At 27.8% G+C, this 144,179-nt stretch overlaps 1 protein-coding gene across 1 annotated transcript; it reads right to left on the reverse strand.

Annotated features, from left to right (window-relative positions):
* Positions 1-18,420: 18,420 nt before the first annotated feature.
* LOC107446818 (glutamate receptor ionotropic, kainate 2-like) lies at positions 18,421-115,261 on the reverse strand. Its single transcript, XM_071183227.2, has 16 exons — positions 115,118-115,261; positions 66,543-66,698; positions 63,444-63,710; positions 57,497-57,675; positions 57,159-57,212; positions 54,877-55,041; positions 53,585-53,731; positions 48,861-48,965; positions 45,613-45,726; positions 39,641-39,847; positions 34,703-35,067; positions 33,452-33,650; positions 31,153-31,378; positions 22,858-23,108; positions 22,556-22,601; positions 18,421-21,642 (listed from the first exon to the last, which is right to left on the reverse strand). The coding sequence occupies exons 1-15, from the start codon at positions 115,230-115,232 to the stop codon at positions 22,578-22,580; spliced, it is 2,574 nt and encodes an 857-aa protein (XP_071039328.2). The 5' UTR covers positions 115,233-115,261; the 3' UTR covers positions 18,421-21,642; positions 22,556-22,577.
* Between the last annotated feature and the right edge of the window lie 28,918 nt (positions 115,262-144,179).

Consider the following 144,179-nt stretch of genomic DNA (forward strand, 5'->3'; position numbering starts at 1 on the left):
TCAACGCTGGAACTCGAATTCCAGTTCTATTGGTCATGATACACTCAGATGAATTCTCTCGGTTATAATATGTACCCAGTTGCCAGGAGCTAAGTGACTTCATTAGGTGCACCTAATTGGTGCGATAAAATTATGGTTGTTCAATCATACTAGGCAAAAGCAGTTTTTCTCATAGATAACAATTCGAATATCATCTCATTTTAGGTTATTTGACTGTTTTGATTGAATATGGAAAAATAACAAAAGACGGAAAATATACGAATTGTTGCTTAACCATTTTTCCGACAAATTTCTAAGAGTGTAAACATAAGGATATAAGAAAATGACGGATATTTTTTGAATTACCTGAAGAATGCTTCATCGCTGAAGAGTCTCTCAGCAAAATGAGAAATGTATTTACCATCCCATCTTATCTTTAAGTTAAATTTAGACTTTTGTGTAAATATCTGCTGCTTTGAAAGTTAGTATTTGATTTTCCTTTTTTCTCTAATTTTTCTGTATTGGACTTATCACTTACAATTTTGTTTACCTTACTTTACTTTGAGAAGTTTTATCAGCGAAAGAAGGAACTTTCCTTTAATTATGTCTGGAGGTACTTTACCCTTTTGTACACATAGAGAAAAAAATGAAGGAAATGAAAACAGTAGTTGTAAAACTCAGCTATAAAAAAAGAACCCTTATTGATGTGGTTCATTTCAAAAAAGTTTTTTACTGATAAAAAATTGCGAAAGATTCACAATTGTATGCATAAATTTATGCTAAAAACTTAAATAAAAGCAGAATTACTTACCAAACTATATTTAAGCAAGTTTAGGCATAGCACTTTGTTTAAAAAAAAATTCACATTGCAATAATTCAAAAAATAATAAACTCTACTGTTTTTTTTAAAAGCTTTAAAATATGTTTTAAATGCATTTCAAAAGTATATAAAACATATTATATCAAAAGTTTTTGTTTTTTAAATGTTAAATTTTTTCCAAGTCAGTTGTTATATCATTTATAATTAAGATTGACAAATATTATATGTGTGTCAATCATATCATTTATAATTCAGAATAATATATATTATGTCATTTAGAATTCAGATTATAATTTATTTTACTTTCAATAAATATGATCAGATCTTTTAATTCACCAATCTTAACTTGAAAAATTTGGAATTAATCTATTTCTAGATATAATATATACTCCAGCTTTAGGCATTTGTATAAAATTTGAAAACCGTTGCTTGCTAATTAAAATGTTTCGTGAGCCGCAGTGGCTCAGAGGATAGAGTATTCGCCTCATAATGAGATGACTTAGGTTTGAAGTGCTATGCTAAATATCCTCAGTCGTAGATGGATCATGGATTATATTTACCCTTGCGTTGGGCTAACCACCGGAAGGTTTTGTAATTTTCCGCCCTCTCTAAGGCGAATGATGGTTAGTTCCACCAAAAGTCTTGGTTAGTTGGCCTAGATGATTCATTCGAAAATTTCTTTGTCATTTAGATTGGGCTCAATTTTTCAAGACTGCGGAGTTGAAAAATGATAGTCGTAAAATCAGAATTAGATCGGCTGTTCGACGGCGGTTGTAAAATAAAATAAATAATGTTTCATCATTATTTAAACGACGTTATTGTTTGGAATATTTTCTTCACCATCGAAACATTTTAAATTTGAACCTCAAGATATGGATAATTTTTTTTATAGCTGATTAAAAAAAAGTTATTTATAGCAAATTTAAAACTGTTTACTACTGATGCATAGATTCCTCCTCTTCTCTTGGCGATACAGAAAATAGTGTTTTACTACACTGTGATGATTCCACGGGAAAGTATAAGCTATAATGAGAGTTTGTCCCCTTTTAAGTGCTGAAATTAACTGAGCTATAAATTGGACATAAATTAATGGTTAAAAGAAAACAATTCATTTAAACAAGTTGTTCAAATTTTTTTTTAATTAAGCTTATTAATTACGCTGGACAAATAATAATCTGCAGCTATATTTATGTTTTTAATTATGCCAATTTTACCAACTAACATTGGCAAGATATGATTTTTCCTTCATTTTCTAATTTTTTATTTGGTTTTCACATAATTTTTGAGTTTCTGTTAGTATAAAAAGAACTAAAACCGGTGTGTCTTAAAACATTAAAATGTATAACATGTATATTAAATACTTCATGGATTATTTGCTATATATAATTTCTAAGTTGCATGGACATGCAAATAAATCAAATCGCAGTGTATATAAATTGAATGGAATTTTTAAAAATCAATAGCTTTTCATGATGCACATGGTGCATATTTTCAGAACTTCATTTCGAAAAGTTCTAGTATGCATATAAAGTAAGACAAAATCACTTCTGTAGTCAATCAGTTGAGTAAGCGAGTTTGGAATAAGAAGCAACCCAAACGGAACTGTGAATGCTATTTCAGAATGTTGGCTAGATGAAGAAGTAGAGAAGATATCCTAGTATTTTAAAACTAGTATTTTAAAAAGTTTACTATGTAAGATGGTTTTGAAATGTCATTTAAAAAGTATTACAATACGCTCATCTTTTGGAATCTTCGAACCTTTTGGATTATAACAATAAATGTTATGATAATATTAACTGTATGTTATCTCTGCATTATAATAAAATATACAGGCACTATAGATTTCAAAAGGAAATAATTTGTTGCATGAAACCAGTATAAACAAATTAAGTAAAGCAAAATAATAAAAAATAAAGTTGTTATCGAATGCAATTTTTTTTCAATGAAATGAAGTATGAACTCCTAGTAAACTGTGATTATTGATTGAAATTTACTTAAATTTCTTAATTTTTACCACTTTTTGAGATGAATTTTGTACTACAGTTAATTTTGCTTTTGTTACGAATTTTTTTTTTCTTTTAGAAACAGGAATGGTCCAAGAAACACAGTAACGAGCGTTATAAATCAAACTCATATTTTATAAAACAATGGTTTTTTTAGAAGTATTTATGTATATTGATATTATTTACGATTTAATATACCTTCCCTTCAACGTCATAACCCATTTGCTTGTTTTGATAAAGATCCTACAAAGTATTTTCCACAGCATATTCTTCTCTATATCGTACTAGAAACCGTGAACGCAAATTAGGCTTTTTTTTGTTTGAAACTTCTATTTAAAATGGTTGTGGATAATGTTACTAAAATTTAGATGTGATTAAGAAACCGAGATCTTCTCGTTCTCGGCAACTTAAAATGCCACTTTGGTTTGGGGAATTATTGGTGAATATTTCCTTCTTTTTAAAAAACACATATCATTTGGCAAAATCTTGTTCAAAATTTACAGATTTGAATAGCTACATCTTATTTAATTTTTTAATTCATTCTGTATTTTTTTCGAGTAATTGTCACTGTTCATGATCTCTCCAGAAATAATAAGTGAACCAATGTTATCGTTAGAAAAAAAGAAAAAAAGTAGAAATTTAAACGTGAAAAATTCAAAAAATTTCTTATTTAGTTTACAGTGCGAAATTTTTATGTATATTAATACCAAGAATGGTAGCGATTACGTTACACCATAGTAGTGTTCCACTAAGTCTTCTACTACGCCAAGAATTTTCTGTCCCACTACTTGGTGTAAAATACCAACCACCATTTTTTTGCGTTCAGTAGCAGTAAAATTATAAATAAATGTAAAATTAGATGCACATACAAGTTAGTAAATGTATTTATGATACAATATTAATAGGAATCATCAATTTAGAAGGATATATATATATATATATATATATATATATATATATATATATATATATATATATATATATATATATATATATATATATATATATATATATATATATATATATATATATATATATATATATATATATATATATATATATATATATATATATATATATATATATATATATATATATATATATATATATATATATATATATATATATATATTACTTTTCAAAATAAAATCAGTCATGTAAATGAAACATTAAGAGAACGGAGACTTATAGGTATGTCGGTTAAAATCACTTAATACAGTTCAAAGAGGTTTAAAAAAGATTTAATTATCCTTATTGCACAATTAAAAGCTTACATGCCTATTTTAACGACAAATAACAAATCATCGAATCAAATCCCTAACAACAAAATCTCGCCGACTAATTCTCGATTTCAAACGCAAACTTCTGGCGATAAAAAAGTAACCCGACACATCGGTGTATTTGGAAGGGAAGAATTTGGTTAAGCTAATTAGATTATAAGTGTTTAGATTTAAAATAAATCCATTAAATCGTATATAAACACGTGATTTGGTGTTAAAATGGAATAAAATGTTTCGTCATTCAGTTTTTTGTGTAAGTAGATATATTACAATACAGTTTCTAGTATAATTACACTCAATTTTGTATACCACACCATAAAAAGTAATAAACACAAGCATAGTTTAAATTTGTTTTTGCAGAATATGCTTTTATGATTTTGAAACATAAATATCTGCCCTAAAATATTATCGCAACGAATGAATTCAAATAAAGCAACAGATGTAAAAGTGAAAAAGGACTGTTGTTTAGCCATTTTACAACAGCGTAATTCATATAATGAATACTAAAACAATAACTTATTTTTGTTCAAATTCTTCTAAACGACGAACAATAAACGACTATTCCTCTATTTTATCGTAATTTTTTTTTCTTTTACTAGTCACTGTTCATGATTTCTCCAGAAATAATGATTGGATCAATGTTATCCCATGAAAAACAAAAGTGAAAAGTAAAGGACCCAAATTTGGAGGTTCCTAAAATTTTCCATTTACTCCCACTTTTGAATGCCACATATAGCACAAAAAATAATAAAACAAACAATGCACATCTTTACTTATTAAGAACATGCTTTTACGATTTTGAAACATGAATATCTACATTACGGTATTGTCTCAACAAGCTTTAAAATCTAAAAAATATTAATAAAAAAGATTAAAAATCTACAGTCGCTAAGCTCTTTTACAACAACGTAATTCATATAATGAACACAAAAACGATAATCCATTTTTCATCAGATTCTTCTAAACGAAGATCGATAAATGACTATTCTTCCATTTTACCCGGCTCAATTGTTGGACGTGTTTGGATTATATATCATCTGGAGGATAGTAGAGATAGACTTATAAATACTGATGCAGTAATAAGTCAGAGAAAAGGGATTTCGATTCTTGGTTAAGATTAAGAAAGTGATATTAGATGGTTATGCCCCAAAAAGCCATCTATTCTTTGTATAAGAACATTTCAAGAAATATAGTAATAAACTTCTTCAACTTAGCTTAAAAAACAATCTTTCATTGAAGGACACTAGAAATCTGTTAAATCCGATTTTTTTTTCAAGCCGCTTACGAAATTCAGTGTATTCCATGATAATTCCACGGTAGCATTTAAAACTTTTATTAATGCATGTATCCCGGTTTTTTAATATCAACCAATATAGTGTTATATTAATTATAAAAAGAACGCAACCAGTTTCTTAAATATACCTGATATAAAAAAATACGCTATCTATTGGTAAGTTTATTTGGTATATCTAGTTATCTTTTAGAAAGAAAAATAAACTGTTTTTGATCAGAAATTTAACCATAATTTTAAGTATGTAAGTACACAATGTACGCCACATTTTCTCTTTATAAATGCGTTAGTTTAAAGCTATTCAATTTGAGCAGGTAAAACTTGAAAAAACTTGAAAAGAACGAGTGAACGTTTTTGATGATTATAAAACAAAATATAGCATGCAAATTGATAAAGGGCAGTTTATATTATAAGTGTATAAAAGAATGTAAATCTTTACGAAATGTTTCAGATTTTCAATTAAAAAGAGATTAAAAAATTAACATTAATTCCTTAAAAAGTTTTAATATCTAAAAAAAAATACATTTAAATGATTAAGATATAGAACAATATTTTTCTTCATGACTTGTTCTTCATTATTTGTTTAATAACTCAAAAAATATTTTACAGGATAAAACATAATATTCGCGAAATTTTCATAAATTTGTCGGTTCATTCTAATTTAATAAAAGTATGAAGCCATAAAAATAATTTATCAGTAAAATGCATAATATTCATTAAAAAATAGTTTTTTTTTCAAAAAAGAAGCCTTTTTATTCGCGATCAGCTTTAAATTTCTATTAGCGCATTTACGCAGAAAAATAATTCTTTGACCAAATTATACATTAAAAAGATTGAATTCATGTTATCTAACTTACTTATTTTAGTTATTACTTTCAATTAAAATTTTTTAGATTTCGTTGAAAGATAAAAAAAAAACTATATGTATAGATATATTTTAAATATATTTTTTTAGTTTAAAGATATTTTTTTGTTGTGACTCTCAATCCATTATTTATTTAATAACACGCAAATTATTTAACAGGATATGCCTTATAGGCGCATAATTTTCAAAAATTTGTCGATTCATTAGAATTTAATAGAAGCTTGAAGCTATAAAAATAATTTATCGGTAAAACGTATAATATTTATTAAAAAGTGTAGCAATTCATTTTTTAGAAACAGAATCCTCCTTATCTTTTTCCCCCAAATTCATTAGCAGCTTTGAATTTTTTACGCTGAAAAATAATTCCTTAAGTAGCGATCTTATATTTAAAAAAATTAAAATTCGTGCTATCTGACTCATTATATGTCAGTTATCACTTTCAACAAAATCTTGTCATTTTTGCTCTGCAGATCATCATCGATCGTTTCAAAAACTCATTGGAAACATTAAGAGGCGGTAAGCTTCCACGTAATTACCCTATCCGGGTTATTGTTCTTACTCTTTGCATCGACACTTATCTCCGCATCGTTATAATGACCTATTTTCCCTTTTTTTTTACAAACATCCATTAATCTCACTTTGCAGTTAATGTTGTATTATTGTTTCACTAATTAGATAATGTGGCCAACTATTTAGCTGCAGATCTTTTAGTGTTTTATTTTTCTTTTAAACACTCACTAGTATATACATTTTATTTTTTTTATTTTTTTGTCAGGATGATTAGTGGAATCAAAGTCATTTATAACTTTTTGAAAAGCAAAAGTGTGAAATTAGCCATTATACTCATTTTATTTGGTCTAATATTTTAGTATTTTCTAAGGCAGAATGTAAAATGTTTAAGTCAAAAAATACAAAAAATATAATTTGCAAAAGTGATTTAATAAAAGTTCCAAAAAATTATTTGAATGATTTAAAAAATATTCACTACGCTTGAGTTGGCGAGGAGGGTTTGTGGCAAAGGGGATAAAATTTCACGAAAATTATAATCTTTGTAATTAATTACTTTTAAATCAAAAGTAATTCAGCTAAAGATCTTTGGTATTTTATTATTATTTTTGTTCCAACATTTACTAATGTATCCTTTTTTTGATAAGATAATTAAAAGAATCAAAGTAGCATATATTTTTTTACTAAACAAAATCTGAAGTTAGCAAACTTATACTTATTTTACTATACTTATTTTATTTAATATAATATAATTATATTATTTCGATTGTTTAGATGAGGAAATACAAAAGTATATTTTACAATCACAATTTTTCAAATGTTTAAAGCCCAATTTAACAATAGAAGCTCCGATGGCGTAATTTAGATTTTTTTTTCGTATTTCTTATTTGTTTTTTAAAGATACAAGTGTGCTTCAAAGCTAATTTTTTTTCTTTTTATAAAATTTTCACAAGTATGTATACTGTATAAAAATATGTTAATTAATAAACTAAATAATCCCAGTACTACCCTAAACTGCCAAAAGGGGTCGCTTAAACCTTCATGTAAAAAATCACTGATTTTGAAGTGAATCCCTGTTTTCGATACTGGAAAACTAATGAGGATGATTTATAAAACAGGAATTAATAACTTCGTTCAAAAAATGATTTCAATGAGATTTATTGATATCTTAGATTTGATGTTCAAAGTACCTGAGTTAAGCTCCTATTCTCCTTATTCCTGATGGAGGCTCTCTCTATTATAAGCAGATGGCAGTACAATAAGAGGCGTTTGCAACTTCCTCTTGATTATATAAATGCTGTCTATCTAAGACGTCCTAGGAGGACTGCAATGCTTCCAATTTGATTTGATTTTTTTTAATACTAGGTGAATTAAATAACAAATTCGTAATCATGTTTGAAATCCGGTAACATGCTGATTGTAACTAATTATTAGTGTGATAATTATCTGTACATAAATGATCGTTGGTAAATTGGCATGACCACGTAAATCAAGATGCAAATTTAACCAACGGCAAACAAGCTGTATAATTTTTAGAACAATTTATAGTTTTTATCTAAACTCCTGTTTGTGAAAATTTCAACACCAAGAAGGAATCGTCATAATTGAATGAAATTTAATACACAGTTGAGTGGTAGTGGTACAAATAAATGATTAAACTTTCAAAGCAAACAAACAATAACAAGAAATCAAAATCAGTATTTTGTGTAACCACCACGCTCCGCAATAAGTGCTGCTACATGGCGTGGCATGGAGTCAGGGGAACTTTGAATGTCTGTCTGAGGAAGAGAATTCCATACTATTTGTATGCGTACCCAAAGTTCGTCTGTAAAAGTAAGAGGACGAGGATTACGAGCGAGACGCCGACCAACGAAATCCCGCACATGTTCAATCGGCGACATATCCGGGGAATACGCTGAATAAGGAAGAAGTTGTACCTGTCGCGATACAAGGAAGGATTGAACAGTCCTAGCAATATGAGGGCGGGCATTATCCTGTTGAAATGCAGCACCTGGCAAGGCTTGAAGGAAGGGAACAGTTTGGGGCTGTAGAACTTCACTGATGTACCGGTTGCTGTTCAGATTACCCACAATTCGTAGCAATTGAGATCGTCCATGATATGCTATGGCACTCCAGACCATAACTCAGGGTGTTCTTCCACGCTGCAGCAGACGTCTACGAATTGATAAAGCACACAATGAAACACCTGTAGCTATTGACCACCGCGCTGCCAGTAGTCTAGAGGGAGCCGTACTGTCCGTTAGCGCAACGCCGAACAGGTGTCTATCATCGTGAGCTGACTTGACATTTCGGGGTCCACTCCCGCATTTCCGAGTTGTCCGACACTCGTCCATCCACTGCTTTCAAACACGCATCACTGTGCTGCTGTTACGCTGCACACGAGCGGCTACTGCACGATAAGATAATCCAGCTTAACGAAGGCCGATGATTCTCCCCCGTTTAAACTCCGTAAGTTGTTGAAATCTCGCTCTCTTTCGTCGAATAGGCATCAGTAATGACTAAGCTAACGTTTACCACTAGCAGATAACCACCGATAACCATACTCGTTTGGCTACAGCCGTCTATTTAATCGGATCCATCCGCCGTTCAAAGGGCGCTGCTCAGCATACGCATGCGCTACGGGTCTGAAATTCTAATCATTTGCATATCATGCTCTACTTTGCATTTCCTGAAAATTTCAGCTCACTCGCGTAAGTCCTTCATGGTGTTGCAATTTTCACAAATATGAGTTTAATATAAAATAAAATAAAAATTAGAATGGCTTCATCTATTTGGGCAAGTTGAGAAAAGGCCACCAAAATTTAAACGTAGTGCTCATATTACTGGAACCAAATGAAGTGAAGCCAGGAACAACGTGACTATTAACCAATTTTTATCGTTGTAAAACATGTTGATAAACTTTTGTCACGAAAAAAAAACATAATTGGATACCTGCAAGTGATGTCATGAGTAGGTCAGCCACTCAGGTTCAACACACATGTGTGTTGCCAGTTCCAGGTAATCCAATCAAATCAGAAGCAAAAATTAATTCTACGTGATATTGAACCCGAGCCACAAGGCAGTAACATTAACACGTTATGCCCAACCACACGGTCTAACACGACCATTTGTTGCCAGTACCCAAGTATTGAAATGGTACGCCTAAACAGGAGAAAAAAAACCAACCGTTGTCCGAGGTCATTTCTTCACCATGCAATTATATGTTTGCTCGGAAAACCGGAGACAAAATGATCGGAAAATCGGTAAGACTCAATATGTAAGAGCAAAATCAAAATAATGCGAAAATTCTGAGTAATATGCATGCCAATATTAGGCAGATGTCAGCACAAATTAGAAATCTAAGTAAGAGTTGATCTTAATCACTTACTAAAACAGTACAATAGATAACTTAGATGTTGCAAACTAGATGCTAAGAAAATATAGTATAAGACTTATAATTTGCAAGTAACCTGTATGTTTTTTTAACGTCTGTGAGATTACGTTTCAATTAGTCATGACTATTTATACTTCCGTTTTTTGAAGAACTACAATTTAGTGGGCTCATCAGAGAGGGCAAAATCTTTTCGATTCTTTTAAAATTGTGTTGGGACAATAAGTAATAAGCGAAAAGTGAAATTAACCATAAGAAGTCAAAAATTTTGACTGTTCTCAAAACCAAACAATTGGAACCATAATTTCCAAATTGCTCTCTATCTCACATTGCGAGAATCAACATTCCGAATCCATCGAAAGAAAGGTATGCTAATTCAAAGATAGTACCCATTTTTACCCTGATTCCGTAACTCAAAATATTGTCTGTGCTAACTAATTATCATGCTTGAAATCATGATTTTGAATTAGTAAAATTGTCTCCTGGTCTTGAATTAGTAAAATTGTCTTTGGTACGTGAATTTCCTGTCAAACAATCAAACGTAAATCTGAGTGTTCCATTTCGTTTATTTTGCGCACTGTACATCTGTACACTTTTTAAGATGATATCTTGCAGATATCTGGTAAATTAGGATATATTTCCAAGTATATATTTACTATGCCGAATTAAGAAAATTATTTTCGAGTCAATATGATAAATTATTTGTTTTTAAGGATTTTTTCTTACGAAAAAAAGTTTATTATCACACTAAAAAAAATTATGTTTTAAAAGTTGTAACGTTTACAACATTATAATCTCATTTATTCTTGGTCTCCTTAGTTCAGTGCGTAAGAATTCGTAGAATATGGTTCACATATCTGTATAAAAATTTAAAATACATAAATATATTCAATTACAAAATCGCAGGTTTTAAGCATAAAATATTTATAACTTCTAAGTAATTTTTTCTACAGTCTCTTATTTGATTTCATTTATATATATATATATATATATATATATATATATAGAGAGAGAGAGAGAGAGAGAGAGAGAGAGAGATAAAAAATTATTACCCTTTGTCACAGTTTTGAATTGCTCCACCGTTGCTTATTTCCCCACCGTTTTAAAATCTCTTTTATAATTAAATCTGTTATAACAGGTGATTTCATCTTTGAAAAATTGTCATGCCATTATCGATTGAAATCTACTTTGCAAATAGCGGTGCTTGTTTCGGTCTTACTCTTCATTCCTCTTCAGACAATTTTCGCCACATTTTATTCTTGCTGTAACTCGTAACTAGTTCATTCAGTCTCTTCCTTTACCTTGATATTAATGACGTGACTTGTGAAATTCTGAAACTGCCATACATTTTTTTTATCATTTACCCTAAATAGAGTCTAATTTGGGCAGATTTCTTCTTAGTTTTTGTAAAATTTGGGCCATTAAAATGAAAAATAATAGTTACAAGCTTTTCAGTTATAGTTAAATTATTTTTCTTATTTTCGCTTAAAAAAGCATTTTATTGTAGTTTTAGTAACCAACCCATAAAATTGTTTGCTTTTTTATCTTAATAGCAACTGTGCAAAGAATAAATTTCAGTTTGGAGGAAATTAAACCATGCCAATTCGAACTAGAATTTTCTATTATTTAATGGTAATCTGGTAGATTTAAAGCAAATCCTAGTAGTGAGTTAAATTAGTTAAACATTTCCTATATTAATAAATTGAAGAGTTTATCTGCATTTATCTCTCACATAATCCAGACCTGTTCGTGCTATAACTCTGATAGCAGGCTCAAGGGGTATTTTCCGATCCCGTTTATACTTTAAAAAAAAAAAAAAACATTTTAAATAGTTCGTTCGGGGGGAAACTTTTGAAAAATAAATTTTTCTGATGGTTTTAACGAAATGCATAGTTATAAATTACCCTTTTTAAGATTTGGTTTTTAAAATACTTTAAAGGTAACATTTGTGCTTTTGGTAAGTTCACAGCTCTATTAAATCAAGCCAAATACGGGTACTGTAATATTTAATACTTTTTTTTGCTACGCCAGATAAGCTCAATGATCTACGTATATGATATACGATGTGACAGTTATATTGTTGAATAAAGGCTTCGAAATATAGCCTAAGCCATGCGTTTATTTTGTTCATCGTTTTGTTTTCAAAATTTATTATTTTAAAATTAAGTAATTTTAATTATTTTAAGTAAGAGCAAAATTTATGAAGAAAAGGTAGTTATACATTTAGGGGAGCTGTAAGAAATTGCCATATTATTATTGATGCCAATGATGCTTAGTTTTAATAATAGCTATTACTAGAATTATTGCAATTATTTTAATAATTAAAGAATGAACTAATATGTGTTCAGAAAAATTATGTACAAAATATAAAATTAACGAAGGAAAGGTACGTATTCATTTAGGGATAATGAAAAAAAATTACCATACTATTACAGACGCAATTCTTAATTTATTTTTGCAGAAAATTCTGGCCCTATAGTATAACAAATAAAGACCTTTTAGAAAAAGCTAATATCCCATCTGTTGTTGAAGAAATTTTAAAACAGGATGGATATGGCTCGGCCATATACTAGGAACAGTCAGAAACAATCCTGCAAATGTCGTAAACTCATGGGCACCTCGCGGAAAGAGAAAAAGAGGGAGATGGAGACTAACATGATGAGACTAGCAAAGATGCATGAAGGAAGATCTTAGTGAAGCAGGATTAACTGGATGAGAAGAAGAGCGTTGCCTAGCCATAGACAGAAGGGTGTGGAGAAAAAGACTCGAAGTCTTATGTGCCACTTCGACACGAAGAGGATAAGTAAGTATTAGATAATAATTGATTCTGCTAGAATAGGTACTAAATAAACTTATATATGTATAATGTTATCTACTATTGTGGTAATATATTTTTACGGTCCCTCGAAAAGGATAGATGCAGTAAAAAAAAATGCTTGCTGTGATAAATTTTGACTATCATCAGTTAGCTTCGAGCAGCAGCATAAAGCTTAATGATTTAAAATATAGATTATCTTTGCTTTAATAGGTTGAACTTCTAAAATATATGTGTTGCTATGACATCCAGTCAAATAGAAGAGCTAAAAGTAACAATAAGTAAAAATGAAATTATTTAAGCATTATTAAGCACGTCTGTATACGTATTTCAACTTTGCGTATTATTTTATTGTGTTGATCAAATCCGACAAATTGATTATATATTTCTTTAAATCTTAAGGGGCATAGTTTTTCCTTTAGTGTTTAAACACCAACATATTTAATAAATCAAGGATATTACTGTTTTCTTATGGTTGACTCAGCAAAGTACAAAATTAGTATGGGTATTATCTCTTTAATCTTATTTATTTATTTATTTTTTGGATTCTAAATATAATTTCCAATTATCTTGAGTATGGAAGAACAAACCTGGTATAGAGTTACTTCTTTTTTCATATACAAATATGCCACATTAGTTTTTTTTCAGTGTGACTCCAGCAAAAACCAACAATCGATTAGAAATAAATTGAAATACAGTTTCTGCTATTATTAGAAACAAAACCATTCAAAGTGTCTAAAATGCAGTAATAAGGAAATTATAAAGCGTAACCACAAATATCCTGAACAATTATAATTCAAATGGTAGTAAAACTTGACAAAACCAACTGAATATATATCCATACCATTTTGATACTCCTGATTAAGGCTCGTCACCATTTTCATTTTGTCTTTTATTTTGAGATCCTCATTGGAAAAATGATTAAGCAGACAATATTTCAGATAAGCGACAATTTGGACAATAAATCGACATTTCTTTCAAATAGTTTTAAAATTTTAAATCGCAAGGAAGCTGTTTGCGTGCTTGAACAGTTTCACTGCCTTTGGCATCTCATACACTGTAGAAAATTTCAGATCAAATTGCGGTAAAGAGTACTGGCACCTTTATTTTTATCGAATTATGTTACGGAATACAAAAATACGATATTCCGTAATTTTTCAATATTAATTTTTGTAAAATTACGTAAGACTTACATAATAATAATCATATTTTACTGTGAAAATTGATTTAATTGTAAATTGGATTTGATGGATGATACCAAAGAGCTAATACTTTATACTGTAATTTTTTACAGTTTACACCATCCGGAATTTCTTTACAGTTTACACTGCATAGCTGCGATAACGAAAGAAATGTTCCTTAAACTTTCTCATGTTCTACTAGTTTAAGACAGCGATAGATCTCAGAAAATGTATTTTTAAAGAATAAACTGACCTTACCATCCAAAGATCTTGATGCATCTAAGATTTCATGTTTATTTAAAGACATGACTCGAGTTCGAATGCCGGCGATGACTGGTTGATATGAATTCCGCACTCAGCTCGCACTGACCACGATGTTGAAGTAAAATATTTTCAGTTTCAGACGGATTATGGGTTAGATTCCCCTTGCCACCAGGCTAATAGTGGGAGGGTTTTGTGGTTTTCCTTTCCATGTATCGCAAATGCGGTTAGTTCCATCAACAGTCCTCCACGGAGGCGAATTTCTCCCAATACTAGATCGAGGAGTAACCATGTCTTCTGGATTGGGATCAAAATTGCATGGCTACAAAGTTAAACATTGGTAGTCGTAAATTAAAATTGGTTCGGCTATTCAAGAACTTTTATAGACAAAATACATCCTTCTGAAACATCATTACTAATTAGGTAAGATCTTCTGATTCCGGCTCTCTAAAATTGTTCATTGAACTATTTTTTTCCTAAATAATTATCTCTCTAATATCTGTCTCGTTTAAATGTTGATCCACGTGTACTTTTCCTTTTCTAATATTAATAGTGTCGTAATTTTCCATTTTTTTCTCAAGTTATGAAAAGCGGTGTAATAAAAGAACAGATATTCTCGAAAGACTAAAATATTTTTTTGCCCATTGGCAAAGCGGGTCTTAGTTTGGATTCCATAGCGTCCTCACTTTTCAACTACAATAATCAAGAGTAATAGTAAATAGTGCGCTGTTTAGTGACCGCTGCTGTTTGATAATTTTTTCGAATTCTTTTTTTTTTTTACTTTTAATTTTGTTATGTATTAAGTTGGTGAGTTTATTTTCGAGATGTGGGAGACCAGCGAGATCCCATAAATACTTTTTAAGTTGTGAATAAAAGGGAATTTCATCATTTGAACGATATTTTGGTTTCTATTGCTTTAATTTAGTATTAGAAATTCTAACCTACAGTTCAAGCTGGATCGTTTTCAATACTAATTCAGGTTAATATCACAAATAAAGAGGGACCAAACTGATTGGCATGGTCCCAAAAATTAGTGTTGAAGCAAGAAAAAAGCGGTGCCAAAGTCTAAACTTATCAAGACTGAAAAAGACAAAGCCAAAGAACATAGACAGGAATACCTTAAGCATTACACACAAACGGAAAAACGAGAGGATTCCGTTCTCAAACTCAAGCATGAAGTTCGTCCCTTACCAAAGTGATTGAGAGAATTGAAACCAACCGAAGAGAACCTTTGGGTTAATCACCAGTTAGGGATAAAAGGATCCATTGTCAACGTACCCAATGACATGCACAAGACCGCAGACTGTCATCCACGCAATATACTTGTAAATTCATTCACTATTCATGTAAAATAAAACTAAACCTGCTTTTCAAATCATATTTCATGTATGAACTTGTGAATCCGCAACGGATGTATGATGCAGCTTGAACACCATTGTACCGATCCGAGAAAGTTAATATTGTTCTCAATTGGCTGTTTAATGTTTATCCAGTCATGACAAGAATTTATCTGAGCTGCATTCAAATATATCTGCGAAACTGGGTACGGAGCAGTTCAGGATTAACAGTTAAAAATGTCAAATAGGAAAACACAAACAGTTTCTTTTCCAAAAATAATTAGATAGCAACCATATTGCCAATGGGTAACCTGTGATCACGTTGCTGCTATAGCAATTTTCCTCATTTTATAGTGAATAGCATTTTTATTTATTTATCTATTTATTTATTTATTTTTATAAACGTCGTTTTAGAGCCGACCCAATTTTGGATTTACGACTACTAATGCTCAACTTCGTAGCCTTGTAATTTTATACAAAGCAAGAAGACAAGGAAACTCATGGATCAGTACCCACAGAGGTATAATTTTTTATGGGAACATGGAGGACTTTGTGACCTGACATATTTAACGTGCATCAGCCAACATTTTCTACACAGCGAGTCTTCGGCCGGCAGGGATTGAACCCACGACCTCTTCATGTTAAGCACAGATATTTTTGTTTTTCGATCAAGGTTAAGCACCTGAAAATAATCGCAGTATATTGATAAAAAATCATCAGTCGCAGGACTGACAAAAAGCAAAAACGTAAATAAACAAATATTTTTATGTATTCAAACATAGATAAACATTAAACGAAAGAATTTTTTAAAAATGTCTTGTTAAATTTAATAGAACAATAACACGTGTAATTAGTTAATTAGTAGATGGTAAGTTTATTGTATTAGCAAAGGCACATGATGAGAAAAAATTTTCTTTTTTAAATTTTAGTCCTTTATATTGGAAACAAAATGTTCCTGATTTTAAATTGCTACTGTCTTACAAAGAAAATATGAATTATTACGATTGTAATAAAAAATTTCTGAATAATATGGATCTATACTTGTTCGTTGTCTTCTGCTTGATATAAATATTATTGTTAATCGGTGTCAATAATCATTTTCTAATTCGTATGTTAACAAACGTTATTAATTAATAATAATTGTTTAATTATGTTTATTTATTTCTTTTATTTATGTTTGATATTAATAATTTAAAAAAATTAAAAAACTGGTTTTAAAAACATATATTTCCAACATATACATTTATAATCACAATAATTACATTTATTTTTACAAAAATGAGTTTTACAAAATTTAAATTTTATTAAATCCATATTTCAATTTGCTCATTTGTACAGCCAAGAAAATTCAAAACAATACCCCAAAACCAGTAATATCCACATAATTTACAAATATTTTCTTTTGTATTTTATACAGGTTTTATTGTAAACGTAAAATTTCAGGTTTACACTAAAATAATACATTATATTAAAGTCTTGTAAAATAAAATCGAGTATTTATAAGATGTGAATTTAATGAATAGAAATATAAAAGTTGCGATGTTTTTTTGGTTACATATTTTGATACGAGGAAATATTTCTGATTATATTCTGAAAACGAATTCTAATTATAAATACAAATCACTACAAAACATAAAATTTACTTTTTTTAGTAATTTTTGTAACATTTGTTTGGAACATCACAGAAGTATTCCCAAGTTTAAATCCCAAATACATTTCAATGATAATATAGTAGAAATACTTTTTATTAAAAATTTATCATTTTTGAAAGATAGTAGAAATATTTTGCGTCAAATTAGGAATTTGAAATATTAAATTCAGAACAAAATATTTAACTACATGAAAGTTGATCTTTATGGTTTGTGTTAGTTATGGAAAGTACATAGTAATTCAAGAATTTATTTTGAAATAAAAACGCATAATTAAACTTTCCGCTTGGCATTAGAAATATTTTGTTTGCAATTCAAGTGCAATTTACAAATAAATATGATAAATTTTTTGACAATTACGAAAAATTATTCTAATTTTTCAGCATTTTAATATCAGTAGGATATTGGCACGGAGAATTAAATATTCTTTCAAAAGCTTTCTCACTACAAATTATTGCACGAGGAAAAAATCTATGGTAAAATTACCTAACATAAGGTAATAGAATTTTTATATTTTCTGGTAGTTTTACTATACTTTTTTCTCAGTGTGTTTTTCAAATTTAATACAAATTTATTTTTATAATGATTTAGATGTATTTTTAAACCATCAGATCAAGTGCCAGCTTTTCAAAACAAATAGAAAAATACTTTTTATTTTTGGATATTTATCTTGCAATAAAATAATAAAATTGTCAAATCAAATATATCTTAATCTACTGAAAGTATTTAATTTTTTTGTTTGCCAACTATGGTCATAATGAATTGTTTTAGTTAATTATTAAAACCCTCTGATTTCATTACTCATATCATTTCTTTTTTATTGCGTATAGCGAAAATCGATAATTTAACTGAAATATATTTCGTGACATTACTTTATTAAAATTGCCTTGTCACAATATGTCTGCGATTATCTCTAAAAATATAGTATCTAAAAAGAAATTTAAATCATTTTCTATTTTTATTTCATATAATGAATAATAAACATGGTTCTTGAAAGTAAATGTAATTGACAGAAATTGTAATGTTAAAAAATGATGCTGATTTTAGTAAAATAAAACAACAAAACAAATATGATTTATTGCTTAATTTAATACTCATCAGTTTAACAATAATTTGTTCCTTTTTAAAAGTTTGAGGAAATCATTTAATAAGCGAGTTTGATACAGCAATAATTATGACCATTATATTTACAAATAGAGTTGTAAAGTAACAAAAATAGCGTAATATTTTTCTCTCATAACCATTGAGAACATATTTAAAATATAAAAATCAATAAATAGCAACCTGGTATTGTTTAAACGAAGCACCAAAAATTTAATTCTGCAACAAAGAAAGGCAAGTCACTAAAATTTCCTTTCTTTATATTCTCTGTAGTCTTTCTTTCATCAAAAGATCAATTTATTTTTCAACAAAAAAAGAGATAATAATACCTTTTTAGTTTCAAAATTTTAAATGATATTAACGCTTAATTTTTTTTTGCTGGACTATTTAGATTACACAGTTTACTTTAGTTAATTTGAACAACAGAATGCTGTGGCATTTAAAACCGTTATTCCTTCCAATAAAAATACCTCAACAATATAGATTTGAATTATAATATGTTTTAAAAGAACAATATATTTGAATTCTATTTTAAAAAAATATAACTCTTTTAAAATAAATCAAATTATTAATTGACTATTTTTGAAATATGTGAACTCATTCAGACATATTTTAGATCTCTCATTCCTTTAAATGCTATTCACGTGAAGAAAAAAAATTAGATGTTCAGTTAAAATCACACATCTCAATTTAGGAAGTATAATTAGTTTGCGTATGTGCTTTATATTTTACGTATTATTTTGTTGATAATGGTTTTTCATGTTAAAAAGTATTAAAGGATAAATTTTCATTGATGGTAGACTTAAAAAATGACTTAATTTATTTATTCATTTTTTAATTTCTCACCGATTTTTATTTCAAACTAGAGTTCCCAAAACTCAGATAATTAAGGTTAAATTTGATGAAAACATAAAAAACTGAAAAAGCCTTTTTGTTTTGCTTTACAAGTAAATTTTTTTTGATATTAATTGAAAATCACGTGATTTGTGCATTTAATGGTGAAATTGAAAATCTTGCAAAAATAATATCCTTAATTTCTTACAGTTAGTAATCACTGTGATCACCTTGCATCGACTTTTTTTAAATTCTAAGTAAAATAACTGCGTCTCTTTAAATCAAAATTAATATCGTAAACACTTAGAACAAATTTTTAAATCTGCATTGTAAGGAAAAATTTTAAACCATTTATATATTACTCTAACCACTTACATTATGATTCGGGAAATTTACGATGAAATAATGGGCCTTATTAAAGTTTTCAGAAAAAAACTTATGTACAGTAATCAGTATGAATAATTTCTAGTTAATTTAAGTGACTATATAACTGAAATAATTCAGGTTTAATTTGTATTGCATCTTCTTTCAATTTTATCAATAAATATGATTTTTTCCAATTTTAATAAAAATATAATTGCTATGAAATATATTTTTTCTTGCTTTTTATGAACACTGATATACTATATGATAAAACAGCTGTACCTAAAATTCTGAATTACATAAATAATTTCAGTTATGGTTATTTAACTTTACTATAAGAGCTTATTGTAATAAATTTAATATTTTTCTTGCTCCTTATAATTAATCATCACTTGCTCAAAAATATAAACTTTGGTTTCAACAAATAGAATATTGTCTATGTAATATAAATAATATCATAATTTTAATTTCACAACTTTACATCGAAGCAAAATATCTGATCTTTGAAAATGCTAATTTTATAATCATTCTATTAAAATACACATGTCTAAAGAAAAATTACCTTTAGCTGAAGGCACATGTAAAACGAATATTTAAATTGAAACACTTAAACGTTGACGCCATGTGAATCACATTTGAAGATGTCTTGTTTATACATTTAAGTTCACAGTAGACAAAAATACATTAAATATAAGTTTAAAACATATAGTTTTACAGCAACAGTTGTTTATTAAATACAGCAATTGACAAATTTTAAGATAACTTGAGCAACATAAAAAAGATTTCTTCCCAGTCATTGTATATAGCTGTGAATTATCTTACCCATCTTCCCCTTATCGAACTTTAATGCATCCAACAAACCTTCGTACCACATATAGTATCTCCTACTTACTATTTTCAGTTCATATAAAATTTAGAATTTATGTAATTAGAAATAAATATGTCACTCTTTATTTGCATAGATTTCATTCTAATGTATCGAGAATATTTTCTGTAGCTCCCAATAATATAAATTTGCAAATTTTTGCTATAATATCTTACTTAACGATTTATAAAATTTGAAAAGTTGTTAATTTTGCATAAAACTTTAAAGTCTGTTGGTCTGCTGCATTATGCATGCTCAATTATAAAATTTTGATTGATTTTTGGATTAACTGTTGACCATGAATTTTCATTTTAATACTTTTTTATTGTTTAGTTAACAATACTAATTAACTTTAACTAATTCAAAATAAGTGAGAAATTTTATATTTAACATTTATGGGTATGAAATATAGCATGGAACACAGACTTCTTTTTTTTTCGTTTAAGGAAAAAATTTTCAAACACGGTTCACTTTCTTCCAAACAATAATTTTTCAATTTCGCAATTATTTGCTGTTATTTAGAAATAAGTGAAACTGTAATTCGTCGATGAAATTTCATACGCGTGAAGACACATATAGCTGAAATTCAAGTTTCTCTTTAAGTAATATAAAAATGAGACGAATTACTGAGCATAATTTCATTTTGAAATATTTTCAGCACTTTAATATTGTTTTATAGTTCTGAAACATTTTTTTTAAATTTTCTTTAACTCTAGTCACCTTTAATGCTTTATTAAAATGCAATTGAAAAGTAAGAACTTAATTTAGGTCAAGTTGTCAAAAGCAACTTGTTGTAAATTTAAAAAAAATACATTGAAAATATTTTTTATCAAATTATTTCGAGATCCTTAGAAATAAAGTTGTAACAAGATTTGAAGGTAAGTATTCAAGTATTATTTCGTACAAACTATATCTCTAACATTTTGTGGAACACATATTTATTCAATGTGCACCGCGCAAATCCTTAACGTTGTCATAACTTAATCTTAAAAACATTAACTGTCATTTTTTCTCCTTGAGCCCAAACATCTTGTTCTTCTCTTTATCTGAACATCTCGGAACCAGGAGTTCAACTTCAGAGGATTTTGGAATCAGTCAATCTAATGAAAAATTTCAATTGTTCAAAATGCAGCAAAAATTTTCATAAAAAAGTTCTGCCTAATCAATATGAAACAGAGATTTATACGCAAAGTCTTTTATAATTATTGCTCTTTATGATTATTTTTTTAAAAAGAACTTAATGATTTTAAGAGTATAAAAATTGCCAAAAGTTTCAATCATTTCATGTTCTATTCACTTGAAGCATGTCTTAAGGAGTTTCATTATGACAAGGATTTCAAGAATGAACTCAATTTCAAAAACAATTAGAATTATTCCAATTTATAACAGTTGATTTTAACTCAATTTGGCTAAAAATTATTAATATATATTTGCTAATACTATAATTCTATCGAAATATATTATCAGAGTTAAATACATAAATATCTAATTTATTGATTTCAATCTATCTTTTAATTCCTTTTGAATTGTATTATTTTGAAATATATTTAAAGAAAACAGCATATTCTATGCTGACTACATCAGAACAAAAAACTAATTATGCACACGAAATGTTACAATGCCTTGCGAAAGATTTTTTCCTCGCCAAAAAAATTTTCATTTGTCATCACAAAAGTATGACAAAATAAAATGTCAAATTATAAGGCAATATTTTTACAGAACAATTCTTTCTGACATCATTTCTTAGACATGAAATCAATTTTCTCCGCTATCCCATCCCATGTTTTTCAATGTTTTTCAATTATAACCCATGTTTTTCAATGCAAAAATTTTATGAGGATTTGTGACAGTGACTTTCAAGCTAAAAGTATATTTAATGCTAATAGATATCGTATTATTAAAAATCGTATTATTTAAACTCATCTTTAGATAAAATTGCAATTTGTATTTTGATATAATATGCTACTTCTTATGTGATATATTTTAAAATATGAGGGCAAAAATTATGCATACCTTTTCCACTTTGTTCAATCTTTCATTTTCTTCTTCGTCTTCTCCGCTATAAAAAGAAAAAAAAATTACTCTTAATAAAAAAGGAAAAATAGCATTGATAGAAAAAAAATTACTATCAATGCTATTTTTCCTTTTTTATATGTTATTATGTTTACAAACCTTAGTGGGCACCTTATATATCATCAAACTTTATTCAATTAATAATTTAAAATATTTTGATTAAATTAATTCATTTTAATTTAATTATTATCGAAGGATAAATTTCGACAAGAAAAAATGAAGTGTCAAAAACATTGACTTACTCTACGGTGTCTTGTTTTTGTTATGAATTCAACGACCACCAAAACACAAGCACTTCCAGTTCCCGCTAAAAGAACTAAAAATATTCCTCCTACATTAACAAGACTGAGCTCGTTTGTTACTTTTCCAACTTTTTTCTCCTCTGGAGGACATGGGTCACCCGCTTTCCACCATCTCTCTTTCAAAGCGTGCAAGACACCATCCTCTTGTAGTCTTAGAATAACACTTGAGAAAGGAGTTGTATAAGGTGATCCTGCAATATTTAAAAAAAAAAGATTTTTATGGTTATTAAGGATCCGAAAGAAATTTCTAAAAGTAAATATGATGATATTTAAAGTGTCCAGAAATACTCGACACAATTTGTAAAAGTTTAAGAATTTTGTTTTGGAATTACATATCATATATTATGTTTTCCAAGTCCATCGCTTCTGGTTTTAGAGAAAAATTGTTAATTCTAATAATAAATCTATTAATTTTTAAGTAAACTTCAAAATAAATTATAGCATTTCTTAAAAAAACTTTAATTATTTAATTTTAATTTTCCTGTATAATAAACAGTTTATTTTTTATTTTTTACTAATTTTTTTGAAAGAATGGAATGGGCTCTGGCTTATGAACAGCCACCCTAGATAAATACAGGTAATACGTGTAGTTTTTAAAATTATGAAAGGATGTATGAATGAAGGATAAAGCCTGTAAACGGCTTTCTATCCATGTATGCAGGCTCTGATTTATAAACAGTCACCCTATGAAATGTGAGATGCTAATTAAATGGTTTATTCCTAATTTAAGTCTGCAATTTAAACTACAACAATGATTTATTTTGACTGTTTTTTTTATTTATTTACTTCGGAATTTAAAAAAAAAAATTATTTAAGATTTTTTATTAATTTATTTATTTTTCCATTATTAATTATATTTTCTTCCTATTAAGGATTTTGTTAAATAAATTTTCCAAAAAATTTTAATTACTAGATTTTTCTCATAGATGTCAGCACTGAAATGTTATTTGCTTCATATTTTTTCTACCAAATATATTTTTAAAAGTATTTTGTACGATTTAAGCCATAAACACTGCTTAATTCTGTTCTTCGTCTCGAAATTTTGTCAACTGTAAAATTAGAATATATATTTATAAATTTTTTTTTACTTTTGCTCCATGCCAGTAAGTTTATTTTCTGCTTTATTTTATTTCAAATTCTATTTCCATTGCATTTTTATTTTTTAGCGATATAGACACATTATAAAGAGTAATTTTTATCTTGGAATAATTATTCTTCATTCAGAAATATCGCATTTATCGTAAAGAATGTGTCCTGATGAAGACCTTTACCTTTTCGCATTAAAAGTTCTTCAAATTTTATTTTATTTTATTATTATTTTTTGTGTGTATATACATATAGAAATTATTTAATTAAAAATTTAATTTCAATTAATATGAAGTTTCGAAAAAATATTTTTTAAGTATATTCCAATTTTAATTACGCTAAAAATATTAACCAAAGTAATTAATCTACTAATATTTTCTTCCACTGACATATTTAAAAAAATTACAAATTTTGTTAATAATTCAATTTTTAACTAAATCAACTGAAATCAATAAGTTATTATTTTTTTAAATTTTTCAAAGACAATTTCTTTCAATAAATATTTATTTGAATCTTTTATTTGCCAGCTTAATATTTCTTACAACTTAAAACTTCCTACTACATTAAAACTTCTTATACTATTATATTACTATTATATTAACGTTTCTTACATATAAAGTTACAAAGCAGCTTGATGAACTTTCGAACTAGTTCCATCTATCTCCTGTTTTAAGTATCTGATTCTTTTGTATTAAAGTCCAAAGCCTCCACATGCATTTCCAGTATTCATACTTCATGATTCATACATTCATGCTCCCTACATTCATACCTCATACTTCATACATTCATACTTCATATATTCATAAAGCTTCATAAAAATAATGTATAAATTTGTCGAAATAAATATGGATACATAAATGTAATTTTTCTAAAACCACTCTTTCGCAACGAAATTTTTGTTCCATTGATAATTGTTAAAAGGTAATGTTGTTGTTGTTGTTGCTATCGTGTCCATGGATCTTCATATCATATCAAAGGTCTGGACTAATGTTAAACAACATAGATTGATTGCATCGCTTGCAATACTAACACAAGATTGGCACGTTTTGACTATTTGTAACGGAAGTATTATTTATTTGTAAGTATTAGAGCTACAATATATTAGAGTTATCATGCATTTTAAATTAGAAGGATACTTTAGTGTTATGCATATCTAAAGTAATAATACTTTAAAGTTGAATGTGCATTTAATAATAAACTCTTTATTATTACTATAGATGCACAATATCTGACTTACTCCTTAGGTTCTTGCAAAAAATAATTTAATATGTCCAGGTTTATATTTAGAAAAGTAAATCGGTGTTTTTAATAACTCATGACATTGACTTTTCCCCGGAATTGGTTATTTTTGAGTTATCAATCATTTCTTATTTATTTAAGAAATTATGCTAGGATGATTTTAGTTAGACCGGAAAAATAATTTAATATAGAAAAAAAAATGACAAGAAATATAAAATTCCTATCTTGTAATCTACCACAATTATAGCATATGAAGCATTAGAACATGAAATTCTTTGTCATTTTTTTTTCTTTCCTCAGATATGTCTCTTTTTAAAAAAACTTATTGTAGAAACAATCTTTACACCTTTCTCTAACCTGAAAAGTTTTAAATTTTCTAGTAATTAGTTAAGTTAGTAGATCTGGTTATTAGGCTACGTTGCAAAGCTGTACCATGGGCTGTCTGCATGGTCTGGGAAACATTCCGGAGATAAATGCAAAGAATTTGCCATCGCAATTTGATTCTCTGTAGATGGGATGGCTTCTCTACTTTGGTAGTCTGACGACCTGTGATTGACTTACGATAGAATAGTTTAACAAGGCTAGATATCGTGAATCCTTGGTCCCTAAGCGGGATAATCAAAGTGGTCACCCACCCACTAATTGACCGCAGGTATTGATGCTTGACTTCGATGTTCTACTTGGAAAGGTGTCTTTACAATCAGTTCACTGCGTTATTTTGGTTAATAAAATCCCCAAATATAATACAAAAATAGAATGTTTTTTTAAAAAAAGAAAATGATCTTGCAACGGAAACTTTAATTTTGACTATATTTTATTTAAATGCATACTAAAGATAATAACAGAGCTTTAAAAAAAATAAGGACTGATTTCGACATGTTTTTAAAAACATGTTTTTAATTTTGCTTGTTTTTGAAATAACTCTTTCTTACAAAACCAGTTTATCAAATTCAATTTAAAATCAACCCATTTAAATGAACAGCAATTTCTCGTTTCATCAGAGAAATATTTTAAGAATACATTTTCAAAGCATATCAAAAGTACTGTTCGAATCGGGATTTCAAAAGCCCTATCAGTTTTAAGTAAAATGTTGATCTAGCCAAAACCTCATGCATTGCTTTAGGCATAGGCCTGGCGTGTTTCCTAATTAGAAATATCCAGAGGGGAAAGGGGTGGATACGTACGTATACATGACGATGCGAAATGATACTATCCTATCACTCGTTTGCTATTGGAAATCAATGACGTAAATCTAGGTGGGGTGAGGGGTTTTACAAGGTCCCCAGAAGTTATTGATTGGGTCAGCAGAAAAGGCTATAGTTTTATTTTTAGATCTTCAGATTCGTTTTCATCTTCATGAATGCAGATAAAAGTTTCAGAAAATATTCTGATTAAGGCACGTTAAAGGAAAGATAAAGATTATTTCTGAAACTTCAGAGTAATCAATGTACTTTGAAATAGTAATGAATTGAGCAGAAGAAATTGTATCCATTTAGAAAATGAGATAGAGTTTTCTTGGAATATGATTACAATTCCTATAAATGTGTGCATTTGAATTAAATTATTTTTATAATAAATTGCTGCATACTCGTCTATATTTCTCTAACTTATACGTTCGCATATTTTTCCTTTTTAAAACTTATTTAAATAAATTAATTTAAATATTGTATTTTGGAAATAAATTTTTAATTTCAAAACTGTTAATATTGTTTATAAATGTTTGATTATTTATTTAAATTGCATAAGTTCAAAAACTACTCAATACTTTGTTTTTCAAATACTTTAAAATATTTAAGATAAAAATGCTCAAATACCGGTTTGTAGTTTTAATGGCCAATTATGTAAATTAAAATTATAGTCTTCTATGAGTTCTCAGGTTGATTTATACATATATAGCTACTTTTTAGAATTTCACCATGAAATGGATTTCATGGATAAAGAGCCTAAAGTGCCGGTACTTTATATCGTAATTATATCAGGATTTTTTGCAGTGTACGGAACTTAAAACTATAATGAATGGTGAGCATCGATTGAATTTTCTTTGTTGGTACTAACTGAAAAATATTTTAAATTTTTTGAAAATCACTATAGCTGCTACATTCAGAGCTATGATCTCTTTTTAGCACTTCTCATACTTGATATTGGTAGTTTTCTTATGTCAGTAATATTATGAAAATTTTTATTTATTGGTCCTTTTTTTGTGAGATTTAAGTTTAATGAAGTAGTATAGTTAACACAATTTCCACCCCAATCGAATTTAAAATACACAACTTTAGAAATGCGGATATTTCAGATTTGATTCCTCAGGAACTATTCTACCAATTTTGCACAAATTTTGTATTTTGCTATGTAAACATACTTATGTAAAATATTTTATACCTTATTATTCAAAATGTTTTCGACTATTAAAAATAAATATTTACTGAAATTCATTTTTACATGGATTTTTCTTTGGACAAACAAACTCTAGAGTTGTGAGCAAATTTTTTTCAATTCGCTTAAGAAGTTCTCAAGATATGGTGAAATACGCAAAAAGTAAAATTAACATTATGGGGTACAAACTTTGAATCGCTTTCCTGGTCAAACTGCGGGGACTATATTTCTCAGATTGCGGCTTCCTTTTTATTCTACCTTTTTTGCGGCTATGTGAAGGGTCAGAAGTCCAAATCCGTTGAAACAAAGTATGTTTATTCAGAGAAAATACTTTTTAATGTCAGATTTCGTAATTTAAAGTATCATTAGCACTAATTTATTAGCATAGTTGAGGTCACTACCTCGAATCACTAAGATTGAGTCCTTAGATCATGCAGATCCGATCATTAGATCAAAAGTCATTCTGGATGGGTTTTTTTCTGTTTTTTTTTTGGTCACACTGTACATTATTTTTTTCAAAGCAATAAAGTTAACGATTTTTGTAAATATAAATATAACATTACAGTTGCAGTTAATACTTTATTTTGTAATTAACTTATTATACTTAATCTATAGTATAAAATTTGTTTCATTTTCCGCACTTTATTATTCATTTCTTTATTTGTTACTGTTTAGGACGTTCGCTTGTCTTAGATGAAGCATTTTCTGAGCAGCTCGGTTTTTTCTGCAATTGTCGATTGCATTTTGAACGGAAATGAGCATGAAAAGAAATTCGAACTATACGAAGTAAGATGTATTATATATGATGAAGAAAATAATCAGTGATTTAACAATGGATAAACATAAGGCAACATCCAATGAAGACTAAATGCCTTTTTAAAAAATAATGATTGAAAAATAGCTATCCTAAAAATCATGTTTTGATCTAAACTTGAATCCTCAAACATTGTTTTGATATTTTTTTAAATGACTCCTACACGGAATAATACCATGATCTAGAGATCTCAATGAAGGATAGGACTAAGGGGATTATATTGTATTGAAGAACTAGTCACGTTTTCAAGATTCTTGGTTGCTATGGAGATAATATGTTATCTTTGTAGATGCATCAAGAGGCTATTTTGTGACTTGACACGGAAATCTCTGCCTTTAAAAGAAAACTTTGACATAAGTTTAAAATGTCAAATATGAAATATATTTTTCAGAAGAGTGATGGAAGAATATTTTTTCTTTTAGTATTCAAAAAATTAGGTATTTATATACTTCCTAATTGTAAATGAAAAGAATGGAATTCGTGATGAAGTAGGCGATAAAGATACTTTAAGTTATTAGTTATATTATATCCTTATTATCTATTATATTTGCAAGGTTCGCACTGCGCTAACTTGGTTGGCACTGTTTGGTTTTCGTAGATTTATTTTTTATCTTTTGGGAAAATATATGTTCTAGGTTTTTCATGTCCACATACTTTTAAACGAGATAAACTTCAGCACCATAATCTATAATGAAGATTTGTTAAAGTCATTAAAAATCATTTTAACATAAGCATTTAATAAAAAAGCAGAACAAGATGCAATAAAAAATGCACACGATAATTTTACAACTTCTTGGAGTTACTGGGCTTAATTAATTTTCCAGACTGTTTTTTTTTTATCATCAGCAATGATTTTCAATTTTTTCACATAATATTAATACGAGGAATTTTTATGACTAACTTATTCATAATGACTGCCTAAGTGGCAATTTTAATGTAAATAAGATTGCTGATAAGGAAAAAGAATTTGTGACATCTTAAGAAACGTATATAGGTTGGAATTGCAAACCAATTCATCCCATTAGAGGACAAGAGAACAAACGCAAACTGAGGGTTTTGCTACCTATGCCTAGAAATATTTTGACGTTTATGAAAGTATTTTTATTGAAGAAAAAAAATATTTAACTAATTGGTAACCATAGATTGCAATAATAAAATCACAATTTCTCTCCATTTTAGTTATTGTCAATCAAAACATCATTGACAATAGAAGGGGTTGCTTCAGTGATTCGGTATGAACATTAGTGTCCCCATTATTAAATTTTATTTTATTTATAACCGGCGCTGAATAGTCCACCCATTTCTGAGCTTGAGCTATAAATGATCAAAACCGTAACTATGTAATTTTGAAGGTTACCTGAAAGATAACTGAAATGCTGGATTGGAGCAAGTCAACGTGGAGGACTTTTTGATGCAGCTAACCCGTACTCGCGTTACATAGAGGGGAGAAAAACGGAAACCTCCCATGGTTATCTCGACGGCGAGGAGATTCTTTTCCTTTATTCGTCTACCACTGAGGATATTTTACATCAGCATTGCGGTACGTGCGAGCCACTAGCGGATTTCTTATCGACCAGCCACAGCTGGGATTCCAGCCTGGATCACCTGATAAGAAGGCGACTGCTCTATCTCTAAGCTACCACTGCTCCTATCATAAAATTGTTAAACCCACTTCCTCACTCATTGGGTTTTTGCTGTAAACCTCTAATAAATTCAGCTGGCTTGACTCTTTTACCGTTTAAAATCCATAGTAGAGTAAGCACTTCGCAGTCGGGGAATTCGGCAATAGTCTAAAACATTTTTAAAGCTCATAAAAGCATGCAAACACAATACAATCTAGCTGTGATGGGAGAAGTGGACAGACACTATCCAAAGACATGAGTGCGCAATAGCGTAAAAGGGAAATTGAAACAGCGATATTGGTTGAACGGAATGGTGCCTTCGTTTCAGACAATCCTCGTAATTCTTACTATAAAGTGAAATATAAAGTTTAATTAGCTTTGAAGAGACTAAACTTTTAACCATTCATCTGACTAAATTATATTTACTATATTTTTAGATTGTAACTTTCTCCCCTTTTCCAGAGGGTCAAATACCCGAAATCAACGAAAAAAAGGAATGCATTATTAAAAATTCTGATCCAAACAACAATATAAAGCACCGACACTTCGGGTGCATCATTCGTAAAATCCACTTTTACAGTACAATATTAAACCGTAATGTTTACACTAATATTTAATTAATTCGAGTGATTCAGTGATTTTACGGTAGTTATTCCTGTAAAAATTACGGTATACCAGATTTCCTGTTCCACAACATATTTCGATAAAATGGATTTAACGGTAAAAGGTACCAGTACTCTGTTTCGGGTACTTTTTACCGTAATAAGATCCAGAATATTTTACAGTATACTTACTCAGTAAACGCTCATTTTAGTATCTGATTTCGTATGTTAAATACCCTCTGCAATAATTCACTAGATGATAAAAAGTTAAAGCCTAGAATCATAAAGATCGCATCTTAATACGAGGCTATCTAATGGACAAATTTAAGTTATTAAACTCTTTTTTATTTTTTTATTTTGAGTTCTGTATAATAACATTATAAACGATAAAGATTTTAATTAACCATAACAAATCTAAGTAATATAATAAATAATCTGTTTTTTTTTTAAACTTGCTTTTCAATGAATAAACTGAATTGAGGATGCACTTTAACTTTACCTTGAGGAGTTGCAATTCCGTACCCTTTTGTGTCAAGCAATCCATCAATTTGAGTCAGCTCACAATTTCTTTGTGTTTCATACTCAATAGACGTTGACTCCATCAAAAATGCATAATCCCCGGCTAAAACTCGTTGTTTTCCTTCTTTGTTTGATTTTGTAAATACTGACGGTCTGGCAGACTCCATAAATGACCACATTTTCTTATATACAGGAATTTCAGAGTTCTAAAAATTAAAAAAAAAAATACATACGTAGATATTAATTATTTGTATATTTGCAAATAAGAATAAAAAAATGCATTAAAAATATTGCATTAACATATCTGGCAAAAAGTATTTAGAAACATGTAAAAAATGTGCACAAATATTAAATACCAATACTTTGATCAAATTTTCATTACGACAGCTTTTTCTACCTCTACGAATTATGATTTTATTTTAAGTTAAAAAATGTTTTTATCTTACCTAATATTCCCGTATATTACTCACGATATAAAAATTAAGTAAAATATTCATTTTTAATTTATTTTATTTAGAAATTTTAACCTTGCTGTTTTCTTGCATAATAAAACAATTTCTCTACACACTGTTCAATGAGAAAGTAAAAGTGGCTTATTTAGCCGAAAACTCTTCACAAACTTCAATGATCATTAAATTTGGAGCATGGAAATTTTTTAATCTTGTGCTTCAGAGTTAAGAGAAAAGTACATCTGCACATTTCTTAGATAATGTGGTACCTTTTTTAGAAAAAAAAAATTAACATGTGTTTTGGTACAATTAATTTCACTAAAATATCAAAATAATAGGTTAAAACAACAAATATAAAATTTTGGAAAGGAAATATGTAAAATGGGAAAAATATGTCACACACACATTGAAAAAGTACTTCAAGATTCAAAAATCCATTCATAACATATCATAGATTATAGTATATATTCATATTATAATAGTATACATTTATCATATTATATATTATTATTAACTGAGATGTAATCACATGTAGTCTAAGATATATAAACATTTAAAATTTTGGCAAAAAAAACCTGTTTTTTTATCTGTAATTGAAATTGATATATTTCAACTAGTGTTGATGAAATTAGTTGAATGTAGTAAAACTTGATCTGATTGCATTTGGTTGAGAGAACTAGTGTTTTGTGATATTTCTGTTATTTCTGAATTCGATTATATTCTGATAAATATTATTATTCTGATATTTCTGAAAAGAATATTTCTGTTTCACAATCTTATTTAAACACATTTGGACAGCTGAGATGTTCTTAAAGTTTTAGTAAAAGTGTCGGTCTAGAAAGTGTCTAGACTGAAATATTTTGTTTTTAATGATTTGAAATGAAATAAAAATTATTGCTGCAGTTTAACACTGTAATATCTGGTACAATAACTGAAAATATTTTATTCATGTTTAGTTTACAAGCATATCTTTAAAAAAAATTATGAATTAAAATATTTGATATTTTGTGTCATATTCATTTCTTAGGCCTATTAAATCATTAGTACTAAGCTCATAAACCTTAAAAGTTCGTAGTTGCGGTCTTGTTATCCTTTTTTATCACGGTGATTTAGTTAAATTTTCAATCTCTTCTCAAATTAATTCTTAGATTTATTGAGAATTATTATTTTTATAGGTTAACATACATTTTTTTAATTTAATACAATGAGTAATAAAATACAACATATTATAAAATTATGTACGTTAAGAAGCACAACATCTTTCATTTACTTGTTTCTGTCTTAGAAACACATAATACTAAGCTTCCTTTTTACTTACATTTTAGAAATACTACAATTTTAAATATATGTGCAATGGTTTTAAAATTTATATAAATTAAGATTAAGTTTATTTTTTATAATTCTAAATTGTTTGAAAATTTATTTGCGTCACTTTATGTAATATTGTGTTTGCAAGACAAAATAAAACTAGACCAGAACAGTGCTAACTATAGTTTCCATATAATTTGAATCACGAACACGAATCACGAGGAAAGTCACTGTCGAAATTAGAACATTCCTTCTACGACGAACCGTTCGAGCGGGATGAGCAAAATATGAAGTAGAATTTTCTATTTTGTTAATCGCTAGCCATCGGTTAAAATTTAACTATTGACGAATCAATTTGTTTACATATTAAACACCTCTTATTTCATAAAAATGTACACGCTTCCTAAAATAATTAATTTTTTTCGATGAGAATTGTGAATGATTTAGTAGCACATTTGCCGCTCATAGAATATCAAAACTTATATTTCTGCTATCTATTCATACTTTACATTATATTCTCACCTTAAAAAATGATTTTGTTGATCCAGATTGCACGCATCCATATTGAATTTTAGTTTGCTTTGAAAGATCATCCGCATTTTCTATGGGTGATTTCATTCTCTCAACGGTAAGAAATGCAGCAAGATTTGCTGTATAAGATGATATCATTATCAGTGTAAAAAACCACCAAGTAGCAGCAACTACACGTGTAGAAGTTGCCCTGAAAAAAAGGTAATATCAAATATGTTGAAGATATTTAAATTTTTTAAGAACGTGAAAAGTATAAGAGAAATTAAATTACTAGCTACTGTATTAGTATCTCTAACATTTACATTTACGTAACAATTATAGAATAGTTACATTTTATTTTGCTTATATTTTAATGTTTCTTTTCACTTAAATGCTTAGTATCAATATTTGGAAAACTTAATTCTAATATTGCATCAATCATGTACTTTTTAGTTTTAGTCATTTTTAGGGAAACAAAACACTTACCGAAAATATTTAGTTATCATTATGATGAAAATTAAGGGCATTAATTCAAAAAACAAATATTTTCCTTGGATAAATGCTATAAAATGTCTAAATAATAAGTTACCTTAAAGGAATGCGTTGCTTATTTCATTAAATGGTGAAACATTAGTTGTAAAATGTGTCAAAATAGTTCAATAATTTAATTGTATAGGACTAGGTGAAATATAAGTAACATTTTCAAATTATTTAGGAGAGAGTCTTTGGTTAAATCTGCATTAATTTCCCAGTAAAATGATTTTTTTTGTTAATTGGGCTATTATCTAATAGCTATTCCAGAAACATTTAAAATGCTTTTCTGGTAGCAATAGTAATTGAAGCAATTTTTTTTTACGTTTGGTGAAAGCGATATCATTTCAATAATTTATATACATTTTAATACTTATACATATAGGTTGCTTATATTTATCAGTACATGCACTGTAAAAATTACTGACATCCTGATTGCAGCCTCCACAAAACTCATTTTTACTCTAACCTTTTATACAGCTATTTTTACAGTAATATTCAATTGATTACAAAAATTCGTAAATTTTATAGTAAATATTACTGTTAAAATTACAGTATAACATATTTATTGTTTTGAATAAGTTTAAAGTAAAAATCAATTTTACGATAATAAGTACCGGTACTTTCTACTGCTCAGTATTTTTTTTACAGTGTAATCTGTCTTCAGTTGTTCTTTTATTATTCCGTATTAACGAGAATCAAAAGAAAATAAATATGTATGCTTGAACATACCTCGGTGTTAGCTCTGAGCTTTGCCTCATTAAAGATCCAACTGCAAACCATAGGCTATTTTGCATTGAGAAACAGTTTCTGCAAGCATGTATTGTGATACCCTGACAAGGATGAGGTTTCGCCCACTCATATGGACTAAACCTTGAAACACCATAGAGGAGCAGGCTCACGCTCATGTAGGCTGCTGCCATGTACATCCATACCTCTAGACTTAAGGGACGGAGAAACCAGAAAAGCTTAGGAACCTTGCGAGTTGGACGCCTGAACAATATACTTATCCCTAGATTCATAAAGGGCATTGTGAAATCAACAACTTGTTCTCTTTCGTATGTGATTGTAAAATCAGCAATGGCAAGATCAGCCTCCTATGAGAAAAGCATTTTATAAATATAATATGCAATAACGAAAAAAGTAAAAAATAAAGTAAATAAATAAATAAATCTAGTAAAATTAGCTTACTGCAAGGTTAAGACATTTCAATTAAGAAAATTTTCAGGTTAATAAAAACGAAAATATATGGTTTTCAAACCATTAATTAAGTAATTTTTCCGTTCACATATTAACTGTTAACAGGAAATTATAGTTATAAAAATTGTTTTTATTACCATCTTTTTAGAAAGAAATGCAGATTTGAAAAGTAAATTTACCGAATAAAGGATTTTTATGTCATCCTCTTAAAGTTATAATATAATTATCAAATTTTACTCTATTTACCAAATGTTATCCCTCGTTGTACAACCATATGTTCTTTTTAATTTTATCAAAATCATTACCAAAACGCTTCATTAACGATTATCGAGCTTTTTTGAGTTCCTGTAGAGCCATACACATGGTAAATTTTACCTCATTCTGGTAGTTTAGATCATTTGTTTTTATTTAGTCTATATAGTTTCTTAGGTGAGTCAAATATAACATGCCATTTTTAAAAACTGCTTGTTCCTTTTTTTCACATATTAGCATTAAATGAGTAAAAGAATAAGCATAATTCCTTTATTACATTTTTGCAATACAATTGTACTTATTTAATTATAAGTGGTAGATTTAATTACTTGGAGGATTTAAATATTTAATTTAATTTCTGCAATGACCCCATTTCTTAGTAAATCTTAGAAATCTGGAAGTTAAATTGAAAATAAAAAATAATATTTATAATATCATTATGCCTCGATATATTTCAGCTTCAATGTTTTATTCATCTTCTTTTTCCGGCCTAACCACGCGTATTACTCATTCAAATTTATATCACTCGTTCGTTATATGTTATTAAGATAACAAAGCATGCATTAACTAATTAATGAAAAAAACAATACTGTTGCTCACACAATTCACGAGAAGAAATATACCTATTAATCTCTATTTAGAAAGACAGTATGATTTTTAAGAAGAAAACATTAGAAAAAAATGCAAGCTTTTTATGATCATACGAAATATTATTTTATTTTAATAAAGAATACAATAAATGAATAACAATATTAAATTACAATTTACCAATTCCGCTTGATTAGAAAAACGAATTTCTTAAATATTTCTAAATATTAACACAAACTGCCACACTTCAAGAAATGAATTTAAGAGATTAATTACAAAGTATTCTTAATACAGCGAAATGAAAACTTTTTTAAAACCATATCAAGAAACAACGGTTATGAAAATATTTTTATAACCGTTTGTTACATAACCCAGCTATATAACTATGAATGAACTTGTAACCCCATTAAATCAGTATATGTAAGACTGAATGAATCAATGAAGGAAAACTTTGAGCAAAAGAATGAGCTATACTTTGACATAAACTTCAATAATGAACATATACCGTATGGAGAAGGTTCTTGTCAAGTTAAATTAACGTTACTGTGATGTATGGCAGACTGTATATTTAACGAAACTGTTTTATGTTTTCTACGTGCCATTTAAAGGAAAAGATACAATAAAAAATAGAAAAAAGAAAACTTATTTATATAGGATAGGTAATTAACGATAGTTCTCACATTTTTCTCAGAAACTGATTATATTCTTTACCCTCGAGGCATTTAAAGACCGTTCCATCGAATAAGTTAATTACAAAAATCTTCTTTACAGTTATTTATGGGGTCATGTTTCTTCTAAATGCAACAGACTACATGAAATAAATGGAATATTGAATAACTTGTGAATTGAAAAATAAAATTTTCCAATGAGAGTAAACTTTAAGACATCTTTATTGATATTCTTCTTTTTTTAATTATGTAAGCCTGTCTTGCAGCATTTGTAATTTAAAAACTAAGATTACAAGAATTTATAATAATATAAATAGTTAAAGAAGTAGATAGTTTTTTATGCACTAAAGTTTGCAAAACTAGAACGTATAAAAAATTCAAATTTCTAAGTTATCGATATAAATTAATTTATAAAAAAAGAAGGAAAAAATATACTCAAAAATCTAAATAACCCCGTGCAATTCCTTAAGAAACTATAACCATTTTAACTAGAGAGTTTGTATTTAAAGTTAGTCGGTGAAAATTTGCTCGAGTAACGAGTTTAAACGCCTTAAAAAAACTTTTTCAAAGTTAGGGAACGCTCTAAATAATCTGTAAGAGGTTGCTTAAATAATAAAAATTCATGTACTTACTACACCTAGCACTATGAGTACGTTATTTTAGGGTCCTTGGGCACTTTTTAAGATTTTAGAGTGGTGCTCTCAACCCTTAAAAACTACGCTTTCAGCAAGCATTAACAACTTAAGAAAATCTCATACGAAGGGTTTATTGTATTTCAGCGATTTTTTTTTTGTGTTAAAATTATAATACTCGGAAAATTTCTCAACAAGTTTTAACATTTTGAGGAAATAAAAAAGTGAAAAATAAATAGAAAAAGTTATTACTTGGTTTCGGCTTTGATTAAATATCACGCGGATTAGATATGAAAAAAATAAATAAAGAAAATAAAAAATTAAGACAAACCATTTTTTATGTTAACAAGAAACAAATTTTACTGTAAAGTATACTTAAATATAAAAAATATAACTTTACTGTAAAGTTACAATACAATATTCCCATAAAGTTTTTAAACAGGTAAGGTATGTTATTTTATTTATTATATCACACTAAATTGATAATAATAAATTCAAAAGATATAACCAATTTAAAATGTTCAAAATACTGACTGTTTTAATAATTTTAAAATGGCGAAATTTTTGTTAAAATTATTAGCTAATCCATTCCCAATGTATTTGTGTCGAAGATACTTATGGATAAATACTGCAAGGAATTTTGTACGAAATTCCTTGCTGTATTTGCTGTATATTAAAAATTTGATATGTATTAAATACATTTGGATTTTTATAATTTACGTTTGACGAGAATATCCCAATTTAAGCTAACCAAAAAAAGTATTTTATTATAATTAATTTGATGTAGCTAAATACCTAGTTTTACCCGGTGAAAACAATTCCAGTAAAATTACTGTACTGCATGATAATGACATTGCTTGTAAAACTAAATAAATTAAAAAAACAGTTTCGGTTAGTAAAATCGAAATATACAGTCTTTATATCTTTCATTTGGTAAATTTTTCTTTCATATGATAACAGTTGACCGGAAATTTTGTCTTCAAAATTATAGTTCTTATTACTACAAACATAGTTATCAAAATACCGTACATAAAAGTAGATTTAACCCGAATAAATGGTTTGTATTGTATGCTTTAAAGTATTATGATAAGCTAACAAAATTTTAACAGTCACCAAATTTTATCTCGTGATATAAACCCATATTTTATTGCTAATTTTAGTAAAAGTCATTATCTCATTCATTCATCGCTTCGGCAAAAAAGCTGAGCTTTTTTCTGTTCTCATATAACCAGAAATAAGGTGAATTTTATCATATTCTGGAAATTTTGACCATGCCTTTCGTCTCAGAGTGGCCGTAATATAACACGCATTCTTATAAATTTCCAAATGATGCAAAGCATTAAATTACATTTTTAATTTAAAATAAAACATAATTTTTAGTCATTAAATTATATTCTTAGAATTTTAAAAAAAAGTGGAATTTTTTTGGTTTCTGAAATAGTACTTTAAATAAAAATCTTAAAAATAACATAAACTCTCTACTAATTGTTCCTTTTGTTATCTGACAAAAAATAAATGTCGTTAATAATGAAATTAGTCAAGCTATTCTACTAAAAAAAGGACAATAAATAAAAAAAATCTTTCTAAAAAGACTAAAATGGAAATTAACTGGATTGTCGGGAGACTTTTTCTTCTGAATAAATACCATAATAAGGGTGCCATTTTTGTTCTTATGTCTTAAATTAAAATTCAGTAAATTAGAAAAATCAAAAAATTAAGAATTGGGGAATAATAGGGATAAGAATAGGAGGCATTATACTCTCAAACAGTTCGATTTTTTAATCAAATCTTAATTGTATAATTTGATGTTTTACGTGTTAGTTTATTTCTTATAACAGTTTATAAATTTCTTTAGTGTTAAATGAATTTGCTTTTAGATTATTTTATATATTATAGTTTTATCAAAAGTTCTTAATGCTTTGCAAAATTATCCATACTAACACGTAAATGAATAAAAATAGGATAATATGTACGATTTTAGCTATTAGAGAAACGTAATTTTAATAAGAAAAGTCTGTTAAATCCGTAAAATATGTATTTTTGTGATTATTAAAAATGTAGATGTGTTTTCAATACATAAAATAACATTGTTTAACAAAAATGTATGCAATCGTAATAAAATATCGTATATCATAATAAAAGTGTTTGCAATTACATCTCGGATAAATTTTCAAGCAAAAATCTGTTTTTGTAAGGACTAAGTCTTGTCTCAAAATAGTATGAAGAAAATTTCTGTTGAGTACGCATTTATTGCTAATGCAACTAAACTAAAAGAACAACCACACAACATAAGAGTTACAAAAAAAGATTTTATTGTAAAAAAATCTTACCCTATCCATCAGCTCCCGAACCATCCCATTCCACTCGTTTCGATCATTTCTTGTTCCGTAAGATCCATCACGTACTAGGCGAAGCTCAAACTTAAATCCTAAAATATTTGACATTTCTTTTAAGAGATCCACACAAAATCCCTCATATTGTTCATTGTTTCCTTTGGTTTGTTTGTCTGGTTTCTTAACCATCATATATGGTGGATTCTAAAAACAAATATTAGATTAAGAAATTTAAGAATAGTTCATATTTTTAGCATTTAAAAGCATGCATTATCTTATTATAGGGGTTGAAAAGTCAAACCACGAGTTTATATTTGGCACTAAAAGGTCAGCTATTGAGTCTTATTATTTTGAATTTATTTCAACATACAAGGGAATTCTTGCAACTAGGCTTAAAATAAGCAAACTCGTTGGAAGAATTGTAGAGTAAAACTAATTTATATTCGCTTATTGTTAATACGAGTGAATATTTTTTCAAATTACAAAAAAAATTATTTCAGTTGCTTAATTATACGAATGATGCCAGAACCATTCAATTTATTGCATTCCTTCGGTTACATAAATAAAATAATCATAAATAAAAATAATCATTTTATGCAAGGAATGAACTAGGAAACTGTTTTAATCAGAGTACTCACTAAAGCCCGTATTATCCTGTTGCACAATGCAAAACAAATTGAAAACTCAGAACGTTAATGCACTCAGAACTCACTTTCTTAGAACTGAGAATGCACTAACATGACGCGTAAAAAAGCAGTTTAATAAAATATATAAAACTTTGCTTTTTGTTTAAAATTTGCAGAATTCGGTTGCAAAATATTGTCAAAAAAAAAAAACACTGATCAAAGATATTTGAGTATTCTGGGAAAAGAGAAACATCTAATGCAATTACAATTAGTGCGATTATTTCGCAATAAAAATTAATAATATTAATTGCAATGTTACAAAACTACAGTATTTGAATTCAGTGCAAAGTTGGTTCCCTGTTTAATTGCATCGCTTTACACCACAGTGTTTTTTCCTGAAATTCCTTAGAATGTTTAAAGTGTTTTATTTTTATTTTTTTGAAATTGGGGAACAGGATTCGAAAACCAGTAATGGCTGGTCGAGACGAAATCCGCATCCGGCTAGCATCGACCACAATGCTGATGTAAAATATACTGAGTAGTAAATGGATCACTGGTTAGACTCCCCTAGCCGTCACAGTGACCGAGAGACACTTTCGTGGTTTTCCTCGCAAATGCGAGTAATTGCATCAAAAATCCTCCACGAAGGCAAAATTTCTCCCGATACTTGAGTCATCCCGAAGTTCCCTTGTCTTCAGGATTGGGTTCAAAATTACAAAGTTACGAAGTTGAACATTAGTTGTCGTAAATTCAAAAATTGGGTCGGTCGTTCAACGACAGTTATAATATAGAATAGAATAAAATTCTTCGCTTTTCTGGAGAGAGAAAACCGTTGATAAATATTAGAATGACGATATTTTAAAATACTATAGTTATACGCATGAAAAAAAAACTCAACATCTTGAAGTCGAATGTCATTTTCTAGATTCAGATAGTTTCAGATAGGTCTACTTTTGTTCAATTTTGAGTTAATAATTTCAAAAATCTTATAAGTGAGTGCTTTTCTTAAATTTTCTGATATGTAATGCCCTTTGTTTGGTAATAGAAAAGAAACTGATTTAGATATGATTTGCATAAACAGGAAAGAAAAGCTAACAAAATTTCTTCAATAATTAGAGTCTGATTAAAGTTCAAATAAACCATTTATATAATATTAATAGTATAATACCAAACAGATATTTATTTCACTACATAAATATTTATGTTTAGTTAAAACATTACCAATATTTTAGTATAGCAAAACAAAGTTATATTCTTCTTGGGTCATTTGAAAATGTATGTAATAGTATTTATTTAAATGATATTAATTGTTAAAAAGTGTCAAGAACTTCAACGGGTATATTCAGCACTGTTATAGGTTTTTTTTATTTTTGAATTTTACCTACTTAATTTATCTAATATTTAACCCACATATTTTGGTAAGAATGGTTCGATTCTATCTGAAATTCCACGCTTTATATTTTTGTGAAACGTACATGCGAAACGTATATGTTAGCTAGTAGCAGCGAGCAGTTACATTATATAATTATGTCCAGCATCATAACAAACTAATTAATCAATTTAACATAACTTAAAATCACCGTTATTTCTCCAAGGTAAACTCAAAACATCAAATAGTCCTTCATCAGTTTTTTACTGAAATTGCAACTTGATCTCTAAATCCAATGTCAATGTTTAGATAAAAAAAAAAAAGGAAACGAATAAAAATGTTACTGCAGGAAATTGAACCCGGAAGAAAACGGAAGTTAGAGATCTCAAACAAAACAATTCCAGGAGCATAATCGATTGCTTGATGGATAACCAATTGGTTGTCGTCTTCTAATCTCGGTTTCCAATCTCAAAAAGTTTAGTTTTTTTTCTTCTTCTTCTGCCATTGGAACACTACCGAAGCGCAAGAACACGGATAGGGAGCTAAAGAAATACCCCTGCGGAGTTTCAGCGATTTCTGATGTTGAGATAGATAAAAACATTAACCAACAGATTGCTCTTTTCTAGACAATGCCGTTCTGAGAACTCGAAGAGAGAAATACTGAAGTAGTGGTACTCGCAATCGAATGAGATAGAACAGGTCACTAAATCAATGATCAAATTGATTTTGCTCTCGGTTTTTTCGGAAAGGGAGAAATAACGTTGTCACTTCATTGAAAGCTGGTCGTTAAGAATTTATATCTTATAGTGGTTTTCTGTCACGTTAAGATTTATACTTGATGTATATTCAAGTAGAAATAACGTTTAAAAATCAAAAATCTGATTCTTCTACTATCTATCTATCTATCTATCTATCTATCTATCTATCTATCTATCTATCTATCTATATATATATATATATATATATATATATATATATATATATATATATATATATATATATATATATATATATATTGACAGATAGATAGATAGATATGTCCGCCCTTTATTAAGACCCCCCATTAGTGCTACAATTCCAATATTCCATTATAATAATTACTACATTGAGTACCGTTTTCTGCTGTTCCATGGGCTAAATGAAACTTAACTGCCCCTTTATACCATCCGAACAGAACCATTCGTTTTAATATAGCAAACAAAAATTTTTTTTTTTTAATTCCCAGAAAGCAAACTAAAAACATGTATGGAGAAATTCCATGGGCTAAATGAAAATTTACTGCTCCTTTATAACATCCGAACAGAACCATTCATTGAAATATAGCGAACAAAATTTTATAGATTTTTTTTAATTCCCAGAAAGCAAACTAAAAACATGTATTGAGAAATTTTGCGGTTTCAAAGCTAACATTTCTCCATTTGCAACAACAAGTTATGCAATGGGTAACAAAAGTCACCCGAAAATTATTCAAACCACTTTGGTCTTTTGATTTACCGCTCAATAAAAGAGGAAAGAGGAAAGAGGGACAGGAGCACTAAATTTGGTATCTGTTAAAACAAATAGCAAATGAGTGAATTTTTCAAAAAAAGATGGGGCAATTAGAATAAAAATAGAAATTCTGTTAAACAAATCATTATACTTTTTTTTTAAATAGTTCAACTTATTGTTGTTTGTTATAATTTTTAGAAATTTGTGCAACCGCGAAAAAGAAAATGATTCCTTCAAGTAGAGGCCAGCTTTATTTGAAACGAATGGTTTTTCATATTTCAGGCTTACGTAACCAGTTTCAAACTCATCTTAAATGTTGGAAATTTTTTGATTTAACTAATGTCCTATGTGGCGAGTAAAAGAAAACTAAACGAACATCTTACACTTTCAGTAGCACAGAAACCAACCCCAAAAAACAATTTCAGTTTCTTTGGAAGCATCAGAGTTTAGTTTAAATAATTCAATATCATTTACTAATTCCATAATTCTATTAATAATTGCTTTTCTTTAATGAAAAACTCTTGCGAAAGCAAAATTTACTAAGCGAATTCGACATCTATTTTGATTGATGCAAGTCTTCATTTCCACATAACCTCGATTTCTGATTTTTTTAAAAATTACTAGAACCTTGCGTACACTGCAAAATATACCGACTGGATTTTAAAAAGCACCGTAAAATCCATTTTTCCTGTGCACGTTATGGAAGCAAAAATCTAATGTACGTTAATTTTAACAGTATAATTATTGTAAAATCACTAAATCACTCTAATTGAAGAAATATTACTGTAAAAATTGCGGTATAATATTTTACGGTAAAAAACGATTTTATGGTAAAATAAATTGTTGTAATCCTAATATGATCCAGAATTTTTTTCAGTGTATAAGTGTAACGCAATTTACATTCAAATAGTTTCTTTGAATTGAAAACAAAAAGAAAAGAATATGCATTTGTTATCAATCCATGTGCCTGAGAATACAACTGTCTAAACTTTGAAGACAAACAATTTCTTAACCTTAATGTATAGTTTAATAGTTTATATTTGAATACATTATTTGTTATACAAACATATTTAATATTTAGATAAAATTTTACTAGCAAAGATATATGACTGTCGGAAAATATAATTTACTAATCAATTATCTGAGCTAAAGAGTTTTTGAATCGAAAATAAACATATAAAGCAATTTTCTTTATTACATCGCTAAACTCAACTAGAGATTTATTTCGCATAAAGCTGAAAAAAAAATCGTTAAAAAATAGGCGAATAGACGTGTTAGGAAACAATAGAAATCATTTCGCTTTCATTCTCCATTGGACATAAATTCTATTAGTAAGTACAAACCATTAATCATCCGTATCTGTTAGTGGGAAATGTCATACGCTTCCCTAATGTTTATTACCTACTTGGAAAAATGATGAGAATAAGATGCAATCAATTTTTCCTTTGGCCGTTAGAAAAGTATTTTCATTCTTTTCTAGATGACTTTTCTTCGTCAATTTTTATTTCTCATTCATAATTTCTTCCCTGCTGTGAGCACTTGCTATTAAATAATTTAGCAAAAAGCCTCTTCTCCAATTTATAACATTTATTGATTTTTACATGATTATTCACAAGCGTTAATAATTCCTGCAATATTGATATTTTCTATGAAGATGTTTAAATGTAAGCTTTTCAACTTTGCATATAACAGTTTATAACTGTCATTGAAAGGGCCACTAAGAAAAAGAGAATTAAACAGTTATTAGAACAAATTAGAATAATGCATTTAAGACAATTATTTGTGGGAAAAAAAGTGTTTAGGAAAGCAAATTTTTACATAATCATGCTCTTTGGCTAGAATGTAATTTCGATAAAACCAAAGCTCTTTCCACTCCTTTTATTTCAGATCATCTAGATGTTCAGAAATCTTGTTTCATATATGTGAATATTGATTTCCTAATTAACGACCTGAATTACTCATCTCTTCACCACAACGCTTGGAAATGCTCTCTGCCCTGATTTACCTCTCTCAGCTCCCGCCATTTTTCTAATGTGTTTCACCAGTATTTTATTATTTTTTTTCGTTGGAAACTTTATATTCTTTATTTCTAAGTTGTTTTACATTTTCTCATTTCCATTTCATGTGCCTTGAGAATGGGTGACAGTTTTTAAATTGCTTGAAACATGTTAACTTTTTCCCTGTAATAATCTTTGAAGCAAATTAAGTTTTCAAATCATAAACAGCAAAACCTTACTATTTAATGAATAATGTCACAAATGTATTTCCATTATAAATGTAGCTTTTAAGTTGCACTTTATCTGTAAGATAGTTTCATCAATGTCTCTGAGAAAATATAAAGATTTTTTTCTTATTCTAAAGTATTAAAAAAAAAATTTTGTCTTGAATCTTTGCTTTGCTTCTTATAAAATGTAATATTTCATGCGTCTAGCTATTATTTTTTGTAATCAATTAAAAGGTAAAGAATATTGGTTTTTAAAACTTACAAGAATTGTTGTTACTTTGAGAGTTCTGTTCTTCAGAGATTGAATAACTTCAGAATAAGCGACCGTATAGTTCCACGTGAAGTGCAGGCCCTTTGAAGAGTCCCAAACACCAACCTGAACAGAGAAAATAAAAATATTTTTTTCTAGAAGAAGAAAGTTTGAATTGAAGCATTGTACCTTGGACCAAGGAAATCATCAGCAGGGGGAGAGATTTGTATCTTTTTGTGCCATGCATTTGATTTCTCTAACAGGCACAATCTTCTGTCCTTTCTTAAACATGAGGTAACCGATATTGCTGAAGTAACCGGTAGCTTGTTATTGAACAAAAAATTACACTGAGGTTAAGTACATTTTATTTTAATTTTATTTTTATTATATTTTTTTTCTATTTTATTTTTATTTTTATTTATTTTTATTGCATTTCTGTTTTATTTTTATTTTACTTTTATTATATTTTTTTTCTATTTTATTTTTATTTTTATTTATTTTTATTGCATTTCTGTTTTATTTTTATTTTACTTTTATTTAGATTTTATTTTATTTTATTTTATTTTATTTCATTTTATTTTATTTTATTTCATTTTATTTTATTTTATTTTATTTTATTTTATTTTATTTTATTTTATTTTATTTTATTTTTATTTTTATTTTTATTTTTATTTTTATTTTTATTTTTATTTTTATTTTTATTTTTATTTTTATTTTATTTTATTTTATTTTATTTTATTTTATTTTATTTTATTTTATTTTATTTTTATTTTTATTTTATTTATTTTATTTTATTTTTATTTTATTATTATTTTATTTCCATTTTATTTGAAATTTATTTTTACTGAATTTTTACTATATTTTTATTTTATTTTAATATTATTTTTACTGTATTTTTTTTATTTTATTTTGTTTTTATTTAATTGTATTTATTATTTTATTATTATTTTATTTTGATTTCATTTTAATTTTGTTTTCACGCTTATTTTTATTTTATTTTTAATTTATTTTTAATTTATTTTTGTTTTATTTTATTTTTACTTTATTTATTTTTATTTTCTTATTACTTTTTTATTCCATTTTTTTTCTCTTATTTGTTTTCATTTTATTTTATTTTTTATGTAATTTTATTTTTATTTTATCTATTATACTTTTTTTTATTTTGCTACCAGCAATTTTTCCAAATATATTATCTCTTTCTTCCCTTAGTTTAAAAAAAAATATTCATTATTATGTAAGTAATAATGTATTATTTGCCATTTTAAAATTATCCGGGACATTTGCTTATCTAAAATCGAAGTGGAAATGAATTTCTCGTGGAAACAAATTGCCATATATTTTTAAGCGTTAAGAACTATTAATTTTCGTTCTGAAAACCAATTTTTTTTAAAGTTATGAATAACTAACATCAGTACATTAGTAGACGAATTGTATCGTTAAACTCTGATTATCAAAAAGAAATTCTTACTCAACTTATACAGACTGGGCCATTTTAATATTTTTTTTAAATGTATGCCATTTTAAATAAAAGTTATTGTACTAATTAAAACCAGAAAAACGAACTATATTTAGTTTGATATGAAGTCTTTTAGTTTCCTTGCATTTGAATAATCTATAACGCATACTATACAATGCATGTTTATTAATTATATATATTTATAATATATAATTTTAAACTAAGTATTTATAAAGCATCTATTTAAAATCTTTTCATTTGATTACATGAATATCTTATATTTTATTTTAATTTTTGCTTTAAAATTTAAAGTTTAAATTTCATGCAAGATAATTTCTATTTGTAATTGAACTTTTCCCTCTGCTAGTTAGGCTGTTTATATATTACTTATCTTTGTTTGGTATTAATTGAATAAAGTAATGCAAAATTCATAAATATAATATTTTCTTTCTGTAAAGCATTTTTTATACGTTTCGTTATTCATTTCGAATAAAAATCTACCAAATGTGTTAATTTTCTTGTAAGGAAAATAAACCGAAACGTAAAATTCAACTAAGTTTTTCATAATATTTTATTTAAAAAGATGTTTAAAACGATACTCTCTGTTTTTACGGAATTAATGTTTGGTAAATTTGGTATTCATTAATTACTAATGCTTGTCTCATGATATTTAATTTAGGGAAATATTTTAATTTTTCTTAATTGTTTATTCAGTCAATTTAGATTTATGTTAATTTATAACAACAGTAAACGTATTTTGAGTACTTCATAAAATGGAGATATTACAGTGCTTCATAAAATGGAGATATTAATCTTAGAAAATCTCACTCCAAAACAAAATTTTGAAAATTTATATTTTACTTAAGAGATCTAATTAATAATTTTAATTAATTTTTTTAATGCAAAAGAATTTTTATAATGTTAGTTTTATAAAATTAAAAATAATGGATAGCACCAAATGGAAAATAATTTATTAGTTATGTTATTTCAAAATTATAACTTATTCATTCTTATATGACTTTTTTCCTGAAGAGACAGTTCGGCAGCTTGCAGACGAATGATTTCGAATTGGACAGGTTAATTTCATCCCTGGTCCTTATTTGATGTAACTTAAATATTTATCTTCTCCTATCCTTTATTTGATTCCTTGATTCGTCTTGTTCCACAGAATAACACGCGCATGTAAAAACAAAACAAAAAAAAAATGAATAAATAATAAATTATTAGTTTCCACGTTCCACCTCCTCGTTATAAAACATTTAAGTATTTCTCCTTGAAGAAAGTGTATGGTATTCAGAGCTAATAATCTATCAGGGGATATGATCATGCAATATACATGTTTACCAAAGAAATTTTATAAGGAATTTGAAATGTTTTATAATAATTATTAATACGTTATTTTTTATTTTTATATGGCATAATTTTTATTTTTATGCTCTTTAAAATAATTTTGCTTATTATGGCCATTTTTTTGAATTTTAACTTTTACTTATTTAAAAAAAAAGAATGAGGCTGTGGCATGCTTGCATAGATTGGATAATCTAGTGGATGAAATTAAATTTTACTTTGAAGATTTAAAATTTATGAACATTAGTAAATTCAATTTTTGGATTTTTAATATTTAAATGTGTTTTTAAGTGAATTCCTAATTCGATTTTAATTTGCTTCGAAGTTTAAAACGTCTTCTTACAACTAACAAAGTCTACGTTTAGTTCTCCTAATTATCGATAAAATGTTATGGAAAATAGAAAGTATTTTTGCATTTTTGATTAGAAATTCAATATATATTTGACAATAAACTCACTTTGGAAAGCCCATTTCTTTTCAATTCCAATACATCTAGACTGAAATTTGTCCGGTATCCTTCTCTGTCAAATTTAAGAAAACCTGTCATGCCATCATAAGTCATCTAAAAATAAATGTATAATTTTACAGAGTTATATTATCTTAGTAGTTTTATTTAATATTTTATTTAAAATATTAACAGCAAGAATATTTATTAGTTTTTCGTCGTTATTAGCAGATAATTGCATTCTGGTATACGAAAACATACTAATGACAAGAAAAATTGTGTGCTTCATGAAAGAATTAATGTTGTATATTATTACGACAGGATATTTAACGTGTACTAGTTACAGAATGTACTCATATCAGAAAAATGAATTTAAAATTGTTTAATATATTAAATGATGAATGTTGTATATTTTTATGTAAAATTTTTAACGTTAACTATTAACAGAAAAATTTAAAAGTGCGCACGAATCACTGTACGAAATAATCAATTTTATATATTATTATCTAAACACAATACGTACTAAATCAAAAGATGGTGATTAAGTATAATAGAAAATTATAATAGTTTTAACTATATAAATGTAAAATGAATATTCTATGCAACTACAGAGTTTTCTGCTTATGTTCTGACAAGTAAATAAACTAATTAAAATAGTTTAAAATATACCAGAATTAACAATTAAAAATTTGGGTATAATATTTATCATTTATACTTTCTTATCTTTTTCAAACAATTTTTGACTCATAAAATCAAAATCTCACTTTCTTTATTATTTTTTTTACGTAGCTTAAGTATGCGTTTTAATGTGCTCGTATTGAAAATTGTAACATTTAAATTTAATTTTACAAGCTTGATTTATACACAACATTTTAATTGATACGCAGTTTCATGCTTGCTAATTTTTTTAAAAGTCTTATAGCCTCAATGTTGGAAACAGTGGTTCAGTTTTGCTTGCTCAACATCTTTATCTATGTAGTCATTGAAAAATAATTTATCATGTTTTGAGAATACATTAATAAAAATGATAAATATCCTCCAAGTTTGACATTATGCTTGAGCTCCAGGGAAGCGATGTAATCCTATTGTCATAAATACATCTTATATCTTTTCAGTTTAGTTCAACGCGTTTGTGATACTTTTGGCGCTGACATTTTGGCGTTACTTAATACTGCTTCGTCTTGCGGCTCATTTTGGGAACTGTAAGCTGCTCTAGATGTTTCCGTGTCTCTCTTGATAATTTCAAAGGATTATTTTTAAATGTAATTTTCATTCTTGCATGGTAAAAATTAGTTAGCCCTGGAATGCCATTGAGTTTTAATAGATTAAGCCTTTGAAAGTAGCTGATAGGGATTTGTAGTTATGTTTCATTCGCAAAAAAGTCATTAAATGAAGTTTAATAGCTTTGAATAATTTTAGTAAAGATATCAGTTCCATAAAGAGAACCTCTACGATTATTGATAATATTTTTAAATCGTTCAAACAATTCTCTCTTTCCGTCTCAATTAGACATGTGAAAATTAGATTAGATAGTGATTTGTGTTTTTTTTAATGAGTTGTTTAACTTTAACTGTATGTTCATTTTAAAACTTAAGAGCTATAACGATACAAGCAGTAAAAATTATTCTTCTGTATTGTGACATATTTTAGAAATTAGATTGAAAAATATAAAACGCATTCATTTTGAAGTTATTTGAATTATATACTTTTCTGATTGATACTATATCAGTTTTATTCACCATTTTCAGATATTGATTGTTAAGCCAAACGGAAAAACAGAATAAGACACATAAATATATAAGGGGAATTAGGGTAAGACCGGGTGGCTAAGTTTTAAAAGCCTGTTCAAGCTGAATTGTTCAACATAGAGACTGTCAGATTTATTCAAGATATTCATTGTTTTGTAGGGAACAATATATCATACCTGAAAATTCATGAATGTGCTACTTTTTTTCTTGTAGTCATAAGTGTACTACTTCTGCTCTACTTACCCCACCAATGCACAGTGGGCCAGAAGACCATGATCTTTGGCCAAAAGTCAAAATTAAATTTTCAACTAAAATACGTGTAGGCAATTTTAATATTGCCCAAATTAAGCATTCATAATCATTCCAAACATTATAATTTACTTTTTGGAATAACGAGAGTACAATGTAGTGAAAAATATATTTAAAAAAATTTTTTTTCAATGTAACTTTTAAATTTATATTTCAGAAATATGTATAGGAATTTCACCTTACTGTTGCATTTTTATCAGAGTAATTACTCTGAAATTATAGTACAATTTTTCAATTTGTTGGATTAGTTAATACTCTTGACAAACTTATGGTTTATATCTTATCATTTGACATTTTACAATGTTTGAATCACTTTCGAAACTAATCACCAAAAAGTTCCACGAGGTAATTAGCTAAACTTCTTTTGTTGTCTTCTTTAATGTTTCTTCTTTCGAAAAAACCTGCCCCATTTTGCCCATATTGCAAAGGTGGACTAAATATACCGAGAAACAAAAATTATGTTTTTTTTTCATGTTTTCGCGCTATTTTGTAATATTATTTCGGAAATATAATTTGCTTTTCACTTTTAATATAAAATTACGAAAATTATTAAACTTTCATTGCTATATTTAATTTTTTAAACGTACTATATTATTTTTTTTAAATTTTGCTCGCCATATTTCAGCTGCCATTTTTTTTCTTTGGTTTCTTCAGTGTATTTCAAAATTTCAACTAGGAATTCAATTTACCTGCACATAAAAAACCCCAAATTTTGAAACAAATTTTATCGAAATACTAATTTTTTCCACGAAACCTTGGATGCCGGCCCACTTTGGAATGGAGTAAATCTGGATAAAATATTTGAATTTCAGTGTAGTTCAGCAACGGGATTAAAGAGAACAACGGAAAGTGAAACTAATAACCAACCTATCGAGTACACATTGACCAATTCCGTTGATCAAAAGCATCCAAACAACGAGTAGCAAGAGAGAAAACCGATCGAGAATGTAATGCAATTTAAACTCCAACCGTTGCGACGGGTACAGGGTACAGCTAGAATTGTATAAAAATCATCTCTGTATATTAAAAATTCGTTAGCACCACGTCGCCCTTAGCGTGTTCGACTTTACGTTTACGTACTGCTTAGCTCTGCTAAACCTATAAGACTTTCAAACTTGAAATTATGAAAACGAGTAGAAAAATGTAAAATAAGGGCGAATAAAAAAATAAAAAATAAACATTTGATACTTCGTTCATGAATTATGAATTGTAAAAGTTGTAGGAAAAAATATTACGTGTACCACTCTACAGGCCGCAAGAATATAACCGCAGAGTTGAAATTCAACATGCTAATTTTGTTTAGAAATTTAACTCAAAATTTTTGCTCTGAGATTATAATTTGTTCGAAAATTATTGCAATTTTAAATGCTCTTTTTGTGAATTTAGTATTTTTTGATGCACGTTACATTTTATTTTGCAAGTTGTTTGATACACTTAAGACATTGTAATTAATTGGAAAGGGAAAAAAATATCAAGCCATAGAAGTCTTATACTAAATGTCAATAATTTGTTGCCAGACTTAAATTGTAGTACCATGATAAATTCATTGTAAGAATACTGCTGACATTGGTAATATCACAATACTCCATTTCGAGCTGTTATACTTAATTTTAAAACAGTTACTGACGCGAGTCGTATTTGTGTAAGTATATGGGGTAAAAAATGAATGAAAAACTATTTTTTATTATTTTTAGCATTGGAATATATTAAAACTTTAGTCTTTCTCAGAAAATGAATAATTCAAAATTAGGATATGGATTTTAAGAAGTTTTCTCATACTTAGTTCAGATTTTTCTTAATATTTAGTTTAAGAATTCTGAAATGTAAATATTTTACATCATTTTGAACTAAGTAATTTGAAATCGCAAACCTTAATTTTTTTCTTCCTCAAAAATGGTAATATGTGAACATTTGTTTTTAAATGTTCTTTTAAGGGGAGTTGGTAGGACATATACCAATAATGCTAAAACTGACCTTTTTCAATGTACTTTTATTCAGCATCCAAACAAGATAATGCTTAATTTTTTTTCGCAGAATAGTTACATATGCATGTTTACTATGTCATAACTGTTATTACATATCTTAGGCAGAAGTTTTTTTTAAAATTACAAACTGAGATTTTTAATTTTTTTAAAAAGCCATCATCTTTGAGCATAAATCTTCATATCCCTGTTAACGCTAAAACTGTATCACGGCATACAATTGATATAATCTCAAATATCCCCCCCCCCAAATAAAAAATTCAAATCGATATAAGTAGTAACTTAAAAAAGGTACATCGATATTATGCTCCACCGACTCCAAATTATCAAAAAAATATTATTTTTGAATTTTTAATTTCCGGAAACAATTCGATATATTTCGTTTAAATTTCAGTTTTTTTTCGTTTGAGTGTTAGATTAAATTTCGGATTCTATCTTTAATATAAGTTGTATGATCTTATTCATTATTTAATCAAGCCAAAACACATAAAAATAAACCCTTACCTTTGAATATTTGTGAAAAAAATCACTCTTAGAATTTAATTTAATTTTTAACTTGATCATTTATAATCGTATACTCTCAGTGATGCTATTTATTTTACACTAAATATCTTATTTATTAATTATTTTTGTTACTTGCTATATTTTTAATATAATATGAATGAAATTGTTTTCAAAACCGAGAAATGAAACTTACTGTTTTGAGGTAGTTGAGCAACTGTCGGCCTTGTGGCCAAGATTCTGCTTTGGAGCAAGAACGACTGTTAAATTTTAGAGTTTCATTCATTTCTTGTATAGCTTCCGTTAGCAACTTAATGGAGTCATACAACATCGCTAGTTGTGTCTGAAAATACGTAAAACCAATTTATACTATTTTGAAAAAGAAAATTTTTACATACATTTTTAATCATTTTAAAACATACAATGCAAAAATGTTATTTCATACAAATACAAAATGAAAAAATCATGCATTAAACAAAAATAATGCTTTTAAATGTATTTTTCAAAAGTAACACACATTTTAAGCACTTGCATTTTAAAAAGAAAGAATCGACATTTATTTTATATAACTCGGTGGTTAATTTCGTGGAAAGAAAAATAAATTAGAATAATACGAAATTAATCATTTTTTAATGAAATGAATTGTCTTTCAATTTCAGTAAATAATTATTTTCTCTGGTTGTTTACAAGCATAAAAAAAGTAAACTATCGGGAAAGAAATAAAAACCGATATTTTAATCTGTTAATTGTACAAACTTTAATTTATTTAATGAAAATGTTTCTTTTTTAATTTCATTTATGTGAGCATTTACTTTTTTTCTTTATTTATTTTCTGAATTTAACAAAGAAATTTTCCAAAAATTCAATGTTTGAAACATTTCATAAAAGGAATCTTTGTTACTATTTATAATTTAATAATAAATATTTTAAAGATAACTTCTTTTAAATAATGCTAATTAGAAACATTGATTTAAATAGGAAAATATTGTGCCAGTTAAAGTATTTTTTTTATTAATAACTTATTTATTTTCAAAATGTGCACCAAATATACTGTGCTAAACACCCGATAAACAGACTCACGATTTCAAATAACATGTGAAATGAAATTTGCTTTCATAATAATATATCTAAAATATGCTTGGTTAATTTTTCTTTGCTATATATTTAAATGACACGCAAGAAGTATATATTTTTACTAACTGTCATTAATAGTTAAGATATCACTGCATTTATCAAAATCCCAACTGCAGCACATTTTTAAAATAAAAAAAATAAGATAAATTTAATTCCTAACAAAAATAATTTTAAAAACTTACATTTTCCTATTAAATACTATAGAAAAATCTACGCAACGTTTTAGCGTGTATTTGAATAAAACATAAATATTTTAATTAAAAAAGCGTGTCTTTGAATGAAACTTTAAATTTCTTAGTTTTCATCGTTTTTAAAATAAAGACATTGATAAAAGATATCTTACATTTAGCCTACCTTCACAGGAGGCAACTTTTTATTTATACGGCCGTAGTAAATATCCCCTAGGAGCCATTCTCTAGGGACATATATACTATTTGTTTTTGTGGGCTGAACCAGGCGAAACCCAGAAATGTTTGCTCTCCCATGTTGAAAATCTTGTAAATCAACTGTATGCAAATCCTATAAATAAATTAAGAAATTAAAAAGTGCCAATTCCTTATTTGTAATTGTATTTTAATAATATGACTACAAATATACTGAGGTACACAAAAATGACTGACGCAACGATTTTCACTAGGAACTATACAGGGTGATGCAGGGACAACCAATGAAGAAGACACAAATGGACCTGAGCAACGGGAAATTCCTAAATGGCTCTGACAGCATGTGATTGGTAAGTCCGTAGATTTAGAGAGAATTCCCTTTCATTTTGCTGTCGCTATTGATAATTACCAACTTAGAAGGTGTTATCATGACTGGAGTTGAAGAACGTGCTTCCAGTGAAACGATGAAATTTAAGGTAGTGGCACCCATAGTTAGCTGATGTTTATGAGTGTGGCAAAAGCACACTCATTGCGTACCACTAACCGACTATTGTCTAAGTTTAGTAGGGAAGTAGAGGCTGCTTCCAAAGGTGTCAGTACAAGACGACTAGCAGCATCGCACACAATAAGAATTATGGCAACTGTTGAGCTTCTCTGAATTGCCTGCATACTTCTGGCCAACGTCTTGAATCTTAGGAGTAAAGTCATTCAATGGAAAATTATTATCTTTTTATTTAGTTAAGTAATGAAGTTAATTATTTGAGCTCATTGCTAAAATATAAATATTTGTCGCAACTTCATTCCAAATCTAAACAAATATAATTCTGGATTAATTGGTTTTAAATTTTATTTAAAATTGAGACAAATATTTTCACAAAAAGCGAAGCAGTTATAAGTTTCTGTCTATCACGCGTTGGGCATTGTTCATATGTTCTGTGTGAACATGCTCAAATAATAGTTTGCCAAAGCCATACATGACCATTTAGTCACTTAAGCGCAATTGCCTGAACATGAGCTGGTGTTGGCAGGTCCATATTAGTTCTGCTCCTAACCAACACCACCTAGTATTGAAGTAAAGTATTCTCAGTGGTAAACGGATCATGGATTAGAATTCCATTGCCGTCGAGCTGATCGTGAGGGATTTTTGTGGTTTTAATTTTCATATACCATAAATGCGAGTTAAATCCATCAAGAAGTCCTCCACGAAGGCTAGATTATTCCAATGTTTGATCCAGAGGCTCCTTTGATTTTTGGATTAAGTTAAAACTTAAAAGGCTAAAGAGCTGGTGTATGAAACTTACAAGAAAAATGTCTGCCAAACTAAATTTTTTTTATAAACAGAACTTTAGCCATTCGAAGTGTTGACAAATCGAATGCCGATTCATCTTTCATGAAAAATTTTAAAATTATTTTAAAACATGCTCTTAATTAAATTATATTAAGTCAATATCAGTACAGAAGTTATTATATTATTATAGAAGTTATGACAACAAAATGATCAGCTTTCTTAGTTTCCTAAAAATTAAAATCGTTGTGCATTTTGTAAGTAAGATACTGAACAATGTTTTAAAAGCATAATTTCTTTATCGTAAACTCAAAATGTCTTTTAAGGGAAAATTTAGCAAAACGATTCATAAAAAAATTATTTAAAAAAAATATATCACTTTAAAATAAGTATCATAAGTAACTCTTTTTTTGCAAATCTGGAATTTTTGAATGAGGTTAAGTTTTAAAAATAGTTTGGAAAGTATTCTTGACGTATATCATATCAAAACCACATCAATCATGTTAAATATTGCTCATGGTATGACAGGAAGAGCATATTTGCCTTGTACTTGGTTTATCTTTCCACCTATATAAATGTATAAAACATATTACTTTTAATTAGAAAGTGAATTTTAAAAATTTAAGTAATTTGTACTAATCGAATTATACAAAAGTCAGGAACATTTTTATAAGATTCAAGTTGTAGTTTTATTTAGTACTTATTATTATTTTGCCTGAGTTCTCATTTTTTTATTTCTTAAATTTCTTTCAGTTTTGATAACTGTGTTTCAAATTTTTCGGATTCTCTGTTTTTTTAAATGTAGATTACACTTATGTGCTTTATTATTCAACGTATAGAGTCTAAAAGATGCTATCAAGAATTCGATTCTTTACCATTCTCTTAACTAAATTTCTCTATAACATTTAATTCCTACTAATTTACTAGTTGTGACACATTTAAAATATGCTATTTAAACAAATACATACCAAAGATGTGATAAAGTAATTGTGATATTCTGTCATCATTCCAAACGTCTGAGCCTAAAAGAATATAATTAAAGATTTTAAACCTTTATAAAGAAAACATTTTGCTTCATGATTAAAGTTTGTACAGCGATTAATAAAAAAATTATACATGGCCTATAAATAAATTAAGAAAATACCATTACTATATATTGTTTCCATTAATTATTCTAATTTTCCTTTAAATTAGACAATATTATTTCAAAAGATTATATGTTAGTCTCCACTTTTAAAATAGGTAAACGGGTTTAATTTTTTATAACGATTTAGCTTGAAGTAATGATCTCTAGAATGTTGCTTACCATTGATAAAATTTCTGTTATTTTCGACGTTGGGACATCAAGAACAACATTGGTTTCGCCTTTTTTACTGACTTCTTTGAGCAAATTTCTATAATGGAGGCCTCTTTCCAGCACCCTTAATGTTATTTTAACATCACCATCATTTGCCATCATGATAAGATGCTGCAGGCGAGGAAGTGCTAGAAAAAAAAGTAACTCCATTACAGAACCAGAAGCTTGAGAAAAATTACCTATTGACACAAGCAACTAACTTAATTTAGTAAGCTCTCATTAGAATGAATTAATTATATAATCTCTTTTTTTTTACATATTAGGTTTTTCAAGTAATTTCAAGACAGATAGGGAATATTTTGGACTTGAATACATTTTGAAAACTTTTGATTCTCGTCTTTGCATCTACCTTATCGTTTTGAAGAAAACCGTATCAATTAGTACTGAAAATCACATTGACCAACAATGTGCTTCTTTAAAGTAAATCATATATAAGCGAATGAAATTAAAACTCAAAGAGAAAAAATATTTCCTAATAACTCCCCATTTTTCATAAAAAAGTAAGTCTACTTTGCCAACTTTGCCATAATTCTTTTTTTTAACAATCGTTTAGATAGGTCTATATTAACTATCAATGTATTTATGTTATTGATGACCATTTAAATGAAATTAAAACACACACTCAAGACTTCCAAAAAACGTTTAGAGTTTAAAGAAATAAAGTGCTTAGGTCTTGCTAATGTTAAAACAAATAAGTTGAGTGTAAGATTTTATAAAAAGAACTAGTAAATTGTTATTATTCAAAAATTATTTTGATATGAAATACTCTTTACTATATTATAATGCCATTGTTTTTTATGACACTTTTAGAAAGCTCTCGTAATTCACTATTATATCATAATTCTGTTCAAGTACCTAATGTTTAAGTCAGAGACATTGAAACTGTATTGGTAGCAACATTAAAAATTTTTCATCATCATCCGTTTACGGGGTCTACACCTAATCTCCTACCTTCTGGCTAAACTTTAATTTGCTCCAAAATCAGAGCTTTTTAACACCACATATTTAACATAATCCGTCTTCAAATAAATGTTCGTTGGTCTGACTAGTACTCATGCCAAATATGAGTATATTCAACTATAGATATCCCTATCTTTCTAGCAGTGAATTCTTACACTCTCAAAAATGTATTGCTTTAAAAATACTCTCAATAATATCAATACTTTGAATCATGCATCGAGAAAAAAGTATGGTGAAAGCTATTAGAATATGGCAAAATTTACCTTATTTCTGGCTGATTGGGAACATAAAAAGCATGACCATTTTTTAAGCAATTAATTAAAGGTTCAATTGATAATAAAGTATGTTTTATAATCTATGATAAAATTTTGTAAACATGGTAAAATTTGATGATTTTATCATGACGCTTTAGAGTATGGCATAAAAGCTATTTATTCTGTAAAATTTATTTTTGAGTATTGTATTTTATACTAAATTTATGATAATGAGAACTATAATTTTTTTAAACCTTAATTCCTGGCGATTCGTTACCTTTTGAATGGAAGAATTATACCAAATGAATGGTTTAAATACCGTACATTTTGACTTTATTTGAAAATATTATGTTTTTTTATTGGAAATATTATTTCCATACAATACAATAATTTCACCTGATTTTTCCTTTTTTCTTGTACTATGAAAGAAGTATATAGCAATATAACGTAGTTAGTAAGGTAAGCCACTTATTATCAGAGTTGAACGAAAGAGGTGCCTAATCTAATGTCAGCTAGATAAAGCAGTTCATTAATTCGGTTTTACTAGGCTAAGAAAGACAGAAATCGTGCAATATTATGCTTCAAGGCGCATAAATATTACCAACAATGTTCTCCGTCTCGATGTTTTAATTTCACTTCATCGCAATCCCTGCTGTGTTTCAGCATATAATCATCAGTGCTTATTGGTTCATAGTATTAAACAAGTCTCTATCCTTGTTATTCGACTTGAGAATTGTTCATGCTGTAGCACAATTTTAACCGAAAGCTTAGCGCTTAGATAGTAATTTATTTTCCAAACAACACTCCTAAATTTCTATGGAATTTTCTCTTGAATGAAATACGTTTTGTGATATTTACGTTCTTCATCATTGTCAATAGATTCCTGCTTAGGTCGATAACGAATGAATAGATGATAGGCAAACTTAACAAAAGCATGATAGATAACTTATAATTTGCATCGATAATTTAGTGCTTCAGTGATTTATGAAAATGAAGCAGCTATGTAGATCAGATAATCAAATAGAAATCCTTTAAATCATTCCGTTGATGAGTTTACACAAGAATCTTTTCAAATAATAATGAATTCCTCTAATTCAGAATCGAATAGCTTTGACAGTTAGCGGTGTGAGTAATGATTTAATGCTGGGAACATGCTGAGATCTTTTAGATTGCGGTTCTCTTAGAATATTTACTACTTCTTCACTCATTATTTCATTGGGAATAATTATATTGATAAATGGATTTCAAACAAACTGTAGGTTAATCACTAAGCAGATTTATTTTAAAATCACGTAGAAGTAGTGTAAAAGTGTTAAAAGGGATAACATTCTGAATTTCAAAATGATGAACCAGTGATGACGCAATAAGAGTACATGAATTATTACTGCACATCATGAATATTTTATTCGCATTACAAAGTAAATGCTAATTTAGACACGTAATTATTCTTCTCAAAGAGGTCATATACTATTTTTAATTATCATCAATTAAATATTTAAAAACAACTATTAATTTACCTTAGCTTTCTTTTCATGATATATTTATAGAAATATGCGGTAGTAAAATGAAATGCAACTAAATAATCAGTTCTTGTTTTAATTTTATGAATATTTTTTTCACGTTTAATGCTAATATGATGTCTTCATTTTAATTTATTGTGCTTAATGAAGTGTGTTACAAAAATTAGTATAGTAGAGTAGTTCGTAGTCCTTATTGTTACAAAGAATATTAATTTCCGTTAAACTTTAAATATTCTATAGGCATTTTTAGAAAAATCATTTTACTACAAAACTTTTCAGAAGAAGAATATTTAAAATAAAAAATTCATTTGATCATTTTTTTAAACTGAATCAAAAATAATAATTGTTTTCAATAAAAGCATTATCTAATGTTTGAGTATAACAATTTGTGAGTATTAGATTTGCAAAGGAAAAGCATTTTTGTCGTTATAGCATAAAATTTCCTAGCGAAATAAGCTAAAAAGGGCAACGACAGGTATGAACGGCCTTTAAGCTTCAGTAGAAGATAAGTTGCAATATCCAAATAAGATGCAAATAGATAATTTAAATAAAATGCTATAGATATTCCAAATAGATAACCAAAATAAGATGCAATGCTTTTAACTTCTTATTATTTTCCACAGATCAAATTTTTATTTGCAAAGCAATTGTGACTGTACCCTTTTCAAAAATGATATTAAACCTTAACCGGTTCAAAAAAAATCAAAGCTGCACATTTTGATCATGAGGAAAACTAAATGATCTGACTCCCGCATAAGATACGCTTGATCCCGTTAAGCATCAAGTTGGTCCAACTTAAAATTTGAATTCTTGTTCATTATTGAACTTGTTTGAAGATTCCGTATCAGCGCTTATGTAATTCATAACCTCAACATTAAGCATAAATAATGGGTAAAATGTAAAAATTATTTAAATTAACATTAGATTAAATATGAAAATAGGTCCCATAGATGAAACATTCAATTTAAATGTCATACGAGTTTTTTTTATCATCGGAGAAGTATATTAGATTATATACAACAGAGTTGACATTTTGAGAAAGACGCATTAGAGTAATTTTTATCAGACACATTTTTCCTCTCCAAGCAGATTATCTCTTTTTCTCTTGAACATTACAAAACACAAAAAATGTATGAACAATTTGTGAGTATTAGATTTACAAAGGAAATGCATTTCTGCCGTTAGAGCATAAAATTTTCCAACAAAATAAACTAAAACAAGCAACAACTGATAGGAAGGGCTCTTCAAGCTTCAGTAGAAAATAAGTCGCCACTCTGTGAGACGCATAGACGCTTTGGATAAGCAAGTTTTCTAAATCTAGGCTTTGGAAGCTTTCCAAGTAGGTTGTTAAAGTACTTTTTCTTTCTTTTGCTTCTACTGAATTTCAAAAAAAATATAGAACCATTGATTTCAAATGACATCAGAATCTGCACGAAAGAAATGTATGCGGGTAAATTCCTATTTCAGCATTCTTTTAAGCTTTTGGGTTAATGTTACGGCTTACACTTTTTCACATCTTGAATATTTGGAATAGTTTTGATGCTAAATCTATTTTAAAGTAAAGCAGAATATATTTTCTTTCTAGACTTTCTTTTTTTTAGTTAAAGAAATGGTTTCATAGTTAAGGCACTGTTTTTTTTTCGTTTTTGAAAATAAAAAGAGCTTATCTATTGTTTTCGAGAAAATTTTTTTACTTAAGATAAAACTTATTTAGTTAAAAAATTCTTTTAAGAATCCTTGAATAAATTCTCTTTTTGGGATTTATTTCAAAGTAAAAAATAAATGCAGTTCAGTTTCTAAAATTTGGAATATAATATGTCAAAAATACATTGTCTGATAGTTAATGTTTAAAAATCATTAATAGATAAAAATAATAGTATAATATGATAATAATTAGTATAATATGAAATACAGAGTGAGAATTTTTGATGGAATGTACTGTGACAGAAACTTAGATAACCGTATATCTTTTAATTGTGAAATGTAAAATACATACACTGTAAACAAATTCTGGATCTAATTACGGTATAAAGTAAAGGGCCTTTGGGTGCCTCAACCGTAAAATCGATTTTACAATAAAATATTATACCTTGAGTTTTTACAGTAATGTATATTTAATTAGAATGATTCGGTGATTTTAGGTTTGTTATTACAGTAAAAATTGAGGTACATTAGGTTTGTTCGGTACATAAGCATATGTTCGGGTAAATGGACTTTACGATAAAAATTACCAATAAACTGAGTGCCGCATTTTTTTCTCCGTAGTATGATGCGGAGTTTCTTACAAGTTTCTTTCAGAGAAGTTTATTTTCCTAGCTCAAAACTTTATAAGCTGATTTGAAGTTTAACTAAGAAATATTCAACGAAATAAGTCTATGCTAATCCAATAAAAAATAATAAAAACTCGGGAATTTTAAACCGAAGAATGGTGCAAAAATTTATAATTTTGCTTTATTTTCATATATCTTCCAAATAATTAAAGAAATATGCATTTTATGAACCTCATTGTTGTTGCTAGAGGTGATTAGTTTGAAATCAGTCTTTTATTGTCAGCTTAGTTAGCGGTCCCACTTGCAGACGAACTTCGTTGATAATTTTGAAATTTTGTCTATGGTCTCTTCATAGAATGCAGCTAACAGTGTATGTCTGTTTTCTTTAATTGATTTTTCAGTTTGTCGGTCCTTTTTAAGATGTCTGTTACGTTAATCGAAGTATTATCTTCGTTGTTCTTCTGCATTCTAATAAATCAAATTCATGTTAAATATAATCAAATTTATGAATACGTCGGAAAAGAAAGATCGCCTAATGTTTCTTGCTAGACTGCGGGACTTTTTAATGTTATCTATTTTATCATTTACGTCTAATACCAATACAGTCGCATAATATATAATTTTTTTTTTAAATTTTACTCAACGTATTTTGTTATTAATCGCATAAAATATTTTTTACCTTCAATTTCGATTTTGGATTAGTAATGAAACTTAACATAAAATAAATTTAGCCTAATTAATTTGATAATAATGTCAATTCGTGATAAAAAAAATACTTTACTTGTGTAAAACTCTATACGATGAACAAACTAAAAAACCAATGCAGGAATTTTACAAAACAAAAAGTGCTAATCATCAAGCATGTTGTAATGTCAAATTAAATAACACTTACATCTGGCATCTTCGTATATGATGGTGAAAGATTTCCATCCCCTTGACATGATAATGTCCCTGTGGGCTTGACTTAAGGCACTGTCTGGTGGATGCAGATGCAGAGTGTATGAGCCATGAACCCCCTTCTTTGTTACAGTAGTAGTAGTTGGTGCTGTGCTAAGATGAGGCACATTCATAACGCTGCAAGTGGATTGGACCACAGGAAGTTTGGACGGAATATGTGGACCCACGATGGCCAAGGTACCGACGTCGATTTGTCCACAAACTGAAAAGCAAACGAGATTGCTCTTGTTCATATTATAGGAGTGAACCTTTACATAAGTTGCCTTTTTTCAAATTAAAACTACGAAGTCATTTTCATATTCTTTATTTTAAACAGGCAAGAAGAAAGATGATTATGTTATGTTATTGAACAAATTCAATTATATAATTCATAATGTATTTTTTATTATTTATGTTATTTTTATATTTCTTATTATATACATATTATGCATTATAGATATTATTTTTATAATATTTTTAATATTATTAATTGAAATATTTGATTTGTTATTCATAATTTTGTATATTATTGATTAGTGTTTGGTGAAACTAGCAAAAGTTTTAATAGATTTCAAACGCATGTAAAATGTTTTGTTAATGTGCAAAATTTTGAGCGAGTAAAAACGATGCCACAGTGTGATGAGGTGAGGGGTAACATTAAGCATTTGCAATCAAAAAATTTTGGTTTTGGCTAATTTGTGCTAAGACTCTGTCAAATTACCTTTAGAAAAAATTGGAAATTTCCATGAATTTATTTTCAGTTTTTTTCTTACTTTTTTAAAATTTTAATGCATTTATGTTTGATTTAGAGAAAATATTGTTCATTAAGTAAGATATAAAAAAGCTGTTTCAATTCCTGTTTTTTATTTAAAAGAGTACGTACAAAAACTAGTAAGTGTGCATTTAAATGCTATACTTTTCCTTATTTTAATATTATTGACATGAAAAAGATGACTGAGTTCGTTGCAATAAAGGCTAAACAATATAGTTGCATTTATATGAAATAATATATAGAATATAATTCATGTTTTATTTTACTTGGTAATTTTTACCATCCACGCTTAATGTTTATTTTTAAAACTTTTGTCAAAAATAAAATCAGAACAGAATGCGCATTAGCGATCCTAAATTTAAATTTTAGATGAGGAAGAAGAAAAAGAAAACGCTTTTGAAATTTTCTATATCTCTGCCGAGGATCTCAAGAATACTTCGATTGCCGATAAACTTAGAGATGTTCCTAATATTCGCCATCCGAATACTCTCTGTCTTCTGAGTGTCAAACAAGCTTTGAAAGTTTTACTACTACCATCCTTAATGGTTATTGGTGGGATATGAATGGTTCTTTTGTCCATTTTCGCTTATAGGTGTGTTTTCTGATTTTTTTCTGTTTAATTTTTTTGAGATTGTTTCTAAAACATACATAAAAGATCATTACGGTTAATACTGCGTACTTTTTCGTTTCAGCAATCCTACAATATCACTTTTGCACATTCTAAATCTTACTTAGTTTAAAATAATCCTATATTTTAAATTTAGAGGCCATTTTGTGTCTTTTTCATTGTTTTTATATCTCAATCATAATAAAACGGTCCTTTTATCCATAAAAAATATAACATGTAAACTATCTTGCAAAATTATTATTTGACTTATTTAAGTGCGAGAGATTATACTAGTCAGTGTTTTCTCAACAAAAATCACATTATCTTGATACATCTTAATAATCGGAACTAAGAGTTTCTTTATAACATTTCTAGATTCTAAACTATTTATAAGGAGTCAAGTGGGGTAAATATGGCAATGGGGTAATTGTGATCAGCGTGCTGTTCACAATGATTGTGCAAATTAAAAATTAAAAAAATATGCATTTAGTATAGTTTAATTTATTTTACTTTGTTTCACAAATCTTTAAATAGTTGATAAATAAAATACTGATACAATATTAAAATAGTTTTAAAAGTATATGGAAAGTTTTGAAAAAAAAGTATTAGCGGTAGTCGATTTAATGTGATATAAATAGTTTATAACTAAGCACTTGACATTTATTTTTATTTTTAATCATTGTGTCTACATTTTAAAGATTATTTGTTAAAAGTATTTGATAAATATTACCCCGATTTTTGGCTGATTTTAACCATGTGGAGTGCTTACTCAAAATGAATGACTTTCACGCTGCTCTATTTAAAAAAAAAGCCTAAAGCATTCACAAAAAAGATGACTTCTCCATTTTATTTCTTAAATCTGATGTTGCCATGGTGATGTAGAGACCTCAGAGTCAGAAATAAGCTAGATGAAAACATGGCGTAGCAAAATATAACAATCCATCTTATGGAAAAGTTAACTCAGAGAATCAAAGAGCTCAGAGTCTAACCCCTAAATTTAATTTTCTTAACAATTAAAGAAGATCTGGAACTTGTGGAATGTTTGATGACTATATCCAAATTTGGTTATATTTCTGACAGGGAAGAAACTGTGCATCTTGTTGAACCATCGTGTTAAAGAAAAATCTATTTCCAAGGTATTAGAGAATGAAAAATCTAGAGGAAGATGGGTATCTAGGCATTAGGGAGAAACATCTTTGCTTGTCTTTGGAAAAAGCAGAGCACCTTTAATCATTGTTCCAACCTAACACTTTTCCAGAAAGTTTCAGCAATTTTAACCATAAAGACAAGAATCAAAAGTGGTGTATGAGAAGGAAAAACTAATATTATCAGAAAAAGCCCACTTTGTATTCTATATAAATAATGAGGGTTCAATTATAGCCCTGAAATGTGCATGGCGAGAGCAAAAGTCAGAAGTGTCAGACCATGAGTCAATTACAGTTCTAAAATGTGTATCAACTGGTGGTCATGACCTTGCCATAAAAAATCCACGTAAGCAATTCAGAAAGTCTATTTTTCGCTACATTACTAAAGAGTTAAAAAACACTCCATAACCTTTAAAACATTTAATTAGACGTGAACGGGTTCTAAATGATAAAAAAAAAGTCAATAGTGGTCATAGTTTCCCCTAACTGTTTCTACGTCAGATATTTACGCCTTAATATAAATGCGCTTACCTTTTTTGCCAACATGAAAATTATCGTTTGGTTGTATTCTAACTATGTGAGCTGATAGTCTTATTCTGGGTAAGATTGTCTTGTTGCCGTTTAGTTTGTCTATCGCATATCTCATATGCTTTTCTGACTCCGTGTCTTTGCCTTCAAAGAGACCAACTAAAACATAAACAAGAAAAAAATCAATTAGCTTGAAAACAGGTATAATTCAATTGTCTTACGACTAGTTTTCATGTAAAAAATTTATGCAATAATTACAAGGTAAAAAAATATAAAGCATTTTTTTCACTTCTTCAATTCTCCAGCTATTATTTTTTTCCTACCCTGTTTCAGTCTTAATTTTACCCCAATGAATTTGTATTCATCTCGTACGTATTTTCGAACACATCTTCTACCTGTTTTGGTTTGCAATGTTAATTTAGTAAAATTATTATAATTATTAGTATACATATTTAGTATATATATTTGGTAAAATAAATAAATAAGCAAAATATATAATATAAAATTAAAATAAATTGAAAGCAACTACAAAACCTTTCAAACTTCACTTTGGAAATAAACTATCAAAAAATTACAAAAATATATTAATAAAAAAAATTGATCGCCGCAAGGTGATCACTGGTTACCCATTGGAAAAATGGTTGTTGTCTAATTTTTTTCGGAAAAGCAACTTTATTCTGTTTTCATCTTGGACATCTTTAACTGTTAATCCTGAACTGCTCTGTAAACAATTTCGCAAATATATTTCACTGCAGCTCAGGCGCATTCTGTGTAAATTCTTTTGATGACTGAATAGACATTGAACAACCAATCGAGATCAATATTAACATTTTCGGATTGGTACATGTCATTGTACATGTCATTGAGTACGTGGGCAATGGATCCTTTTATTTCTAATTGGTGATCAATACCCAGTTCTCGTATTTGCATGAAAGAGGTTCGCAGAGTCACCATTTGCTCTTCGGTAGGGTTCATCTCTCTCAACCACTTTGGTACTTTTGTGAGGGACGGGCTTCATGCTTGCATTTGCGAACGGAATCCTTTCGTTTTTCTGTTTGTGTTTCGTTAAGGTATTTCCGCCTGCGTTCTTTGGCTTTTTCAGCCTCGGTAAGTTTAGGCCTTGGCATCATTTTTTTCTGGCTTCAGTGGCCGATTTGGGACAGTGCCGATCAGTTTGGACCTTCTTTATTTGTAATATTCACCTGAATTAGTATTGAAAAATATCCAGTTTGAACTGTAGGTTTGAATTTCTAATTCTTAATTAAAATAATAAAAACAAAAATATCGTTCAAACGATGAAATTCTCTTTTATTCACAACTCAAAAAGTATTTATGGGATCTCTCTGGTCCCATATCTCAAAAATGAACTCACCACCTTAATGCATAACACAATTAAAAGTGAAAAAGAGAATTCTAAAGCAAATATCAATCAGCAGCGGTCACTATAGTAACGCATTAATGCCGACGCATGGTTACTGTTTACTATTACTCTGTTGTGTTACTAAACTTCCTGTATTATAATTACAGAAACTGAATTATGCAATTATAATCAATTATTAGTATACATATTTAGTACTTATAGATTGTACTTATAGATTAGAAAAGTACTTCAGATATTAAATAATTATGGTTATTCATTCATTTTAGCAGAATTATATATTTAATAAGGATGGAAGAAGTTAGGTAAAAACAACCTTGAATATGATAAAACTTGCTGTGTTTCCAGCTTTTTGGGAACTCTTCACTTTTTTTGTAATGCTTTCGGTAAAATTAAAAATAAAAAATACTGTTATAATATGCGATAAAATTTAATAATGTTATCATGATACCTTAAAACATGGCATAAGAACCATTCATTCGGTTCAATTTACTCTTCAGTTTTGTATTTTTTACTAAATGCATGATTAAAAGAACTATAATTTTGAAAACTGGAGTTTCCAGTACACCGTTATATTATGAATGGAAAAATTAGCTTATTAATGGTTTGAAAACCGTATATTTTGGTTTCTATTACCAGATTTTTGGACTTCATTTCCGGAAATATTATCACAATTCAGTTGGGTACTCTTAAATGAATATTTTTTCTATGAATAAGGTCTGATTATTCAACAGCATAAATTTAATAATTTTACGTATTTTCTGTAATGTAACATTTACATAATTTCAAGGACCTGGCTTAGATTAGCTCTAAACCTGGTCCTTGAATAAATCTTACCACAACATCTTATCTGTGAAAGTGTTACTTCTAAACTAGATAATTCAAAACTCATCCAAAAAAATTCAATTTAAAAACTGATTAAAAATACCGTTATTAAAATGCACATGATTTATTGGTACGAGAACTTACAGATTGTCAAATATAATTCAAAATAAAAATTTATAAGTTTTTCTTGCTTGAAGAATTTTCTCGAGAGCAAACTTAATTTATTAGAATAATGAACACAAAGTTACAACCGGGAGGACGCGCCTCCTAAACGAATGTTAAGAGGCGTAGGGCCATGGAATAATCCCAAATGAAATTTATTGATACGCTGCTGAAAAACGTTACATTTCTACCTAAAATTTAACACTTGAGTTGAATTTTTATTGATTAACTATTTGAAACTTTTTACCATTCTTTTTGTGATAAAATTTAACAAAATATGATAATATTTACTTCTGATATAATTGATATATAAATGATTACATTGTACATGATATTTTTGTTTTAATATTAACGTGCATAAATATAGCATTTTTTACTTTTGTATAATTTCTTAGGACAATAAATGCAAATAGAAATTATTTTTCTTGAGAAAAAATAAAAATATGGACAATATTAAACTTTTAGTTGATCTTAATTTATCTATTGCAGGTAACAACAACTGTTAATATCTGAACTTGTTCATCATTAAAACTCTGATTGACAAAAAATATGCTGATGTTAATCACTAATATGTGGCATAGCGATGCAGTTTTTATATACAATTTATACATTTTATACACAGTTAGTGTATTTTTGCTAGATAGCAAATAGTTCTTGTGCTCATTGCGATTTAGTAAACCAGAAGAAATAGCGTTAATCGGGGACGAAAAATCATGGAATAAACTTATTCACAACAAGAAATAAACTAATTTGTAGAAAAAAACGGAAAGACACGTGGGATATTTCTATGATTCTAGTAACTGATAAAACGTCTATTGAGGGAGGAGAAATGCCGAAAATAACTTAAAAATTATTCAGAAAAAGCAGATAAAGCAGAAAAACTTATTTGTAAATAAAAAGGGATGATCAATTGTCTAGTATTCTAGGAATGGGTATTTATAAATAGCATGGGGTCCTAAAATGACCCCCGCGAGAATTTCCGGGTTAAACCAGATTTTAACATTAATCATAAATTTAAACATATATTATAGAGCACCAATTTTATCTTTAGTGTTTAATAGAGTCAAATAATTTCTGAAAAACTTTTAAAGCATGCAATTCTTAAGCCGTTTTTTATGTGTGGCAATTTTCTTCGCAATCTACAAAAATTTGTGTAGTTATATATTTCAGATATTACAAGAACAAAATGTTTGCTTCCTATAAAAATCTTAGCGTATTAAAATTTAACTTCAAAAGTTCACTTCAGATCAAAAGTAAAAATGTCTTATTGGTGAGAAATACTTCTTCAAACTAAATGGCAGTTCCATTAATCCTAAAAGTAATAAATGTCTTGTGATAATTTATGAAGTTGAAGGTATGCATTGTTGAGTTTTTCTATTGAGACGGTCATGAAAATATTTATGAGATTATAAAACTTTCTTGTGAAAAAAAACCTCTCTCGCTCTGACATATTTTATACCAAATAAGAAGCTTAGGAAATAGTTATCCATTCGTTATGAATCAATTTAATAAATAAGTTTGCACAGCATTTTACCTCTAAATTATTTATATTTTACGTTTAAATTACTCTTTAAACCTAAATTATGCTTATATCTAAGATTACAAAGGATTAAGAGTAATATTTTAAGGGAAAAAAAAGCATTATGTAATAGAAGAAATTATAAAGACGTGTTTAACAAAATGTCTAGTATTCTAGGAATATGTATTTATCAATAGCATGGGATCCTCAAAAAACAACTATAAAAACACAAAAAAAAACTTAAAAGATGGAACAATAATTAAGAAAAATATAACATTACTAACATATATTTAAATTTATAATTTTATTAATACGTTATAGATTAATTAGTGTTGCATTCAGAACAGTAAGAAATTATTATTTTATTATAACATTTTATTTAAAAGGGCTTTGGATTCATAAGTACCGAAATCAAACATTTTTATGTAAATAAATAGCTTTCAATACAGAAATTTATGGTATTGTTGAGGTTTATTTGAGATTGTTTTGAGGTGTCAAAGTTGATTTGAGGTTTATTCGATGTTGATTAAAAAAAAACCTTAAAGGAATAACTTCTCAAGGTGCATAATCTAGGTGTATGAAATTGTTTTATTCGCACTTAAGGTTGATTTGAGCAACTAGCTTAGGGAGGTTATTTTTGCAGTGCATGGATTATTTTTTCTACACTTCAAGCAATTTTGCATATTTGAGGTGTGGATAATTTCACTCGTTCTAAATTAATTATTTCTGAGTCATATATGAGGTTGATTTAGGGACGTGTAATTGAGGTTTAAGTTTAGGTTTATTAATGAGATTGTTTTTGGTGCAAAATATAACCTTATTTTCCACCTCACGTGTTTTTTTACGTCTGTCAACCTCAAAACAAACACAAGAACACCTTATTTTTCTGTAAGGGTTAATACTGAAGCCAGATGCTACTTAAAGATTAGCTACTACAACTTCAGAAGGAGCAAGCATTCAATAGATTAAATCAAAACTCTGAAAAGTTTTCATCATGCATCTTATGAATTGTGAAAAATAGTTTTTTTATTATGATACGAAGCAAAATAGCGTCTGTAGAGATTCTTTGACTAACTTTTTGAAGAGTATATAGTTAAAGCGGAAGCCGCTTTTTATGCAGTCAAAGCAAGCAAAAGCAGTAGAAATGTTTTTGATCTAACATTTATTTAACAAAAATATGTTTTAAAAGAGCAATTGAGTTCCGAAACAAAATACGAAGGAATTCATAATTATAAAAAATGTGGAATCTGTTATGTACAGTTTATGACTAGGCAATTCTCATCTTTCTTTATTGGCTTTTTGCTGCTGTATATAATATTGCCAGCCAGGCATTACATGCAATTACTTAGTATTTTATATAATGTCAGCATTTCATTAATCGTATCATATACAAAATGCTGTGTTTTTATCATTTTAAATGGCCGATTTGAATGCTATTCGGTTAAAATAGTAAAATAAAATTGTAAAAAAAGAAAAGAAAAACAAACTTTACGAACAGCTGATATACTGATAGTGAGATAAAACTGAAGAAAAAATGAAATTCAAATACTGAATATAGTAGATGCATTCTGTAAGAACAATCAGGGGAAAAAAACTTATTAAAAAGTTTTTTCAATGCTTTTATTTAAGAAAAGAAAATTATAAAAAAATTATTTATTAACTTCAAATGTTTGGGAAGTAAAATATATTATTTTTATAATTCATAAAATGAATTTTTATTTTTTTTTCATTTTTTTAACTTTTGTAGTAAATAATATTAAGTATAATTATATTATTCATCTAGATTTATACACCTCATACGAAACTGATAGTTTAAATTTAGTTGCATACAAATTAAGTTTTCTGCTAGTCCGAAATTAATTCCGTAAGTATATATTCTAATATAAATTTTATTTCGAATTTAAAAAAAATATTTTGAAATAAATTATGTTTCAGAATTGCGAAAAGATTATTTTTGAAACACGTTAATAGCAACTGTAGAGAGAAAGTTTGTAATATCAAAACAAATATTCCAAAAACATGAATTTCATGGAACTCAAAGGCATGTAATTATAAAAAAAACTACTCTGAGAAAAGGGTATGATTAAAATTATCAAACTATGGTAAGAATTACCGTGCTTCTTATATCATCGGAACATTGAAAAGGCTAGTTTTTTTTAATCGAAGCACTTTGGTGATAACTTCGGTAAAATTAACAATAAAATATGATTTTATAATAAGTGATAAAACTTGGTAAATGTTTTGAAATTTGCTAATTTTGTCAAGAGAGCTTAGAACATGGCCCAAGAAAACTTCTTTTTTAGTCAAATATACATTTTAGTTTTAGATTTTTTACTAAATGTGTTGTAATAAGAAGTGTAATTTTAGAAACCAAAATCTGCTATAAACTATTTCCATATGAATGGAAAAATTACCAAATAAGAAGTATAATTTTAGAAACCAGAATCTTCTATAAACCATTGCCGTATGAATGGAAAAATAACCAAATGAAAGCGTTAAATAGGTATATTTTTGTTTTAAAACAAGAGTAGCGACTTCTTGTTTGCCGGAAAATTTATTGACATAGAGTAAGGTAAATTAATCAGATGTTTTTCTTCGTGTACTTAGAAATGTTTATTTGCTTAGTAAAAAAAAAAAAAAAAAAACTTTTGCTTTAGAAACTTTCTTGCAATTGAATTCAAATGACGTCGTATTATGTGCACAGAAATCTGTAACTTATCTTCGCAATATTAGCATTACTGACAATACTATAAATATTTTGATTGAATTCAGATCAGAACAAAAGTTATAAAATGTGCTATTTGGGAGTGATATCTGCAACTTTGCTGTTACGTGAATGTCATTTTAGTCGTAAATGTTGACCTTAAATAGGAATAAAGTTTTATTGAATAAGACGCATGCCAAGTGACATCCAGATTTACTTTAACATCGCCAATATTGAAGTATGCTATTTGTGATATCGAAATACTTGTCACGTTCATTCACGGGGTGTGAAGTTTCCATCAAGCACATTTTTTTATTATTATTCATTCTTTATTCGGGCAATACTACGCATTAGAACATAATTTTATGCTTGTAACATTATTTTACGCGTTTCCTTATTACGCTTTTTGTTTTGAATTTAAATTTTAGCTAGTGTGTTTTTTATTGTGTAATAATATGTTACGACATTGCATGAGTTAAACACAATAGAATTGTATATGAAAGCGACAAAAACTATAAATACTCATGTCAATTTAGTAGTCCGACACTTATTAGCGTCGTGGATATAGAGAAACAAATGATAAAGTATTTTGAATAATATGCTTCAAAATTTGAACAATCTAAGAGAGCAGTGTTGTGTTAGATGGGTATTAATGTTAACAGCAACCCTCATCACAAAGCTTAGCAAATGCCAGTAAATGATTAGCAAATAAACCACGCAAGCTTAAAACAATGCTGAATTTTAATACAATAGTTTACTTGTCATGAGGTTCACATTTAGCTTGGATAAACAATCCTTTTATATCTAGATTGAATCTGTCTTTTCAAAACAAGATTAGAAAAGCGTTCTCTAACCGAGAAAAATTCCCCAATTTAAGTTTTATTTCAGATTTTAGGAATATCACTGAAGTAAGATTTATTTGAGCAGGTTTTTATATGCTATATATTCGCACGTACGATATGTATATTCGCACGTACGTCAAACGTAGAACACTAGAACTTATCTTAACAATCTATTAATTTTTAAAACAAAATTATACATAATTTTCTACGTTTGGTAAATTTTATGTAAAAAAAACTATGATGGAATGAATCTAATATTCCACATTAGTCGAATATTTCACTCTGCACGAACTTTACCTAATAGTATGCTTCCTAAAAAGATTTATATTTTCTAAATTGATGAAACGCATTTCGACTCAGGGTGTTTATTTGATACCAAAAATAGATAGCCCAAGCTATTTTTCCTGGTTTTTAATGTAAGCAGTTAATTGAGACATGAATAATATGGAAAAAAACATATTTTTTTAACTCGCAAATGTTAAAACGTACATTATAACATATCTTACAGATCCATGAAAAAAATTTTAAATTCATTTTTAATAGTTTTGAAATTTTATGTAAACAACAATGTAAGATTGAAACTAATAGTCCACATGGCTTGAATATTTCAATATTTACGAACTTTTATATAAATTTGTCGATTAACTTAATTAATATTAGAACTAGGAGTTGACAGCATTTTGACTCAAAACGCCTAAGAACATCCTTAATTTTAGATTTTTAGTCCGAAATACTTTTCTTATTATTTACTGCAAGTGGGTATTTAAGGCATTTAGTAATATCCAGAACATAATTTTTTAATCCCTGATACGTGAAAAAAGTCCTTTCAACAAATCTTTCAGATCTTTAAAACTATTTTTTCGTTTAATTTCTATACATTTTTTCCATGCTGGGTGAATTTTATGTAAACGATGCATTGGTTAATGCCATAAAAAGAGAGAGAGGGGGGAGGGAGCAGACATAAAAATAATTTCAGAATGAATTTTCTTGGATACTTTATTGAAATATTTTTTCTTCCTTATTTAAATACTTGGCATAAAAAATCCTGACGTTGCGCTTTTTAAAAGGAATCAATATTACATCCGGTACGTTGTCCAATAACGTTTGTTGCTTCATTTTTTCTTTCTTTTCGAATGCTTCCTATTTCTCCTATTTTAAATAAAATTTTATTTTGTGAAAGTAACATTTCATGACTAGAGATAAAATTTGTTGTTATCCCTTTTTATATGATTCTGTTAACCCGCAACTTTCAGTGCTTTTTTTTCATCCCCTTTATAGATTTCCTTTATCTTTATCAAATGGTGAAAACTATTTCAGTTTTTTTTGCACTTTGGTATCTGAAAATATATTAAAGATAAAATTGCTTTGCATTTAAATGTAAAATGCCACATGACTTATGCACAATTTCTGGAAGAGATACTAAGTTATTGGAATTATGTTATTGATGCTCTTATTTTTTTATTTAGTGAACTTTATTTTTTCTTTTTAATGGTAAAATAAACAAATGATACATTACGAATAAATGCTAATTGGTGTAGTAAATCATACAATAAAAGATATTTTTTTCAGAAATACCACAGAAAAGACTAAGCTACAAAACTATTATTTCAATATTAAATGCGTACATAATCTTTCTCTATTTTTAACTCTTTACGATTTAGCATTTAACTGAGACATGTTTATTTATTTTCTTTTTCTTTTTCCTTTAAATTGCAATTTAAGCAGGCAAAAATATTGAGAAAACTTTTATTCTCTTTTTAGCAATTTCTCTTCCTGTTGTAGTCTTAGACTCTTTTAAATGTGCGAATTTTCTTTCTAATAGCTATTTAGGTTTCCATTGGTTTCACCTTCCAGTTGCAAGTAAATCCATACAGAAGTAATTGGTAAATATGGAATTAAAATGTGTGAGAAAAGGAGTAAAATTTTAAGAAACGCGAACATGTATGCATTTAGAGCCTGTTTCTCAATAAGTGAATAATATATTCGAAATGAAGTAGTATTACGATTTGTTATCGTAATCAAAAATTGTAGTCGTTTGGTGTGTAGTCAGTGTGTAGTCGTTTGGTTAACAGTCTTTATGGAAACACAGTTTGAAAGAAATATTATAAGCAAAATAAACATGTGATATCAGATAACTTTAAAATTATTAATTTGGTAACGTAATCCATGAATGAAACCACGTTAATGCTGCTCATTTAATCTATCTGACATAGAGTATAAAGGATAATTAAATGTTAAACTATATGTAATAACTTTTCTGTGCAAATAGAGCTATAAGCTAGAAAATATTACTGATGGTATCTTCAAAAAATATTTGAATAATTTATAGTAAAATTTAAAACAATGGTTAACGTTTAACCTATCAGAAAATTCCATTTCGTCCTTCACTCATCCCGCTTGAACGGTTCGTCGTAGAATGTTCTAATGATATATATATATATATATATATATATATATATATATATATATATATATATATATATATATATATATATATATATATATATATATATATATATATATATATATATATATATATATATATATATATATATATATATATATATATATATATATATATATATACAAGGCCCGGCTATTAATTTCCAGGACTCATAGAATAACTCAGAAGAAAATAAAATTAAACACATAGCCATTTAATATTATTCGAAGTAATCCCCATCAGCCGTAATGCACGTCTGTGCTCGGCTGTACAAATTTCGGAAAGAAGTTTTAAAGTCCTCTTTCGGAATGCTCTTTAATAATGACGTTACAGTCTTCTTGATGGCTTCGACATCTTGAAATCTTGTCCCCTTCAGCGAATTTTTCAGCTTAGGAAACAGTCTGCGGGTGCTAGGCCTGGAGAGTATGGTGGATGCTGCATCTTAACGACACCATGCTGGGTTAAGAATAGCCTCACAGGCAACGCAATGTGTGGAAGCAAACTTTTTCAATTGCTTCCGGCGTGCGTAACGACTGCAGCCAACCTGTGTGTGGATCATCTTCCACGCTTTCGCGCTGTCCCAAAAGCTTTTAAACCATTCAAAAGTTCTTGAGCGACATAATGCTTCCTCGCCGTAAACTTGTTTTAACAATTTGTTGGTTTCCGCAGCTGTCTTGCCCAATTTGAAGCAACATTTAATGTTTATTCTTGCTCCATTTTCACTTCGACAACAAGAATTTAAGAGCTATGTTTTAATGCGCCTTTCTACGAGAACCACTTACTTCAGTTTGGTGCCGATTGCACTGCACATGCGCAAGAAAACACTCTTCAATATGCAATCATTAGCACCATCTTCCGGCTTTTCGTTCTCCTACAGTTACGTCAGTCCTGGAAATTAATAGCCGGACCTTGTATATAATTAAGGAATACTAGCTACATCGTATAGTTTGTCTATTGAAATTTAGCTTATTCGTATGGTAAAATAAAACAAAACGAATTTTCTGATTTATTCCTGTCCTTCATAAAAGTTTTTTTTTTCTTGCATTTTCCGCATCGTATTTCTTTTAGCTAACTGAATTATTTTCATAAATGAGAATAAAAAACTAGTTTTATTTTGATATAACTGCTATTATATGCAAAATGCATAAAGAGAGAAAAGTTCAAAAAGTAACTCTCTCATATAAAAGAGAACAAAGAGTTCAATTTTGAAAGCATTTTAAATTACTAGCCATTGTAGAAAAAATCCCAAAACTCTTAATTCTGTGAAAAAGAACTTTTGCAACAGACAATAGATACTGGGTCGATATAATTACGAATGTGATGCATCGTGTACGTGGAGGTGCATTATAGAGTGCAAAGGAGCTTAGGGAAATTTTATCAAGTTGGGGGAGACTGAAAGAGATTCTGGGCGTGATTTGAATTTTCAATTTCTCTAAAGAATTTCGCTACCAATTTCCGTCCTTTCTCGTACAATCATCCCTGTTAATATATTTCAGTTTTAACGTATATAATCATCTGCGTTTTCCATTAAATTTCCTAATAAAAAGGCTAAAATTCTTTTCAAGAAATATACTTTTATACTTATTTAAGAGTGAAAAGCATTGAATGGAGTATAGATTTTGTCGCAAGTAATTCTCGTAAGTAGAATCACCACATAAAAGCTATATGCTTTATTACATTATGAAAGTTATGAAATACGTAATAAATATTCAAATGTAGTCTTTTTGACCACATAAATAATTTTTATTATTTTTAATAAGAAGCAGTAGCAAATGTAAGACATCGATGTAATAAATATTGAATTGGTGTCTTTATTGTTTTGTTTTCTGTTGCCATTTTTTAGAAAAAGGAAGAAAAAAAATGTTTTGTTTTTGTTTCCCGTTGCATGAACTTTTTTTTAAACAGATCTTAGATTCCTTCATATCGCTGATTTCTTATCTGTAATCAATTTCTCTCTCAAAGCAACATTTTGTTTTAAATAACACTTCTAGTCTATTTTTTGTCGAAATATACGTGTTTTAAAACATCATAAATAACAGGGATGGAATAAATGTTACGACAAATTTGGGGAGTCAAGGCATATAATTAGGAATAAAACTGCATTAGGAACGCATGCCCTGAAATATTATACTCCACTATGGGCGCTACTCTATTTGAACTATTATACCTACTATACACTAATTATGAGAAAATTCGATGTCAATATTCTGTATTAAAACATGGCCCTGTACTTCACCTTAATTTTGATCCATAATCTTCAAATTGAACCACGTATTATTTTACCGGGTACTAATGCACCCTAGGAATAATTATAGGCTTATTTGAACTATGCACTAATTATGAACTATTTCATCGTGCTTCTGAACAAGTCATTATGGGGGAAGCGCCCCTAGTGCCTTATGACGGCATTTACCGGCATAGGTTTCTTGTCAGTTTTTACCCTAATGATATGTTTGAACTCAATTAGAAGTTTGTCTCAACATTTATGCAACTCTCTGCTATATATGATGCTTTCAAAGTTGTACATTTAGACAAAAAAAAATATTATTCAAAATAAAATCTGTAGCTTTAGGAGCAAAACTAATTTCAATTTTAAAGTTCCCTCACCGGATATAGGCAGGATAAAGTATTTGTTTAAATGCAACGAAGAGTGGTTCCCCTGTGTTAATAAGAAGAAGAGCAATAACTTTTTATTGAAGTTTCTGAACTCTTATAGTATTACAGCGGCCGGCGAGAAACAAAAAAAAAAAAAAAAAATCACAGAAAGGGACCAACTCGAAGGGTATAACATGTTGCTACTCCCGGGCAAACATTTATAAGTTATTTTTTAATGCTTTAAGTTTAAAAAAAATTTGGCACTTAGCGATTATAGTTGGCGTGGCGGATCATGATTCAGAAATATCCCCAATAAAAACACGAAAGAATGACGTTGACCAAACTTCTTAGGTTATAATTAATAATAATCAGTTAACGTGATAAATTTGTTTGAATTGTTAACTTTAACCGGGTTATTTGGTTATTATTATTATTGACCAGTTAGTATTAATAATAACTAATGATTCCCATTGACCGTAACATATACATAGATTCAGGGAGAGAGATAGTGTTCTTTACTATACCAACTGGAAAAAATAAAAAAATATTAGTCTGAATTTGTCTTAAGGATAAAAGTCATCAACTCTTCTCGTGAAATAGAGATTTAAAAACAATTCTTGATGACATAGCTAAACATGTTGTGGCCAATTATCAAAGCTACGAAGATGCGCTATCAAGTTGTCCAAAATTTATCATTCGCGACTTAATTTCAAACGATGTGATTTCTTTATCTTTGCAGAGAAATGTTGCAGTTCATATTTGCTTATTTTCTTTACTGCGTATCGTCAAAAAATGGTTAGCCTGTTTTTTTTTTTGTTTTCTTATTACAATATACACCTAGTTTTTTTTTAAAATTTAATGATAGTTTTCAATAAAGTACGGGAACTTATTGTTTAAAGAAAGTAAATAAGTTATCTCCTTGAAAAAAATAATAAACAACAGTTTTTTGGATATCAAAAAAATATTTTCTATATATGCAATAACTTTTAAAATGCAATTTTTAACTTCTTTGTTCAAAACGAGTCAAAAATTCTATTTTTCTTAATACGTTAGTATTTGCTTCTATTTTGATCGTGAATACACGGTTCCCAGTAGTACACCGAAGTAAAGCATCACTAGCTGTTGCCAATAAGCTGGCGGGTGACCACTTTGAGCAGCTTGCATATGATCCGAGGGAGAGCGGTATCAGTCCCGGTTAAACTGTTCGAATATGAAGTCGAACAAGATATCATGTTCTAATATCTTGTTCGACTTCATGCACAGGTCGTCGGGCTGCCATAGTAGGGGAGCCATCCCCTCTACAGACGATCAAAATATCGATGGCATGTCTGCAGATCATCCTCTTCACGTGTTCGACTCCAAATAGCTCATTGTGCAACTCTAGCGACGTGAATAAAGCACCTTAAGTATCTGTCTTCTTTCTTTTCTTCTTTTTCATGAGTTTTAAGCGTGTAATAGCAGAGACTCGTGTAATTTATATTTTTATGATTGTTATGAACAGTGTTTATACATTCATTCAAATAATTACTCTTTAATAGTAATATTTGCTCCATATTAAATATACACTGCTTTATTTAGTTATTCATTTACTAATTCTCTCATTTAAAGCCACTTATTTTATTATTTATCCATTTATTTAATCATTTAAACATAGACTACTCTATTTTTTCTTTCATTTATTTGTATCTTCAAATGATTCATTCATTTATTCCATCGCCGACCGGCCTGTGTAGGGGGCAGGGAACTGTCCTTGCATCGGAAAGGTCGTGGGTTCGAATCCCGGGCGAGGCATGGACGTTTCTTTCTCTCTCTGTGTTCTGTGTTCTTTCTCCTTTGTGTGTGAATGTGACCCGCCCTATAAACCAATTGTGGCAGTGTGAATGGCGAGGCCAAAGTCGAATTCCTGGCCATAGATGGCGCCACTGAAAAACAGGAACAGTCGCACCCCCACTACCTAAACAGGCATACAACAACAACAAAAAATTCATTCTATTAAATTATTAATTTGTAATTTTTGCTAGCATTTGTAAATTTTCTTCAAGTTTGTGGAATAGAATATGAGAAAACTCCTTTCGTATTTAAAAATTAATAAAAATATGGAAGAAAATACCTTGCAAATAGTTTTTTTTAATTTTTTTTTATTTTAATCAGTAGTAGATGAAATTTTTGAATACAGAGAGCAATAATTACCGATTACAGACTATTTTTTTTTATTTATCTTTACATGAAATAACTTACTACCGTAGTTTAAGCATTAAAACATTGGTCACTTTCAATAAAAAATAAATAATGAAGAAAACATGACTAAAGTTCCTTCCCTGACCACATCAAATGTATTTTATTATGAGTATATCATGTCTTTTTGGTTAATTATAAAAATATTTATAGTGTTAAAGGCATGTATTTGTTTTCATTTATTTTATCTATATTAATGTAACGAATAATTGTAAAATTGAAAAATCGTGATAATAAAAGCTAACAAAAAATATTTAAAGGTAATATTTTCTTACACATTTATTAAAATTGAGCTTAAGATAATTAAATTTTTTTTATATTGTAAAAACAATTCCTGATAAAATTACTGTAAATACTACTGGCACCTTGAGAGCAATGCCCGTAAAATCAATTTTACCACAAAATCTACTTATACAATTATTTTTATATAGTAAAGTTTTTTGGATTACAGTTATTTAGTGATTTTACAGTTTATATTAATGCAAAAAGTACGCAATATCAAAAATTTTCTCCATTAAATTTTGTTCCGAAAAGTACCGGCACCCTGAGTGCCAGTTCTCCAATACTGTAATTTGATCATAAATTTTTTAACGGTGTAATGTTTCACGATCCATGAAAAATGACATATTTCACAACTATTTGAGAAGAATATACATTTAAATGATGTAGTAATTATTATAGATTTTAATTAATAGTTGTTTAACACCAAATACTAAACGAAACATTTAATATTTATTTGAAACACAACAGTTGTTAATGATTCTAAAACTATATCACTATAGACAAAAATGCATTTTATTCTTTATTCAAAATTCCAAAAAGATAAAAAGAACACCACGCACGGAAACTTTTTTTCCCTTTTCTGATTAAATTATATGAAATTCCATAAAACACACTTCTGGTAAAATTCAAAATAAGATTATTTTAATATCAAATATTTCAATTTCATGAAACAGTACAGGTGCGCTTTTTTCTAATTTCATTTTGGGGAAAAACCACAATATTTTCTAGAAGAAAATAAAGACTTTTCTTTCAGTTCATGAAAGTGAAATTAACATTTGAATAGGATTCTGAAAATTTCAAGAAATTCTCGAGTGAAATCCATGAATGAAACATTTCGATATTTGAATTGAACAAACACAGAAACAGGAAACTTATTGATTTCTCAAAGCAGATTTTCCTTTAAATTCTCCAATCGTTGGGAGTCTAAATCAATAGGTTCTAGTTTAAATATTTCTTCAAGAAGACAACTTTCTATTCCTGTGTTTTTCAATAAGGCACTTGAGGTACTTGTTTGTGTAAGTTTTATTTTAATACACAATATTAAACAGAAACTATGTGTGTAGCAGTTCATCACATTATTATTAAATTTAACTCCAAAAATGTCATAAAAATAGTTTAATAAAAAATAATTTCTTTGTATTGAGTAATAAGAAATATGAGATTTCGTTAACGCAATTTTAGATTTTGAAATAGTTTTGACATTTTGCGTTATTACTAAATTTAATTGGCGTAATTACCACTACGATTATTAAAGATCAGTTCACTGGTATATAAGGCATGCTAACTTGATTCAATCATGAGGTATCTCTTGATGGATGAAGGTTGTCATTGTCGATAACTCCTCCCCCCACATTCATTGGTGACTTACGGACGTGATATGATCACGCCAATCTTGACAGTAACACCCACTTCGATCTGGTAACGCCTACTTCGATGGATGATCCACATTGAGCAGTTTACTTGTGATTGCCTCATTATCCTCCTTCTCACGCTGTTGCTGCTCTGTCTCGTCTCGACCATACATAACGTCAGCCTGCATACACTCGACTGCTAAAGGTAACACAGGAGCGACTACGACTGTGAAGTTAATACACCTCTCACAATTCAGAACTAAAAAACCCGGTGATCTTAACTCCAGCTGTCCCGGTCTTTCACAAGTACAGCAACTAGTGGTATCCGTTCATCGAATTCTATCCCTGATAAAATTCTGGTGGGGGAGTATTGCGGCGTAACTACCACTACGATTAATAAACATCAATTCACTGGTATATAAGGCATGCTAACTTGATCATGAGGTACCTAAATTTATTTTCTGAACTCATTAATTTTTTCTAACTGAATCAAAACTCTTTTATGTGAGAATTTTAAATTAGCTTTTTCAATGGAATCATGGCGTTTATTTTGATATACAAAATGTAGAAAAATTGAGCTTTAGTTTAATGAGTTAATGAGACTTAATATACTATCGAATTAGTTTTTATGTAAGAATGAAAAAAAAATAATAACTACGTGCTGTAGACTAAAAATATATAATTGTGGAAAATGCAGTTAATGTGATTATTATTCTTTGTTTTGATTGCATCCCAAAAACATCATTCATTTACTTTAAATTCCTTCTGAATAAGTCTCAGTTTATATTTAAAAACAATCACAGTTTTAAAAAGAAGTAGACATCAAGAAATACAGCACTTTTAAAAAAAAATAAATAACTAAGCTTGTCTAAAAATTATTATAAAAATACATGTACAATTAAACGATTTTTTTTCTAACTTAAAACATTTATTATAGTATTTAAATGAAGTAAAAATAAATAAATATTATGAGGATAAAGTAAAGGAACCTTAGAGTTTTCTAAAGATCAATAAATTTAATAATCTGAATATAATTTGCAATTTTTTAGACATTAAATTAACTGTCTCTCTATGCCTAAAACAATTTAGTTTAATAAACTAACTTTCATATATAAGCCATAAATCATTTCAAGAGAAATCTATATAATTTATCTCTGCTATCTACTCAGCGGTTTGAAACAATGATTGATTAATTTTGAGGAGTGATATCCCGCATATGTAATAAGCCTTTTGTGAATAGAGGAGTATATTATTCAAATAGTGCAAAGCATTCAATTGAAAATTTGATTTCAAAGTAAAGTTTTATTATTAAATATGCAATGGTTAATGTGAATAATAATTAAATCTAGGCAATTATTTATTAGATTATTCTACATTGAAAGATATTTTCTAATTTCAAATCTCTATGAATGTTTCAAAGGGATTGCCTTATCCTAATTTGTACTTTTGTGAACTATTCTTCTCATTTCAAACAGTTTTTATTCTCCAAACATTTAAAACTTATAAAATATCCTCTCTGTTGCTTTTTCTTTACGCTCAATTAACTGGTTTTGTCTCATACGATCAAAGTATACAAAGCGTTTTTTTGCAAAACAATTTCTCTTAATTTAAATTTTTATTTTTTTTTAGTTATTTTCTTCTAGTTTCCAAAAGAAGTATTTCGAAAAATATTTAAACATTTCCTTTTTTAGAACATTTTGGAAGTACAAATATTTAAGTCGTATTCAACTCAACTTCAAAACAGAGTCTGCAAACTCATAAATATTTTTTCTGTAAACGTCTTTTTTAAGCCTCCTTTTCCAGCCCCGTGTGCATTAAAAATTGAATTTTGTATCAAATAAGTTGACATTAAACCATTAATGCCCATTAGAATATTTCCAGTTAAAGGTTGTAGTCAAATTGTGCAGAAAAGACAATTACTCATTTGTGTCTGGAGGTTTGTCCTATTGCTATTGCAAAACGATATTCTTTGATTTAATACACGTAAATATAAGTGATTATAGATTATGCTTTTCATTTGAGATTCCTAACGCTAGACTAGTTGTATGGTGTTTCCATTCATTTAATCTAAGGTTCCTACTCTACAAGTAAATATGCAAATAATCTGTCTATGCTCAGCTGCCATAAAACTGTCTGTAGTTAGTGGTTTACATTCATATTTACCCAATTTTCAAAGTTAAACTGAAGAAAATGGTCAGGAAAACTGATATTTTAATTTTAATAAATTGCACAGGACAATAAATATTTTGTTGCATTTATGCAAATAATTGATCTAAGCTAATTCGAGACAGGGGATTTCAAATCTGAAATTAATTTTACTTCTAAAGCTGCAGATACTTTAAAATGACATTTTCAGTTTATTTTTTGTCGAAATGTACAAGTTAAAATACGTTATATATAACAGGGGGGTTGCGTAAATGTGGAGACTAACTTCCTGGGGAGTTAGGGAACAAGATCAGGTACCCCACTACGAGATGCAGGGAATCGAAAATGACTTTCTTTAAGGAATATTAAAACTGGAATTTGAGATTCCTTACCAAACAAAAACGGTGCCATGAACAGACTTTAGGAAACTAGTTTCCTAGGGAATAAATGCTTCTTGCAATGATGCTTCTTAAATATCACATAACTAAGCATGGCAAAAATTAGCCAATCATAAAATTCTCTTTTTCGCTGTTCAGTAGTTACTTTTCACTGTTGATAACATGTGACCAATTTTGTTTCAATTTCCTAAATCGGGCATTGATTAGTGTTTATATTTGACCTAATTTCTGTGTTGTGAGCTCTTTTTAGAAGGGCACGTTCTTTTTTACAAAGTTAAATAAAAATGAATGCAAAAAAACAGACAAACCGCGATTTACGATAAATGTTGAAAAAATGGAAAAGAACAAGGACATAGTTTAAAAAAAATAAACAATACAATTACTGCTGGGGAAATTAAGGCAGCGCATCTTCAGGAATGAAACTGCTTAAGAACCCATGCCTGGAAATATCATCCTACATGGCTATGGGCGATTCTATATTATGACCTGTACAGAAGTACAGGCAAAAATTTCAGAAAAGGGAATTATATGCCCTAACTCTCCTAGAAACTTGCCGCAGCATTTATTCGTCCCATTTTTATATATAACGATTTTAAACTAGTACAATATAATATTTTTTTTTGAAAAATAAACTAAAAATATCAGTAAATTACTAGATGTAAAGATAAATAAATAAGAAAAAAACATTTGCTGCATAGAGAAATCAACTGTAATTCTGAAATTAGCAAAGGGAAAATATCCAAGATCCGTTAAAAAATCTAATGCAACAGAAAAAATATTATTCCTTGGTGTTATTTTGATTTTATCGTAAGGAAAAAGTTTTAAGTCCTTTGTCTTAATTAAGGGTAAAACTTTCCAAAATTGTTTAATATAAATACTATATATTTCCTAACATCTTATCAAAAACATTACTGAAATTGTTAGATATAAGTTATGGCTTTATTTGAAATTGATCCAGATATGTATATTTGCAGTAAAGAAATATATTTTTTCTCTTTACATAGTCCCATTTTTTTGCAAAACATGGTGCAGCAATAATATTAATTCTCAAAAATCATTATAATTAAAATAAAAATACAAATAGAAACATTCTGTAAATGTTATTTTAAATTATTTTATTCCATGTCTTTCAGCTTTTATTCCATAAGAATTCATTTAAGGAGACATTTCGCAGTAATCTGATTTTCTGTCGAGTCTTATCAGTATTCCATAAAATGCTTGGAAAACAATTTCAAAGAAACTTTAAAAGCATTATTCCTATCAAACTCTTATTCATGAGCAATACGTTGTTCCACGTTGAGCATCATCACAATTCCATTTGGAAAAAGTTTGGAAAAAAGGACAAATAAAATTCTGAGAGACATCTCATCTCCATACTTGTATTGAAATTTGGTACCTAAAGAAAATTGAGTTGATATTGCTTTTTGAGAGGAGGACTTCAATTTTATTAGCTCTTTCGTTTACTTATTCTCGTCACAGTGGATACACCAATTCTTGAGCAATGCCGAAATGCGATGTGAAAAATAAAACAGTACACAGTATGTAATGCAGTGAAAGCTTTTGACATCATGTCCGCTACAGACGAAAAATAAACATGTACTTTTTAATAGTTTAGGATTGATAAAAATATTATTTTTTAAAACTCATTTATTTTTATTTTTCGTAATAGGAAAATATTTGGTTTATTTAACCATACTCTATTTAAAATAAAATCTTTCAGCTTCTTCTTCCCATTATATTACAAATGGAAAATTCTTGTGTAATATTATAGCAAATATATGTGAAATGTGAAATGTGTGAAATGTGTAATAATATGACATGTGATAATATGAATGATGTAATAATATGTGAAATGTGTAATAATATCGATATAAAAAAGGGAAAAAATTATCAATCAATTTTAAAATAAGCAATCAATATGCAATAGAATATGTATTATAAAATGTATATCTATCATCAGTACATGTTGGAAAAAATCTTGTAAAATTATCGTACTGTATGGTAATAACTATTCCAGTAAAACAAAACAAGGCAATAAAAACATACAATATTTGAACCATTCATTTGGTATTCTTTCTGTTTATATGGAAACAGTTTACTGGAAATTCTGGTTTTCAAAAATATAGCTCTTATTATTACTCATTTCATAAAAAGTACGTAGCTGAAAAGTAATCGTAATCGAATAAATAGTTTTTATACCATGCTATAAGGTATCATGATAAAAGTTCCAAATTCTACTTCATTATTCTATTTTAATTACATGTTTTAAAATCTCATTTTACTGTTAATTTCACCTAAGATCATAGGTAAAATTACCAAGCTCTTTGGAGTTCCTATCGAGCCAGAAACATGGTATATTTAACCATATTCTGGTAGTTTTGATCATACTTTTTTCTCAGTGTATAAATGCATCGATACTGACTTTTACAAAAGGCTCTTTTTCTATAAGACATTTACAAAAATTTTGTGTATAACATTATATCAAGCATAAGATGACGATATTCTGTGGAATACCAAGTTATTGGACTAACACAAAAAATATGAACACTATTTTATACTTCGCACAGTCGCTGTATCAAATGCTTTGTCATTATGTATAATGACAAATGCTCTCGTGGTAAAGTATGTTAGAGGAGAATTATCAAATGATTTGCCCTGTCATTGTATAGGATGCCTGAAGGTTTTCCTATAGACATTCTATGAAATGCCGAAATTCATACTTGGATAGTAACATTTTACATGGTGATAAATATATTGATATAAACTGAACCCAGTTTTGAATCAATGAAATGTTCATTTAATGTTCTTTTTAATCAAATAGCACCTAATGCAGCCATAGATAGGAATCTAGGTCTTTAATAACAGCCGTATTTTAGAAGTATAACTTAAGTACTCCAGTAAAATCTACGAGATTGAAACTTCTGTTGGGATACTTTTTTTATACCATTCACTTAGCTATGATTAGGATTGATCACGAAAAATTAGAGCGGACTTGGCATTTACATGACACTAAAAATTTTGTGTTGAACGCAAAATTGAGCTTATAATACTAAATATGCTAATAAAAAATCATTTAAATGCTTATGCAAATACTGAAATTGCACTGTCAGTCGTTTTCAGTCAATTGTTAGCATTCACGAAATTTTTAGAGCGTATTTCTCGTTGCTGAATTTTCAGTTAGGCAATACTAACTCGGATAATCCTTGACAGTAGTACAATTGTATATTTACATTGCATTCTTTACGGAATGTAAGTTAGATTGTTTCATTGTATCTTATTAAAATTTTTAATCGGATAATACTTTTTTTTAAATGGATGACATTTAAAAACCATTTTAATAAAAAAATGTGTTTTCGAATTTATATTTATTCTATTACATTGTTTAAAATATTATGACACTAGTTTTTCGTCTTTACAATTTATTTTACCCCTGAAAAACGAAACAACTCTTCAAGGATATTGATTTCCAAATTAAACGTAAAACTCTATAAATAGAAAACGACAATTTACATTTAAAGAAATGCAGATTTAATATGGATTGCTATTTTTTTTTACCAAGTGATTTGAACTTCTCAGTTTATGTATGGTGGATAGAAAGTACAGTTAAAATTTTATTTAATAAATAATTTTATTTCCTTTCAAACAAAATACCTAATGATTTTACAGAAAATTTATTTTGCTTGATAAAATGTAACAAATTCAAATTAACAATTTCAAGGTTAATTACCTACTTTTTATTGAATATAATACTGTAGCTTAATAAAATCAACAAAATAAAATTATTAACTCCTTATTATGCAAATAAAATATATAAATTGTTCCATTTTATTTTCTACTCATTTTATATGTAGTAGAATTCCTTGTCAACCGAAACTAGTAGTGAATTTTTAAAGTTTAAGCAATATCCTTGTACTTGGTATCATTTCAAAGGAAAATTGTTGTAATTTATGAATTAAAAAGTTATTTTTTAGAGTTATTCATGATTATAGTATAATTTATCATAAATAGGGAACATTTTTAATTTTGACTTATTCTACCAAAAAAACTATCTATGATAAAGAAGGATAAGCTATTAAAAATATTGCGATTTTGCGCAGAATTTGATTTATATTGAAAAATAAATGTTTCCTGAGTCTAATTATGCAGTGATTACCGTCAAAGAATTTTTTTTTCTTATTTTTAAGTCAAAAATTATCTCAAATATATATTTGTCCCTTCTGTTTCAATTATTCTTTCAAGTTCATTTTATTCCTTACACAAAAAAACTTTTTCACTTAATATTTGATTTTTACAATATACTATCTACTATTAATACAGTCATGTTATGTTATATTTTTGTAAAAAAAATTAAAATTTTAAAGTTTCTCATATAACAGAGGGGATGTAACAGAGAAGACAAAACTAAATGTCCCCTCAGTTACACAAAATTGATAGGTTGACCATTAAAAAGGAACTCTAGGAAAGTAAACAAGTGCTAATGTATCCTGATTAAACTAGTTTGAACCAGTTCCTCTACTAGTAGAGCAAATTTTTTATAGAAAGTTGTGCCGTTTTTATTTGATAGTGTGTTAGAAAAGTATTTTAATAGAGTAATCAATATGGGGAAAAAGCAGCAAAAAAATGAGAGAATATGGAACTAGAATGTTAAAAAAAAGCAAAGACATTTGTAAGAAGAAAGATAAAGAAGATAAAATGAAAATTTGTGATAACATAAGTATTTTGAAGAAATAAAACTTGGCAGAGAAATAGATAAATTGGAAAAAAATACATAGTAAAAGTGGAAATGCACTGATACAAGCAGTAGAAATTCAGGAAGGATATTTTCTTTATAATATTCCTCAGGCATTGGGAAAATCTATTAAAAAAGCCAACCGTGTATGACCTGTACCTCCAAGAAAACGCTGTACTGTTCTACGCATACTCTTGTAACCTTACTACTAAAACAAATGATAAGTTGCAATGAACAAATAAACAGTTGTAATAAATTTCTACTCATCTGATAAATTTTCTTACCAGACTTCTGGTAGAGCTGAGTGCATGATTGTCAGAGAAAAGTGACAGGAAAGTTCACAAAGCCAAATTTGCACCTTAATGGAAGCATATCAAGTATCAAAGCAGATTCATCCAAACATAAAAATCAGCGAATCTAAGTTTGCTGTACTACGACATATCCATATTTTATGCGTAGGTAAAACACCATATAAAATGTGTATGTGCTATTCACGAAAATGTGAATTTACTTTTAAAATCACAGTTGTTTGCCTAATAATTACATATAAGTACAAAATATAGCGACTTGTGACAATCACTCATGAGTAGGACTGGGCTATAAATCGATATATCGTGACATATTAGATATATCGTGATTTAACGGCTGTATCGGCAGGCCGATACAGCGACTTTCGTTCCAGGCGATGCATCAGAAATCTGATTTAAGCCGTCGAATAAAGAAGACGAACGATATAGCGATATACGATATAGCGATATACGATATAGCGATATACGATATAGCGCTATACGATATAGCGATACAAGAAACGCAAGGATCTCTTACGTTCCGATGCCAACTAGCGCTGGGGAAGACATTGTGTATCGTTATATTGAAATGGCCTTGATTGATGAGCAGTAAAATCAGAATCAGTTTTGAGAACATATATCGTGATCTCGCATGTTCATTTCCGCACGTCTTATATTTTTTTTCTGCTTTGTCGCGACTTGATATCGTTTCTTGTAGATTATTTTCAGTGGGACTGACTTTGCGATAGCCGTCGTTACCTTGTTCTGAACGTAATCTATTATTGAAAAGAATATATATAGAATATATCTTATTTAATTAGGTAAATTTTTTTTTGACACAAAACTTTATTTTTTATTTTTAAATGCGAAAATTAATTTTGATATTATATGCTTAAGTATTATTTTACATTATTAAATTTATGACAAACGGAAATCTAATTTAAGGTGCCCATAAAGAATTAAATTAAAAAGTAATTAAATTCGTTAGGCTATTTTTTACTTTATTTTAATTTATTAAAAACTTTTTGGATAAAATAATAATTTATTGGGTTTTTATTACTGATTTTAAATTTATAAATCTTTAGTTGTTTTCATTTTTATAAATAAAATTATAACAAAACTTATTTTTCCTCTTTTGGATTTGGACATTAGTCAATCAACTTTGTTTATTCAAAAAGATTTTAGCACTTCGTTTCTTTAAAGAGTATAATCGTGTTTTTTATTTATTTTTTCAATATTGTCAGTTGAATATATTATCGAATTTCATAATTCTTTTGTTTTTATTTTTAAGAAATTAAACCTTACTATGTATTTTCGTTCAGAATTCGGTAATTATTCAATTTAACTTTATTATTTATGTGAAATAATAATGATGAAAAATAGTGTTGTTTTAAAAGTGTTTTTTTGTTTTGTTTAATTTACTTAGCACTTTGTTTTAAGCATGCAAAAAATTTTTGACAAACTTATTTTTCAAATTTTCTTTCTATATTGTTAGGTAAATATATTGATAAATTTCAGTTTTATTTATTTTTTTATCATTTATTTTTAAACTAAGAAATCTTTCGTTATTTGCGTGATCATTTTTAGAAAATATAACATTAATATCTTTCTTAAGCAAAACATATACATCAAATTCTTAAATTGATTTAAATCAATCTGAGTATGAAGTTTTGATAGAAATCCGACTTTCTGCGCCTTACAAGTAAATGAATTTCTAAAATACTACATCGCGATACATCGCTATATCGCGATGCAAAACTGACGATGGATCACGATATAAAATTTCTTATATCGCCCAGTCCTACTCATGAGACTTTTTATTTTATGACCGTCGTTGATCAGCCGACTCAAATTTGAGTTTACGGCTACCAATGTTCAATTCTGTAGACTTGTAATTTTGAATCTAATCGAAAAGACGAGGGAACTCCTCCATCAGTATCCACAGAGGTGTTGATTTGTTTTGAGAACTTGAAGGACTTTATGACTCGACATATTTAATGCACACCAATCACCATTTAAAATATTGGGATATTTTGATGTCACAATAGATAGTTTTGCAAGTGTAAAAAGTTCTGGTAAAAAAATTGGGTGGTTAACTTTGTTGCCAAATAACTGAAAATGAGAAAGAAACAAACAATGCACTTCTGGTAAAATAAAAACCTTCAAATATTAACTACAAAGATGTAGCACGGGTTTCGATTATGGCAGTGCTGCCAACTCCAACTTTACATAACGGAAGAGTCACTTTTAACAGTGATAATTCCCTTTTACTTTTCGTCAAATTTGTCAGATGTCCCCTCTGTTACATCCCATGCCCTCTCTGTTACGATGCATTATTTGGACTTAAGAAAAATGTGTTTGCAGTTTTAAAAGTCTTATAATAATTTATTTTACATTGAAATTTGATAATTTAAAAAAAAAATTAACGATAATGTTTAGGATGGTCCAAATCACAGAATTTTGCATGAATTACAGTGTATGTCAAAAATGTGAGATTTTATTTGTCCCTTCTGTTACAAGTACTTTTAATTAACTTGCAATTTTATGAGACACTTTTATAATTTTATGACAACTAATTAAACATTGCATCCTAAAGTAGCATATTCTAGTAAAATTTTTGTTTTCAAAAATATTAAATATATTTTTCGGAATAAAATACTTGTCTGATTTCCTTTCTGTTACGCTTGGAATTCAACTGTAAGCTTTTTGACGAATTGAATTAAACAATAATTAAAAGACCAATGTAATTATCTAAACTAAAACATGGTTAGATATGTTAACGAATACTAACTGTTTTGGGTTTAAAACATCAAAGATAAATTCAGAAACGCTCTTTTTTTAAAAGAAAAGAACTCCTGCCTGGGTAAATTATGTATTAATGCTTAAATGAAATCATTACCACGCGAATATAATGTTAAATTTCTTCCTATACAATGGATAATTACCGAAGAAACTGTAGGTTGCATTGATGACTTCATCACATAAAGACATATATCATTAACAAGAAGTGTATGTGGGCGAAACAATAGTTGTCCTGATGGTTATAACAAGACGCCTAGAGCTTTTCAAACACATTTTCTCTGTCGTTTATGTTCTCTTTTATATAATCAATAGCATCAAAAGGTTACTTTTTCTGTGCACGAATGGATCTCGAAGACAATAAAAGAAAAATAATAATAAAGAGAAATAAAAGAAAGAAATGGACATACGTGAGTAAGAAAAAGAAAGAATTTTCTTTCCCAAATCAGCACGTTTTCAGGAAATGGAAGGAAGACAGCTAAAGCAGAAGAGTTTATCTAGAAATGGTCAGTTCAGACCAAGATCAATTGCTGGACAAGAGTAACTTGAAGGTTAGTTCAGAAGAAACAGATTACGTGAGAAGAGACAGAGGGCAGATTGGAGAAAGTAATATTTTTCTTAGATTTCTTTCCAAATAACTTTAGATTCGGATTCAGGTTGAATTTAAAATTTATAAAGTTCTTCAATAACCCTATCTCTCGAAGCAGTTTTTCAAAAAGATTTCTTTAGAATTTAATAATGTTCGAAGCTACAGAAAATTCTAAAAAAAAGTTTGTAATGAGACGGTTAAGCTGAAAGATATTGGAACTGAAAATAAATATTAATCAAAATAATTTTTCTTACTATTTCAATTCAAAATTGTAGAATAAATATATAAAGGTTTGACAAGAAACGTTGACTAGAAAAAAATATATAAAGGTTTTATCGTAAGGAACAATTATAACATAATAATATTTTCAAAATCATATTGAAATATTCTAGTAAGTTTTATCGATTTTCCATCTTTCTATATTTAAATAAAAAAAATGAAAGCAATAATCCAAATAAGTTATGTTTCGGATTCAGGTAGATTTTAAAATTTATAAAGTTCCTTAATAATCATTTTTCTTAATGTAGCTTCTTTTTTTCCATTTTTGTTTGGCTCAGTTTTTATTAAAATTTTATAATGTTCGGAATTTTTTGGAATTGTAAAAAAAATTTCCATGAAACTGATATTTCAATTTAAAGTAAAAATAAGTAGTAATCAAAATAATTTTTCTTTACTATTTCAAATTAAAATAGTCCTAGCAATAAATATATGGAGGTTTTATAGTATATAACACTAACATATAAATATTTTCGGAGTCATGTACTAATTCAGCAAGAAAAAAAATTATGAAAATGATGATGATAATTGAAAAAAAATTGAAGTTAAAGTTTTAGTTATCCTTTATATTTCTATGGTAAAATCTTATATCTTCTTATAATTTATATTTCTATGTTCTAAAGTTTGAATTTCCAGATATTCTAAAGAAAATTTGCAATAAAAAAGTTATTTCAATAAAAAGAATGAAAGAAAAAATAAACATTAATCAAAATATTTTGTCCTTAAATTTTTAAAATCAAAAAAATCCTAGGAATAAATATGTGAGATTTTTTTTTTATCAAAGATAAAAATTATGATATGAAAATGTCTCTGAAGTCGTAACCTAATTTTTTAGGATGAAAATAAATTACATAAGAAATTTTAAGTTTTATCAATTCCATTTCCATTTTTATTTCCATTTTTCCATATTTCCATTTTTAAATAAAAGAAATTTAAAGTAAAAATTAATCTTTGCTTTCTAGACTTCTACATTTTATTTTCACTTTTATTTTTTTTTCGTTTGCATATAAACTTTATTGCGAATTTCCTTTAAAATTTCATTTAAAACCATTTTTAAATTTTGATACAAAACTTTCCCCCGAATCAGCACCTTTTTAAAACATTATAAAATCATTATTTAATTTCGGATAGTTTATCAGAATAAGTTTTCACTGCTATTTTGCGTCAAAACTTTAATAGAAATAAATATATAAAGTTTTATCACGGATAACAATAACATTTTACAAATATCCTTTAGGCCTATACTATTTTTGATTAAAAAAACTGTTGCCTGAGAAAGTTTGAATTTTATGAAATTTTATCATGAAAAAAAGAAATTGGGTCTTCGTGCGGGGAGGCACATAATTAATAAGCTCCACTGTGCTTACGCGAGGAAGAAGAATAAAGAAATTTTATTCATCAAATCAGCACGTTTTTCAGAAATGTAATGTACAGCAAAAACGGAAGAGCTTGCTGGATATGTCAGTTCTGACCAAGATTAATTCCTGGACAAATGTAACTTGACGGATACACTGTAAAAAACTTCGGTTCAAATTACAGTAAAAAGTACCGACACTCAAGGTACCGGTACTTTTTACCTTAAAATCCAATTTAACTGGAACATGTTACGGAACAAAAAATCTTATGCACTCTAAAAATTACATAAAAATGGATTTACGGTAAAATGCATTTTACGGATGATGCAGTCAAAGGGTCTGTAGTTTATAGCGTAATTATATCCGGAATTTTTAATAATGTAGTTTAAAAGATCCAGACTGCATCAGAAAAGGCTGTGATATTTTTCTCAGATTTCCGTTCAAATAAATTTAGTTTAGGTTTCAAATTGAATAAAATTTTTCAATGCTTTATAATAATCTGACTTCTTAAAGTTTTATTCGTTTTTTTTTTATTTCTGCAAAATGTTCGCAAAATGTAGACACTCAATAAAGTTTCTACATTCTGATAGATTCTAAAAAAATATTACTATTTTTTTAAATAAAAAATAATATTTAAATTAAATATTGGAACGAATATTATCAACAAGTTTTTTTTTTATTATTTCAAAACAAAATTGTTCTAAAAATAAATATACGTTTCAACATAGATTACAGTAGTATCATATAACTTCTTTCTCTTATCCAGGTGCACTAATAAGAAAATGTTGCATAAGATATAAAAAAAGAAATTCCATCGAAAGGAATAAATTAGATATTTTTCAAATTGTATCATGAAAAAGCGAAATCATTATAATATTTACAAAACGTGCCTTGTGCACGAAAGCTAATGTTTATCTAACTAATTCTTCAATTAATATTAATGAACAAATAAATCTAGTAGTTAACAGAATATTGCTATGAATAAAATTGTTTCAGTAGTTTAAAAACGAAAGTACTTTTTTGTTGTTGATATTTTAGCCATTTATATACTAACATGTCCTAAATTCAATGAAATTTCTACAATAAAAGCGTAATCAGTATCATTGGCAAATTATGTACTATTGTATCAGAAACCTTAAAGACACTGATAACTCGCGTAACTTGATTAAATAATAAATTATTGTATTGTTAATACAAGAAAAATATAGTAATATTTTTGTCTTATTATATGGAATTTTATATGGCTGAATTTAACATCTTTGTGCAGGGCTTTTAGTAAGTTACTCTGCATAGACCAACAAAGTGTTTGCTCAGGTAAAAGGATCTCTATGAAATTTGGTATGCGCATTTTATGAACCACGAAATGGGAAATCAGCAATAAAAAATACTTCACGTTTTAACCGTTAGATGGAGATGGTTTATCTGTGACCGAAACAGACTTTAGGGGGGACTATACTGGGTAATTATTTCATTATAAGCACCCTATTTTGTGAGTGCTTTAGTGTAACATTTAGAACAGAATTTATTTATTCTTTGCAGTTAAATAATCTGTTTTAATTTAGCAAAATTGGAAAACAAAATTTTATTTCAAATGCATACATTTAATAGCGTGAAATGGGAAATTTAACCTTATAACTTTCTTAAATTCAAGTAATACATTTTATAATTTGAATTTTAAAATGAATAAAAGAGCGTATAAGAAATATGTAGTTGAAAAAGTTGTTAAAAATTAGGTTCAATTAAGAAATAAAGTTTATAATCTAATTATATGCAAAATATTTCATGTTCATACAGTGGTTTGTTATGATAAGCCATGCATGCAATAATAAGGTAAAACATTCTAAAAGTATAATTTTGAAAACATAGAAATAATAAATCAACAAGTTATTTATGTCCAATAATTTAGTATTAAAATTATTTTATAACAAGTGAAGATCTTCTAAATTCGGAATATAAAAAAGTATAATCAATCGGCATTTGAAATTTCATCTATGAGAAAAAATGCTTAGGTTGATACCTGCGAAGGTTTAATAATCCTTGAAAATAAATCTATAAAATGTCGCCAAACTTTCTTTTTTTCTCTTTTTAATATTAAGCACCTTAAAAAGATATAACTAAGAAAATTAGAAATGTTCTTATTTCTAAAATATTCTAAATGTTCTTCCTATTCTAAATGTTCTAAATAACTTGATGTTCATCCAAAAAAGATAAGAACAAGTATGAAATTCTGTTTTAATTAGAATATGACTATAATTAAAGGAAAAGTAACCATGTTATTGAAAAATAATTGAGATTACTTTTCAAAAGTAGCCCAAAAAGATTACGATATTCTTTAAGCTTTTTAATTATTTATAAAATTCATTAAAAGTTAATCATTACAATCTTATCATTCTATGATATTGTATTAGATAATGCAAATTTATAGTACATATTCGAGAACATTTATTATAATTAGAATTACTAATCAGGGCTCAATGATGCAAGTTTTTGTATAATATTAGCTATTTTAAAGCAACATACGAAATAATAAAAGTTAAGGGTATTTAAACAAATTGGTGACCGAGAAATATTATCTAAATAATTGCAATTAAATAAAATATAAAGCTTAAACAAATGCTATGTTATTCTTATAAAATGGGGAAATAAAGAGAAAAATATGTTGCTTTAATTTTCTAGTAAAATTTTTCTTGAAGTGTTAATTTGAAGCATTTTAAGAGAAAAATTAGAATTTTGAGTCCTTTAAGTATCTAAAATCGAAATTTTTTTCAAAATTTATAATTTTTGTAAACATTGTACACTATTATTTTAATTATTTTTTGCATGTTAGAATGCTTTTTTTTTGTTTCATCTGAATGTTTTAAGAGTATAAAATCAAAACATTGTGTAAACTGTTTTTTATTAAGATTAAAAATCCTTAAATAGGGAAAAGGGAAAATTATTTCAGCATAAAATGGCCTTTTCTTAAATGAGACTAAATATTTTGAAAGTAAAAAAAAAATTCATTATTGCATAATCTTCAAAATAAAAGGTAAACTTAAAGACTTTTTTTTAACATGTTTCTTATAAATTGGGCAAAAAGTTGTCGTATTAAATAAAGTAGGGGAAAGAGATAAAATGACTAAAAACTAAATTCTACTACAACTTCATCTTTTGTTATTGCAACAAATTAAGAAAAAAACAAAGTAAACCATCTAAAAGTATTAAATCCACATATTTTCAGAGAAGTCATTTGTCCAAGTATAAGTTTCAAGAGTCATTAAGTCACTATAAAACGAACAAAAGTTTTATTATTTAAATTTAAGCACTGTGAGTAATGATTTCTGTGAAATGTTCAAAGTAAGAGATGCTTTCGAAATGAATTAGAAATCATTTTTGAAATGGGGATCATTCAAGAGTGATAGGAAACATAAAATGTTAACTGCTTTGCACCATTTTAAATAAGAATACCATTAGAAGAATGAATTGCGCTATTAACGAGGCAATTACCTTAGGAGATAATTATGAATACAGCGCTTCTGGAAATCGGTAAAATTGCAAAACACTCAGCCTGACTGTCATATTCCATTAATCAGGGCAAGGGTAAGAATTATTGATGGAACATTTTGGAAAATTCTCGTCTGAAAGCTGGTTTAGTAATTAATTGACGTAGCTGCTCGAAAAGAGTATTATAGTGCACATTAAATGAGGTTCAGAATAAAAAAAAGAAGAGAGATAACCATACATACGTCAAGAAATAATATTTTACAAAAGTAAGACCTTTCTATAACATTCTTTTTAACACTGTTAAGAAAATTGTAAAAGATTGTTTCTTACCGATTTTACAGAATTTACCGGCAGCTGGTTGAGTTGTGCAAAACCGTCAAACGTTTGGCACAAATACGTAACACCAATGGTTTTATACCATACAGGAAAAAAAATCTTAAAAATTACTTACAAAAACCTGAATTTAGACTGTTTTTTTACCGTAACAAGACAAGTATATCAAAAATAACGTGTCGTAACATTCTTTTTTCTAATGGGAACAAGCTTTTTAACGTGAAAGTTACGAAGTATGTCACACAATTTATATCGTCCTGCCATTGCAGGGATTCTAGTCGGGGTCATTTCACTGAAAGGCGCGCATTCTGTCACTACATAGAAGTATACATCTGAAGTATTTTATTATGATGAAATAGTGATTATGAGAATTTTGCTTCAATATTACATCAATTTGACAATAAAATTAAAACTTAATTTTATTTATGCAATGTTCAAATAAATCAATTTCTGAAAATTGCAGCAAGTTTGAAAATAATCTCTAAATGATCGTAAAAAAATGAAGTTATATTACGGAACTCAAAACTAACTGCGTAGCAAAAGCTAGAATTTCAGCATTTTTAACCCTTTTGTGATTAAGTTGAAATACGGAGAAAAACCCGTTGATAACAAAACTTCTTTAAATCTTAAAATATACTAGAAAATTCTGAAACATACTTGTCGTTCTTACAGTGTATAAAATCTATAATAAAGGTTAATAATAACACCATAAAATGAATGTAACTAAGACTAATTTACATTATTTTTTTTCAAAAAATTTAACTTGGATTGCATGAAAGTACATAGTACCAAACACTTGCCTCTGTAGAACCATTTAAATTCTCCTCAGTTCAACGGCAAATATAAGAAAATGGAGGGAAATTTGCTGTTGTAAATTGCTGTTTTGACCTTAAACATACACGTAAAAACATTTTTGGTAAAACTACCTTAGAATACGGTAAAAACATTCTTAGTTATTCTGGCTAATAGAACCATATTCTGGCTAATAGAACCAAAATATACGGTATTTAAACTATTAAGCTTTTCTGTTCATATGGTAAGGGCTAAGTGGAAATTCTGGTTTTCAAAATTAAAATTCTTATTACCTCACATTTGGAAAAAAATACAATAAAAATTTTCTTGAAATAGAATAATATAATTGATTAAAAAATGCTGCAAATTATTCAAATTTCCCCTAAACCGTATTTGAACCATATCATAATTTTGAACTTGTCGAACTTATTTGAACTCGTTGATATTGAATATAACGAACGATAAACAAATTTCTGACATCAAAACATGTAAATGCGTAGGCAGAAACAACAAAGCAAAAACAAATTAAAAATGACAACATGTAAATAATAAAAAATACTTTAAGGCTTACAATATAAAAAGAAGAACTTTTCAAATTTAAAACAAAGCGAAGTGAATATTACACTTTTTTTTATCAATTCCTTGACTGTCAGTAAAATATTTCTTTGTACTATTCAGACAAATAATTTCTTTTTGAAAAAAACCCAAATAGTTTCTTAAAGTATCTTAGAGTAATCGTAACCTTTAGAATACAAATAAAAATGCATCTAACATAGATATTTTTTAGGTATTTGTCAGAAATTAAAAAAATACAACTTCCAACAGGGTTTTTTAAATGTAAAACGAACTTGAAGTTTGAGAGAACCGATTCATCTCCTAATATTTTGCACATTAAAAATGTTTTAAATGAGGACGAGATGCAGAGTACTTTCTTTTCAAAAGTGTAAAAAGAAACTCTTTTAACAAAAAAAAAGAAAAAAGAAAAAAAACTCGGAAAGTTTTCTTCAAAATTAAAGATAAAGGAAGAGATAAGAGGAAGAAGCTTTAGGGAAAACATTATTTTAAATAAAACGCTTTGACCACGAAGACTAATGGTTTTGTGAAAGAAGAGAAACATCTTAAAAAATCTCTTGAAGAAATCCCCGGGCATCCTTCAGAGATATGAAAAAAGTGCCTTTTGTTACAACTTTCTTTCAAATGAAGAGTGCCATTGTGATAGCCGTTGTGTCATAACGGATATATTAAATTTTATTTTATTACGGAACAGGAGAAAATTCTATTCAATATCTTCATTTTTCCCCCATCTAAAATCAAAAGAATGTTACAAAAACTTACATAAATGAGTAAATTTGAGGTTAAAAATATGGTAATTTTGCATATTTGTAGCAATGAAGAGAAAAAGTGAAAATCTTCTTTAAGGTTTTACATTATACTTACTTAAGTATTAGGTGTCGAAACGGATATAATAAAAAATTTTCTTATACAGCAGAAAAATAATCAATTGAAAATCAGAAGATGTTTCAAATACTTACATAAATGAGTAAATGGGAGGTTAAAAATGTACTGAAAATGACGAACAAAGGAAGAGAAATCTTCACTCAAGTATTATGTTATATTAATTTAAGTACTTTAGTTTCTAAATTTTAAAACGTAATTAAGATAATTTGACTATAAATTTGAATGTGACATAGTTCGATCACAAAATATGCTTGCTGTAAATAAAGTAAACAAGTTATTTAAATTTTACTTAAAAACTATGCAAAGAAATTGAATATTTTTCATCATGCACGATTTTAGTTTTGAAAAATATTGGGGATTAAGAAAAAAGTCTCCAAATGATACGCATCTTAACTTTCAGTTTAAATAATCTAATAAATAGTTTAATTTTATGTAAAAACTAGCAACATGATTTGAATGCAAGAAAATTATACCGTAATTAATTAGAATATACCTGAGTAATACAAATGAGGCTTCCCACTATTATTTATGATAAGAACACAGATTTTGAATTAATTTAATATTTAATTTACATGTTCCGTGTTTATATATATATATATATATATATATATATATATATATATATATATATATATATATATATATATATATATATATATATATATATATATATATATATATATATATATATATATATATATATATATATATATATATATATATATATATATATATATATATATATATATATATATACAGATATACAGCTAAAAATAAACTGCAGAAAATCTACAGAAAAAATACAGTTTGAAGACTGTGGTGATTTGGCCCATTCCGCTACAGAATTTTTGAAGTCGAAACACTGTAAAATTACTGCAGTTTGTAAACTGCAGTAATTTTGTAGTAGTACCAATTTCGAAATTTTTACTGTTAATATACAAAATGTCTGTAATTAGTGGTGACATCTATCGTAAGCGTTAGAAAATAATATAGTTTTTGTTAAAAAAAAATCCTTTTGAAAAAAAGTTTTTGACAGAATTTTTTCCTTATCTTAATCTATTCTCACCTTAATTACCTAATTAGGAAATATAATACTCGGGAAAGTTATCGTTGTGAATATGTCGCCACCTGGAATCCTGAGATTCGATCTCGCTTCTTAGCCCTCTCAGCTATAGCGCTGTGTCAAGCAGACTGCAGAGAACCAAATAGTTTCATGAGCTAGGTCTTGTTGACAAGTATAAAGTTTTTGTTTGTTAAATCAAATAAGGTGAACACATAGTTAATAAATTTTCTCAGAGTTACGAGTTTGAATGCATAATTTTATGATTATCCAATTGCTTGATTGTATACGGTAAAATAACAATTAAATGAATTAGTACTTAAAAGTGTTTTTCATGAAAAATTCCTAACAATGTAGATTTGAGTTTTTTTCCCCTAAGTTATGTTATTTTTCTTCTACGTTTAATTTTTAAAATCAAGGAGATCTAAACGAATTTTTAAAGGAAGCAATTTTATAAATATTATGCTCATTTAGGTTCTATTGAAAATACTATGAGTTATTACTTTTTTTTTAACAAAATTATTTGTTTCATTTATAAAGCTTTATTTTCAAGCAATGAAAAAAGGTATATTGTTTTAAATTGCCTAAATTTACTTAAGACAAATTTCTAAAACGGAGTGAAATTAATAAATTTTTGAAGGAGAGGTTTGAAGCTAAAAAATCTGGATTAAATATCCCTTTCAAATTCAATTCTGCAAACTCTTTTGATATAAATTTGTTTAAATTTTGATTAGAGGAAATAAGTATAATATTTGTTCTGCAATAATCCAAGCGTAGTATGAATTCGAATAATAAATTTACCTAAATGACATTAACTACTTGCTTTTACTTTAATATTGTTTTTACCATAAACTTTGTGCAAGCATAATTTTCTTAGGTCGAAAATAAATAAATAATAAAAATAAAATTCGTAATGAAATTACTTAAATGCAGAAATATTTAAATACCTAATTTTAGGCATATTTTAAACCAATTAAATTGAGTCAAATTTTTACTTAAAAGTTTTTGACGCTTCTGAATCATAAATAATTACAACTAAATCAAGTATGTATTTTATGAATTTTAACTTTTATAAATATAGATAGTGTTATTTCCATTATCAATATATATGTTTAGAATTTTTACCTAATTATAAGAAATTAATATATAATAAAAAAAAGACATAAACATTATAAAAAGTTGATCTACCAACCAGGAAAGCAAGATATAAGACATCAAACTCTTTCAATTTTACAACAATATAAAGTAACTGCAGTTTTTCTGCAGATTCATCAGAAAATATACTTCTGAAACAATGACTGTATAATTACTTCAAATTTACAGCAGAATAACCACGCATTTAAAGTTTCTGTTTTTTCTAAATTCATGACTATAAAGTGACCTCACTTAAAATGCAGTAATTTTGTAGACAGTAGCTAAAAGTATTTTCGAAATAAATTGCTGAAAAATTACTTCGCATAAGCTGAGAAGTAAATGCAGTGTTTTTACAGTTAGGATTGCACTACAGAAAATCTGCAGTTAACTCTAGAAAAACTACAAAATTATTTTTCTGTAGAAAAACTGCAGTTTATTTTTAGCTGGGTGTATATATATATATATATATATATATATACAAAGAAAATAAATAAAACAAATGAAAAAAAAATTGCATATAGCATGAAAAAGTACATAAATGAACAGACTTTAGTTTTACACAGCAGCGAGAGAGAGAAACCAGATCGACGAGACAATTAACGAAGATACAATTAAGATGGTATTGGATCAGGATAAACAAATTAAATTAGATTTTCTTACATTCAGAAACGAAAGAATACTACATAGACAATTAGCAAAATTATTAGAAGTTATTAAAATCTGGAAAGATTCCCCAAAATCAAATTGGGGAGATGAAGAAAAATTTTAGCAGAAGAAAACTCGAACCCATGAGTAAAATTTCAACTATAAAGGGGGATAGATTATTTAATATCCTGGTTTTGGACTTATCTTTTATGTTCTTTCAGTCAAAATTTAAGGATAAGTTTTCTTTCCCAATATATGCAAGACCATACTGATGAGAAATTTGATGAGTAACCCAGCTATTAATGTCACCACTAGGATATTTAAGGATATAATATAATAGTATGGAAAACGATTCTATACTAAATTTTATATAAAATTTCTGCGATTTGTTGACTGGTATCTGGATAAGATAATAAGCTAAAATAATACAATTTTCAAAATTCGGATCAGAGAATTTTTTGGATTGCGTGATTACTTTTACTTTCGGAATCATTTGGTGTTTAGACATTGAAGCAGGCTTTTGTTTATCTAAAGCGGAATGATATTATATTTATTTTTGTGTTTTAGTTGTGCTTTATTAACGTTGCTGTTTTCTTGAGTCCGCTTAACACGAAATATGCCCTACCTCAAGCAAAAAAATGGTTGCGATTTTATCATTTTTCCTGTAATAAATGATTTTTGAGATGGAAAATCAGTTTTATTTCGAGCTACTGAACTCTTTTGCTATTTCTACTCTAAGGAAAAGTATAATCAAAACTACCAGAATATATGGTAAAATTTCCAGTCTTTCTAGCTCTAGGGGAGCAACAAAATGTTCGGTATTTATTTTAGTCGAAGTGCTTTGGTTATAATTTTGGTAATATTAACAATAAAATTTGTTTCTTTCTATGTAATAAAATTTTTTTTTTCGTATATATATCTCCAACGCATATATTCAAAATATAGATCCAACAACCTTGCATTTTTTACTAAATGCGAGGTTGTTGGAGCTATAATTTTGAAAGTCAGAATTTTCAGTTAACCGCTACCTTATGAACGGAAAAATTGCCAAATGAATTGCTTAAATACCGAATATTTAGGTTTTCGTGACCAAGATATACATTTTTTCTTACCAGAAATGCCATTACTATACATTGCAGTAATTGTTACAGATTTTATTTTTCTGCGTAAAGTTGACTCAATTGTCACGTACCCAATAAAATTTTTAAGAAATATCCATTTTAAAATTAAAAAAATAAGGATAATGCATGTTTCGAGAAAGAAAAGCAATTAGGTGTATTTCATTAACAAAAAGTAATTTTATTTATACGTTTATAGAGAAGAAACGTATCTATAATCTGTTTTAAAAAAAGCAAAAATCAATACTGGATCTTCTTTTATTGCGTGTTGCATCGCAATTGTTAATTGGCTTTTGTATATCACGGTAATACTACATAAGCATAATATGTACATTCTTTTTCTTTTATTATAAAGTTTGTGGGTTTTAAATTTTTTTCCGTTTAATGATTTAGTCACTGCTTATGAGATTAATAAGGCTTTCTAAGTAAAAATTCTATCAAAACTGCTATCTGTATGTGTGGCCATTTTAGCATACTTACTTCAAAATTAAGAAAAATAGTAAGAAATTTCAAATAATACGTTAGTTTAAAAAATTTCAAAAATGCATTCTGTAACTCCTGAATCGAGAGTTGCATCACTATAGCATATGACGCAATGAATAGTTTTAGTACATAACCCATTTTAATCAAAGTGTTTTTTTCCTTTATTACAAACATGGAGGCCTGTAAAATTTCTACAGTTAAATGGTTGCACCGAAATATGGTGGGTTTAGATTAATACAACAATCCAACCAAATTAGCATCGTAATTGTTGACTACATATGTGAGCTTCTTTAAGCATACATTGTATGATATAAAAGCGCAAAAAAACCAAAATAATACATATTCTTTCAAAAAAAGAGTCAAAATCATATTCTGAACCTCCTTTAATTTTGCATATTGCATCTCAATATAATATTGTTCAATATAATAATGTCATATAACCCTTTTTATATAACTTTTTCTTTAATAGTTATCGATTTGAGATGGTTCTTAATTAAAAGATTAAATTCTTGTAGTTGAGTTTAATTAATCATTCTCTTCATTGTTTACATACTTCAGCTTCTTTGTATACATATTGTTTAATACAACAACACTAATTAAAAACAATAAATGCATTTTTTTAACTCCAAATTCGTATACCGGATCGCCTTAAATTCTGTATAGCATCCTTATATAATATTTTTCAATAGTGATGTTGTGACAATAGTGATATAGTGATGTTTTGTGGTAGAAATGTTATATTATAACCTATCTTACACAACCGTTATGCTTGCAATCGTTACATGTAAGTATAAGAAATATTCTGGATTATATTAGAAAAAGTAAATTCCGTGTATACAGCATAAATAATACAATCCAACTAATAAAATACAACTAATCATTTAAAGAAAGAATGACTCTCGAAAACGAATGGATACGAAAACGGAAAGTGTCAAAATTATGTTATAGAAAATATCAATTTGAAAGCATTTTAATTGGTTGTACAATTGAATTCAGAAATAACAAATATCGAAGAGTTTATATAAAACGAATTAATTTGTTTTTGTTTAGCATGGAAGTAAACTAGTAGAAATTAAAGAGGTGACGGAAAATGTTTTGTACTTACTCAAGATTGGAAACTAAATATTTGAAGAGTTCCCAGAAAAGTTTAAAAAAAAGTCATTTTCGAACTATATTTATTTTTATTTAAAGCATAGTAAGATGTTTACTATCCATTATTTATCAAATAAACATATTTGTTTAGTTTTCATCCATATTTTCAACAAGTTGTTATCATTTCATTTGCTCGATGTTTACAGAAAGTTGTTTTCAGAAATATATATTGTGTATAGATATATTTTCTTAAGCTGAAAAGAGTATTTCAAAATTGCTGTATATTTTCCCGAGCATGACTTTTTTTTAAAAAAACTTTTTAGTTTATGTCTGTAAGGAGGAAAAGCAAAGCTCAAAAACATCAATCATTTTTGTTTTTCGTGTAAATTGATTTGTCTCAGAAAGCAATACTTTAAAAAAAAACATAACTGTAGAGTTCAGAAGCAAGAGATAAATATAATTCTACTACTGATTCCATATTTTAGAAGTTTATGGTCATGAAGGTTACAAATATTACAACATATGCACATACGCTCAATTAACCATAAAGCATTTTAAACCAAATGCTTACAATAGTTAAATTCAAAACTATTTAATATTTAACTATTGTAAGCAATATTTTTAACCTGTTTTCTGTATTTGTGTTGCAATCCTATAAATAACAAATTTTTCGAAAATATTTGTTAAGAAAAATTATTGGTTTTAAGGTCAATGTTATAACATATAGTAATAAAATTAAGATTCTTTTGTAGTATTGCGAAGTAAATAATAGGTAAATGATGGGTTAACTATAATGTATCCATTCACGAAATACTTTCAAGAAAATATTGCCACATAATCCAATAAATTCAATATTTATAATGATGTAACGAGTTTCTCCACACGGGATACCATAAACGAGAAATGCATTACTTTACTACCCCCTATGCAGTAATATCGGTCATAGTTTTGAACCTCTGCGTAGTTTAGTTACCCGACCGTAGTGACATCTTTCCCATCCCCCACTGCACAGTTTATTTACAACCTTTATTATTTGATGCAGAAATCCACGAATAATTCCGATAGCTTCCCTGATGGTTAATGTCTATACTGCATTTTCAAACAAAAACAATATTGAATTAAATAAAATGATTTTTATATTTTCTTTAAACCTTAATTTTTTTTAATTTGTCATTGAACTTCTCAGATTTTCGGCCACATTTGCTGAATCGTAAGCGTTACATAATACAAATTTTGAAATAGCAAAAATATTTGATAAAAGGTAATAGATATTCTTTATTATTTTGAAAATTAAGCTTTTCACAATTGTTAAAAAGCCAACCGGCCTGTGTAGGGGTTAGGGAACTGCGCTTGCATCCGAAAGGTTCTGGGTTCAAATCCCGGGCAAGGCATAGATGTTCTTTCCTTCTCTGTTTTATCTGTCCTTACTGCGGGAGCAACATTGGCCCACCTAATATGATGCACCTGAAAGAGTGGCCAACAAATCTGCCCTTCAGATGCCTGTATGACCCAGGTCATTATCCAGGTGGACATTGGAGAAAAACAACAATTGTTTCAAGAACGATATAAGTTTAGTTTAGTGAATAATACTGCTAATTTAATTCGCATTCTATTTCGTTTTTTTTTCTATGAAAATAAGTAAAAGAAAATATCCGGTCAAGCGCTAATGCTCCAAAAATGGAACACCATTAAAACACACTTAAATTGTTTTTAGTTTATTTGTTTCTTGATTTCGTTATCTTTAGCTATTCTTTAATAATATACCTATCAAATTTCAAGATATTTGAATAATTTCTTTTTTAATTCAGCATTTAAATTATTAATAGAGTATCTCCTTAAAGGTGGAAAAGCACTGCGGCTTATTCAGAAAATTCTGCAATTGATTTTGAAAACTTTCCTCCTTGATGTATTCAAATTTGATATTTCAGTCATTTTTTGCGGTTCCAGGGCAACGAAACTATTAAATTTGATCTAAAAACAATAAATAATCCAATTATCAGCGACCACTATTCGTCTAATTTATGTAATTAATGAATAAATTGTTTGAAATACAACAATACTATTATATTTTTCATTAAATCATATTCTTACTTATACATATTTATACATTTTTAATACGTAATTACCTGTTGAAAAAATACGCGTCAATAAACTTCATTTGCATACAAACCTGGTAGCAGAATTCACAGTGCCAATCTATGGCACTGTTTTCACAAAATCAAATTGTCTGCAACTTTAACGCAAATCAAGCAGAGATATTATAGTGAAAATTAATCTAGCCCAATTTTAAAATATTAGTATTAATGTATGTACTAAATATAAGAACTTGTAGTTAAATAATGATAACACTTAAAAAATTTGTACGTGATTAGATTTACTTATAGCTATTGTAACAGGATGTCTATGAGTATTCTCTGTGTTTATTATATATAATTATGTCCCAGTTAAATAAATTATGCGGTCAAGATATTTGAGTTTAACACTTAAACTTTGAAAATGATTAAAATATACAAAAAATTAAACTTATTTATGTTTAATAACTTTTATTTCAAACTTTGATTTTTGGCATGTTTGTGTATAGTTGATTATTAACAATTAATTATTTAGGATTTTTTTAACCCGTGCGAATAATAGGCATTATACAAGTACCTTAATAAAATTGATGCCTAAATACAACCAAATAGTTCAAAATAAATAAGGATTTTTACTATAAAAAATGAATTAAAATCCTAAAATATCCGATTTTAATTTGCTATTAATCAATTCTGAAAATAACCATTTATGGATTGGGTTTTACTTACGATATAACAGTATCTGAAGTTATTCAACATGCTTACCGCAAATTCATTAGGATACATTTAGTTACGATCCAACGTAATTCATTAGAATACTAATAGTGACCAATGAGCATAATTATTTTGCACGTCTATAGTGACGATCGAAAGTAATTCATTAACTTACATTTAGCAGCAATCAAACGTAATTTACTAATACGTATATAGTGATAAACCGATGTAAATCCTTAGTTCACATTTAGTGACAATCGAACAAAATACTTTTTCATATATATAGTGAAGACTGAACGTAATTCATTGGCATAGGTATAGAGACGATCGAATGTAATTCAGTAGCACAGATATACTGGGGATCGAACGTAATTCATTAGCATATATATATATAGTGACAATTAAACGTACTTCATTAGCATACATTTAATTACGATCGAACGTAATTTATTAGCATGCATGCAATGACGATCGAACATAATTCATTAACATGCATATAGTGACGATCGAAAGCAATTCATTAGTTTGTATTTCGTAGCGATCGAACGTTATCCAATAGCATACATATAGTGACAATCGATCGTAATTCATGAGAAAGCATATAGTGACCATGGAGCGTAGTTCTCATGCATACCTATAGTGACGATCAAAAGTAATTCATTAGCTTGCATTTCGTAGCTATTGAACGTAATCCAATAGCATGCATACAGTTATGATAAAACGTAATTCTTTAGTATGTATTTAGTGATTATCGAAAAAATTCCTTTACAAATATATAGTGATGACCGAATGTTAGCATAGATATATCGAACGTAATTTGTTACCATACCTACAGTGACGACCGAGCGTAGTTCACTAGCATACTTATAGTGACGATCTTATAGTGAGCATACTTATAGTGACGGTCAAACTTAATTATTTAACATAAATTAGCGTTGATAGTATTCGAAATTATAAAACTTTTACTTTGCTGATTTGTTTCTTATAATTTGAATCGAAGAAGGCTAAAAAATAGACGAAGAATGTCATTAAAATAATCAAAATATTAAATATTATCCATATGACCATACTGTTTAGACACCAATAAAGTAATACAGTTCATTTCAATATTCAGAAATACTATCTTTCTCAATAGTCTACTTAAACTCTTTGCGCTTCAAAATCATTAAAGTATTTGATGTAATATATATCTATATTTGTTATAGTTAAATTAACCATAATTTCTCTAGCATATACACTAAAATAGTAAATACATAATATATCTCACAATATTACTCGAAGTAGAAATTAAAATGTAATTCAAGATTTATGGATATTAAATTCAGAGTCTTTCGATCTTAAAATACATTTGGGCACATTGATATTCAAAGCATGGATGGTTCATCAAACTTATGAAAGATTAATTTTGCGGAAACAATTACATTCCATTACGGTTTTGTATAATGGTAATATTTCATGAGGTTCGTTTCAAACAACTATTTATGTTTGAGTAATAATTAATTTTATCCATATTAGATTGTCATAAAAGTATTTAACATCTCATTATAGCACTTTTCCATTTTAGTATTTGAGTAAGTTATCTACGATTGATGATAAAATAAGGAAATAGATAAAGTACATCGAGTTACAAAATAGAATTATTTTAAACATGATTAACTAGTTCAGCGAAGTTTTTTTTCCACGTCGTAGAAAGTAAAAATAATAAAAAAAATATTTTTTCAGAATTTATACGAAAATCTCCATGGGCTAGCCCGGCAGCAAAATTTCTGACTCATGATCTACAACAAAAGATATTGTGAATCAGCACTGTTTCAGGAGTAAGGTGGGATCAAAATTCGTATCAACCAGCCATTGCTGGGATTCGAAACTGGGTCATCTTATTGGAATCGGAGACCTCTATCCCCTAAGCAACCGTGACTGAAATTGAAATTAAGAAAATTCAATATTAAATATGCACAATGTCATATATTTTCATCAGTAAATTTTGTTTAGTTTTAACAGCCTCGTCAGAAATGCTATTCTTATAATATTAATAATGTCCATTTGCACCATTCTTGATAGCAGTACATTCTCGCGTCCATCGTTCGAAATTCTACAATTCTGAATTTCATTATGCGAAGGAAGAAAATAACTCTTCATACAAATAATGTAAATAATGGTGACAGTTTGAATTAAACACTTCAGTCAGCTCGTTTGATGTTTATGCATCAGTTGATGAAGTTGTTGGAACTTGTGATATTGTCAGTTCAAGAAAAATATTAAAGAAGATCAAAGTGACACCGACAAAGAATACGAAATGAAACCACTACCAGTGCCAGTATTTTTCTGTTACAAATGAGGAAATTTATTGTTTGCACCTAAGAAAAATATGTTCGAAGAAAAATTTCAAAATATTTTTAATAAATATTTGTGTTAATTCATCTTATTTTGCATTACGAACATAATAATTTCAAATAGATAATTTTTTCAACTTTTATTTTCCAGGTCTCTTTATTTTTTATTACTTTTCATACCTAGGACAATCGCAATGAATGCACCAATGACAAATGAAATATCAAGATTCTAGCGTAACCAATAGTAAGAAACCACTTTTTTTCAGATTTAAATCAAGTGCCAAAATCTCTAAAAGAATCAGTGCCAACAATCAGAAACAACAACGGCTAACATCTGTTACAAAATATTGAAAATTTATTTTTTTTGTATTTTGAAGGAAGTGTGTTCAAATATAAATTTCAAACTATTTTAAATAAATTTGTGTGTTTATCCATTTTTGTTGTGCTTTACGAATATAATAATTTGAAAAGTTCTTTTTATTATTGTATTTTCTAAGTCTGCTCATTCTTTATTAAATTTAATTCATTTTCATTCATTTCATTCCTTTATGATAACCACATTCGTCATTTACCCTTATCGTTTGCAATGAAAGTACACATGAGAAACGGAAGATTGAGGTTCTACTGTAATCGATTGTAAAATACCACATCTTATTACTAACGAAAGTTAATAACTAAACAGCATGTACAGTTCTTCAATTAAATTCAATGTTTTTGGGCCAAAGCAGTGGTTAACAGATTGAATTTTAAATGGAAGTAGCACACATACACGTGACACACATGTTACTTTAAAATACTGAACCGTATCTTAACTGGCGCACTTATCAAAAAAGTTCGTCTTCTTTGATCTAGTACGTTGACCGACTATAAGTATAATTTTTTTCCTGCTCTTTCATTTATAGTAAAAGCACAAAATAGTTTAATTTATATTTAGTTTTTTATTAAGATAATTCAAGGACTGCATCTTTTTCTGCTTGCACCGTGTTTAAAATTCAAACTGCTGCGTCATGCATTTGCAATTTTGCATGCAGCATCGAAACTTCCAGCGTAAGCGTAAGAGAAATAACCAATTCTGTAAAGTCAGAAATCAAACCAACCTAAAAGCGTTATTCCATGTAACACATTTTTATACAATTAGAACAAAAAATCAGGTAATAATAGAAGGACATGATTTAATTTTTTTTTTTTTTAGAAATGAATGAAGAATAGATTGCAGACTTAAAGTCATGCTGTAATATTTATCGAACAATTTTTTACAGTATAATTATGAAACGACATTTTTGACTAATTTTTCTTCATTTTTTAACTGTCCGTTTTTAGATCAGCTTTTAATTCAGAGATAAGTTAATAATTTTAAAAATTGAACTTAGTTATACATCTTTAATGAAATATTTTTTCATTACATTATTTTAACTTTAATAGAAAAAGCGCAATACAGATAAAACACATTTACCGTGGTGTATGCAATAATAATAAACCTCATTTTAACAATAAAACATTTATAGATATTTTTTTAAAAACAGTAAAAAAAAATTAAAGTATCAAGGTCTTTAATTCAAGGTTAAAAATATTATAATTTAAATTGTAAAATTCATGTACTCAAAGTAGAAAAAAATATTATAAAACTTGCATAAAAGCTTTTTACGTAATTATATTTACAAAAAGAGTATAGGAACAGTTTTTCATTGCTTATATTGTGACGGTTTACTGAAAATGAATAATATTTAAAATATCATAGCAATCAATTATATTTTTAAGAATTTCATAGAAAATACTAATTATGACAAATTTTCTACATATGGATGAGGGAGCATTAAAAAATATTGTGCAATGTAGATACAAGAGGATAATGAGAATATTACTTAGTACATATATATATATTACAGAAATTTAATTTTTATCTTAATTAATTTAGTTTATAGTACCACAGTTGTTTTTCTGAATGGGCAATTCATAAGGAATTTTAAAACTAAATTTTAGTTAGGAAATTATAAAATGTCTCAAAAATGTTATGCTTACAGAATATTTATTGAAAATACGTGTCTTATTTGAAGGTTCAAGCTATCATCTTTTTCTTTAAAAAAATGTGAACGTGCAATGTTTCAAAAAGTTCAATTTCTGCTTATTTTAGTTTCTTATAAATTTCCTTTAACTAAAAAGAGACATGTCTGCAAATAAGTATTGGTTACGAAGCGTTTTGTACAAATCAAAAGTTATTGATGCTTTTATAGCATGAAAAATCATAGAAAATTATAGCGAAGTTGTCGGTTATGAAAAATTAATAGTTGCTTTGAAAAAAAAACTATTAATGAATAAAAAATCGTTTCATTTTCATAAAATATAGAGAAAGAAATTTTAACTTTAGATGGCCGATTTAGGTACCTTTAAATACTAGTTGCAAAAAAGAAAAGAAAATTAAATGTTAATTGACTTGCCAAATGTGTTGACAACTGATTAATTTTCCTAAAACCATGGAAAAAGTAAAATCCAAATTTTTGTATATTAATTGAAAAGAAACTTTTGTAAAAAAAATATTGTTTGCTTTAAAATAATGCAAGTTTTTGTACCGTTTAAGCCATTTTTTCTCTTCAATAAATTAAAGTAATGAGTCATAGGGTTTTATAATGTTGCAGCTTTAATAAAATATTCCAATTCCTTATTTTTTTTTTTAAAAAAAACAAAAACAAATGTACATAATAAATATCTCAGATAAATATTAAATCAAATTTAGTTATTCAAGATACATAGTAAATTTATTTTATCAAATACCAAATAAAAATATTTGTACCATAAAAGTGAAAAAATGAATTTTTAAAATATACCCATTTTAAGGTAAAACAGACAAACCACTTAAACTTGGTGTAGATCTAATCGGAGCAACAGGTATTTGAACTTTCTCCGACAAAATAGAAATATTTCTTCGAAGGAGAGAAAACAAGTACTCACCGATGCGAATATTATCCGGTCTAGGCGAAACGGCAATGAGAGAAGAGAAGAGTAGCAAGATGATCCGAATGAATCCAGCGTCCATGGCCGGAATTCCGAACCGGCGTCGGTACATTGACAGCGGGACGAACAATCCCCAGTCTGCTGAAACACCACTCAAAAAAGAACTTCGGTATAGTTCGGTAGAGGGCGCTCTGCACACAGCCCCTTTTAGTCAGTTTTCTTAGTGGGCGTTAGCAATTTTCCTCGCATCCGAGCCCTTGTTAGATCTTGATTGATAATAAATATCAGGTAAAGGAAGGGATGTCAAATCTAATGTCATTTTTTTTGTCAGAGCACATAACAATGCAGCATTAAAACGTGAATATAAAATTTTTGGTTTGGAAGTTTTTCTGCGAAAATCAAGGAAATTAGAAATAAAATTTTATTTTAAATTCAAGCAAAAAATAAATTATATGGTTCGGAGAGAATAGTTGCCACCTTATTTTTTTGACTTATGTTTTTAAAAATATAGTTTTGGTGGAAGTAATACTATTTATTATTTAAACCTAGAGAATGATCATAATTATCAACACTATAAGCGATTAAAAAATATTTCTGGTAGAAACATGTGGATTAAATATGACTTTGTATGCTTTCTATTAAAAATTTTATAACGTTATTATTTTAAATCCTGGACTAGAATTTTTGACTGAACGTCAATTTCTCCATATAATAATAGTAATTATATTAATGATAATAATAATATTACGAATGGTAATAATCAAGCATAATTATTGAGTCGTTATCAATTAATGCTACTCAATTTTGCACAGAATGAAAAGCCCGTACAGTAACAAATAAAGATAGCACAATGGTTTCTTTACCAATTTCATAACTTTTTCACTTTCTTCACCATATTTATATTAAGTAAAATACTTTTTTTAAGTGGAATTCATCAAAAAAGAGATAAACTTTACTCAATACAGTTTGGCAAGAAAAATTATATCATTGATTGAGGTAAATTTATGACATTTAATATTTAATAAAGAAACAAAATGATCCTTTAATATTAGCGGGACCGGAAAGTAATGTTGTTTCGGCGCATGAAAACAATTTTTTCGATCCATTTCGATTCATTTTCGATCCGGTATTAAGGTTTTTTTGCTAACGTGGGTAAATACATTATTGATTAAAAATAAAATCTTGTAAGCAAAAATCAAATACAGCGAAACGACTTTTCTTTCCGTTACCCCTAATATACAACTTAATATTTTCGTTTTACTTTAGTTATACATAATATTTAATAGTTATACATTATTTATCGTTATAGATACTTAGCATGTTAACTTCATAGTTTCATAAGTGAAAATTTAAACAAAATAAGCAAGAGGATGCAATTGTGACTCCACTGGCCCAATAAGTCAACAATGTTGATCTCCGATAGTAATAAAGAAAACTAATAATTATGAATGAATATGCAATGAACTCCTAGTTAAAATCGTTATTGAAAGTCAAACTTGGAAATAATATTGATGTTCACTTTCAAGTGATTGAAGATGGACATGAATATTTGACAGTTCTAGCAGTAAAAAAGCATGATGCTAAATTTAGAAATATAATATTTTTCTCAGACCCCTATTGGAAAAGTGACTAACTAAAATACTTAATTAATTATACATTATTATAAATTAGAACTGGCAGGAAAAATTAACCCTTTTTTCATGTTTTTCATGATTCAGATTCCTATCAGAAATGGCTCTGGACTTATATGTAAGGCAAGTACATATATTTAGACACATTCATCATTTTACTATAATTAAAATATATTATTTAATATTTTTATCCTTTTTTACAAAAAGGGGTGCATTATTTTAAATTTAATACTTTGTACTAAGGTCACTGTGCATGCTTGGGCATGCACTTGTCAATATCTTTTAATGCTTCGTCTGTTGTTCACTGATAGCCACCTCAAATCCACAATTTATTTCTTCAATAAATTCGATAGTAAATAAAAATCAGTAAATATTTACTCAGTGTAGAATTATTAATTAATAAAAAAAATATACGAAACAATAATATTAAGTTTACAAATAATTAGTAAAAAAAACTAATAGCATTTTTAAATTCACCAAATTAAAAACTAAATACGTTAGAAAAAACATAATCTACTTATCAACACCCACAGTTACATACACAAAGCAAACGGTTCTTTCTAAGGTTGCATTATTATTACATAAATTAGTAAAAAAAATTAATAGCATTTTTAAATTCACCAAATTAAAACTAAATACGTTGGAAAAAACATAATCTACTTTTCAACACCCACAGTTATATACACACATCAAGCGGTTCTTTCTGAGGTTGCATTACTATTACCAAATCAAAATATCTTAATATAATAGTGTAAGGACTATCAAAAGCATGAGACAGATATTCAAACAAAGTTGAAACACTTTCCCTACGAAACGAAATGCATAAAAATATTAAAATGAAGTATACATTAGTAATATGTTTATTTTAATGACAAATTTTAATAATAAGGAGAATTCCCTAACTGTAAAGAGTTACAAATCTTCAATATCAATTTGCGCTTCTCTAAGAATCTACTTTCCATTCTTAAATATAATATTCTAGTTGAATATTTCTCGCTAATAGAAATACTTTAAATTAAACAGCACACAATAAAAAAAAGCAATTTTCTTTTTATGGGATTTTTACAGCGGAAAAAATCATTTGTCACTCGATAGCTTCTTCCCCAAGAAAAAAAAATATTTCGCAAGGGATATAACAAGCTTATTGTTTTCTTAAAAAAAGAGATAAAATAATAGGGTAATATGAAAGATTTTTTTATTATTATTTTCCGAATAAGAAACCAGTGATTATTGGATTTACGTTTCACTGGATTTGAATGAGAGTATACAGCTTCCTTCTCTCAAAATTTTCTCGAAAAAGATTTGGCTTCAATCTTTAAAAGTATTTTTTATTTGCAGAAATTCTTTTTAAAAGGATTTGCAAAATTAAATGGTCGCCATTTTTTTTCTTCTTGTTTACATAAATAGGGATTACATAAAATATAAACACAAATGAAAAACAATTGTAAGCGAGGTATTTTCTCTTTACTGTTTTAATATTTTCAAAAAGTGATTTTGAATTTCTACTTTTCTATAAATTTAATCAAATTATTTGTATTTTAGGTGCATGCTTTACAGCAAGGTATTTTTTCTTTCATGTTGTAATATTTTCGAAGATTAATTTTGAATTCAAACGTAGCTATAATTTTAATAAAATTATGTATATTTTAGATGGAAGTTTTATAGCATATTTTTTCACTGACTGATTTTATGCAAAACTATCTTATACATAAATAGAAAACAGAAAAAAAGATTTAAAATATGTTTCCGATTTATGAATTTTTCGTATATATTAATAAATCATAAAATTCTAATCTAATAGTTCAGAATTTTGTGTTGTTGTTATTTCCATTTTTGAATCACCTTAAATATAAATTATTGCTATAAAAGTTTTATACTTTGCAATACAGGAGACTTAATTTCATAAAATTATTTTTAAAAAGACCAAAATGATAAATATATCTTTATTTCAAGGATCTTTAAAATTCTAGGACAATGCAACAACTGATCTTTTCATTACAATATACCGGAAATCTTTGCAGAATTTATTTTTTTCACTAATAAAATTAATATTTCTGCAAAACAGATAGAATATAATAGAATCCGCATAACAATACTTCATCGTAAATAAAATTATGGTACAAGAGATAAGATCTTTTAAAGTTATACTTAGAAAATGTAGTTTTTTTCATGTATTATTTATAATGCAATTAAGAGTATAGTTAAGAAAGTAAATGCGTTTAAGATCTTGTAAAAATGTAACGTACAAAGTAAATGTAACTTGTTAATTATGTTTAGATCTTTATTGGCTCAGTTTAAGCAGTACGAACAATTATTGACACATGATAAGAAGTATTTTACGACAAATAAATAACATATGTAACTGATTGAAAAAAGCTATGTTATTTATAAAAAATTATTAGGATAATAATTTTTTATAAATTTTTAGGATATAAAAATTTAGGATATAAAAAATTATTATATAAATTAGATATTTCTAGAAAAAAATATATATTAGGTTTTAATTGGTACAATTTAAAGTTTATTTTAAAATTTGCTTTTATTAATACTTTATTAATATTAGAAAATTTCTTTAAAACTATTAAATATGCTTCGATTTTTTCAAAAGAAAAACATATTTTCTTTTTGCAACAAAATCTTGTAAGAGCTTTGCCTTCTTGGAATAACAAGCAATTTTTAGCATTATTACATTTTGGAAGGGGGTTTCTGAATTGACTGTCATTGCAAGTTCATCTCCTGTGACGCTTGACTCCCTACCTGCTTTATATTGATCAGTACTAGTTTTTCCAAAAAGTAAAGGTGGTAAGGGCACAAATCTGACCAAATTGCCACCTTCCTGCTGTTGCCATTGATTACAAAACTGTGAGGCTTCACTTTTGACCCCCTGTTTCCAATTGGCAGTTGTGTGAATGCCTTACTTTTATATAAAACTATAAGATTGAAGACTTTTGAGAGACATATTTAAACAGAAATAAATTAATTTTTTTCAAAAAATGTAGAAATTTTTATTCATTGTCAAAAACTTCTGATATTTCTTCTTGAATTTAAAACTCTACCAAAACGAAACAACTTTTGCCATTGCCATGTTTTAAAAGTTTTAATTTTCAATTGTGCAAACGCAATAACATACATACTGAGAACTAAAATAAAACTTTGAATAGCGATTTAAATAAATATACCAAGAAATATTTCTTACTTTCATTGTTTAATTTTAATGCCACTGTTGAATCGACATTCAATCTTATTTATTTGTCACATAAAAATGTCTTTGTTAATAGAAGTTATGAGAAAATCCAATGATAAAAATGCATTCTATGAAAACCAGCAAAATTGAAGACTTTTCATGGAAAACATATTTAAATGAAAATAAGTAAATTCGCGGGAGGAATATTGAAAGAATTTTCAATATTTTCCTCACTCTTTCTTTATAGAAAAAGATAAGTGATAAGGAGAATTGAAAATAATAATGTTTCTTTCTTCCACAAATGCCCTAAAGCAAGTTTCTCCCTCATGGCCTAAAACGAACTTCTATTGTTTGCAATGATTTCTTTCATACGTATCTGAGAATTTTTGAGAAAACTGAGCTAAGTCTTATTAAATCAGATATATTTTTCATTATGAACTTAACCTTTTCTTCTTTTAGATAGATGTTTGAAGAGGTTGGAAAAGGAAACCAAAAATACATACTTTGTTAGTAATTTAGAAATATTTTTATTTTGCAACCTATATATATATATACATATATATATATATATATATATATATATATATATATATATATAGGTTGCAAAATAAAAATATTTGTATATATATATATATATATATGTTCGATCGTCGGGCCGGGCAAGGTTGACTCAGCCCTTCATCCTTTCAGTGGGTCGATAAATGAATACCAAGTATGCTTGGGAATTAAACACTGGGGGTGCCGCGTTCGGCTGACCACCTGACCGGAACATCTGCTCCTGCACCCTAGAGCCCAAGGTCAAGAAATCTGAAATGGGCACAGTAGGACTTGGCCTTTTTGGGCTGTAGTGCCACTGAGTTTAGTTTTCTTTTTCCTTTTTTTTTTTTTTGAGAAAAAAGAAATCAATAGTTTAATGATATTTAATAGTTTTTATGCTTGAAAGATCTTACATATACGGTTATCTTTTAGTTTTTTAATTCATTTTTACTTCTACAGCTTTTAAAATTTATTTCATATATTTTTCAAATAAATATATATAACATATATTGCCCAAATTAATGTTTTTATTTTTAATTATTATTTTGCTCTTTGCAAAAAAATTTTGTGATCCATTTCTTAAGTAAAACAAATAATTTTAAGACACCATTTTATTTTCTTCCTAGTGATTTTCATGACAGAAAAATATCAGTACACATATTTTTTTAATTAGGTTAAGTTAATCATTATGCAATATTATTGGAAGACGATTTTTCATATTCTTATTTTGTGAAATAAGCTTCTTGAAGATTATTTTCTGATTAGCATAACTCAAAACTATTGCTTTGCAATCTTTCCTGCAAATATAAAATCATTTTTAATGAGAAGTGTTGCATCTTTCATGTACACTGATTTTGGAAAGATTATAAAATTTATTGAATTAAAACTAAAAGCTTGAAAGCCATTGTTTGGAAAAGTTTAGAGTTTTTCAAGTTCCATTGTCTTCTCATTATTAAAGAAACTAATAATAGTAATTTAAATTGAAATGAGGAATTTGAAATTCCTGAAATATTTAAAATTTTCAATTTTTTATGAAACAGATTTTATGTTTTATAAATTTGATTTATGGAGAAGCCTTTTTCTTGAAGAGTCTGAACTATGGAGAAAACTTGTTGATTGATGTTAATGATGTATTTTCGATTCTCCATTATTATGTCTGTCGCAGAGTGATACAGGGGAGCAATTATATTGAATATCGTAAACTACTTTTCATGAAATCAAATATGATAAGAATCAAGTATGATATACTCTAAAAAATCTTTCATTTTATGAAAAAATGGAGCTCAATCAAAATGAAAAGTATTCTTAATTTATAATTTGCGTGCGCATTTTACTGAAGCAAAATTTTGAAAATGATGGGCTGCGACGAAAGCCCCGCATGACACCTTCGTCTATCAAGATTTCAGAAATGCAAGTGATAAATCACAGTTAGAGAAGTTTTCACCGTGGAAAGTTAAGGAATCCATGGATTGGCTATTAATCGCTTTAATTTTTACCAAAACTCATTCCTTTAACCATGCTCATTAAAATCTACTGGTGAAAAAGAAAGTATGAGAAATAACAATGAAATTTAATAAAATCAAACATCTAGCATCCAATCATGTAACAGTTTTCGAAGTCAATGCTAATGTGTTAGGCAGATATAGAGGGAATTTCTAAAAATAGATTTCATTCTGTTCTGAATTCAAGATTGTGGTTTAAAAATATTACTGATTGTGCTAGTGATTTTTATTTGTTGCCAAAAGGATGAAATAAAATTTTTGTTTTCAAATGTTAGGAAATATGTTGTACAAATTTCAGCCAGACAAGGTCATATATCATGTTATTATTATGGAACACTTTCAGATAAATATAAATTATTTCAGATAATGTAAGTTAAGGTTCATGTAAAAAAGAATATAGCCCTCTCATGAGAAAATTTTATTGAAGCAGCATCTGAGATACTTCTCGCGTTTCCTCAGATACTTCTCGCACTCGATTCGTCAGATACTTCACTAGATTTGTAAGATACTTCTCGAACTAGATTTGTCAGATATTTTTAGCACTAGATTCGTCAAATAGTTCTTTTGAATTTTGTTTTAGCCACATTAAAAATGTAGTTCTGAGATAGCTTATTTTATTTATTTCAGCACTTTACTTAAACGACTGATCTCTACATTGATGAATCTTTATTTGTGTAATGTTAATTGTTCAAGTTCTATTTCAGCATTCAAACAATAGGATGAAATGTTACTTTACGAAAATCCTCAAAAATTAAGATTATAGAAGTTAATCTAACAAATATGATGTCATTTTATAGAAGATTCTTGTTTTAAAATTAAATGAACTTCAATTTGAAAAAAAAATATTTTATTAAATTTGCTATTTTAATATCTACACAGTTTATACTAAACAGACTGATACAATTAGAGTGCAAAAATTATGTTTCTACTGAGTATATTCTGTGAAAAACAATATAGTGTTTTTTTTAAATGCATTTTATTGTTTTTAACTTTATATCTATAGCAATTTCAGAACTTCATTTCGCATTTTGATCTATTTCAATAAAAATATCTTTTTACATACTAGTTATAATATAAAGACTACAGAAAATTCTTAACGTAAGTTTTCTTTACAATTAACGTTAGTTAGAAATAGATGAACAGCAGTATAATAAGTGTATTATTTTATAAGTAAGTGTAGTAATTTATTTCTATGTTTCGTAAAAAAATTATAATTTACGTAATGCAAAAGCGCTTATGCTCATCATATATATATATATATATATATATATATATATATATATATATATATATATATATATATATATATATATATATATATATATATATATATATATATATATATATATATATATATATATATATATATATATATATATATATATATATATATATATATATATATATACAATATATACAATATATATATATATATATACAAAAACAAAAAGAAATAGAACAAAGAATGCCGTCAAAATTTCTTACACAGATCATTTACATATTGCACTACTGATCGGAAAAAAATTAAACAATATTGTTTTCTGAGTGAGTGTCTGTCCGTCTTGTCTTCAGACTGCATCAAGTTGTTGCTACAAGTGATACTTATTTCTTTAACATTGTCTTTTACATTTTCGTTAGCAGGAGCATTTATTGAGAAAACTTGAGCTATTTTGACATTTATACTACTAATATCAACAAAAAAAAGAAAATATAGCCAAATATATCAGAATAATTTTTAATAAAATTTAATCAAAATAATTATAAATCTAATAAATCAGAATAATTACAAGTAAAATAAAATAGAATACTTTTTAAGGTAGTTGGCAGTCTCTCCATCCATTAATCATAAAATTTACAGTTAAGAACTTTTTCCCTTTTTCTTTGCGGTTTTGAAACCGTTTACAAGTAGTATGGGACAAAAACTATGATTACAAAACTGCACGGATCCTTAACCATTTACAACTAGAATGGTTTCAAAACTGTGAAAACGAAATTTAACTGGGCATTAGAATTAGGGTTTTCGTTAGGTAATGGGCATTGGAGTTAGGCTGTCGTTGAGTTGGACTTTGTAAAATTATCCGTGAAATATGGTTCAATTAGTTTATGTGGTTGTTTACCTATCGTGAGAGATGGGAAATACAGGACTTTTTTGTGACAAGCAGTTTATAGTGCTGCCATCTATTTGTGGATGAGAGTATTCTAATAGTATGGGACTAATAATACTTTCTAATATTGCATGGATTCTAATAGTAAAGCTTCACAAATTGGGGAGTGCAATTCACTGGAAACTCTTCATGCGTTGAGGGGAATGGAAAGTTTAAATAAATTAATAACTTTTATTTCAATTTCATTTCGGTTTATAGTTTAGCTGTCATTTCAGCAGGCATTGCTTAGAAACACCATGAGGATAGGGTATGTTTTGTGCTACATATGAACAAATTGAAACAACTTGAATAAAGAGCAAATAAAGGTTTAAATACAGACAGGCTATATTAAAAAAAAACCTACCTTAGTGTCTGAATAAGCAAAACAAATGTGCTCGCAAATTGAGGAAGGGTATTGTTAAACGAACGAAAACTATATTATGTCCATCTTTGTACCTACATTTTTGCTTAATTTATGTTGTTTTGCTTTATAAATACACGAAGTTAAATTCTGATAAAATTACCACACTGTATGATAGTGACATGTTTGTAAAATGACTATAATTCTAGTAAAGTAAACCAACATATACAGTATTTAAACCATTTCATTTGGTAAATTTTTTGTTTGCGTGGTAACGAAATTCTCCTTTCCAAAATTAGAGTTTTTATTACCACACATATAGATAACAAGCACGAAACTCAAAAGTAAATTGTACCAAAGTTTTAATAAATGGTTTTTGTTCTATGCACTAAAGTGTCATGAAAAAATTATATATATATATATATATATATATATATATATATATATATATATATATATATATATATATATATATATATATATATATATATATATATATATATTATTTATTTTACGTTTACTAAGTTTTATCAAAAAACTATATTTTGTTAATTTTACCAAAATCATTACCAAACCGTTTAGGTAAAAATTACCAAGTTTAACGGTGTTTTCATATATCCAGGTAAATTTTTCCATATGCTGGTAGTTTTGACCATTCATTTTTTCTCAGTGAATGGATGCTAAATTTTTCAAAATCAGGCCACTTTTCTGCCAAATGGCAGTGCTCTCAAATAAATCGCTAGGCGTGAATAACACTGAACAAAACATCCTTGCAAATGGGGGAAAAGAAGTTTAGGCGAAACCTAAGCTCAGGAAAAGAAATTCTCTTTGTTCTAGAAAGCTTAGCTAAATCCTTACCTTTTGTTCATAACACAAAGCATCTTACTTGAAAGAATTTCAGCGGAGTATTAGGTAGAAACTCCCATCAAAAAAGAACGGTATATAAAGAAGTATAAAAATGGGAAAATGCAATTTACTTTTTTTCTATTGAACCTTTTTCGATCTGAGAGTTTTTAAACTGAGAGTTTATTGTTTTATAGATGCCGTAAGCTCATGATGCATTGTTTATACATATATGAGATTAAAAATGGGCTCTAAAATTTAGACAGAATGATGGTAGAATCCTAAGAAAATATCTATTTATTTTCCTATGTGTATGTAATGTTTCAAACAGTCATTTATTATAAAAATAATATTCTCATCATTGTTAAAACCAACAGATTCGCTTTCAGAATTTTTTGTAGCACTTTTTTTTTACTTAAACTTGCTTTGATCTGTGAGTTTTTAAATGAGGATTTAAATTATCGATTATTACCTTATTACCCATTTTTCATACGGGAAAAAGTAAATAATTACTAATTTGTTATTAAACATAACTGCAGAGTCAGACATAAATAAACATGATTAAAAAAGTGAATTCATAAATTATTTCTAGCACTTATTTGAATTTATTGTTTTATGGAAGCTCTAAGCTCGTGATACAATGCTTATGCGTATATGATATTTAAAATAACCAGCAGGATTTAGATTGAATGATAGTAGAATCCTAATAAAGTAAATATTTAGCATCTATTTATTTTCCTTTGAATACGAAATTTTTCAACCTGTCATATTAATGTAAAAGAAATGTAAAAGAAATATTCATAAAATTGAAAAATGATTTAATACGTTTTCGGAATCTTTTAATTTTTTTTTATTATAAACTTGTTGAATTGGAAGTTTTCAAATTAGGAATCGAACTATCGATGATTAACATATTATGCCTTCTTCATTTTGGGGAAAAGTTAATAATCAATAAATTGGTAATAATTATCCCTACAGAATCAGATATAAATAAACTAAATTAGAAAAAAGTAAAACTATGAATACTTCTCCATGGCTTTACGTTATTAGATTACGCAAAGCACGTATTTATAAGTTTATCCTTTTAAAATAACGATTACTTTTGCACGATGCTATTGAATGTGGAATATTCGTGGTATTCATAATTTAATACACTCAAACAATTTTCCCATACTTATTCCTTTCAGGGAACCATAAAAATCCAATTACCACTGTACATAACTTAAATACCTACATCAATTATTTATCGGATTATAGCGTATTTAGTATTGATAACAGCAAAACCTATTATACAACACCGACTGCGGGAGTAGGTATTTAGTATGTTACATAAATTATGTTTAATAATAGAATTATAGGTATGTAATATTATATTTAATGATACATAATGAATTCCGTTGGAGTAATTATCGAAATTAATTAAGCCTCATGGACATGGAGGATCGTAAGGCAATTTCTAACGTTCCATAAATACTTTTGATTTAGCTTTTCATTCTACAACTTTTTTGATTCCAATTACCATGAATTATAAGCGATTTAGTTATACAAAAATACGTTTCAAACGTGCAACTATAAACATAATAAATGCGTGGTTTCATATAATTTTAGGAATGCTAAATCAATGCTGTAGTTTTCACGTTTCTCTTTAAGGTTCTATTGGTCTCAGTCTCCATTTAAAGCAAATGCGGGTTACTTCCATCAAAAAGTGCTCCACGAAGGCCCAATACTTGATCCAGGAGTTTCCTTGTCTTCTGGATTGGGTTCAAACTTACAAGGCTTTGTAGTTTAACATTAGTAGTCGGAAACCCAAAAATTGGGTCGGCTGTTCAACGACGGTTATAAAAAATATGGCCAAACAAAGGATAACACTTAAAACATGACAAACCTTACACTTTACTTTCGTTGTGATATTAAGTTTCTTAAATTAGTTTTTGGCTCTGTATCTGTTGGAATTTTTAAATTACAAAACAGCTTTTATTAATGGTAAAAATTACACTTAAATTTAAACACAAATCACAATAATTAAACTTCCTAGAGTATTAAACTATCGTATCACATACGCATCAGACGTATCACATAAGCGGATGGATACGTAGGAAGCGGAGGGATACAGAAAAAGTTTTCCAAATTTCTTCCTGTTTCAGGAAGCTAGTTATGGTTTACATTCAATCAACCATCCATACTTCGTTTTTGATTAAATAGAACTTGCTAAAACTATTGATGTTATCTTTTGAATATGTGACGATTTCAGAATAATCTAAAATTTTATTTATAACAATGCCTAACGTAATACCTAGCACATCGGCTGATAAGTTTCCGGTCTGACATGCAGATGGCACCCCAAATGCAGAATTAGTATTTTGTTTAGCAAGTCCCAGCCTTCAAATAAAAGGTGTCAAAATTTTATAGTGATCTGCCGATTGATTTTAAAGTTACAGTGATAGTAATCGAACACCAATTTATATTATTGAAACAATAGATAAAAAAGAGTTTCGTGTTCTTATTAAATATTGTTATTTGATGGGAAAAAACACGGTAGAAACTAAAGCTTGGCTCGATAAGTGTTATCCGGGTTCTTCACCAGGAAAATCGACCATTATTGACTGGTTTGCTGATTTTAAATGTGGTCATACAAATGTTGAAGATGTGCCACACTCTGGGAGGCCCTAAAGATGCGATTAATCCGGAAAACATAATAAAAGTCCACAAAATTATATTAAAAGAATGTGTAGGCTTTATTTTACACGAACATTTGTTGACGAGAAAGCTTTTTTCGAAGTGGATGCCGCGTATGCTAAAAGTTGGCCAAAAACAACAACGAATTGATGATTCCGAGAGCTGTTTGACGCTGTTTCGAGTTGCTTCCGCACCCACCCAATTCACCAGATTTGGCTCCTAGTGACTTCTACTTGTTTGCAGACTTGAAAAAAATGCTCGTGGGTAAGAGATTCAGCACGTGTGAGGAAGTAATTACCGAAACAAACGCCTATTTTGAGGCCAAAGATGGTTCTTTTTTTTAAGAAAGGTATAGAGATGTTAGAGAGGTGATGGAGTGATTGTATATCTCTTAAAGGAGACTATGTTGATGCATAAATTTGAATTTTACTAAAAAAGTTGTGTTTACTTCATTAGACAAGGAACTTATCAGCCGATGTATTATAAGAAAAGTTACTCTTGGGCGTGAACTCATCAATATTTTTAAAATAATTTATATTTCTAACAAGTCTTAAAATCACCTCTTGCACCCTCTTTTCAAATTTGAATATCTCTGCTCAGATGTTTTAGGAACAATGACCTGTTCCACACAAGAAAAAACCCATAATTTTATTATTTTCAGATATATGCTCATTTCGCCGTATTAATGACTATCTAAAATTATAAGTCAGTTGCAAAATTTTAGCCTATTATTTGCCACACCTTAAATAAATCGTTAATAACTTTATAATCATTTCGAATAGATAATTTTAGGTTGTGTTTTTTTAACTAGTCATTTTGTCATAAAAAAAGTTCTATAGTAATAAAATAAATGAAATTAGCTTTCCGCGAAAGTAATTTCACTTAGCGCACTTTTTCTATTGAAGAACTTACTTTTATGTAAGATTTAATTAGAAGTTTATTATTTTCAGAATACTTGTAAGCTCACAGTGCATTTTTACAAGCAAATTAGATTAAAAGTAAGATGAATTTTTTATACCTATTGGTGGCAGTATCTTAAGAAAATAGATATTTAAAATATGTTTAATTTTATAATATTTATTTGTTTTTTAGCTTTCTTTTTTTAATAGTATGTTAAAATTTTTTATTGCTTTTAATCTCTGTTCATACATTGAATTAAAACGGAAATGAAAGCAAGAATTTTTAAATCTTAAATAGTTAACTAGTAGATATTTGAAGTTAAGAGCCTTGATGTAGGCATATTAACATAAGAAATTATTTTAGGGGATTAAGTGATTTTAACTTTAAAATTTCATTTTTGAAACTTTTTCCAAAATTATGATTTTGCACTTGTCAAATACTTTAAATAAACTGTTATGTTTAACAGTTAGTTATTCTAATGAGAATTCGAAGTATTTAATTTACTTTCAATTTCTTGAATTAAAAACTTTATGAGAAATGCAATTTTTTAGTCATGATATGGTATTTCTTATCACCAAAAAGTTTTCATTCTAAAATAATACTTTACATACCTGGGAGTAATAGAATGATGCTTATTCACATTGCAGTAAAATTATTTTCTGCATTGTCTTAAAATTGCTTTTTTTTAGAAATGTAATGCCAGCAAGAAATATCTGTGATTTGAGAGTCAAATTTTTCAGCAAAAATCAAAGAACTTAGTTTTCGGCCTACAAGATGCTGTTGGAAATCACAAGGTTTTAAATTTATGTAAAATATTAAACGCTGATACAATTATAATTTATGTATTTAAACTAGCTTCTTTTTTATAGTATCGATTCATTAAAAATATGTTAATTCCAATTAAAAATATTTTAAATTAACTAAATTAAATAATGTCGATTTAGGTTTGAAAAAAATCTAAAAACGTTTATTTACTTATTTAGCACGAATATCTCTGTACACATTACAACTTAAAAATATATCTAGGGCCACGCAAAGTATTCGCCACCTCGCCAAATGTGATAAATTTGCCGAAAAATATAGTGTTTTGGCGAAAGTATTGGGGAAAGATTTCTATACTGCATAGAAATTGCCAGTAAAATTAAGTCAAAAAGAATTTTTCTAAAAAAATCAGCATTTTTTTTTATTCGAATACAGTAATTTTTGGTAGCTGCACACCATAACCAATTAGAATTGGATCCAAATGTTATAAGCATGAAACAGACTACCGTAAAATAGTTTCAATGGGAAAAAAATTAATCAAAAGAAAATTGTTGTGATTTGCATTTGGCGAAGAGTTTTGAAAATTGGAAAATACTTTTGATATTTGTCGAATTTCCTGACTAATAATTTGAAATCTTTAGTGCGGGCCCTGCATTTCCATAATATTTATAGCGTATGCTTTTATTTTGCACCACTTAAAGCGCATAATGTACCTTAAAAAATATTTGAATAGCAAAAAGTAATCGAAATAGTAATATGTCAAAAGAATTCCTTTGATGTCATTCAAAACAGATTCTGAAAGCAATTACTTTTTGTTCTTCGCAAATGCATGTTAAATTTTTTTCTTTAATCTTTATGTCACTAGTTTTTATTTGACATTTACAATCGCTTTTACTTAACCAGCAAAGTTGCAGTTTTGGATAAAACAAAATGCATATAATTTTTTGCGAAAATATTTTTTTTTATCTAATATTTTAATAGAATTCGCGTATGTTATAAAAATTTAAGAAAATAGATAGACATAAAAAATGAAAAGCTAAAATACAAGAATGCTTATCCTAAATCCAAACATAGATGGGGATGTTTTTTAAAGCTTTTTCCTAAAACTATTTTTTTCAGTTAGATATCATTAAGAATTATAGATTAAATTAGAGATAATGTACATTAAGAATTAAATACTAAAACAATTTTTTAACATGATTTGAAAACAGTGAAAGATATTTTATAAAATATTTAAATTATAACATCATCTTGAATTTTTTTCTAGACCTTTTAAATTATTGGTATCATAGATTAACTTTATTGAAGTACGCAATTTATAGCAATTTTTTTCTTTTTCATTGCATTAGATTTAAGTTAAATTATCTGTTTTACTATTACGTATATTTAATTTTAAGCATTTATGAATTTTAATTGAGAAAAAAGCATGGTAAGAACTATAAGAATATGGTAAAATTTATAGTGTTTCTGACTCTATGTAAAATCAAAAAGCTCTGTAATTTTTGCAGACGTGATTCGATAATGATTTGGCCGAAATAAACATTAAATGCAATTTTCTAATAAAAAAGCAACATTTTACCGCATATACCGATAAACTGCGTTAAATATGGTAAAATTTAGTAATTTTATCATGATACCTTAGAGCCTAACATTAAAAAAAACACTTAGTTCAATAACTTAGTTAGCTAAATTTGGTTTTCAGTTTTGAAATTTTCTGTAAGACTAGGAGGATTCGCCCCCTGCTCGCTGGCGCTCGCCAACCCCCCGAACTGCTTTCGCAGTTCATTTCGGATTGCTTCGCAATCCGATGCTCGCTCATTGGATACGTTCTTAACGTCTAGCTTTTGTATACTTTTTAGAACACTAAAGTTCCGAAAACTTTTCACTGTAGATAATTATAAACCTGTGCATTTCAATATTAATTTGAAATTGCAAACAGTTCACGTATTTTTCTTAATCGCTCTAATCTAAATTTCTGTTGTTGAGAAAAGTAACTGTTGTAAGTTTTGTTTTAAAGTCTTTCCCACCAGAGGGCTAAAACCATGTGTTGTAAAACAATATGAAATAGTACTGAACGCCGGATGTAAAGCATTGGCTTCGATGAAGATAATTTTGTGAGAATTGTTTTGATAATTCGGTGAGAATTCACCCGATTAGACATATGATGCTCACTACGTGCTCCTGCGCGCCGAAGCCTATCAATTAAAAATAAAAACCGCTGCCAACGCGAGAAAAGAAATATCATCGGTTTTATTGATACATACGTACGTATTAGCGTTTTATATAAAATAGATGCGTGGTAATAAGAACTATATTTTAAAAAACCTGAATTTCTTATAAATTGTTACTAAACGAACAAAAAAAGTAAAAAAATGAAAGTTAAACAGCTTTTATTTCGATTTCATAATTCAAAACTAAGCTTTTTTCACTAGACATGTCATTACCATAGAGTAATTTTTTTACGGTAATTTTAAATTAGAATTTTTTTTCTCCATGTATGAATCCGAAAGAGTTCAAGTTTTTATCGACAACACTATGTAATACAATTTAGAAATAATTAAGAATATATTTCTTATGAATAAATATTTTTAAGTATATTTTATAGCTTTGCCTTGCATCATATAATCATTCAGAACAAGAGGTTTTCAAGGTATAATATTCTTTCCTTTTCTATTTTAATCTTAATTTTGGATAATACAGCTGGAACCTAATCAAGAGTTACTACTGTTAATATTATTTACTACTATTAATAAAAAAAAATATCACACACATAAAAAAACAGAAGACGTTTATATAATTAGTCAAATTTCGCTTTTACAGTACCATTAATTTTTTTTCACTTTTATTGAACAGTTGAATATACTCTTTTCGAACTTACGCCTATCAAAAGTTGCCTGCGTTGTTATGCAGCTTTGAACCCAATCCAGAGGACGATGCAGCTTCTGGATGAAAAATTGAGATGATCTAATTTCCTCAGTAGAAATATTGTGGAATTTGCCTCAAATGGCGATACTTTAAAACTGGTTAAAGAAGTTACTTAAAAAAAATTCCTTGGTTAACCCGATGACGATGGGAGCATAACCCATACTCAGTCTAACTGTGGAATTATTTTATGGCAGTCTGGAGTAGTATTCGAATAAGCCAGTCATCACTGGAATTTGAATTTGGGACACCTCACTACGAAGTGGGTTTTCCACCTGGAGCATTTTACTTTAACAGGATATTGGAGAAATAAACTATGATTAGTGCTATTTGAAGACAAATAATTTTACTAAATGTAAAAGATAAAGAAAACCGCCTTATGCTCATACCCTCAGTCCCTCTTACTCAATGCAAGTTTTTTTTGCCTTCCCCCTTTCCTGTGGACAACAAATTAAAATAAAGAAAAATATTTTTTAATCTTTTGTGTCTTTGCAAAATGCATCGAGTACTTATCTTTATCAGTATATTTTGCTCATCTTATTTTTAACAGTGCTCTTTTTGCACTTTAGTCACACCCTACATATTTTAAAGCATTCTAAAGTAATTTATTATTATTTTTTAAATTTTAATATAATCCAGGAATTAAAATTGGAATTTTCAGATTCCATTTTTCATGTACTGTAAGAAATTCCAGATCGAATTACGGTAAACAGCACTGGCACTCAGGGTGCCAGTACATTAACGCAAAGTGTTATGGACGCAAAAATTTGCTATCCCGTAATTTTTTACAGTAATTTTTCTTGTAAAATCACTTAATCACTGACATTTTTCTTTACATAAATATTACTGATACAATTACCTTATAAAAATTTTATTGTAAAAGATGATTTTACGCATGCTGTCTTTAGGGTGCCTGTACTTTTTACCATGATTGGATCAGTAATTTATTACGGTGTACTTTATTGTGCTTCCTTATGCGAAATTGATTCTTAGTTACGTCATGTCATATTTATTTTCGTTTGTGTAATTTAAGGTCTGAGTCTCTGATACATACCCAATACGAACTTGTTTCATTCATTCAAGCATTAATATTCTGGTTTATAAAAATATGAACTAGGTTTGAATCTGGAAGACGTCTACCATATTTGTGTTTTTTTTCCTCACCCACACCTACTCAGGTTCTGAGAAAAATATGTTTTAAATAGATGGGATGAGTTAAAGTATTAATTATTTTTATAGTTGTTATTAAAAAATTATTGTTGAATTTCCAATTTTTTTCTTCTTCTAAAAAATCAAAGGCCTTAGTGGTGCTGACTTTGTGCGATTGCTTCCTAATCGAATATATATTTTAGATTTTTTTTACTTGGTTCATAATTTAAAGAAACTTTTCAGCAGAAAACAATTTTATTGACTAGGTACATTTTAACAAAAATGTTTCCTTTTTATCTTTCCTACTATATTTTCGTCAACTTAGACATTGCCTACTGCATCCTTTGAAATATGATCAATTTCTTAAGAGATCAATATATCTTGCTTAATCTTCGTCCTATAATGTATTACGCAAACTTTATTTTTTTATAAATGAATTATGCAACAATAAATGACACATGATTTTATTGCTATAACAAAAATATGTACATGAACAGTAAGTTATATTTCATTAACAACCGGAGACATATTTATGGAAATAGAATATTTAGGTCATAAATTGGGACATTTTTGCTGCTATTTTGAGAATTTATTTGTAAAAAATATAGCGTTTAATATACCTTAATGGCATACAAAATAAAACAAGGGTATATGGATGGCTGACAATAAAGATACAGCATTGCTTATGAAATATTTATAATTGGCATGAGAAAGCAAATATTTTAACTGCTGTTCTGGAAAAATTTAAAGTTTGCTATATTTATTCCGAGAAAAAACTTATTTTCAAAACCATCAGAATATGGTAAAATTTACCGTGTTTCTGGCTCTTTGGAAAAACAAAAACTTTTGGTGAATTTTACCGCAGAGCTGTGGTAATGATTTTGGAAAAAGTAGCTATAAACTACGTTATTAACTTATAGCATGTATTTAACTTTGGTAGATGTGGTAAAATTTGGTAAAATTTTTATACCTCGGAGCGTGGCATAAAAACCAGCAATTCGGATAAATTTACGTTTCAGTTTTATATTTTTACTTTGTAGTAATAAAAACTATACGCTTGAAAACCAGAATTTCTGGTAAACTGTTAGCATATGAATGATTTAAATAGACTAAATATTGGTATTTTTACCAGAATTATAGCTTCTTTTTTTTATTAGGAAAGTTTTTATTTAACCGTACCGTATTTTTGCTAGATTTTTACCGGTATAGTCCATTTTAAAATTCAAAGCTGTGAAGTAGAATAATAATAATAATTAATAATATATAGCAGTAATATTCTAAATTAAAAAGGAATATTAATTATATCTTAAATTCATTAAGGGAGTTCAATTATATTCTCAATTAAATGATAAAATTTATTAATACTAGGAGGCTTCGCCCCCTGCTCGCTGTCGCTCGCCAACCCTCGGAACTGCTTTCGCAGTTCATTTCGGATTGCTTTGCAATCCGATGCTCGCCTTACTCGCTCATTGGATGCGTTCTTAACGTCTAGCCTTTGTATACTTTTTTGAACACTGAAGTTCCGAAAACTTTTCACTGTAGAAAATTCTAAACCTGTGCATTTCATTATTAATTTTAAATTGCAAACAGTTCACATATTTTTCTTAATCACACTATTCTAAATTTCAGATGTTGAGAAAAGTGACTGTTGTAAGTTTTGTTTTAAAGTCTTTTCCCCCAGACGGCTAAATCCATGTGTTGTAAAACAATATGAAATAGTACTGAACGCCGGATGTAAAACATCGGCTTCGATGAAGATAATTTTGTGAGAAATTTTTTGATAATTCGATGAGAATTCACCCGATTAGACATATGATTCTCACTACGTGCTCTTGCGCGCCAAAGCCTATCGATTAAAACGTATTAGAGTTTTGTATAATATAGATTAGCCATATGATGCTAACTACGTGATCTTGAGCGCCGAAGTCCATCAATTAAAAATGAAAACTGTTGCCAACGAGAGAAGAGAAATATCATCGGTTTTATTGATACATACGTATTAGCGTTTTATATAATATTGATAGATTCTCAATTCATTTATGAAAATTAATAATATTCTGAAATAATTCAATGCTATAAACATGACAAAAGGGCAATATATAATTTTGCAATCCAAGGAGCTATTGATATATTCCTCATTGTAAATTACAGCATATTGCATTTTTAATGCATTATTTAAATTCAATATATGAATAACTTTAATTTACTAATGCATTAATAATTCTATGCGATGTTTATTTCTAATAAAATATAAGATAGAATTATCAGCTGAAAAAATCATTTTTTAATAAAATTTATGCCGTAATAATGAATCTTATTTCATCAAAACAAGTATCACGTGGAATAGAAATTAATGTTTCTGACAGAAAAAAGTTCCTAATTTAAGTCTGATAATATAAAACAAAGGTTCTGTCTTCTGATCTCTTAACAACGTTCATTGTAATATTACCATTTCAGGTGGAAAATCTAAACTTAATATCTGAGAAACAAATCCGCTCATTTAAGCAACCAAGAAAAAGTTTAGCGAGAAAACGAAGTTAGATACAAAAGGTTCCAAGTTTCGAACTAGTATTAAAATGAGATTATTGGACTTATAAACTAGTTTAATGTCTCTTTGAATTGTTATTCGGAACGATTAAAACTGCAGTCTTGTTCTAAATACATTTCTTGAAATAGAAATGAGAAATTATTTTGGATGCCATTTATTTAGCTCCTTAAAGCTTTCTCAATAAGGATAATTAAAATGGTTGGGAAATGGCTATTCCTTTTAGTGATAGTTAAAATTTTGTTAATTAAAATAAAACTAAGTGTGGTAGGCTTTGGAATTTTTTCCTTGTCTACATGGGCAGGTAATAATTTACACGATCTTTTAATTATATCTGCCTAATTATTACATTGGCATGTTATAATTATGCTGATATAATGTAAGCAATCGATATACTTGTTTTTTTTCTACGAAATACTGTAATAAAGAAAATATCTAATTTCTCTAATATTGATTGACACATAGAACAATATAAAGAAAATAATAACATATTGTATTAAATCAAATAATATATGTTGTACTAAATCATTGTATTAAATAAGTAGATTGTATTTAATGAAACTTTTAATATCCCCAATTAAAATTTTATATAGTTACAGAAAATTTAGTAATTACGAACAGATCTCATATTTGGCAGATAAGATTCACATCTGATGTTTTATTGAACGATCTATTCCCTATGTGCTCCAATTTCAAAAAGAAAAATGTTCTAAATATTAAGAAAAAAATTAAGCAACATTCAAATACAAAGTTTAAAACGCGTCAATATTTTTATAATTACGATTTTTCTCATTTATCTTATTTGAGGAGACGCTAGGCCGAAAATTTCTGAGATTAATCGTTTTGCTTATTTATTATTTTGAGGAAAAGTTTGGATTTTGAGGCTTATTTATTGATACACAAGAAATGTACAAGCAGATAATTTAGTATGTATAATGTTTTATCTCTGTTCTGGAAAAGTCTCATGTTTCGCCTAGTAAACCTATGTTCAACATTTTATGATACGACCTGTTAGTACGAGTATGGTTGTGTTTTTTATCTATCTGTTTCTGCCTGGCGTGAAAGGTAGTAAATAACTACTGACAACTAACTACTGACATTAACTGCGTGACAGTAAATAACTCTCTTATCTCTAACTCAATGAATCAGCATTAGCTGATTTAGGCAAAGATTCATAACAACGAGAGGAAATATACTATAAAGAATATGTGATCTAACTACTGTAATATGTGCTCGCATTTAGAGTACTGGTATTTCTCCATTTTTGTAAATATGTTACGGAACAAACTATCTGGTATATCGTAATTTTTACAGTAAAGGTTATCGTAAAATCACTAAATAAATCAAGATAATTAAATATTATTGTTAAAATTGCGGTATAATACATAGCGGTAAAAAAAGATATTACGGGAAGATGTACCCAAACGGATGATTTTCCTGATAATGCTCCTACACTATTGGTACTTTATACCGTAGTTTAATATGGTATTACAGTGTATTATAACTCCAATGCATGGGAACTCGAATCTCATTGAGATTAAACAATAGTTCAAGTTGTGATGTGCTGATGATAGAACTAAAAGTATTGCTAATTGTTTGCCATACAACACTCTGGACTGGTGGTCTCGTAACAGCAAGCAACGAAAAACGTAATTACTGTTGTTGTTTTCGTCACATGTCCTTAAGGCAAGTGGGGTGCGATTCTTCTTGTTTTCCAGTGGAGCCTTCTTTGTCCAAGAATTCAACTTCTGCCACTCACATATATTACAAAGCGTTTAAAGTGCCGAGCCATTCATACATCAGTTCATTCATCCACATATCGTAATTTTGATCTGAACCAAAGAACGATCAAATTCCAGATTAGTACCCCCAGAGGTATAATTTGTTAAGGGAGCATGTAGGGCTTTGTGACTTGACTGATTTAACGTGAGCTAGTCACAATTTACTTCACTGGGAGTCTTCGGCCGTTGTGGATCGAACATATGAGCCGACCAACCAGGCTGTCCCAACCCCCCAAAAAGTGATTGCAAAATGGAATAAAGATTATCCGCTATAAATTGTAATGAAAAGAAGCATATCTCAATTTTTTTTTTTTTTTTATAATTTTATCAATCAGTGACATGTTAAAAGGGAAAAATGTTTAAAATATTTAATTGTAAGTAATTCAATGATAAAGGGAGATAATAGTGTATAAAATATTATCGTTATTATATTTAATTAAATAAAATTTTTGCGGTATTTTTTCTTATTAATCACTTAGCAGTCGACTACTTATCGACTTAGCTACTTAGAGTTAGACTACTTATCAGCACTTTTGGTTTTTACAAATATTTTCACGAGAGTGTAAGATTTTTAGCTCATGTTAGATCTTAGATTTTTGTTATTCATTTATAATAATATTTTTTCAAAGGATATTACATTCACACAGTTTTAGATCAGGGTCATTTTCTTTAAAAATGATAGTTTGTATTGTTTATTCAATTAGCTTTTTCATCAAAAATTTAACGACAAATAAGTACTCTGAATTTTTTTTTTTCATATTTGTTATATTTTTCTTTTAGTTTCGCCTTTATATTGCGTTTTCATTCCAGAGACAATCAAAAAAATTTGCATTCCTAATAATGTATTTTCCTTTTATTCTAAAAACAAGAGCTACATATTTCATGACGGAATAATTTTCAAAAGTTCTATTTCCTGAATTTTCCTATCGAAGTTCATTTCTTCAAAGTTTATCTCATTATCGACTAGATCCCTCTTCATTATATTCTAAAAACAATATATCCTGTTTCTAAGATTGAGAAAAGAAATTCCAAGAAACTACATGAAGTGTCATCGCGTGGTTGGAGATGATAATTTATTTTAATTTTTTCCTCCTTCTCTATTGATTGCATTGTTATTATAATCTCTGCTCGTTGAAAAGAGAAAAGATGCATTCAGATTTTTTTTTCATTCTTTAATATTTTTCGATAATTAAGCTTGTTGTGGTATCCCCAAATCACGGTTCTTATAAAAGAAAGAAAATGGGGATTAATTTTTCCTTGGGAAATGATTTAAATATTTTTAAGCTTCTTTAATTAGACTACCTAAATATAGTTAAAATATTGATCCATATTAAATTTTTAATTAATCTTTTTATGATTTATTATATATTATTACTTATAATAATAATTTTATTGGCATAGCTCAAAATTTTAAATTTTATTATATTTATAACTAACGTTCGAATTACAAATTTAAATTTTTATTTCAATTATTTAATTTATTTTCAAGTTTTTATGTAAGTAATTATTAATTATTATAAATTTATTATCTATTTTAATTTTTTTTAAATTTATTACAATTTGTTATTGGTTTGAGTTGTATTGAAGTCAAATGATTTATTGCATACTTTAGTCTATACAAGCGTTTGAATGTTTCGTAATGTAACAAAAATGAAGCTCAATAAAAATAAACTATAAATATTTCGAAATGAAATTTAATACATTTGGTAATTTTAAAGTGCAAAATCGAGTTAAGAAAATTTTAAGGTTATTAAGCTGAAGAAAACGAGGTAACAATGATGTCAGCATCACCCATCTATGACTAAGCACCTAGCCCCATTCTCAAATCTATATCTTTTCACGACTATGGTAAGAATGACATGTAATTTTGACCCTTGTCAGAAGACGTAGACAGTGCCTCAGCAGGTAGCCCTCTCTCCAAACTCCTGCAACCAACGAAAGGACATTTAGCCACGGCAGAGTTAACGAATACTACTTATAAACCCTACAAAAAATGATCAATAGAAATCAATAAAAGCATTTATTGATATCAATAGATTTCTATTGGTCTGTACTTGTTTCAATCAATAAAAGCATTTATTGATATCAATAGATTTCTATTGGTCTGTACTTGTTTCAATTGGCATCTCAACTGATGTCAACTGATATCAGTAGTGTATTGGTATCAATAGATGTTGAACAGTAGGGTATTCTATTGGTCTGTACTTGTTCCTATTGACATTTCAACTGATATCAGTAGTGTACTGGTATCAATAGATATTGATCAATAGAATTTTATTGGTCAGTATTTGTTTCTATTGATATTTTAACTGATATCAGCAGTGTATTGGTATCAATAGATATTGATCAGTAGGTACTCTATTGGTATATACTTGTCTGTATTTCACACTTCAACTGATGTCTGCTGACATCAGTAGGGTACTTGTATGATGTTGATCAGTTATGTATTCTACTTGTTTTATCAATATATGAACAGATATCAACAGATTTTTTTGACACCATCCAACTAAAAATAATATTAAGATTTTCTTAAGAAAATGATATTTTCTTAAGAAATTCTTCAGAAATCTGAAGAATTTCTTAAGATTTCACTTTATCTCCAAAATATCTTAGAATTTTTAAAGACATTTTGAATATCTTTAAGTTGAATTAAGTTTGAACAAAGATTTCTTAAGATTTTTTTCAGCTCATGCAAAATTCGTCTTGTGATATTATAATCCGTTTTGTGATATGTAATCCGTTTTGTGATAATATAATGATCAGACATTAGTTTCTAATTAATTCTGTGAGAATTTCAATAATTCTCTAATTAAAAGTATACATTTTAATGATTTTCTGCCTTTTTTTTCGTTCTTTCATGAAACATACAAAATAATAATATGAGATTGAAAAGAAAATGTTTTGTTTAACTTCTATTTTAAATGTTTTGTTTTATTGCTTTTGTCAAACACCAACTGGTATCTAAAGAATTCAATACACCAATCAGAAAAATTTTTATCAATCAAAAACTCTTTCATTATTAAAATTTGAATGATTAGAATTTTTTCCAAGTTGAAAGTATAACCAATTCACTCTCCTAGTTTCGAATTTTAAGTTTATATTAATTTGATATACCTGATTAAGAAAAAGATCGCATATTTACAGTAGTTATTAGTTTTATTTTTTCATGAATTGGTGTAAAAGTTACATGTAGCATTCACATTAACAAAGCCAGTTTAATTATACGTATTTTTAAAATTTTTCTTCATTAATTTCGTTTCAAAGTACATATGTTATTTCTTTACTCATTAAACTGTATGAACCGTTTTCGTTCACAAATGCTTTAAGCTTACAGTTTAATTCATTTACTGAAAATTAACAAGCCTTTTCATGAAATAAAAAGCCATCTGAACAGAACTTTTTAGATGACTCAGTCCTGTTTCCGTTTCCTGCCCTCTCCCTATCCATCCACCACTTGAAACAGTATGTTTATGTTCCGATCGAATGTTGCGGGTCTGTTAAAATACTGGAATTTGGTAAGTTCAAAACTTACGCTTATATCTTATTTTTATATTTATTCCCAGTTAACGATGGTATCTTTCTTATTAATAAATTTCCATTGTTATTGATGATTTATTACTGCTACAAACTCAGTGGCGTGACAGCCCATAGAGGGCCAAGGCCTACTGTGCCCATCTCAGTTTTCTTGACCTTGGGCTCTAGGGTGCAGGAGCAGATGTTCCAGTCAGGTGGTCAGCCAAACGCGGAACCCCCAGTGTTTAGTTCCCAAGCATGCTTGGTACTCATTTATTGACCCACTGAAGGGATGAAAGGCTGAGTCAACCTTGCCCGGCCCGAGGATCGAACCAGGGACCTGTGGCACGACAGCGCGAAGCTCTACCGCTCAGCCACCGGGCGTCTATTACTGCTACAAAACATATAAAAATGCTTAAGCGATGCTGCTAACCCTAGTTATGATGTTTACATTTCTGTTGTAGTTGTATCATTTATGTTTTATCATTATAACATCAAGAAGAATGTTTTTAAAATGCTCTATATTTGTTCTGTAGTGTTTGTTCATAGTTTTGTATGAGGTTTTCAATGTGGGTATTGGTATGAATAAGAAATAATTTTAATTTGAATAAACCAGTTTGCTTTTTTGTTTATGTTAGTTTATAATCAAGAGCTGTCACAGAAATTCTCTCAGAGAATGATTGAATAATTTAAAAAACAACGAAGAATGTTTTCGAATTTTTATTATAATTAGGAAAAGTTACTTTCATTCACTAGCTATTTTAAAAAACAATTGAAGTATTTTAATTACAATTATTTTAAACTGCTACTAAACTTACAGTTGATATAAACCTAAAGAAAAAAAAAAAAAAAAAAAAAAAAAAAAAACAAGATTATGCTTTATTTATGTGTTAAATATGGTGTGAGCATGAAAGTAAAAAGCAATGTTCTAGTGATTTATAGATTTTTAATTAGTTACTATTAATTTTGTTTAAGTTATGCTTAAAAATGTTTTATTCTAACATCACAGCTTCAAGTTTAAAATTTGAACTTTTAGTTCTGACTCAAAATAGATAACATGGGATATATAATTATTTACGACTGACAAATTTTTATTTTAAAAAAATTTTAACATTTCAAAGTAAAATTTAATTTATTTGATTTTTAAGAAGGGTTAGTAGCTTGCTCCAGGGTGCTCTTGTGACACAGCTGGTTAAACTGTCTTTCATATGGCTTATTAGAGAACTAGGGTAATGAGTTTGATCCTGGCAATGTACAAAACAACTGACGTGTATTCAAACAAGGTGCATATAAACTCTGCGATGGCTGAAAGTTCTCTCATTGGTTATTGTGCGGAAGATTGAAAAGAGCTAGCTCAAGCAGAGTCCTCTTAATCTGACCAGTATCAAAATTATGTGGCATTCCAACCATGGCTGTTGAAAAATAAAGCCCTAGAAATGGGGCCAGGTGTTTGGTCATGTTTGAGTGATGGCGGTGATGAGTACCTTGCTCTATGTTTAGAATAATAAAAAGTACTTGACACCTTGAGATTTTTAAAAATATTAGATAAAGATAGTATTGTTAACCAGTGCAGTATATTTTACATAATTTTGTTATCAATGACTATAAATAAGAAATAAAAAAATCATTTGCATAAAATTTTTTGGATCACAAATGGACTGGATATACAGAATCGCTGTTGTGCCACTGGCATTTTTCAAGATAAATTCTTAATTCTTTCTCGATATATACTGAATACTTTATGAAAGAAATATTTGGTACTTATATTCAATACTTCACAATTATCAATACAATATTATCAATGTATCAGTGTACACAATATTATCAATGTACATATTCAATGCTCAACACTTTATACTCCATGTTTACCTGCCACAAAAAGCTACCTAGTAAAACTTTCTAATTTAGCGTCAATGATAATAAACCTTTATTTTATTGTAATTGCTACCTTACCTGTGTTACTTAGCATTACATTATCAAAAAACTTTTATTAATGTATATCTAATGCTTTTCCTGAACTCTATCCAAAAATTATAAAGCAAAGCAATTTTGTTAAGAATATTTAGAAAGAAATAATATTGATTTTAAGGTAAAGATATGTGTTAAAACTTAATACAGTATTATTTTTTTTACTCTCTGAAAGACAATTTAATGTTTGTGTAATCTAAATTTATATTATTAGTATAATTTTTTAATTATACTAATTAGTATAATTTGTTAATTATATTAAATTTATATTTTTAGTATTACTAAATGATTTATAGTTTTTTTGGTACTTTCTGGTTTGCTGTGTTCAAGTAAATGAAAAAAAATTTCAAATATTAAATATTTTTATAAACAATAATTACTTTTCTATTTACATTTAAATTTTTTTGTTTACTCCAATTTTATTATGTGTTAAAAAAGATCCTTACACTTCTTATATATTTAAGCATAGCTGGATTTACACTTTTTTTTGCTAATAAGATTATCAATAATATTTAATTTAAAAATTACTCAGGCTAAACCTATTCTTAATGTAATAAAATTTTCATGAATGTATTTGTGTACATTGTGATGAAAACTTTTAGCAACTTATTCAAATAAAATAATCTTACATTGATCTGTTT

The sequence above is a fragment of the Parasteatoda tepidariorum genome, chromosome 7, assembly GCF_982258835.1.
Source record: "Parasteatoda tepidariorum strain Cologne lab strain chromosome 7, Ptep-v5.0, whole genome shotgun sequence".
In the NCBI taxonomy this organism is placed as follows: Eukaryota; Metazoa; Arthropoda; class Arachnida; order Araneae; family Theridiidae; genus Parasteatoda; species Parasteatoda tepidariorum.

Bases quoted from the DNA above. Each gene is read 5' to 3' on its own strand.
- LOC107446818 (XM_071183227.2), bottom strand. From the start codon at position 115,232: ATGTACCGACGCCGGTTCGGAATTCCGGCCATGGACGCTGGATTCATT. The intron at 57,213-57,496 runs GTAAGCAACATT...ATATTCTTTTAG, and splicing joins TAACAGAAATTTTATCAATG to GCTCAGACGTTTGGAATGAT. The intron at 45,727-48,860 runs GTGAGTTTATTG...TTCTCTGTTCAG, and splicing joins AAAGAAATGGGCTTTCCAAA to GTTGGTGTTTGGGACTCTTC.